The sequence below is a fragment of the Aotus nancymaae genome, unplaced genomic scaffold, assembly GCF_030222135.1.
Source record: "Aotus nancymaae isolate 86718 unplaced genomic scaffold, 86718_ANA_hifiasm-v0.15.2.pri h1tg000014l, whole genome shotgun sequence".
In the NCBI taxonomy this organism is placed as follows: Eukaryota; Metazoa; Chordata; class Mammalia; order Primates; family Aotidae; genus Aotus; species Aotus nancymaae.
In genome coordinates, this window is record NW_026988425.1 from 120,747,054 (window position 1) to 120,868,780 (window position 121,727).

General features: G+C 46.7%; 2 protein-coding genes and 1 non-coding gene across 9 annotated transcripts; all 3 read left to right on the plus strand.

Annotated features, from left to right (window-relative positions):
- The first annotated feature begins 309 nt into the window (after positions 1 to 309).
- ARPIN (actin related protein 2/3 complex inhibitor) lies at positions 310 to 26,950 on the plus strand. Of its 3 annotated transcripts, none has more exons than XM_012463853.2 (6): positions 310 to 328; positions 12,927 to 13,002; positions 15,642 to 15,774; positions 20,002 to 20,208; positions 20,613 to 20,776; positions 21,869 to 26,950. In XM_012463853.2, exons 2-6 carry the CDS (start codon positions 12,958 to 12,960, stop codon positions 21,875 to 21,877), a joined length of 558 nt encoding a protein of 185 aa, XP_012319276.2. In that variant the 5' UTR covers positions 310 to 328; positions 12,927 to 12,957; the 3' UTR covers positions 21,878 to 26,950. The 3 variants fall into 3 exon arrangements, with proteins under 3 accessions (XP_012319276.2, XP_012319274.2, XP_012319277.2); XM_012463851.2 differs by lacking the exon at positions 310 to 328 and adding an exon at positions 10,318 to 10,426; XM_012463854.2 differs by lacking the exon at positions 310 to 328 and adding an exon at positions 10,358 to 10,376.
- A 3,566-nt stretch (positions 26,951 to 30,516) lies between these two features.
- Positions 30,517 to 102,769, plus strand: AP3S2 (adaptor related protein complex 3 subunit sigma 2). Of its 5 annotated transcripts, none has more exons than XM_064376289.1 (7): positions 30,517 to 30,717; positions 35,283 to 35,374; positions 35,784 to 35,895; positions 51,923 to 51,994; positions 54,848 to 54,913; positions 60,346 to 60,443; positions 95,241 to 95,348. In XM_064376289.1, the coding sequence occupies exons 1-7, from the start codon at positions 30,649 to 30,651 to the stop codon at positions 95,266 to 95,268; spliced, it is 537 nt and encodes a 178-aa protein (XP_064232359.1). In that variant the 5' UTR covers positions 30,517 to 30,648; the 3' UTR covers positions 95,269 to 95,348. The 5 variants fall into 5 exon arrangements, with proteins under 5 accessions (XP_064232359.1, XP_064232360.1, XP_021530024.1 ...); XM_021674349.2 differs by lacking the exon at positions 60,346 to 60,443 and adding an exon at positions 96,990 to 102,769 and having other exon boundaries at positions 30,552 to 30,717; XM_064376290.1 differs by lacking the exon at positions 54,848 to 54,913 and having other exon boundaries at positions 30,524 to 30,717.
- Positions 36,759 to 36,865, plus strand: LOC135274990 (U6 spliceosomal RNA). The gene has a single exon (XR_010342720.1). It is a non-coding gene; the product is annotated as a U6 spliceosomal RNA (small nuclear RNA).
- Positions 102,770 to 121,727: the final 18,958 nt, after the last annotated feature.

Sequence of the window (121,727 nt, forward strand, 5' to 3'; positions counted from 1 at the left end):
GTTTTGTATTTTTAGTGGAGATGAGGTTTTGCCATGTTGGCCAGGCTAGTCTCGAACTCCTGACCTCAGGTGATCCACCCGCCTTGGCCTCCCAAAGTGTTGGGATTACAGGCCTGAGCCACCTCAACCAGCCAAGTGTCCTCTTTCAATGGATCTCTAGTGATGCTCCATTCAGTGCGGCTGATTTGACTGGAGCACCTGAAAAACTTTCCTGTTTCCAGGGACGAATTAAACCTTCTTTTCCCTTTGCCTAGATGCCTTCACACTGGGCGCAGATCTATTCATGGATAGTCGTGGTTTCAGAGGTGCCTGAGACTCCTGGATGCTGGTATTACATTTTGTTTTTCATTCCTGAAGCTATCTGCAAGACAGAGTTTTAGAAAATAATACTCTTCATAGTCAAAGTAGGATACGTCTTAAGGCTCACTGTAAGGGACAGAGCAGTGGGGCCTTTGAAAGAGCAGTGTGGCCAGTGTGATTTCTGTGTGCATTGATTTAGGGACCTTCTCCTGGCTCCTCTGCTCTAATTACTAGATATTGTTCTGTCTGATCAGACAGACAGGCTGTCTGCTTGGGCATCTGGTCACATTTTGATGGTATTTAAATCTTTATTTGTCTTATGTACCCCATGAAGAAGCAAATTATCTCTGAGAATTAGAATATCAGAATCAGGGGTTTCTCCTAGAGCTTCCAGTGCAAATATTGATCTGAATGGACAATTCCTCAATATTCATAAAGAAACAGGCATTGCTAAATGGGAGCAATCTTGGAGAAACTCTACCCTAATATTTCTGCTTTGAGGGCTAGCATTAGGGAGGTATCCTGTCAACATTACCTTGCAAACTGTCATACTTGCACCAAATATCAGGGACCAGGGAGAAGTAATCATTTCTCATATTCTGTCCCTCAGCCAAGTCATCCACATCCTATTGTAGTCAGGTTATGCTGATTTGGGAAGAGCAAGGACTTTCAGAAATCCATTTGTAACATTTGCTATATGAAATCATGTTGGTTGGGCGGAGTGGCTCACACCTGTAATCTCAGCACTTTGGGAGGCCAAGGCGGGCAGATCACCTGAGGTCAAGAGTTCGAGACCAGCCTGACCGACATGGTGAAACCCCTTCTCTACTAAAAATACAAAAATTAACCAGGGGTGGTGGTGGATGCCTGTAGTCCCAGCTACTTGGGAAGCTGAGGTGGGAGAATCTCTTGAACCCAGGAGGTAGAGGTTGCAGTGAGCTGAGATGGTGCCATTACACTCTAGCTAGGGGGCTAAGATGGAAGGATCACTTGAGCCCAGGGTTTGCAGACCAGCCTGGGCAACATAGTGAAGCCCCAACTTTACAAAAAGTAGAAAAAATTAGCTGGGTGTGGTGATGTGTGCCTGTAGTCCCAGCTACTCAGGAGGCTGAAGCAGGAGGATTGCTTGAGCCCAGGAAGTCGATGCTGCAGTGAGCCATGATCATGCCACTGCTCTCTAGTCTGGATGACAGAGCAAGACACTATCTCAAAAATTAATAATAATAAAAAAAATTGGCCTGGCTCAGTGGCTCATGCCTGTAATCCCAGTACATTGGGAAGCTGAGGCAGGTGGATAACCTGAGGTCAGGAGTTCGAGACCATCCTGGCCAACTTGGCAAAACCCCATCTCTACTACAAATACAAAAATTAGCCAGGCATGGTGGCAGGCACCTGTAATCCCAGCTACTCAGGAGACGGAGGCAGGAGAATCGCTTGAACCCAGGAGACAGAGGTTGCAGTGAGCCAGGATCATGCCACTGTCCTCCAGCCTGGGCATCAGAGCAAGACTCTGTCTAAAAAATAAATAATTAATTTAATTTAATAATTAAAAAATTATCTAGGAATGGTGGTGTGCACCTATCATGCTAGCTACTTGGGAGCCTGAGGCAGGTTGAGCCTGGGAGTATGGGATTATAGTGAGCTATGATCACATCACACTCCAACCTGAGTGACAGAATGAGACCCTGTGTCTAAAAAAATAAAAATAAAAATGTGAATGCATTCAATGCCACATAAATGTACACTTAAAGATAGTAAAGATGGTAAATTTTGTTATGTATCTTTTACCACAATTGAAAAAATAAAAAATTTTTAAAAAGCAGGGGACTGATAAACACAAAACTAGGATGGTGGTTACTTTTAGTTGAGGAAGGATGGGGATAGAGAGTTACTGGTTATGTTGTAGTTGGGTGGTGGAGTTATGAGAGTTTATTATAAAAATTTATTATCATTATTTATTACTGTTATAAAAATACTTGACCATACGTGGGGCAAATAACTATAGTGTGCTCTTTTTTAAATTTTATTTATTATTTATTATTTTTTAGACACGAGGTCTCGCTATATTGCCCAGGCTGGAGTGCAATGGCTACGCACAGATGCGATCCCACTACTGATAAGCATGGGAGTTTTGACCTGCTCTGTTTCCAACCTGGGCCGGTTCACCCCTCCTTAGGCAACCTGGTGGTCCCCTGCTCCCGGGAGGTCACCATATTGATGCTGAACTTAGTGCGGACTCCTGATTGGCATAGTGCACTACAGCCCAGAACTCCTGGGCTCAAGCGATTCTCCCACCTCAGCCTCCCGAGTAGCTGGGACTACAGGCACGTGCCAACATGCCCGGCATAGTGTGCTCTTTAAAAATTTGTTTTAATTTCATATTTAGTTTTTTAGGTAGGGTCTCACTGTATTGCCCTGGCTGGAGTGCAATGAATCAATCATATCTCACTGCAGCCTTGACCTCCTGGGCACCCCTCCCACCTCCGCTTCCCAGAGTGTTGGGGTTTCAGGCATTCACCACTGCCCCAGCCTATAATGTGTTCTTCATTCAGAATTACAATCTTTTTTTTTTTTTTTTTTTGAGATGGAGTCTTGCTCTGTCTCCCAGGCTGGAGTGCAGTGTCCTGGTCTCAGCTCACTGCAACGTCTGCCTCCTGGGTTCAAACGATTCTCCTGTTTCAGCCTTTCGAGTAGTTGGTAGCTGGGATTACAGGCTCCTGCCACCATGCCTGACCAATTTTTGTATTTTTAGTAGAGATAGGGTTTCATCATGTTGACCAGGCTAGTCTCGAATTTCTGACCTCAGGTGATCCGCTCACCTTAGCCTCCCAAAGTGCTGGGATTACAGGCGTAAATCACCACACTCAGCCTACAGTGCTGGGTTTACAGGTGTGAGCCACTGAACCCGGCCTATAGTGTGATTACAGGCATGAACCACTGTGCCCGGCCTACAGTCTGTTAATTACATGCACTTGAGATTCAAAAGTAAAAGTCATTTACAAAAAGTATGATAATAAAGAGACCAAAAATCACCTATGATTTATTAGCTTTTGCTAATATTTTTGCGGTCTTTTTTTTTAAGTAGAGATGGGATCTCACTGTTTCCCAGGCTGGTCTTGAACTCCTGGGCTTAAGCAATCCTCCTGCCTTGGCCTCCCAAAATATTGGGATTACAAATGCAAGCCACCATGTCCAGGCTTTTCGTAGTCTTCATATGTGTGTGTGCTAAAACTGGAATATGGAACATTCTCTTTTGTGACGGTGTTTTTCATCCAACAGAAAATTGGTGATATTTTTGCACACCATTAATATTCTTTAACAGCATTTAAAATATAGTCATGCAATTCTATTACATGGATATACCATAGTTTATTTAAATAAATGACTAGTATTAGAATTTAAATTGTTTCTGTAACTTTCCTATTATTAAGCTGCTGGAATGAATATCTTTGCACCTTAATCTTTGCATCTGTTCCTGATTCTTTGGGAAAATTAATAGACATGAAATTGTTGTGGCAAGAATGTACTAAAAAAATTAAGGCCTTTGATACCAACACAGTCAAGTGATCCTCAGGAAAGGTTTGCCAATGCTCATTCTGACAAATAAAACATACAAACAACAAATGAGTCCATTTTCTCATATCCTCATCTATGATGAGCTTTATGAGTTTTTAAATCCTTCCCGAAAAATCTTATTTCCCTGATGTTTTAATTTGCATTTATCTGATTACAACTAAGATTGAATGTTAAGATGTTTTCACAGTTTAAAACATTAACTAGTTTTTAATTGAAAAAGTAATTCATGTACATGGTAAAAATATCAAACAGCATAAAAAAGTACACAATGAAACATAAGTCTCCTTCCCACCCTGGAGCTTCGGTCCCTGGAGGCAGCCACATAATCAGTTTCTTATTTCTCCCTCCAGAAATATTATGTACGTAAAGAAACAAGCCAGGTGCAGTGGCCCACGTCTGTAATCCCAGCACTTTGGGAGTCTGAGGCAGATGGATCATGAGGTCAGGAGTTTGAGATCAGCCTGGCCAACATGGAGAAACCCCGTCTCTACTAAAAATACAAAAATTAGCTGGGTGTCTTGGCACAGGCCTGTAATCCCAACTACTCGGGAGGCTGAGGCAGGAGAATCGCTTGAACCTGGGAGGTGGAGGTTGCAGTGAGCCAAGATCACACCATTGTACTCCAGCCTGGGTGACAGAGCAAGACTCTATCTCAAAAAAAAAAAAAAAAAAAAAAAAAAAAGACGCATACATGCAAGAATAAATGCATTCATATATACATATATATATATATATCCCCAGTTTTTTATGCACTGAGAACGTGTTTTTAGAATAAAATACACATTCTGAGCCCTGGCTGCTGCTCAGACCTCATCTGTGCTGCACTCCCTGACAGTCACTGCACTCCATCAGTCTTATTTCATTGTACCCTCAACACTCTACGTTCTCTCTTGCCTCCTGGCCTTTGCTTGTGCAGGTCCCAGTACCTTACTCAAAAGGCGCCTTCTAGAGAAGTCTTCCTGGCTCCCTGGCTCCTGACCACCCATTCTCCCTCCGCCCCCTTCCTTTGTGGAGTTTCCTTCATAGCATCTACACTGCCTGAACCTCTCTCATTTCTGGGTTGCTTTATTTCTTCATTGTCCCTCTCCTCTACCAGGATGTCTGCCTCATGACAGCTGGAATCTCATCTGTTCGGTTCACCTGTATATGTCCAGCACCTAGGACAGTTCTCAGTAGAGAGGAAGTCTTCCGTTAATATAAAAAAAAATTTTTTTTTTTGAGAGGGAGTTTTGCTCTTGTTGCTCAGGTTGAAGTGCAGTGGCATGATCTTGGCTCACTGCAACCTCCACCTCCTAGGATCAAGCAATTCTCCTGCCTCAGCCTCCCGAGCAGCTGGGATTACAGGTACATGCCACCATGCCCAGCTAAATTTCGTAAATTTAGTAGAGACAGGGTTTCACCATGTTGGCCAGGCTGGTCTTGAACTCCTGACCTCAGATGATCCACCCACCTCAACCTCTTAAAGTGCTGGGATTACAGGCATGAGCCACTGGGCCTGGCCAATATCAGTTAAATGAGTAGCTGCTGAGTACACTGTACTGTACTTTGCTGCTTTCACTTACCCGTAAGTGAAATCAATTAATATTGTGTGTGCACATACATACATACATGTTTGCTGTGTATGCACATGCTTCATTCTTTTTTATGGTTGTATAGCATCTCTTTGAATTGATATTTTGTTATTTATTTAGCCATTCTCCCATTGATGGAAATTTAGGTTGTTTCTAGTATTTTGCTGTTTCAAACAATACTCACATACATGTCATTTCACATTCAAATATTTCTTTTTTAAACAATTAAATTAAATTAATTATTTTTATTTTATCTTTTTTTTTTTTTTGAGACACAGTCTCACTCTGTCGCCCAGGCTGGAGTTCAGTGTCACTATCTTGTCTCACTGCAACCACCTCCCGGGTTCAAGCGATTCTCCCACCTCAGCCTCCCAAGTAGCTGGGATTACAGGCATGCCCCACCATGCCCAGTTAATTTTTGTATTTTTAGTAGAGCCGGGGTTTCACCATGTTGGCCAGGATGATCTCCATCTCTTGACCTCGTGATTTGCCCTCCTTGGCCTCCCAAAGTGCTGGGATTACAGGTGTGAGCCACCACGCCTGGCCTCTATAAATTTGCTTGAATATATCTCTTTTTTTTGAGGTTGAGTCTCACTCTGTTGGCCCAGGCTGGAGTGTAGTGGCACGATCTTGGCTCACTGCAACCTCCACCTCCCAGGATCAAGCGATTCTCCTGCCTCAGCCTCTAGAGTAGCTGGGATTACAGGTGCGTGCCACCATGCCCCACTAATTTTTTATATTTTTGGTAGAGAGTTTCACCATGTTGGCCAGGACGATCTCGAACTCCTGACCTCACATGATCCACCTCCTTTTTTTTTGAAATTTGGTCTTGCTCTGTCACCCAGACTGGAGTGCAGTGGTGCAACTGTAGAGCTCACTGTAGCCCCTATTTCATGGGCTCAAGGGATCTTCCTGTCCCAGCCGCTTAACTAGCTGGGACTACAGCGGCAATCTACCAGGCTTAGCCAATTTCTTTTACTTTTAGTAAAGACTAGATTTCACTATGCTCCCCAGGCTGGTCTCAAACTTCTGAGCTCAAAGGATTCTCCCACCTCAGCCTCACAAAGTGTTGGGATTAAGGCATGAGCCACCAAGCCTGGCCTTGTCTATATCTTTTGGTGTACATATGTAAATTTTTCTATTGGTTGTGTACCTGGGAGTGGAATAGCCGGATCATAAGGTTTGCCTGTGTTCAGTTTTCATAGATACCAAAATAGTTTTCTAGAGACTGATTTGAGTAACAAATAATAAGGCTCTGGTCTCCCGCAACAACAACAACAAAAAATTTCTTTTTTTTTTCCCTTGAGACAGAGTTTCACTCTTGTTGCCCAGCCTGGAGTACAATGGTGCAATCTCGGCTAACTGCAACCTCTGCCTCCCAGGTTCAGGCAATTATCCTGCCTCAGCCTCCCGAGTAGCTGGGATTACAGGCATGTGCCACCAGGTCCGGCTAATTTTTGCATTTTTAGTAGAGACAGGGTTTCACCATGTCGGTCAGGCTGGTCTCGAACTCCCGACCTTAGGTGATCCGCCCACCTCAGCCTCCCAAAGTGCTGAGATTACAGGCGTGAGCCACCGCGCCTGGCCAGTAAATAATTTTTGTAGAAACAGGGTTTTACTATGTTGCCCGGGTTGATCTTGAATTCCTGGCCTCAAGTGATCTTACCTCCTCGGTCTCCCAAAGCACTGAGATTACAGGCATGAGCCACCACACCTGGCCCAATAAAAGCTCACCTACTCTACATGTCTCATAATGATCATTGCCCCAATACCAGTCGGATGCCACAGACACCCCGTTTACCTGCCCAATTTCAGTCTCCACCTACAGCTCACCCCTAAATAACTCCAGGTGAAAACCTTAATAATTTTGATGCCACTTCATGCCAAGGGTTATCATGAACCACTTACCACTAGTAACAGTGTCCCTATCATCATCATGAGGGATTGTTTCCACATGAAATCAGTGGGACCCTAGCCAGAGTTGGTCTCTACAGAGAAGTGAGGATAGGTCAAAAGCCCTGGAAGAATGTGAGGCCAAGAGGCTCTGATGTGTCGTTAAGAGATGTTTGTGACATTTTGGGCTGGATGTTTAAGAAAAAAAATAAATAAATAAAGAGAGAGATGTTTGATCTAGGCTGGGAGCAGTGGCTCATGCCTGTAATCCCAGCATTTTGGGAGGCCGAGGTGGGGGCGGATCACCTGACGTCAGGAGTTCGAGACCAGCCTGGCCAACATGGTGAAACCCTTTCTCTACTAAAAATACAAAAATTAGCTAGGTGTGGTGGTGCATGCCTGTAATCCCAGCTACTTGAGAGACTAAGGCAGGAGAATTGCTTGAACCCGGGAGGCAGAGGTTGCAGTGATCCGAGATCACACCACTGCACTCCAGCCTGGGTGACAGAGAAAGACTCTGTCTCAAAAAAATAAAATAAAATAAAATAAAATAAGAGAGGAAAGAGAGATGTCTGATCTAAAGGCATATTATAGATTTTCTTTCCAAACTGAGCTTACTCCATTTGCATTTATTGATGTGATGTGATGGATAGGTTTGGTCTTCATTCTGGCATCATGTTATGCTTTCTCTCTTGAGCGATTCCTTTGTTTTTCTTTCGCCCTGTGGTGTGTCTGTGATCTCTTCAGGCTCTTTCACTGGCTTGGTGGCAATTTGGCATGCTATTTCTTCTGGAACCACCAGACTTTGTCAGGACGAGAGTGTCAGATATGCTAAGATGCGATCTGATGCATAAAATCTAAGACTCCACACACAAATGCACTTTGTTTGTTTTACTGCTACACATTTGTGCCCTATACAGGAATTCTGACACATTCTATTTTGCCTGATGCCCATCAAAAGACAGGGAGAAAAATGGTTGGTTTGTTTATAATTACAAGCACAGCTTTAGGGAAGACACTCCTGAGAGAACTTTGATTTTGACTATAGTTAAGGAGACCCTTCTGCTTATCATTTCATCTGTCTGATAACTGGAAGGATTTTCTTTGGTTTGTTTGTTTATTTATTTTGAGATGGAGTCTCGCTCTGTCACCCAAACTGGAGTGTAGTGGCACAGTCTTGGCTCACTGCAACCTCTGTCTCCCAGGTTCTAGAGATTCTTCTGCTTTAGCCTCCTGAGTAGCTGGGATTACAGGTCCGTACCACCACACCTGGCTAATTTTTGTATTTTTGGTAGAGACAGGGTTTCACCATGCTGGCCAGGCTGGTCTTGAACTCCCAACCTCAAGTGATCTGCCCACCACGGCCTCTCAAAGTGTGGGATTACAGGCATGAGCCACCGCGCCCAGCCCAAAGAATTATCTCCACGCCAGCTCCTGGCACTTTGCTTCACATCTTGTTCCTCCTCCAGCACCACGAAGTCTCAGTGCCCGGCACTAGAGGGCACATTTCTACTGTGATGTGACCTCCGGCCCTGCTCCTTCCTGTCACCCACTTTGTGCTGTACACCAGATGTGTTAGCACAGAAGGAGGTAGGGTATCTCTACACCAGGATGGCCGGTATTACCTTAGTTATAGGTGGAGAAGCCGACAGACCTCATAAATGTATTCCACTAAACCCAAACTAAATGTATTCCATGTCAGTTTCCCCTCACTCATATCCACTCCACCATCACTTGACATGAGGCAGAGGAGAATTCTGGGCCAAAAAGTGGTCTCTGGTTGAAGCAAAATTGCCTTGCCTACAGAAAAAATATATATTTTTGAGACGGGGTCTTGCTCTGTTGCCCAGGCTGGAGTGCAGTGGCACAATCTCGGCTCACTGCAACCTCTGCCTCCCGGGTTCAAGCAATTTTCCTGCCTCAGTCTACCGAGTAGCTGGAACTACAGGTGTGTGCCACCACGCCCGGCTAATTTGTATTTTTAGTAGAGACAGGGTTTTACCGTGTTAGCCAGGATGGTCTCGATCTCCTGACCTCGTGATCCGCCCGCCAAGACCTTCCAAAGTGCTAGGATACAGGCGTGAGCCACCATGCCTGGCCACCTATGAAAATTTTACAGAAGCGGATGCCCGTGTGAACACGTGAGAGCCTTCCAACATCGGCCTCAATAAGGGCTCATGGAAGTGAGAGGCCCAAAACTTAGGCTTCTCTAGCTGTATAACAATTGAAAAATAAAATAAGAGGGCCGGGCGCCCTGGTTCGCCCCCAAAGGGTACACCTGGCCTCCCTGAATGGGCCCACCTGTCCCGGGCCTGGCACGAAGAAACCCAACAAAAGAACAAAGATTCCCCAACAATGAGCTCGTTAAACTTTACAACCCCTCTGATAGGGACCCATTTCACAGAGGAAGAAGCGTGGGCTCAGAGAGGGTGAGGGCCTTGCCCTAGCTCATACAGCTGGGACTCAAACTTAGGCGTCCTTGATCTGACACCCAGGCCCCAGCTCCCTCGTCGCGGATCCCTGGCATGCAGTAGAGCGCGGGCGGGCGGAACGGACGGCTTCTGAGCGGACCACCCAATCCTCCTAACGGCTGTTCTTCGTGGCTGCTTCCCGAAACCCATTCTTCCCGGGCGGATCCTACAGAGGAGCTTCTCTCCTAGGATCCCGGGGCCTCAGGTTCCCTTTCGTGCGTGTGCTGGGGCAGCGATCTTCCTCTAGGAATGAGGAAGAGAGAGAGACAGGAGAGATGCCTGGCCTTGCTGCCTTTTGGTGCTCAGCCCCCGCCAGGGTTCCCCCGCCAGGGTTCCCCCGGAAGCCCCACCCTCGCCGCGCGGCCTGGCGGCCAGGAATGGGGCTCGGCCCCTTTAAATCCCGCCCAGGAACGCCCGGGCCCCGGCCGCGTCCTTCCCGGATCCGCTGGCTGGAAATTGCGTTCCCGCGCGGCGTCCCCTGTCCCGCGCAGGCAGTGTGGCGGGTGCCCAGGCGGTCGCGAGAATGAGCCGCATCTACCAGGACGGAGTGCTCCGGAACAAGGCGGTACAGAGCGCGCGGCTGCCGGGGGCCTGGGACCCCGCCGCCCACCAGGGGTAGGCCTGGGCGCGCGGCTCGGGTCGGCCTCCCCTGCCCGGGCTCGAACCCGCGCTAGGATCGGGGGGCGGGACGCAGGTGGAGGAAAACGGGGTCCCCGGGGCTGCCTCTCCGCCTCCAGCTCGCCTCTCCGCCTCCAGCTCGCCTCTCCTGCGCCCCTCCCAGCGCCCGCCCTGCGACCCCAGGACACAGATCGGCTTAAAGCTTCCCGCCTGTCGCCTGCCCTCAGGAGAGGGTCCCGACCCCCACAGGCGACTCCCGAGGCTGTGCGTCGCTTCACGCCGACCTCCGGCCCCACCCACCCCATAACTAGAAACTTTAGCTGCCTCTGCACAGGCTCATGCCTTCCCCAGAAGGGCAGTTGGCGGGGACAGCGGGCGGGCTGGTGGAGAGCAGGGCCTGCCTGGGTGAGGAAGATTTGGAGGGCCAGGCCCTGTCGTCACAGGGTTAAGAGGTGGAACGGACCATTCCATTTACACTTGCACTAAATAATTATGCTAAGTGAAATAAGCCAGACAAATGCTGTGTGATCTCCTATTTGGAATCTGAAAGGGTTGAACCATAGAAACAGCAGAACGGGCCAGGCGGTGGCTCGCCGCCTCGCTTGGCTCCTCTGATGAGGACATAAGGTCATGTATGTGAAGGTGTTTTGGAAGCTATTAAGTGCTTACTAAATATCAAAACTTTTACTTATTTTTTTGTTTGTTTGTTTTTTGAGACAGGGTTTCACTATGGCTGGTCTGGAATTCTTGACCTCTGGATCTGCCTGCCTCAGCCTCCCAAAGTGCTGAGATTACAGGCGTGAGCCACCACACCCAGCTGATTTTACTTTTTTATTAGGCCACATTTGCGGGGAGGTATCTAAGCTGCAATACATTATTTGCCACTTGTTTTTAAACATTCTCATATTCCTGTTCTCATTCATAGCCTTGTGATCATTAACGCGAGGAAATGGTTAATGGTGAAATGGTTATTGGTGAAACCTCGTCTCGACTAAAAATACAAAAATTAGCAGGGGGTGGTGGCGGGCACCTGTAATCCCAGCTATTTGGGAGGCTGAAGCACAAGAATTGCATGAACCCAGGAGGTGGAGGTTGCAGTGAACCGAGATCATGCCATTGCACTCCAGCCTGGGCGACAGAGTGAGATTCTGTCAAAAGAACAGTGAACAGTGATTGCCAGGGAATAGTGGACGGGGTTGTGGGTGGGGAAATGATCAAAGGCACAAACTTTCAGTTATAGAATAAACAATTTCTGGAGATCTAATGTACAGCATGGGGTCTGGCAGGTGTGTTCATTAATTTGTGGTAACCATTACATAGTATGTACTTAAATCATCACTTTGTGCACCCTGAATACATACAGCCTTGATTTGTCAGTTAAATATCTAGAAAAATAATTGCCGGTGGTGGGGATGGGTTGGATAGAGACAGGTTCGGTGGAGTTTTCCCTTCCCCTCCCATCCCTCTTTCACTGTCATCTCCAGCTGTCCCCACCCATCTCCCATTTCTGTCGATGCGAAAGAGGAAGGCTTCAGGTTCTGCCTTTATGAAAGCCAGCGTCAGGAAGCCAGGGGTCCGCCTTACCTCGGTGAGGACCGTGTGATCTTGAGCTAGTCCCACGCTTCTGAGTTTTGGTTTCTTCACCTCTCAGCAATAACCATTTCCTCAGGTTAATGACCACATGGATATTTAATATGAGAATGTTTAAAAACAGGTGGAAAGGGGCCGGGCGCAGTGGCTTACGCCTGTAATCCCAGCACTTTGGGAGGCCGAGGCGGGTGGATCACGAGGTCAAGAGATCGAGACCATCCTGGTCAACATGGTGAAACCCCGTCTCTACTAAAAATACAAAAAATTAGCTGGGCATGGTGGCGCGTGCCTGTAATCCCAGCTACTCAGGAGGCTGAGGCAGGAGAATTGCCTGAACCCAGGAGGCGGAGGTTGTGGTGAGCCGAGATCGCGCCATTGCACTCCAGCCTGGGTAACAAGAGCGAAACTCCATCTCAAAATAAATAAATAAATAAATAAAAAATAAAAATAAAAATAAAAACAGGTGGAAAGGGAAAATAATATATTGCAGCTTAGATACGTCCCCCGGCGTTTGGCCTAATAAAAAAGTAAAATCTTTGATATTAGTAAGCACTTAATAGCTTCCAAAACACCTTCACATACATGATCTTATGTCCTCATCAGAGGAGCCAAGCCAGACGGCTCTTTGTCTCCCCGTTTTGTAGATGAGACAGGCTCTGGTTCCAGTAACTCCCAGTGGCCCTGTAGGAGGGACCATAGCTTGATCGTAGGGCAGCCCGACAAGGTTCCTCCTGGTGTCTGGGCAGTACCCCAGCCTTTGGGACCCTTGCAGGGTTGGAGGCCCCTACATAGGAAGCAGAGGGACAGGAGGCTCAGTACCCAGTCTGCTTGGGGCTAGGTGAATAGCACACTGGTGAGACTTGCTGAGAACTGTCAGAACCAGCTCTCCCTTCCTTTCCATCCCCAGGGGAAACGGTGTGCTGCTGGAGGGAGAGCTGATGGATGTGTCTCGGCATAGCATCTTGGATGCCCATGGCAGGAAGGTGAGGATGCCTCTTTGGTGCTAGCTGGGGGGCTCTGACTTCACCGTTGTCACCCACTGTGGCCTCTCCTTGTGCCCAACTCCTCCAGTGCCATGACTTGGGATCTAGCTCCTTTCTTGATGGGCTTAGAAAGCAAGTAGGAAGTAGGTCAGGAGATTGACAGCCACATGGGACCACCAGCTGGAAGGAGAATGGTTTAAGGCTGCGTTGGGCAGCAGACAGGTGGGAGGGTCTATGTTCTTGCCAGGAGAGCCTGGCTTATGACTGAGAAGGCAGACCAGGCCCTCAACCCCGATCTCACCTGATTGTAACCTCTGGCACTGTCTGGGCTTCCATTCCCATGTTGATGTCCTGGCTGCCTTTGCCCTCTTGGCCTCCTGGATCCTGCCCTGTATTGCCACCCCATCTCAGGTGTCTTTGGGTACATCTGTCATTCACCATCCGGTACTAGCCTGTGTCTTTTTTCTGAGCATTAGTTCTGACTTTCCACTCCTCTTTCAAAAAGCCCCACCTAGATGTGCTGACCACCTTATCTCCTTGGTCTCTATAATTGAGCTTGGTCTCTAAAAATGCCCTCTCCAGTAGACCAGGTGCTGGTGCTACATGGACCCTGCATGTCCCTCCTGTACCCTACAGGAACAGCCTCAGCCCCCAGCTCAGCACTGTTTTGATGTCAGGAGGTATTTTGCTGCACCTCCCCTCCTTAGCACACAGTCAGCAGGTGGGAACACCCATCAGAGCCCCGAGCCAGCCTGCCCGGGAGAGCCCAGCAGTGTCCCCATGCTGATGTGGGGCTCGCTTGCCTCCGCTGCCCTCAGGCAGGCCCTTCTCCCAGCCCCTCTTCAAACTTGCCTCCCTGAGCTCCATTCCTGGTGATGGTGCACTTGCCCTCCCAGCCACCAGGCTGCAAACCCTCACTGTCCCCTACCTAGGTAAGCAGTGCCAGGTCCTGCCGGGCTCCTCCCCTTCCTTTCTTCCCCTCCCCGCCTTCCCTTCCTCTGTCCATGGCGGCTCACCTTAGAGGAGCCCTCAGCCTGTCCTGATGACACCTTGCTCCTGTCCCCCTGCCTTCTGACTGTCCCCAGAGCTCATCCCTGCCCTGTTGCTAACAGGACAAATGTCTTTCCAGAAAGACATCTCTGAGGGTCTCGCCGCTGCTCAGAAACCTTTCAGGATTCCTTGTCCACTAGATAAAATCCAAACTCCGAATGCCAACTCAAGGCCCGTCCCGAACCGAGCCCACTTGCTTTCCCAGCCTGGGTTCTCAGAAGGCCTCTGGATGCCCTGCATAGCTCAAACATGCACAGGGAACTCTTGACTTTTATTTTCTATACTGTCCCAGGCTTTTAATATTCTTCTGCAGCTTCTTCTTCCACGGTTGCTGATTTCCCCACCCTCCCAGACTTCACCTTTCTTGATTCTACCAGGAAGTGGCCTCCTGTTCTGCAGGCCGTGGGAGCGTTTCACCCACCTGCCTTGAACAGATGGCAAACAGCATTTACAGCACACTCATGTTTGGCACTGTGCTTGCCCCTCTTTAACTCCTTGAACCCTCATAATATCTTTTTGTTTTTTTGAGATGGAGTCTCACTCTGTCACCCAGGCTGGAGAGCAGTGGCACGATCTTGGCTCACTGCAACCTCCGCCTCCCGGGTTCAAGTGATTCTCCTGCGTCAGCCAACCAAGTAGCTGGGTTTACAGGCACGTGCTGCCACACCCAGCTAATTTATTGTATTTTTAGTAGAGACCAGGCTTCACCATGTTGGCCAGGGTGGTCTCAATCTCCTGATATGATCTGCACGCCTTGGCCTCCCAAAGTGCTGGGATTGCAGGTGTGAGCCTCCGGTGTCGCGCCTGGCCAAACCCTCATAATATTCTTAACCACAGATATCATGTTATCTCCATGTGGTGGTGAAACTGAGTGGTTTGTCCCAGGCACTGCATCTGTTGGAAGGCACAGAGTGGCTACCCTCACCCAGGGCTCCTTCTCAGTGCCCACCTCAGCAGTGCCCATTCCTGCTTCATGGTATTTGGGGTCCTCTGACTTGGGTTATGGTTTTTGTTTTGTTTTGTTTGAGATACAGTCTGGCTCTGTCACCCAGGCTGGAGTGCAGTGGTGTGATCTCGGCTTATTACAATCTCCACCTCCCGGGTTCAAGCGATTCTCCTGCCTCAACCTCCCAAGTAGCTGGGATTACAGGCGTACACCACCATGCCCAGCTCATTTTTTATATTTTTGATAGAGTCAGGGTTTCACCATGTTGGCCAGGTTGTTCTCGAACTCCTTACCTCAAGCGACCCACCCACCTTGGTCCTCCAGAGTGCTGGGATTACACGCATGAGCCACCGTGCCCGGCTGAGTTACGGTTTTCCGTATATAGTTTTTGTCTTTGGCTGTGTGGAAGCCCTGGCTTGCCCTGTTAGGAACTTCCAGCACGGCTCATTCTGTGTGGCAGGTGCTCCTGTGAACGCATGAATGAATAAATATTTGGGTGGGGGCATCTGCCCAGCTTGAATATCTTTTGGAACTGAGGACAGCATCCAGGGTAGATGTGAGGTCAGCGGGGTTGCAGCCAGAGCCCAGAGCATGTGTGTTGTGGAATGAGGCCGCGTCCCACTCTCTGTCTGCCTGGCCCCAGGAGCGCTACTACGTACTGTACATCCGGCCCAGTCACATCCATCGCCGTCAATTCGACACCAAGGGAAATGAAATCGAGCCCAACTTCGGCGCCACCAGGAAAGTGAACAGGGGCTTCCTTATGTCTTCCTACAGTAGGTATCCTCCGCCCTCCCTCCCTCCCTCAGGGCCATCCCAAAACGTGGCAGTCTCCTGAGCCTCCCGGTCCCTGGAAAGTGTCTTCGCAGTGTGCTTGGCCTTGAAGCCCAAGTGTCTGGCCTGAGGCTTCCCCACCCACCCCTGGGGCTGCACCTCTTCCAGCCTCCCATTCACTCTGAGGATCCCTGTTCCCTCCCCTCAGTCCCAGGGCCCAGGCTGGCCTTCCCACCCCATGGCATTTCCTGTGTCTGACAGAATCCCCCATGAACCTGGCTTTGGGCTCCACCTGCCTTTGTGCAGAGCCCAGGCCGGGCCTCAGCGGTCTCCATTTTCCTGCCTGAATCCTCATTTGGTTCTGGGGTTCTATCTTAGGCCATGCGTGCTGTACAACAAAATGCCTTAGGCCAGGTGATGTATAAACGACAGAAATGTGTTTTATTTTAACTTTTAAAATTATGATTTATCTGTGCATTTTTAGTGGCTAGGTTTTGCTGTGTAGCCCAGGCTGGAGCGTCATGGCTATTCTCAGGTTCAATCATAGGACACTACAGTCTTCAAGTGATCCCCCCGCCCCAGCCTCCAGAATAGCTGGGACTGTAGGTGTGTGCCACCATGCCTGCTTGACAACCAAAATGTCTTGCTTACAGTTCTGGAGGTAGAGAAATCCAGGGTCAAGGTCCAGCAGATTGGGTGTCTGGTGAGGGCTGGCTTCGTGCTTCGAAGACAGTGCCTTTATGCTGAGTCCTCAGATGGCAAAAGGTGAGGCAGCGCTCTCTTCAGCCTCTTCTGCAAAGGCACTCATCTCACTCAATGCCATGACTTATCACCTCCTGAAGGTCTACCTTCACATTAGTGATGACGTTTCAACATATGATGTTTTTTCTTTTTCTTTTTTTTTTGAGACAGAGTCGTGTTCTGTCGCCCAGGCTGGAGTGCAGTGGTACAATCTCAGCTCACTGCAATCTTCACCTCATGGGTTCAAGCTATTCTCGTGCCTCACCCTTCTGAGCAGCTGGGATTACAGGCATCTGCCACCACGCCTGGCTAATTTTTGTAGTTTTAGTAGAGAAAGGGTTTCACCATGTTGGCCAGGCTGGTCTCAAACTCCTGACCTCAAGTGATCCACCCGCCTTGGCCTCCCAAAGTGCTGGGATTAAAGACATGAGCCACCGCACCCGGCCATGAATTGTTTTCTTTTTTTTAAATTTTAGGTGTGTGTGTTGTGGGATGAGGCATCTGTATCATGTGCCAGCCCTTGTGCCACATGCGGAGGGGTCCAGGGATGACCAAGACCCAGTTGTATACCTGAGATGTTCTTAGTCTGGTAGAGGAGAAGGACAGGCCTGGGGCTGGGTTCCGGGAAGGGTGCTGAGCCCAGGAAGGCAGGGCTGGGAATGCCTTGGAGTGGGGAATGCCAGTACTGAGTCCTAAAAGATAAGCAGAGGCCAGCCCGGTGCCAGGCATTTGCAGAGCATTTCAGAGGCAGCGGGTGCCCAAGGTCTGGAAGTTTCAGGATTCCTGACCCAGGTATGAGAAGCCATGCAGGGCGGGCAGCAGGAGGGGCAGCTCTGAGGAGCGCAGCTCTCACCAAGGGTGCAGGGGCAGGCCTGAGGAGCGCAGCCCTCACCAAGGGTGCAGCGGAACCCTGTAGTGTGCAGTTTCAAGTAGGCAGGTGATGTGATCAGGTCTGTGTTTGAAAATCCCCAGGGAGGTAAATAGCCCGGAGCCCAGCAGGGCCTGTGGAGAAGCTGTGATGGTCACCTAGGACGGAGATAAGAAGGCTGGGATTGGCCGGGCGCCCTGGCTCACACTTGTAATCCTAACACTTTGGGAGGCCAAGGTGGGTGGATCACGAGGTCAGGAGTTCAAGACCAGCCTGGCCAACATGGTGAAACCCCATCTCTACTAAAAATACAAAAAATTAGCCAGGCATGCTGGCGCATGCCTGTAGTCCCAGGTATTCAGGAGACTGAGGCAGAAGAATCACTTGAATTCGAGAGGTGGAGGTTGCAGTGAGCCAAGATCGTGCCACTGCACTCCAGTCTAGGTGACAGAGAGAGACTCTGTCTCAGAAAAAAAAACAAGAAGTCTGGGATTAAGGACCCGTCCATGGGGGTGCAGAGCCTGGAGCAGCTCAAGCTAGAGGAGGCTCAGTGGCCTCCGTGTTGGCCTAACTATTGAGGGAGGGATAGGAGAAAGGAGTCGTGATGACGCCAGGGCTTGGGCATGGGTGCCAGGCTCAGGGGAATGGAGGAGCGAGAAGTGTGCCGGGAGGAGGTCTGTCTGGAACACACTGAGTTTGAGTTGCTGGAGCACTGCTGGGTAGAGGTCCTCTGAGGACTCAGAGGACAATTCTAGAACTTGGGGAGAGAAGTGGGCTGCAGCACTTTGGGAGTGTTGAAGCTACGGACGTGGACTGGGTGACCCAGGAGGAGAAAAGCAGTGGGCCCAGGAGGCTGTCGTGGGAAACTGCAACCATAGGAGGTGAATGGAGAAGGAAGAGCAGGAGATGGAGCCACTGAAAGATCCGAGGGATGGGGAAGGTGTCTTGTCTCTGGCAAAGCCAAGGGGAACAGGTGTGCGGAGCTAGCATGGGGTCAGGCACTGCCCAAGAGTTAGTCAGGTCTGAGATACGGAGCATCTAAGAGGTTTGCAGGGAAAGAGCTCACCAGTGACTCTGGTGGGGTAGACAGGGTCTGGAGCAGCAGGTGTCAAAGCCAGAATGCAGGAAGGCCTTGAGGAAGGGTCAAGGAATGGGGAGGGAGAGACAGGTCCTCAGGAGGAGAGGGGGTCTGCAGCCCAGGCAGGGGAGCTGGCTTGAGACAGGAGGAGAGGCCTCCTATTCTTTGAGACAGAAAGAGGAGATGTTTTGTGTGGTCAGAAGTAAGTTGATGGCTGGGCGTGGTGACTCACGCCTGTAACCCCAGCACTTTGGGAGGCAGAGGCGGGTGGATCACTTGAGGTCATGAGTTCGAGACCAGCCTGGCCAACATGGTGAAACCCCGTCTCTACTAAAAATACAAAAATTAGCTGGGCATGGTGGTGTGCACCTGTAATCCTAGCTACTTGGGAGGCTGAGACAGGAGTATCGCTCAAACCCAGGAGGGGGAGGTTGCAATGAGCCAAGATCGCACCACTGCACTCCAGCCTGGCAACAGAGCAAGACTGTCTCAAAAAAAAAAAAAAGAAAAAAAATGAGTTGACAGGTAGGTGGTGTCAGGGAAGTGAGGGCCCCACTTGATGGCTTCTGTTATCTTGCAAAGAAGGTGAGATGCTTTGTCTAGGGGTGTCTGGGCGGAGGACTGAGGAGAATGGAGCGGAGCTGGCGGGGCAGCCATCTGTGCAGTCCCAGAAGGCATCCTGGCGGAGGTGGGCTGAGGTTGTACACCATGAATGGAATGTGCTCCATGAAATGTGTTCTTGGGTTGGCTGGGATGTTTTCCAGCGAGGTGTGGCCAGATGGGCTTGGCGTGGTGCGGGCAGCCTGTGGGATGAGCCCCGGGTTGCTGTGCTGGGGTGTGGCCTTGTGAACACCCAGCCCTGTGAGGCTGGGCCCACTTCACAGTCCAGGGGTGTGCCTCCCCTAATCCAGCACCTGGATTTAGGACTCCTTCCTCAGCCCATGAACTCTGCCAGAGCCAGCAGAGAGGAGGGGGACTACCAGAGTTTACTCCTGCTTCCAGCAGACCCCACCCCAGCCAGGGAGACCCCGAGCGCCTAGAGAGAATCCTGCCTGGTCACCGGGGTCTCAGTGAGAAGGTGGAATTTTGTTCACCTGCTTTGAATCTTGCCTCCTGTACTACCGTGTGACCTTGAGCTAGTGACTGAACCTCTCTAAGCCCTGGTCTTCTCATCTGTAAGATGGGAATAGTGAAAACACGTGACTGCCCACTGAGGGTTCCACGTGCCGGTGCTGTGCCGTGTGCTTTATCTCCTCTATACGTCATGTCGGTCCTGTCAGGTAGGGACCGATTTTATCCTATTTTCGGGTACAGAGAGGTGATGTAACTTGCCCGAGTTATTGGCCAGGCTACCTGGCCCAGCCCACGCCTGTCCACGTCTGCTGTGGAGTTCCTGGATGAGGACTCGCAGAACGGGCACCGAGTCCCAGCCTCCGGGTGACTGATCCTGGAAACACTCAGCTCTCACCTGGCTCCTGAGGGGCCCTGCAGAAGTGCTTCCTGCCACGGTGATAATGACCCTCCCACACTCTGTCCCTGCAGAGGTAGAAGCCAAGGGGGACACCGACAGGCTCACGCCCGAGGCGCTGAAGCGGCTGGTCAACAAGCCAGAGCTGCTGGCACTGACAGAACGCCTCACCCCCGACCACACAGTGGCGTTCTGGATGCCCGAGTCGGAGATGGAGGCAATTGAGCTCGAGCTGGGGACCGGGGTTCGGCTGAAGACGCGGGGTGACGGTCCCTTCCTGGGTGAGCAGCGCAACTCTCACTCTGGCCTGCCGTTCCTGAGTGGCTCATGAGGGCTCTCGGTCTCCTCCTGCCTAGAGCTCATGGGACAGGCAAGGGCTGGCCTCCATGGGAACATGACCAAGCCCTTGAAATTGACTCCTAAATCCCTGCACAAGTGCCCTGGAGCCATTAGGCCTGACAGCCTGGGTCCTGAGGTGCCACCCAATCCCACGGTTCCTGTGAGTGACCTCTCCCCACCATACCTTGGGGGTCCCACTGGGTCCCCTAGGGCCTCACTGGCCACACCTAGGCCTGGAGGAAACAGTGGCTTAACCCAGGCCTAGGGGACCCACCAGAATGGGCCCAGCCCTCACTACGTTTCCCCCACAGGGACAGAGAACATTCAACTTCATCTCTTCTTTCAGAGTCTTTGGCCAAACTTGAGGCTGGGACAGTGACCAAGTGTAATTTCGCTGGCGATAGAAAGACAGGGGCGTCCTGGACAGATAACATCATGGCCAAAAAGTGTTCGGAGAGGGCTGCGGCGGAGACCCGAGAGCAGGGGGACGGGGCAGAGGACGAGGAGTGGGTGAGTCAGCATGGAGGTGCTCCTGGAGTGGGGGCGGTTGAGTCTCCTGGCAGGAGGGTGGCACATACTGGCTGAGTTTGTGGGGAGGATGAAGAGGCCACAGGGTGAATCTTAGCCCCCAGCTTCTGCGAAACTCCCGGGAGTATGTTAGCACCAGGAAAATTCCTTTAAGGTGTGAAGAATGACGTCCTGGGGCCTTTCTTGAAGTTGGCTCTGAACTAACTGTGTGAAGCCCCAGAGATTCCCGAGTGGTAGGAAGGAGGGGTGCAGAGGGGTGTTAATGATGGTCACTGAGTCTCGAAACATTTCCACTTCAGGTGAATGCACTGGCCACGCTGAGGCAGTTGAGCAGCTGAATGTGTAGCTTTCCTCCTTTGATTTGGGCTTCCGACCTGAAGTGTCTGGAGAATGGCTGACCTGGTCCTTACTGGATGTTCTTTTGCTGAGAGTCAGTCCCCTTGTTGATCCTCAGCCTATTCACAATTGCTTTTCTTTTCTTTTCATTTCTTTTTTTTTTTGGAGATGGAGTCTTATTTTGTCATCCAGGCTGGAGCACAGTGGCACGATCATGGCTCACTGTAGCCTCGAACTCTGGGCTCAAGTGATCCTCCCACCTCAGCCTCCCAAGTAGCTGGGACTGTAGGCATGCGCCATTGCACCCGGCTAATTTTTTTATTTTTTGTAGAGACGAGGTCTTGCCATGTTGCCCAGGTTCACAGTTGTTTTTCTGAAGTATATTTTACCCAAAGATTTGAATTGATGTCAAAAGGCCCCAAAATGAACATTTAAAGCAAAGAAGTCACAGAAAAATGGGCTATTTAGCTAGGTGATGGAGAAGATATCTTTTGCCAGAGAAAGCAGGGGCAGGCAGATGTGAGTGTCTGGATTCCTTTTTGTCTTCATAAAGTGAGTTTTGGACAGAAAAACAGTTGCAGCTGCAGGACCAGCTGTACTGAGGTGAGGCCCAGGCAGGCACTCCTGGGCCCCAAAGGCACCATGCAATTGAACCGTTGTTTGTCTGATAACTTGCAGCGACACTTACGACATGTGCTCTCTCCACATCTCTTTACTTTTCCCTTTGGATTTCTCTAGGATGACTGAGGTGAGTGGGACGTAAATGCCTCCGGGGCCACCAGCACCTTTGGTAGCATTGTTGAGAATCTCTGCCACGAACTTCTACGCTGGAGCTGGAGAGGACAGTCTGCCAAGTCTTACCTGGTTCTGCCGCACAGCCGCCTTGGAATACTCTTTGAACAAGCTCTGCTAGAACCAAACCCATGACCACTGTGTTGGTGATGGGGCCCCATGCTGTGGCTCACGGAGGGCCCCTCCCTGCATGTGAGTCTAGCCTTCCTAGACATTATATGATGACCCTTTAAAAAAAAGTTAGACTTTGGGAGGCCAAGGCGGGCGGATCACTAGGTCAAGAGATCGAGACCATCCTGGCCAACATGGTGAAACCCCGTCTCTATTAAAAAATACAAAAATTAGCTAGGCGTGGTGGTGTGCACCTTTAGTCCCAGCTACTCTGGAGGCTGAGGCAGGAGAATCTCCTGAACCTGGGAGGCGGAGGCTGCAGTGAGCCGAGATTGTGCCACTGCACTCCAGTGCTCCAGTCTGGCAACAGAGTGAGACTCTGTCTCAAAAAAAAATAGAAATTAGAAATGGAGATCTCCCTATGTTGCCCAGGTTCTCCTCAAACTCCTGGACTCAAGCAATCCACCCACCTCGGCCTCCCGAGGTGTTGGGATTACAGGCGTGAGCTACTGCCCCTGGCCTCATGAGCACCCTGGCCCTGATGGCAGCCTTATTTTTGAAGGCAGGTGGTGGGAGAGAGCCCAGGGCAGCGTGAGAGGAACTGGACCTGGTCTCCGTGAAGCATGGGGAATACCCCTTGTATAAATGCAGAGCGGCTGAGAGAAGTTAGCGGGGCTCGTCCTCTTTTCTCATTGGTTCCTGCTTTCCTTCCCCACCGCCCCATCCTCAGCACTCCGTGTTGGAGCCTCTGCTATCCTGCCTCAAGCCTTCAGGTCCCCGGTACCCTTCCCCCGTGAGTTGCCATTTCTTATTCCCCCACTGATCCCATGCACCTTGGGGGTTCCTGTCATCTGATACCCCTGGCTGCCTTCCTGGTAGATGCCATTCCAGAGAGGCCAACAGCGTTCCCAGGTGTGGCTGGCTGGTCCGCATCTCTCAGACTCACTCTGCCAGGCTGCAGTTACCACAATACCTTTGTTGTCGTTTTTTGCATCTGGAGAACTTTTTATGAATAAGTAAATCTTCAGAAAGGAATTCCTCCACCCTGACTGGGTTATTGCCAGGTGTAAACGGCCTTTCAGTTGAGCCGTGTTCCTGCGAGAAGGAAGCCATTTCTCTTGGGTCATAAGCATTGCCCGTGTGGGTAGTATACCCACACCCAGGGGTCTGTGATGCCTGGAGCTGAAGGAAGGAAGCCATTTTTCTTGGGTCATGAGCACTGCCTGTGTGGTGGTACACCCACACCCAGGTCTGTGAGAGGCCTGGAGCTGAAGTCTCCGTATCATCAGGACTTGGTGGATCCTGCTTGACTTGGGAAAAGAGAGGGTGGTAGTGAACTCATAATTATGGAGTCCCTTGAATGTGTCAAAACACAATGCCAGATGATTTCCATGATAATAATGACTCATACTTGTGCTAAGCACTTGGGAGATCTTACTTGTCACAACAGTCCATGAGATACTGATTATTATCCCCATTTTTTCATGAGACTAAAGCTCAGAGCTCTAGGACAGTATACAGTGGCAAGAGGAATTGACACCCAAGCACCCAGATTTCAAAGCCCACATTCTCAACTACTGAACTATTTATATTACAGAGCAGGAAAAGGGTCTCAGAGAGGTTACGCAACCTGCCCGGAGTCACACAGCTAATGAGTAGCAGAATCAAGATTCAAACCCACAGCTGTCAAAAGCAAACCCTATGTTCCTTCCGCTGTCCCTTGCTTCCTTGCCCTTCAGAAAGGTCTTGGATACAGGGGCCTGAGGATGTGGTAGCCACTTCACTGGTGTTCTGTGTCTGAATGGGACTTTCTCTCAGGCAGGCCATGCTGGAGCCTCATCCATGGGTGTGGCCAGGGAGGTGGCTGAGCAGAAGGATTGCTGGGGACACTGAGCAGGGGCTGAGTCACCCAATGGGGATATCCTGCTGTCTAAAGCACTGTGGCCAAAAAATGGCCAGGGCACCATTCCAAACAAGGAGGCCCAATGTGTCAATAGCAGAGGTCCTAAAGGGACAGAAAGGGTGGGCATCCTGCAGGGGCTTCAGGAAGGAAAAGTCACTCGTGACTGGAGCTCAGTGAATGGAGGCTGGTGTGTAAGATGAGGCTGGAGAGTGAGCATAGTCTCCTTAGGCGTGGTAAGGAACTAAGGACTATCCTGGAAGCCAGGGATCCCATGGAGAGTGATAAGATCTGATCTGTGTTTCAAAGATCATTTGGCCGCAGTGACTGGAGGAGAGTAGCTGCTTTAGGAAGCGGCTGCCGTTGCCTGGGTGAGAGGCTAGAGGGGTTTGCTTTACAGCAGTGGCAGGGGAGATGGACAGAAGTTAATGGTTTGAGGGGCATTCGGGGGCAAAACCAACAGGACTGAGGGGAGACAAGGGGGTCAAGCATGATGCCCAGATTCTGGGTGAGAGGCGGTGCTGCGGTGCACAAGCAGTGCTGTTATGGTTCTGGGGGAATTGCTGTTTAGCAGGAGCCCAGCCTGTGGCTAGGAGGTATAGAGAACTGAACCCAGCTCCCTTGGGATGGGAAAACCAAGTGGGCTGAGGGTAAGAATAGGGCCCCAGAGCGGGGTGCAGTGGCTCATGCCTGTAATCCCACTTCGGGAGGCCGAGGTGGGTGGATCACTTGAGGTCAGGAGTTCAAAACCAGCTTGGTCAACACAGTGAAACCCCATCTCTACCAAAAAAATACCAAAATTAGCTGGGCATGGTAGCATGTGCCTGTAGTTCCAGCGACTTGGGAGGCTGAGGCACGAGAATTTCTTGAACCTGGGAGGTGGAAGTTGCAGTGAGCTGAGACTGCCATTGCACTCCAGTCTGGGCGACAGAGTGAGACCCTGTCTCAAAAAGAAAAAAAAGAATAGGATCCTAGGCTCAGCAGGTAGGGAAACTGAGGCAAAACCCGATTCCCTAGGACTAGGGACTAGGAGGGAGAAGATGGAATGCTGCTGTGTCTCAGAGGGTCCCTGGGCACCCAGGGCTCATCCTAGCATCCTGATGGAAGACAGCGAACAGCCACACTGTCTCCAGCTCCCCAGCAGATGGTGGGGCTGAAGCCCCTGATTTTCCGCACCTCCTGCCCAGTCAGGACTGACTTAGGCCTGAGGGCAGGCCCAGCCAGGGCAACCTTCCCAGATACACCTGTGGGGAGCTAAGGAAATAAGGCAGGGCTGATACCCAGCTTCCAGGGGCCCCCGTGTGGCTGCCAGGGGCAGCTTTCCAGAGCTAGACTGGATCCTATTACTCCCCAGATGAAAAGTTCAAATTCCTTAACACAACTCAGGGCCGCCCTCCTTTTTCTGCTCACTTCCTCCTTATGAGCTCTGGGACAATCCCTCCAGACCAGCCCGAGGGATCTTCCACAGGTTGTTAATAGGGCTAGAAACAAAGGGTGGTGGTGTTCCTATGATCTGATTTGTTGGGACAAACGTAATGTGCCAAACATTTCTGTAGGATTTCTCAGAGCTTTTAATATACTAACGTTTACTGTGACTCTTCAAGGCAGGGTGTGATTACGTATTGCCCACATTTCTTTGGTCATAGAACCCATTTTTGTGAGGAGCATTTCATGGGACAGCTGTCCCAAGAAACAGTTTGGGAAGGGCTGTGTGGGTCCCATGGAGGGCTGGCTGCTCCCGGAGCAGGCCACTCCCCCACTTCCACTGCCTGGCCTGGGCTCTTCTTGTTGGGAAGTCCCTTTCCTCTATCCATCTGAATTTCTTTTCTTCCACCAATGTCCAGCTTGCCTTTCACCGTGTGCCTAATGATGGAAATTGACAGTTATTTTATTTATTCAAACAGAAACAAGAAAATCCTCTGAGCTTCCATTCATATGGAGAAAAAAATTTTTTTTTTTTTTTTGAGATGGAGTTTCACTCTTGTTGCCCAGGCTGGAGTGCAATGGCTCAATCTCAGCTCACTGCAACCTCCACTTCCCCGGTTCAAGAGATTCTCCTGCCTCGGCCTCCCAAGTAGCTGGGATTACAGGCATGTGCCACCACGCCCAGCTAATTTTGTATTTTTAGTAGAGATGGGGTTTTGCCATGTTGCCTAGGTTGGTCTCGAACTCCTGACCTCAGGTGATCTGCTCCCCCATTGGCCTCCCAAAGTGCTGAGATTATAGGCGTGAGCCACCGCGCCCAGCCGATATGGGAAAATTTTTGAGGGACTTAACTAATCTCCATAAATAGCAATGCACTTAGGAAATATATTTAAAAGGGGAAAAAAGACTCACAATTTCACTCAGTCATGATTGTAATTTTTAGTGTTTGGGTTTTTTAACATGTAATTTCTGTATATAGTTTCGGTTTTTGTAAACCTGCATGGGAGGTTTCTGGTACAAATGGGAAAACCTGCTAGACAAATTCTAAAAAACCTGTCGTGCTTGTATGTAGTTGTTGTAACACTATACCCACACATAACATTAGATATGACTTTTTCGATTGTTACATAATGACTTTCCATATTGCTGCAGAGGCTTTGTAACAATTATTTCCAACATTGCTGCCATGGGGTAGTCCGTCATGGTCCAACTTTCAGATATTTAAATTGATCCCTGTGTGGCCAACAGAATTCATGTTTCAAACAATGTTGAAAATTATATAGTTCCCTGAATTCCCCACCTCCAGCTATATTTGGGGGTTATTTCTTTAGGAACAGATTCCCAGGAGTCATTCTACTAAGAATCAAGAAATCTTTTGTAAAGTTGTTATATTGCCAAATTGCTTCCCAAAAGGGTTGTTCTAAACCATAATTTCACCAGCAATGTAGGAGAGAGCCATTTCCATGCTGCCCTTGCCAGAACTGGGTATGAAAACATTTTTAAAATGGTATCTGGTAAGGTGAAAATATTTTAATATATTTTAATTTGCCTTTCCCCCAACTTATAGTGAGCATTAAACATTTTTTCCTTTTTCTACTGGGTTTCTCCTTTTGTTACTCAGTTCTTTCATCCATTTATCTACTTGGGAGATGGGGGGGTGATATCTTTTTAGTTTATCAGAGTTATTTATATTTTAAACATAACCATTTGCCAAATTTTAGCAATTTTGTGGTTCTTTTTTTTTTTAAAAGAATTATTATATTTGCTGGGCGCGGTGGCTCACGCCTGTAGTCCCAGCACTTTGGGAGGCCAAGGCGGGTGGATCACGAGGTCAAGAGATAGAGACCATCCTGGTCAACATGGTGAAACCCCGTCTCTACTAAAAATACAAAAAATTAGCTGGGCATGGTGGTACGTGCCTGTAATCCCAGCTACTCAGGAGGCTGAGGCAGGAGAATTATCTGAACCTAGGAAGCGGAGGTTGCGGTGAACCGAGATCGCGCCATTGCACTACAGCCTGGGTAACAAGAGCGAAACTCCGTCTCAAAAAAAAAAAAAAAAAAAGAATTATTATATTTTTCTTTCTTTTTTTTTTTTTTTTAATAGAGACAGGGTTTCACCATGTTGGCCAGGATGGTCTCAATCTCTTGACCTCATGATCCACTTGTCTCGGCCTCCTAAAGTGCTGGGATTACCTGCGCCCAGCCTAGTTAATTCTTTTTCTAAAAATATAAAATCTTTACTTATCTGTTGATGTTTTGTGATTTTTGTTGCTTCTAAGCTAATACATATTTTTAGATATTATTCAATTTCGTTTTCTATTTAGGTTATTATCTGGTTTTATATTTAACTACTTATTTTCAAATTGCTAACCAGTTATCCTAATAGTATTTACTGAATTCCTTCTCGTTCCTACATCACATTTTAAAATTATTTTAAGCCTAAATTATCTATTTCAGTCTTCCTATAATTATGTTTTATAGTACCATTTTAATAGTTGACAGAGCTAGTTCTTCTTCATAATTCTGTTTCAGAATTTTCTTTGATATTCTTCCTCAACATTTTAAACATTTTGTCAAGTTTCAGTGCAATTGACTTTGGGTTTTTATTTATTAAAAAAACTGGGCCATGCCAACCATACAGGCTTACGGCCTGTAATCCCAGCACTTTGGGAGGCTGAGACAGGTGCATCATTTGAGGTCAGGAGTTCAACGGCACGCTGGCCAATGTGGTGAAACCCATCTCTACTAAAAATACAAAAATTGTCCAAGCATGGTGGCATGCCCCTGTAATCCCAGCTACTGGGGAGGCTGAAGCAGGAGAATCGTTTGAACCTGGGAGATGGAGGTTGCAGTGAGCCAAGATCGTGCCACTGCACTCCAGCCTGGGTGACAGAGCGAGATTCCATCTCGAAAAAAAAAAAAGAAAAGAAAAAAGAAAAAAAACTGGGCCAGGCATGGTGGTGGTTTGGGAAGCTGAGGCTGGAGGAGTGCCTGAGGCCAGCAGTTTAAGGTAACAGTGAGGTGTGATTGTGCCACTGCGCTTCAACCTGGATAAAACACTATCTCTGAAAAACAAGCAAACCCCAAAACTCTGGCTGCAAAAGTAGTACATATTTATTTGAAGGAAAAAAAGGAGAACTTGATCATCCTGCCACCTAAAGATGCTTTTAAATCACTTACGTGGAACTCAACGGTGCCATGCACCGTTCCAAGTGCTCACAAACGTTACAGTAACTCCTTTTGTGCGCATAACAACTGTCTGCAGTTGGTAGGTTCATTTTCCAGTCTTACGGTTTAGGAAACTGATATGACACCTTTTCTACAGATGAGAACCTTGCACAGAGTGCCGAGGCAGTCCACCTTGCCCAGGGAGCCCACGGAGTCCACAGAACCAGGCTTTGAATCAGGGCAGGTGGTTCCAGGGGCTTGTATGGATCAAATACCCTGACTCTGCCAGCCCATCAGATACATTATTCCTGTGTTGGTGTATTTACCTCCAAACTTGTGCAAAGTCGGTTGTCCATGTACATAGTTTGTGTAATCTTTTTGCTTAACAGATGTCATGAACACTTCTGTATCATAAATCTATCCCAGCATTTTTATTAGTTAATATTTCTCATATTCATGTAGAACAATGCACTTAACCAATTTCTCATTTTGTAATAATTTTCTTCCTATTTCCCCTGTAATAATACTGCTGAGATATATATTCTATTTTTTCTTTTTCTTTCTTTTTCAAGTGTTCTGAAGATACTCTAGCAGAACTGTGTTTCTGAGGCTAAATCTTTTCACACATCCACAATTATTTGATCATAAATTCTAAAGCTGGAAACGTTGAGCCTAATATATATTATTTTATATAAATATATAATAATATATATAATATATTAATATATATAATTATATATTATAATATATGATATATATAATATAATATATATCATATATTATTACAGAAATATATATAATATAGATCATATATTATTACATAAATATATATAATATATATCATTATATATTATTACATAAATATATATAATATATATTATTATATATATAAATATATATAATATATATTATATATATTATATATAAATATATATTATATTATATATATTATATATAAATATATATAATATATATTATTATATATTATATATAAATATATATAATATATATTATTATATATTATATATATGAATATATACATAATATATATTATTATATATTATATATAATACGTATTAGAGAGAGAGAGAGAGAGAGACGGAGTCTCGCTCTGTTGCCAGGCTGGAGTGCAGTGGCGTGATCTCAGCTCATTGCAACCTATGCCTCCCAGGTACAAGCGATTCTCCTGCCTCGGCCTCCGAGTATCTGGGATTATAGGCGCCCGCCACCACGCCCGGCTAATTTTTGTATTTTTAGTAGAGACGGGGTTTCACCATGTTGGCCAGGCGGGTCTCGAACTCCTGACTTTAAGTGATTCGCCCGCCTCCGCCTCCCAAAGTGCTGGGATTACAGGCGTGAGCCACCGCGCCCGGCCCGTTAGGTATTTTAAAGGCTCCTTTCTGATTCATATTGCCAAACAGTCCTCTGGATCGATGTACAGCTCTATCCGGTGCTCCATCTGCAGTATTCGCACGCGCTCCTCTTCACCCACACTAGGTCATTAAAATAACAAACAAAAATAAGACCTTGATCGATTAGGGATCGCCGAGACTTTTTAAATGAAAATGCACTAAAAATCCTTAATTCCACAATTCACCATCTACCACGGAGAAACAGCCCATCTGCACGGGGAGACAGCCACATGATTCACTGAGCATTGAATACTGAAACATAAAAAAGGAAGGAAATGGTCCTCAACCGCTGAACGGCCGAAAGCCTGGCGTCTGCACACCGCGGAACGTTCTGCAAGCGCTAAGGGAAGGAGAGGGTGCACGTTTAGGGGCGGACGGTGAGAAAGGAAGCTCCCGCGGTCTCTCCGTTTTGGCAACCAGGCCGTGGGTCAAGTTTCGGCTTCTGGGGCCAGCGGTGGGTCTGGGCCAACCGACGTTGGCCGAAGTGACGACGCTCCTCGGCACCCTCACCTGCCCTCCGCAGGATACCCCGCCGCCCGCTCCGGAGCGTCTGTGAGGCCGGACTGTTGGGTGCCAGGGCTCCTGGACGCCGGGGCCATGTTTCCCAGGGCCGCTCTCAGTGACGCACCAACCGGAAGTGACCGTGTTGTGGCGGAAGGAGGCGCTTTCTGGGAGTAGCCGGTGCTGAGTGAACCGTGGCCGGCAAAGATGATTCAGGCGATTCTGGTTTTCAACAACCATGGGAAGCCGCGGCTAGTCCGCTTCTACCAGCGTTTCGTGAGTGCGGCTCGGCTTCACCACGCCCCTTCAGGGCTCCCACTACCTCGTCCCTCCTCTCTGGCCGCTCGGCACCCGGGGGCCCCGCTCTTTGGTCACCTGGGGCCCCTGCCTGGTGCATGGCCCCCGCCTTATTTAAACACAGCCTTGGCGCGGGCCGGTGCGGGGCCTCTGTCTCCCGCCCTGCTGCCCCCGCTCTGACCCCTTTCTAGATCTCGGCATTTCTGTGCCATTTTGTGACATTTTCTCTTGGGTCTCTGGGAACGAGAAGAGACAGTGGGGAGTGTGCCTCGTTGAGCACTTGAATGATTGAAGTCACGTGCTGTCATCTTTTTGGTTGTTGACCAGAGTTTCGCGATGAAGTATTCAGTTTCTCAAAGTTTCTGTTATAGCTAGAGGGTCTGGAAAAGTTCTTTTTATGGGATTATTTTGCTTCGGTGTTGGCTGGAACTTTCCAGAGACTAGATACCCTTCACTCTGTAGGATTGAAGAAAATCCGTTTAAAAGTAGAAAAAGGAGAAATTATAAATGCTGCTGCGTAAGGGCTCAATAAGTGATTATGTAAATTTGACTTTTCCAGACATGTTCCTTTGCAAACACATAAGCATCAGTATTTGCCTACTGTCTTTGGAGATTTTATTTCTTCATGGCGGGGTTTCAACATGTTACATAATTGGGGGACGGGTGAAACTCTAAAGGGGAAAGAGAAAACATGTTCAGGCTTCAGCGCCACCTTTTGTACTCCAGCATCTATTGACAAATTAATAAACCCTTTTCGGAATTTTATTCTGTCTTTTGTCAGTTAGGAATGAAAAAATAATTTTACTCCTTCATAGGATTTTTCATTTCTTGAGACATAGTCTCGCTCCGTCGCCCAGGCTGGAGTGCAGTGGTGCGGTCTTGTCTCTGCGCCCTGGGTTCAAGCGATTCTCCACTTCAGCCTCCCAAGTAGCTGGGGGGGACTACCTGCCACCATGCCCGGTTTATTTTTGTATTTTAGTAGAGACCGGGTTTCACCATGTTGGCCAGAATGGTATCGATCTCTTGACCTCGTTATCCTCCTGCCTCGGCCTCCCAAAGTGCTGGGATTACAAGCGTGAACCACCGCGCTCCAGCCCAGTTTACTTATTTAAAGGGGACAATTCAATGTTGAGTGTTCACAGAGCCGCACAACCATCACCACAAGCAATTTTATTATTATTTTTTTTTTTGAGACGGAGTTTCGCTCTTGTTACCCAGGCTGGAGTGCAATGGCGTGATCTCGGCTCACCGCAACCTCCGCCTCCTGGGTTCAGGCAATTCTCCTGCCTCAGCCTCCAGAGTAGCTGGGATTACAGGCACGCGCCACCGTGCCCAGCTAATTTTTTGTATTTTTAGTAGAGACGGGGTTTCACCATGTTGACCAGGATGGTCTCGATCTCTAGACCTCGTGATCCACCCGCCTCGGCCTCCCAAAGTGCTGGGATTACAGGCATGAGCCACTGCACCTGGCCCATCCACAAGCAATTTTAGGTCATTTTCATCACCCCAAAAATAAATCTCTTAGCAGTCACTCCGTATTTCTCTACTGATGCTCTCCGCTCTAGAGAGCCTGTCTTTCCCTCTAAATTTGCCTATTCCAGGCATTGCATATAAATGGAATCATAAAATAGGTGTTTTTTTCTGTCTGCCATCTTTCATGAAGTATAATGTTTTCAAGATTCATCCATGTTGTAGCATGTATCTGATGTTCTTTTATTGCTGAATAATATTCCATTATATGGATATGCCATATTTTGATTGTCTATAAGTTGATGTTTCTACTTTTTGGCTCTTATAACTAATGCTGCTATGAACATTCTTGTGCAAGTTTTTGTGTGGACCTGTGTCTTCGTTTCTTTTGGTTATATAACCAGGAGTAGAATTACTGGGTCATGTGATAACTATAGTGAACATTTTGAGAAACTGCAAACTATTTTCCAGGTGGCTCCACCATTTTATGTTTTCGTCAGCAGTGTATAAGGATTTCGGTTTCTTCACATCTCTGCCATTAACTAATCTGTTTTTTTGATTAAAGACATTTTAGTGGGTATAAAGTGGTATCTCATTGTGGGGTCCCCCCCCATCGCCCGAGACTGAGTCTCACTCTGTTGCCCAGGCTGGAGTGCAGTGGTGTGATCTTGGCTCACTGCAATCTCTGCCTCCCAGATTCAAGCCATTCTCCTGCCTCAGCCTCCTGAGGATTACAGGTGTCGGTCGCCATGCCCGGCTAAATTTTGCTTTTTTTAGTAGAGATGGGGTTTCGCTCTGTTGGCCAGACTGGTCTCAAACTCCTGACCTCAAGTAAGCTACCCACCTCGGTCTCCCAAAGTGCTGGGGTTACAGGTGTGAGCTACCTTGCCTGGCTTATTGTGGTTTTGATTTCAATTTCCATAATGACTAATGATGTTGAGCATCTTTTCATATGCTTATTGACCATTTGTGTATCTTTGAAGATCATAGGATTTTATAAGACCTCATGAGCACATAAATGAAAGTATGTTGAAAACTACAGAGTACTAAAAAGATATGAAGGGTTATTAAAATCACTGAGGCATGTAAGCAATTGGTAGTTTACCTTTTTATTGAACTAGAAATTAGGTGGCCTCTTCATTTCATACCACTTGCCCACTGCTGCCTCTTGCCCCAGAATCAGATAAAAGGCTTTAGTTCAAAAGATTTGTCAGTTTAAAAAGTGCTGATGCTTAGCATGTTTTGTATGTCACATAGTTAATCCCTTACAGCATCCTGTCATCTGTGAACTTAGTGTGTTCTTTAAATGGAAATGAGGAAAATAGTGATTTACTCAAATTTATAGTGACCAGTGATTAGCAAGTTTTCATTCATTCAGTAAATACTGTGAGCCATTCCATATCCATGTGAGTCAAAGTAATTTCCCCACCATGACGTTTTGTCTGGTTTTTTTCCCTTCTCTCTTTCTTTTAAATAAATAACCATTTCAAAGCTAAATTCTGTGCTGTAGAAAGAAAGGGATTACAATTACTTGAACCTGTTTTCTGACTCCTGGGGCGAGTGCAATTTGAAGGTTTTCTAATGCTTTGCTACTCAAAGTGTGGTCCCCAGACCAGCAGAAATGGTATTGCCTGGGTGCTTACTAGGCTTGCATCTCAGGACTTAACCTATACCTACTAAATCTCAATCTGTATTTTAACAACACAGCTGATTCATTGCAAATTAAGATTTGAGAAGCAATGGTTTAGAGCTTTTAATTATTTTCTGTCTTAATTGCTGGTTTCTCCCTCTCATTATCCTTTTTTACCATACCTCTTCTGAAACTCATATGTATAATTAGAAATCAGAGGTGAGTTATCAAAGTGATTTCATCAGAGTTGAGCTTTCATATGCAGGTAGTAAGTGAAAAAATAAGGCAAGGCACGGTGGCTCACGCCTGTAATTGTAGCACTTTGGAAGGCCAAGGCAGGTGGATCACTTGAAGTCAGGAGTTCAAGACCAGCCTGACCAATATAGTGAAACCCCATTTATACTATAAATACAAAAATTAGCCTGGCATGGTGGCACATGCCTGTAATCCCAGCTACTGGGGAGGCTGAGGCAGGAGGTGGAGGTTGCAGTGAACTGTGATCACACCACTGCCTGAGCAACAGAACAAGACTCTGTCTAAAAAAAATAATAATAATACCTTTTATTTGTAGCTCTGTGACTGTTCAGAATTTTTAATCTGTAATCTGTTTTTCTCAATAATAGTTGGTTGGTGAGTAACACAGCATCTTATATGTAGTATCTATATTACCAGTACAAAAAATGGCAGCTGTTTATGCCAATACAGCTTTTTAAAACATTTACATGATTACATCTTGACCTTCTTTAAGTGGTAGACCCGTTGAAATTTATTATATACCTGTCATAGATGTTTTCCAGGGAAAAACAAAATATTTCAGGATCAGACCTTCTAGTTATTCTTTGACTTTTTTTTTGAGACAGGGTCTTGCTCTGTTGCCCAGGCTAGAGTACAGTGGCATGATCTTGGCTCATTGCAACGTCCGCCTCCTGGGTTCAAGCAGTTCTCCTGCCTTAGCTTCCCGAGTAGCTGGGATTACAGGTGTGTGCTATCACACCTGGCTATTTTTTGTATTTTCAGTAAAGACGGGGTTTCACCGTGTTGGCCAGGATGATCTTGAACTCCTGACCTTATGATCTGCCCGCCTCGGCCCCCCAAAGTGCTGGGATTACAGGCGTGAACCAACATGCCCAACCTATTCTTTGACTTTGTATGAGAGTTTATCAATTTTCTTTCCTTGTTTAAATGTCAGCTTACCTATGGGACAGTAACAGTTAGTGACTTAGATATCTAGGTAAATATACCCTATTTAATTTCTATATCAGAGCCTTGTCATCCATTTTTCATAGCTTCACTCTTATTTTTTCTCTACTCATCATTTTTTCATTTCTGGAAACTACTACTAAATGTTTAGATGCTCCCAGCTTACAAACACTTCTTCCCTTCCATGGATGGGATGTAGTTTTTCAGGCATGCCCACTGATTCACTTATCTTTTTATTCCATAGCCAGAGGAAATTCAACAGCAGATTGTTCGAGAAACTTTCCATCTAGTCCTCAAGCGAGATGACAACATTTGTAACTTCTTGGAGGGTGGAAGGTAAACTGTCAGCTTCATTTTTCTCCCCATGTATCCACTCTTGTGACTGACCTTCATTGTTGCGTCTTCTGGCAGCACTCGAGTGTCAGGAGGTACTTGATGCAGCTTTGACTGGTCTCAGCATGATCCGCTCAGAGAGAGACACAATTCTCTTTGGGACACAGTTTAGTTATCGTGCTTCTGATATTGCTCATTTAGATGTTTGGGCCCTGGAAGGATAGGCAGGAGAAAAGGTGAGGGAAGGTGGCTTTAGGTACCTCTGTCAAACTTGGTTGCCATTCACCTGAGAAGAATGGCGTGCTTCTATCATTTGGCCTTCTTTCCAGTGGGCCCTTTCTTATTCTTTGACACAAGGTTTCTTTTTGATGTGTTTAAGCTATAGGTATTAAATGTTTCCTATCTTCTGCAGTTTGATTGGTGGCTCTGACTACAAACTGATCTACCGGCACTATGCTACCCTCTACTTTGTATTTTGTGTGGATTCGTCAGAGAGTGAACTTGGAATCTTGGACCTCATCCAGGTATGTGTAGTCAGCTAATGATGGCAGCAGCTTTAGAGAGTTTGCATGGAATTTTTCAGTAACCAGCCCGTAGAACCTTGTGTCCATCTCCTTATTGATATTGGTAAAAGTTGCCAGATGTCCACCAGATGGTGCTCTGGGAAGCTCCTGAGAAACGCTCAGCACTTTTAGATTTATTGGTTTCTACCTAGCCCTTGCACTGCCCTTAGTTTTCATGATTGATTTTTTTTTTTCAGCTATCAAACCAAATGACGTTTACAAATTTACACTTTTAGCTGGGTGTGGTGGCCCACAATCTGCCACTGCACTCTAGCCTGAGTGACAGAGTGAGACCCTGTCTGAAAAAAAAAAAAACAAACTCAAGATGTAGTATCACAAAATCTGGGTTTGACTTGTGAATCTGTCATCTGAAAATCTATCATTTTTTTTTTTTTTTGAGATGGAGTCTCGCTCTTGTTACCCAGGCTGGAGTGCAATGGCGCGATCTCGGCTCACCGCAACCTCCACCTCCTGGGTCAGGCAATTCTCCTGCCTCAGCCTCCTGAGTAGCTGGGATTACAGGCATGCGCCACCATGCCCAGCTAATTTTTTTTTGTATTTTTAGTAGAGACGGGGTTTCACCATGTTGACCAGGATGGTCTCGATCTCTTGACCTTGTGATCCACCCGCCTCGGCCTCCCAAAGTGCTGGGATTACAGGCGTGAGTCACCGCGCCCAGCATTCAAATAATATCAGTCTCACATTCAAATGTGAGACTGTGCTTTATAGTACTGTATGTAGCAGGCTATAGAAATGTGCACATAATACGAGTTTATGTGAAAATGAAGGAAATATAGATAATGTATTTTTAAAATTGGGATGGAGTGCTTGCTTCAGCAGCATATATACTAAAAGTAGACCAATGAAGAAAAGATTAGCATTGCCACTATGCAAGGATGACATGCAAATTGGTAAAGCATTCCATATTATAAACAATAAAGAAAATTTTTTAAAAGAGAAAATTTGGCACACAGTTATTAGAGAAAATGGGCTGTAGAGATTTATATTAACACAAAAAAATTGAATTTTATAGTTTAATGGACATTTATTAAATATTTAGTGTACATTGAATTTGGGAAGATCAGATAAGTAAAATGTAAAAATAATAGGAACTAAAAGCTTTGATCTTTGTTTTTGTTTTTTAAGACAAAGTCTTGCTCTCAAACCAGAGTGTAGTGGTGCGATCATAGCTGACTGCCGCCTCCATCTCCCCGGCTCAACCCATCCTTCTGCCTCAGCCTCCTGAGTAGCAGGGCATACAGGTGTGCATCACCACACCTGGCTAATTTTTTGAATTTTTTAGAGATGAGGTCTCACCATGTTGTCCAGGCTGGTCTCGAACATCTGAGCTCATGCAGTCTTCCCACTTTGGCCTCCCAAAGTGCTGGGATTACAGCGATGAACCGGTGCACCCAGCTGATCTTTGAAAAGACATTAAAAATAAATAGTTGGCCTAATTGACATAAAGAAGTTAGAAGTCAGAAATAGAAAACATTGTTTTAAAGGGATGATATATATGTGGTAATATTACCAACATATTTGAAATAGCTGACTATAAAAAATAACTACCCTGGCCTGGTGCCGTGGCACATGCCTGTAATCCCAGCACTTTGGGAAACCGAGGAGGGTGGATCACTTGAGACCAGGAGTTGGAGACCAGCTTGATCAACATGGTAAAACCTCATCTCTACTAAAAATAGAAAAATTAGCTGGGCATGGTGGCATATGCCTATAATCCCAGCTGCTTGGCTACTTGGGTAGCTGAGGCACGAGAATCATTTGAACCTGGGAAGCAGAGGTTGCAGTGAGCTGAGATCACACCATTGCACTCCAGCCTGGGCAATGGAGGAAACTCTGTCTCAAAAATACAAAAACAAAAAACTGCCCATATGAAATTAATATAAAGGTACTGAAATAATTGGATAAAATAAGTTGTTGGTTTTTTTTAAAAAAAAAAAAAAAGAAAAAGAAAAGAACTGACTCCCTAATGGGCTCACAGTAAAATTTTTAAAAGTTGAAGTACATTAAAACCTGTATATTACATTAAGTTATTTTTTAAACCTAGAACAAGGAATCCTACTACTTAAGCATACTTTATGGAGTAAATCGGTTATCATCCAAAAACCTAACTCTAAAAGGGAAGATGTTCGTCAAATATTGTATATTAGTATTGGTACAAAATTACAACAGAAATCTTAGCCAACAATCTATTGAACCAAGGAATTGTGAGTCCTGGCTTTTTTTTCTTTTTGACTCTCCCATTAACAAGCACTGTGCCCTTAGGTAAGTCACCTAGGCTTTATTGGCCTTAAGGGTTTTTGTTCGTTTTGTCTCTTGTGTATGTTGGGTTTTGTTTTAATCTACAATTATACTAGATACTCTTTTCTAGCCCAAAAATTATTTCGTTAGCAGGAAAACTGCATACTATTAAATAGAGTTATACATTGTGTCCAAATAGTATTTATCCCAGGATGCAAGTCAATGTAACAGAGAAAAATTCATAAGCAGTAAGAAAAACTAATATAATTGAATTAGTAGTTGCTGAGAGGAGTGATTATCTAAATTACATTAAATACACTGTTAAACTGAAATAAGAAGCATTTTTTATTAAAAGTACACATTTATTAATATAACTGTTTACTTTTTGAAGAAATAAATATATTTATGTGGTTCAGAATTCAGAGGCATACTATGATTATACAGGTTGAATATCCCTTTGAAATTCTTGGGACCAGAAGTGTTTTGGATTTTGGATTTTTTCAGAGTTGAGGATGTTTGCATTATCCTTATTCTAAATCTGAAAGTCCAAAATCCAAAATGGCCAATGAGCATTTCATTGCCTTTGAGCATTGTGTCGGCACTCAAAAATGTTGGATTTTGTAGTGTTTTGGATTTCAAATGTTCAACCTATATAGTGAAAAATATCCTCCTTCGCCTTTCTCCCAGTCACCTAGTTTACTTTCCCTGAAGCAACCAATTTTAGTTTCAAAACCAAGAGCCAAGAACCAGAGCCAATGTTATCTCAAGAGTGAAATCTCTAGGCATTTATGAATATTCTTGTTGAGGATTTCATCCAGGTGTATTGGCTCATAGCTATAATCCTAACCCTTTGGGAGCCCAAGGCAGGGGGATCACTTGAGCTCAGGAGTTCAAGACCAGCCTGGGAAACATAGTGAGACCTAATCTCTATAAAAAAATCAAGTGGTGTGCCTCTGTGGTTCCAGCTTCTTAGGTGGCTAAAGCCTGGGCAACATAGTGAGACCTAGTCTCTATAAAAAATCAGATGGTGTGCCTTGTGGTCCCAGCTTCTCAGGTGGCTAAAGCAGGAGGACTGCTTGAGCCCGAGAGGTTGAGGTTTCAATGAGCCACTTCACTCTAGCTTGAGTGACAGAGCGAGACTTTATCTCACACACACAAAAACGGAGTATCTTTTATTGCTTACTCTAATTTTGACAAACGTGTAGTGAGTGATATAAAAAGAAATGAAGAAGTGACATAGTAAAGAAAGAGAGAGGTAAGTTATCACTGTAAAATAGCCAGATTATGGACATAGAAAATCTTTTTAAGAAAATTATAAGTAAGAAATGATATGAGCAAAATGACAGAATATGAGATAAATCCAACAAAATTTTCTATTTCTGAGAAAACAGAAAATTCATAATTAAAGAAGTCTCATTTACAGTTGTGATAAAGGATAGTTAGTGCTTGGAAATTAACTTGGTATGGAACACTTGACATTGATTCCAATAAAATTATAAAATCTTAAAGGAAAAACAAAGGAATACTTGGAACAAATGGAGCTACAAACTCTCCCCTGTTGGGAAGAGTCAAGCAAAGATGACAGTAGTCTCAAAGATAGTGAGCAATACATCAAATGGAAAACCTAGTATAATTCCATCAGGAGATCTTATAGAACTTGGTAAAGGCAAAATTTATCGGGAAAATGAGTGTCCAAGAAATGCAGAAGTAGATTTCTAGGGAAAAAGGACAGTGATGGGAGATTTGCTTTACTAGGTTTCAGAATATATCATAGTTAGAAGCTGGGTGCAGTGGTTCACGCCTGTAATCCCAGCACTTTGGGAGGCTGAGGTAGGTGGATCATGAGGTTAGAAGTTCGACCAGCCTGGCCAACATAGTGAAACCCTGTCTCTACTAAAAATACAAAAATTAGCCGGGCGTGGTGGCACACACCTATAGTCCCAGCTACTTGGGAGGCTGAGACAGGAGAATCGCTTGAACCTGGGAGGTGGAGGTTGTGGTGAGCCAAGATCACACCACTGCACTCCAGCCTGGGCAACAGAGTGAGACTTCACCTCAAAAATAATAATAGTAATAGTTACAGATGAATTGATTATCTAGAAAATCCAAATCGGTTGGAAACAATTGGAACTAACAGAGTTCAGTAAGGTGGCTGGATGCAAGTTTAACATACAGAAATTAGTAGTTTTCGGCCAAGCGCAGTGGCCCACGCCTGTAATCCCAGCTCTCTGGGAGACCGAGGCTGAGGTCGGTGGATCACATGAGGTCAGGACTTTGAAACCAGCCTGGCCAACGTGTCTCTACTAAACCCTGTCTCTACTAAAAAGAAACCTGGTGAAACCCTGTCTCTACTAAAAATACAAAAATTAGCCGGGCATGGTGGCGCAGGCCTGTGGTCCCAGCCACTTGGGAGGCTGAGGCAGGAGAATCACTTGAACCTGGGAGGTGGAGCTGAGATTGCACCACTGCACTCCAGCCTGGGTGACAGAGTAAGACTGTCTCCAAAAAAAAGAGTAGCTTTTGATCTGTGCCTCAATATCTTGGTTTAAAAAAAAAGATATTAGTAACTTTCACTTAGCAATAATAAACTAAGGAATGTAATATTAAAAGCAGCCCATTCACAATAGCAAAAAGTTTCATAAGATACCCACAAATGTAAAATATGTGTAAGATCTATATGAAGAAGACTTAAAATTCTGCTAAAAATATGAAAAAAAGAGCTATGTAAGTAAATATAACATACTCTTCCTGTTGAGAAAACATTAAAAAGTATCAGTACTTCCAGATTATAATTTAGTGAAAACCCAATCAGAATCCTAGTAAGATTTTTTTTTTAATTGTTTTTTGTGTGTGAAATGTACATATAGAAAAATATACAAACATGCCTATAGAGGATAAAGATGCCAATAGAATGAACCCCCATGTACCCGTCACCCAGAACATTACAAGAACCTTAGAAACTCCTCAGTGCCCCTCCTCAATTCTGTCCCTCTCCCTCATTGCATTTCTCAGACTTTTAGGTTGACCATTCCTGTGCTTCTCTTTATAGTTCTACCATGTGATATATATCCCTAGAGTATATTTTGCTTGGTTCAGAAAAGCTAAGTGACAAGCACAAACTTAGCTGTACAAGGAAAGGCTAATTTGCCACTTTTAGATGAAGTCTCCCAAGAGAAGATTAGCCGAACAGAGTCTCTCGGTCATTTTGTGGCTTCCATGAACCCAAGAGTTTATAAGAGCCCCTTCTGGGAAGTCAGAGGTCAAAGTCATGTGACTGAGTTCTGGAAAACTCAACTGCTTACCACAGTCAGAGCATCAGGCTCTGGCTGTCTAGCTGGAACTTGGACTCCACATTTTCTAATTCTGAGTTTTCCATGACTTATCTCTGTATGTCAAGAGTAGGTCAAAGCAGAACATTTCACGGGGGTAAAATGAATGTTCTCAGTGGATTCAGGCAGCAGAATACCTAGGATATCAGACACTGGATACTTTGTTTCCTGTTTTTAAATTAATATGAATAAAACTGTAAGTTTATGTGAACAGTTGTGCCTGCGAAAAACAGAAAGCCTGGGTCAAAGGGAATTAATATTTCTAATCATAATGCATGTTGCTAGATAGATATTTAGAAACAGTGTGTTGGCTGGGTGCAGTGGCTCACACCTGTAATCCCAGGACTTTGGGAGGCCGAGGTGATCAGATCACCTGAGGTCAGGAGTTCAAGACCAGCCTGACCAACATGCTGAAACCCAGTCTCTATTGAAAATACAAAAAATTGACCAGGTGTGGTGACACGTGCCTGTAATCTCAGCTATTCTGGGGGCTGAGGCAGAATTGCTTGAACCCAGGAGGTAGAGGCTGTGGTGAGCTGAGATTGCACCATTGCACTCCAGCCTGGGCAGCAAGAGTGAAACTCTGTCTCAAAAAAAAAAAGAAAGCAAACGTATGTTAATTTATAAAGCCTCCAGTAGTATATAAGTTTGTTTCCTCCCAACTCCAATACTGAAGTGTGTCATTTTAAATTTCTACTCAGATAGAGGTACCTCACACGTTTGAATTTTTATTAATCATGATTCCATTTTCCATGTGTGGGTTTACAATTTTATTTTCTATGTCAACTTTCTATATAATTGAACCACTTGTCCAGTGAAGTCTAGATCCTGGCTTATAATATCATATTTCATATATTCTAACGTGCACATTTTATCACACTTTAATAACTCTAAAATCAGGATGTGTATTATACTGCATGACATCTTATAATTGACAGCATTGTTTTCTTTGTTAGTAGATAAAATAATGGTTTGCCTTATAATCAACAAATAAGTAAATCTCTGTGTATTTTGAATTTATTTTAAAACTCACTTATTTTTTCCAAACTATTATATTAAACGTAAATAATCCATTTTTACCTCCCCTTGTTGAAGAAACTGTAATGTACACTGTATTAAGTTTAGAGTAAAACCCAAGCTCCCTATTACAGCCTGTAAGGCCCAACATGGCCTGGCTCCTTTGCCTCACCCTCCCCTCACCGTATACACTCTCATCCTCACCACACTCTAGCCTTCTTGCTGTTCTTCAAACACTAGGATGTTTTTGCCTCCGGTCCTTTGTACTCGTTCCTCATTCTATCCCCTGGAATGCTCTCATCTAGGTTCTTCCACTTCAGCTCTTTGAATGACTGACTTTTTTTATCATTTATGTCTCAGCTCAAGTTTTAATCGTTGGAGAGACTTTCTTGGCACTCTGTCTGAAGTAACCCCATCACATCCTCCTGTTTACTTCCTTCAGGACATGTAGGACAATAGAAAATTTCTTGCTGCTTTTGCCTCTTTGTTCTTCCCACACCCAGAATATAAACTGGGTAAGAACATGACTTGTTGACTGTGGCATCAACAACAGCATGTACCTAGCATGTAGTCACCACACCTTTAACATTGGTTGAAAAAAATATATATATATATATATATATATATTTTTTTTTTTATATACAGATTTTCGCTCTTGTTGCCCAGGCTGGAGAGCAGCAGTGGTGCAATCTCGGCTCACTGCAACCTCTACCTCCCTGATTCAAGCGATTCTCCTGCCTCAGCCTCCTGAGTAGGTGGGACTATAGGCTCCCATCACTGCACTCAGCTAATTTATATATATATATTTTTTTCTTTTCTTTTTTTTTTTTTAAGACGGTGTTTCACCATGTTGGTCAGGCTGGTCTTGAACTCCCGACCTCAGGTGATCCACCCACCTCGGCCTCCAAAGTGCATGGATTACAGGTGTGAGCCACTACACCTGGCCAATTTTTATATTTTTAGTTGAAATGGGGTTTTACCATATTGACCAGACTGGTCTTAAACTTCTGGCCTCAAGTGAGCCACCACCTCAGCCTCCCAAAGTGCTGGGATTACAGGTGTTAGCCACCATGCCTGGCTATTTATTGTTTCAGTATAGTTTCACATACCTAGTAAGACTAGTTATTTCCCTTGGTGGCAGTTGTTTTTCAATACATTCTCTGATATTTATACCTATTCGTTCATCCATATATATTCTCAAATAATTTATAAATGTCCTAAAAAGTCTGTGTTGGATTGTAATTATAAATAGAAGTGAATTACCCTCTTGTTTATTCACTTCCCTCTCGTTTATTCATTTCTTCTTTCAAACCTTGCGTTAAAGTTTCTTTTATTTTTTTTTTATTTTTTGGAGGCAGTCTCACTTTGCCAGCCAGGCTGGAGTGCAGTGGTGTGATCTCAGCTCACTGCAACCTTTGCTTCCCAGCTTCAAGCAATTCTCATGCCTCAGCCACCCTAGTAGCTGGGATTACAGGGGTGTGCCACCACACCTGGCTAACTTTTGTATTTTTAGTAGAGAAGGGGTTTCCCCATGTTGGCCAGGCTAGTCTCAAACTCCTGACCTTAAGTGATCCACTCATCTCAGCCTCGAGCCCTGCCCAAATCTTAAAGTTTTATTGTTTTTATTCAAAAAAGGTTCTGGTGCAATGGCTTGCGCCTGTAATCCCAGCACTTTGGGAGGGTGAGGCTAGTGGATCAGCTGAGATCAGAAATTCAAGACCAGCCTGGCCAACATGGTAAAACCCCATCTCTACTAATAATACAAAAAAAAAAAATTAACTGGGCGTGGTGGCGCGCATCTGAAATCCCAGCTACTCCAGAGGCTGAGGCAGGAGAATCACTTGAACGTGGGAGGCAGAAGTTGCAGTGAGCTGAGATCACACCACTGCACTGCAGCCCAGGTGACAGAGTAAGACCCTGTCTCAACACAAACAAACAAACAAATTAGCCTGGGGTGATGGCATGCATCTGTGATTCCCAGCTACTTGCCAGTCTGAGGTTGAAGGATTGCTTGAGCCCAAGAGATCAAGGCTGCAGTGAGCTATGATTATTCCACTGTACTCCAGCCTGCACGACAGAAAAAGGTCCTGGTGCTGTGAGACCTTGTCTCAAAAATAAGATAAAAGTAAGAATATTTGCCAGTTGGATGGGTGAAAAAAAATGCAAATTCATTGTTTTCACTAGTTTCCCTGAATAGTAGTGAGGCTGTGTATCTTTAGTATTTGGAAACGTCTGTGACATCTGTCTACTTTTCCAGTGGCTCATGTGTTTATTTAAGTTGGATTTTTTCCTAATTTTATGGATTTTTTTTGTTATATTTGTTGCATATATTTTCTCCCAGTCCACTGGTCTTTTTTCTTTATGTAGGTACATCTGCCAGTTGTTTTCTTCATAGCTCCTAAGATACGAAAATATTCTCCAATAGTTTTGCCATTGTTGTTTCTTTTGGAGAAAATCATTTTTGTTATAATCACCACCCAGCTTACTTGTGCTGGATTATGTACCAATGGCAAGATCTTCTAACGATCATCTGCATAACATTTATTTTATATTTTATAAGATGAGAATAACTATACAAGGTTAAGACAAAAGTACACAAGATAACAGACACCATAAAATACATGTATGAAATTTTGTTCTACCTATTTTATATTTGAAAAGTAAAATTCATGAACTGAAAATTACTATCCTTCTATAGTCCTTTCAGGTTTAATGGAAGTGAGTATAAACGTGATTACAGTACCTATATCACTGATCTGATATTTATGAAGAAAATCTTATTTTTCAGTAAATTAAAGCCAATGCAGATAGAAACAGCATTTCAGTTTTTTGGTGGTTTTTTTTTTTTTTTTTTTTTTTTTTTTGAGACAGAGGTTCACTCTGTTGCCCAGGCTGGAGTACAGTGGCACGATCTTGGCTCACTGCAACCTCCGCCTCCCGGGTTCAAGTGATTCTTGTGCATCAGCCACCTGAGTAGCTGGGGGTTTCACTGTGTTGGCCAGGCTGGTCTCAAACTCCAAGCCTCAAGTGATCCACCTGCCTCGGCCTCCCAGAGTACTGGGATTACAGGTGTGAGCCACCATGCCCGGCCATGTTTCAGTTTTATAAGATAGAATTATGAACATGGATGGTGGTGATGGTTACGTGTCAAATGCTGCTGAATTGTTCACCTAAAAAATCACTATGATGGTAAAATGTTATGTTATGTGTATTTTACCACAGCTTACAAAAAGAGAGGAAAAAAATTCAGTGCGACACTCATACAAACTGGAACGTTTGCTCTTGGGAACGAGGACTTAACATCGGAACAAGAAGGCTCTAAGTTCGCAAACCTTCAAAGTGTGATCTGTTTCAAACTGCATCCATTTCTCACATTGAAGATGTGAAACCCAACCCCATTCCTCTTTTTGTGTGGATCTGTGATCTTGCCTTTTCATACCGAGCATCTATATTTTTAAATACAGTACTTCCTATTGCTTCAAAGTCTTGTACCTTTCTTCATCAACTAAGCTACATGTAGCTTCATCTTCACTCTTCATATCCACTCATTTTCTATATATGACATTTTGGTCCTTGTTTCCCAAAGTCATATTTCAGCAGTCAGGGAGTTTGCCCTGTTTTTCTTGCCTTGACTTTTTTTTCACCAAATGTCACTGGATTTCCAGCTGCTGTGTCACAATCCCTATTTATAGCTGTTCTGTGTCTGTTGAAGCTGTTGCTTGCAGGGCTTCCATTTGAGCTGCCATAGCTATCTGAGTTACTGGCATTCCTGATGCCAACAGGGCAGCAACACTGAGAACACGATCTCCAGTAACTGCAGCTATTTCTTGTTTTTGTTTTTCAACTATTTAGTTAAAAAAAATTTTCCCCAACACCTACCCCAACGATTTCTATTTCTTCCTGTTCTTGTAATTTTGTTGCCTTTTCCAACCTCCCAGCTAAAGCTTCTTAGGCATCCATTGCTATGCCTCTGCCTCTGAAAAGAGATGCACTAGAAATCTGGCTTAAACTTCTGGATCTTCTTAGTTTCTCAACGCTCTTCTTTTTCTCTTGACTTCTGCTTCTTGTACTATTTCTGCTTCTTTCCTATGCGTGTCATATTTATTTATTTGTTTACTTATTTTTCATACACAACACAGATGTAGTTTTTATCTGGAGCAGGAGCAAGATCTGATCCATGGTTTTCATTTTTTTTTTTTTTTCTTTTTGGAGACAGAGTCTCGCTCTGTTTCCTAGGCTGGAGTGCTGTGGTGTAACCTTGGCTCACTGCAGCCTCCACCTCCTGGGTTCAAGCAATTCTCCTGCCTCAGCCTCCCGAGTAGCTGGGACCAGACATGCACCACCATGCCTGGCTAATTTTTGTATTTTTAGTAGAGACAGCGTTTTGCCATGTTGGCCAGGCTGGTCTCAAACTCCTGAACCTTAGGTGATTCGCCTGACTTGGCCTCCCAAAGTGCTGGGATTACAGGTATAAGCCACCGTGTCCATCCCATGGTTTTCTTTTCCTGCTTTTAGTTCATGATTGTTCTCTCTGCTTCTGGACTGAGACTTCTTTTCCCTCTTTTTACTACGATGATGCCTTTCACAAGACCTCTATCTTGAGTAACTTCTGCTTCTTGATGGTTTTCTTTGTGTTTGTGTCTGTCCTCATCATTTTCAGATGAATTTATTTATTTATCGAGACAGGATCTCACTCTGTTGCACAGGCTGAAGTGCAGTGGCATGATCGCAGCTCACTGTAACCTCTGTCTCCCGGACGCAAGCCTCCTACCACAGCCTCCCGAGTAGCTGGGACCACAGGCACACACCACCACGCCTGGCTAGTTTTTGTGTTTTTTGTAGAGACAGGGTTTTGCCATATTGCCCAAGCTGGTCTCAAACTTGTGAGCCCAAACAATTTGCCCACCTTGGCCTCCCAGAGTACTGGGATTACAGACGTGAGCCACCATGCCCAGCTCATTTTCAGATGAATTTAGCCTTTCTCTTCCTTTATCAGAAGAATGTTCTTTGTCATTATGCTCCTCAGAAGTATATTTCTTAAAGGATTTGTTGTAGGATTCCTGACTTCTTGCCTCATTATGAAATAGGCTTATTATTTTCCTGCCTGAGTCCGCAATGTCTTCAATTCAGCCTCTTTGCCCATCAGCATGCTCTTTGTATTTTAGTCCTTCATTTTCTTTCTCTTGACCTTGATTGTGATCTTGAATAATAATATTTTGAGTCTCTAAGAAAAACAGATCCATCTGACAGCTCTTCCCCTCCCCCACCCACCCCAAGCCACCACTATCTGGGGATGTCTTTTTCTGGTGCTAGTCCATCTTGTCCTGGATAACTAGCCTGTCTTGAGAACCCAGTCTTCATTTCATTAAACATCTTGAATGAAAACAGCCTTTTGGCACAGTGCTGCTGCCAAATACGGTCTGGCTCTACTCACATGTCCTCTGGCTGCCACAGTTCAGAGCTCAGGCAACTAGGGTGGCACCTCCATTTCCTGCTTTTAACAGTACCAGCCACCTCAGAGCTTCGCCACACACTGACTAGCTCCTTCCAGGGTCCTGGATGGCACCCAGGGGATCTGCCATTGCTTTTTAAATTTATTTTTTACATTTAGCTCATTAATATCTATTAGGTGTTTTTATGTCTACATTGAAATAGGTAACTTTATTTTTCTCCCAAAGGATAACTGTTCCAGTGTTATCAGTTAGCTTGTCTTTTCCCAACTTAAAATATGACCTTTATTTTAAAAATTGCATTTTATAAACCTGTATGTTTCAGTAATTTATATTCTGTTCCACTGATCTATATTCCCATTTTAGAATTTTATTTTATTTTTAAAATTTATTTGGAGACAGGGTCTTGCTCTGTCACTCAGGCTGGAATGCAGTGATGCAATGATAATTCACTCCAGCCTTGAATTCCTGGGCTCAAGCAATCCTCCCACCTCAGCCTTCCAAGTAGCTGGGACTACGGATGTGTGCCACTGTGCCTGGCTAATTTTTTTATTTTTATTTTTTTGTAGAGATGATGTTTTGCTCTGTTGCCTAGGCTGGTCTCAGACTCCTGGGTTCAAGGGATCCTCCTGTCTCAGTCTCCCAAAGTGTTAGGATTATAGGCATGAGCCACTGTGCCCAGCCTTAATATTATACTATTTTAGTTAACAAAGCTTTACAATGAATTCTGATATCTAGAAAAACAAGTCATTCCTTATTATCACTGTTTTTCCAAATTTTCTTAGCAGAGTAGTCTTTCACATTTAATTTTCTGTAAGAACTTTAGATTTTGTCAAGTTTCATTTTCTAAAATCCTTTTAGGGACTTCTAAATTCATTTTCTTCCTTTAAAACTATAGAAAGTGAATTTTTAAAACACGTACACATACAAGGATAGAGAGTACAGGAAAGGAGACAATAGCAATGAAACTTTTGAAAGCAGACAAGAATCTGAATGCCTGATAATTGATTTGGCAAGCCACATCCCAGCCAACAGTAGGGAAAGCTGGCAGCATACAGTCTCACTGGGGTGTGGTTCTGGAGCAGACAGGGAAAGCTGTTCCCTAAGTCCTTTTCCCAATTCCAGGTCTCTGGTCAATTGCCCTTACCCCAGCACAAGACTACAGGTTTATTCCCTGCAGAGGATGAAAGAAAATGTCTCTGCTTAGGGGACACAAGGTGTACTTGATGGAACAAGTTGGGATTAAATGGTCATGTGTTTTCTGATTGTTGAACACTAACTTGACAGCCCAGTCAGCAACAACGTTTCTGGCAACCAGTATTTTATTCTCCATGCAGGAGATTATAAGATTTCACTGGGAAAGCAAACAGCCATGGGGGTGGGCAACAAATATCCATGATTGTAGAGCTTCCAGTCAGCCTTTTATTCTTGTGAATGAAAAACCAAATTTATCAGACATCTAAGGAAAACCTCTAACATAGGAGACAAAATGAACAAACAATAAAAAGCAACTTAGAAATGGATACCATATAAAGAAAAGGAAAAAGTTAAAAAAAAAAACCAGACAAACCCAAAACCCTATTCTTAAGCTACAGAGAAAGTCTGGCTAACATGATGAAACCCCATCTCTACTAAAAATGCAAAAATTAGCCAGGCATGGTCCCAGCTACTTGGGAGGCTGAGGCAGGAGAATCGCCTGAACCTGGGAGGCGGAGACTACAGTGAGCTGAGATCACACCACTGTACCCCAGCCCGGGTGACAGAGTGAGACCCTGTCTCAAAAAAATGCCACAGAGAAATAAAAGAAGACAAACATAAATGGGTGCTAAACAAACAAAAACACTCACAGAACAAAATGGTCTCTTAGAAATAAAAAACCTGAGAGGAAATGGAAAAACAAAAAACCCACTTTAATTGAAGTATTAGAAAATTAAGTTTAGCAACTGTCTTAGAATGGGCAGAGATGGAAAATGGGAGAGAAAATATAAGAAAATAAGACAGAGGCTGGGTGCAGTGGCTCACATCTGTAATCCCAGCACTTTGGGAGGCCAAGGCAGGGGGATCATTTGAGGTCAGAAGTTCAAGACCAGCCTGGATTCGAACATGGTGAAACCCTGTCTCTACTAAAAACACAAAAATTAGCCAGGCGTGGTGGCGCACACCTATAATCCCAGCTACTTGGGAGGCTGAGGCAGGAGAATTGCTCGAACCCAGGAGACAGAGGCTGCAGTGAGCTGAGATTGCACCACTGCATTCCAGCCTGGGCTACGGAGTGAGACTGCATCTCAAAAAAGACAGAGGTCCAGTACTTGAATATAAGCAGCTCCAGAAAAATTGATTAGGAATGTGGAAAGGACGGAATTCTCAACAAAATAATTTGACAGAATTTCCCAGAACTGAAGGACTTGAACTGCAGGGTTATAAGGGCTTACCAAGTACCCAGCACAGTGATTGAGAAATAGATCCATTTAGCTACATTGTCCTTATAGTGAAATATTCTGGCACTGTTAAAAATGTAAAGATTTACGAATAGCACTGATATGAAATGATTGTATGTGGTTTTTGGCATACGTGTATCTATCTGCCAGATATGTTATCTGAGAGCAGAATTGCTAGGTCATAGCTCATTAATGCATAATGTCTAATAGTTTTCCACAGTGGTTGGTATCTGGCACAACACAGTGCACTGGTTACCAGCTGCAGGGAAGGAATCTAAATGCTTTTGCCCATTGCATCTTGGTATCAGAGTCACCAAGGGAAACAGTGCAAGCACTGGATAAAGCTTTACTTTCATAGAGGAGACAGAGCAGGACCAGCTCCAATAGTGTGCGTTGGTTCCTCATGGCATGTGGGTCTATCTCCCCAGCAGCTGGCTACTACAGGGTGGTTTGCCTCTGAGCACCCACCTTGTGCTACAGTGGAATGAGGTGGTTTGCCTCTGAGCACCCACCTTGTGCTACAATGGAATGGGGTGGTTTGCCTCTGAGCACCCACCTTGTGCTACAGTGGAATGGGGTGGTTTGCCTCTGAGCACCCATCTTGTGCTACATTGGAACGGGGTGCTTTGCCTCTGAGCACCCATCTTGTGCTACATTGGAATGGGGTGCTTTACCTACAAGCACCCACTTGCGCTACATTGGAACTGGTGGTTTGCCTCTGAGCACCCATCTTGTGCTCATAGGAAGCTATTTTGTAGGTTAAATAACTGACCAAAAAAAATTAAAAAGGAAGGTGTTTTGAAGTTAATGTTAAATGAAATTGAAACACTATGTTAATCCTATAATAATGAAAACATTTTTGTACATGTATTGAGGACATAGAATTGTACGTAGTTGGTATTTTAATTTCTTTTATGTAGGTTTTTTTTTTTTTTTTGGAGAGACTCTCACTCTGTCACCCAGGCTGGAGTGCAGTGGTGTGATCTCAGCTTACTGCAGCCTCCACCTCAGGCAATTCTCATTCAAGCTATTCTCATGCCTCAGTCTCCCAAGTAGCTGGGACTACAGGCTCATGTCACCACACCCAGCTAATTTTTGTGTTTTTAGTAGAGATGGGGTTTCACCTTGTTAGCAAGGCTGGTCTCAAACTCTTGGCCTCAAGTGATCTGCCTGCCCTGGCTTCCCAAAGTACTGAGATTGTAAGCATGAGCCATTATGCCTCACCATAAATTAGCATCTTGTAAAGGGGTAGAGAGCCCCAGGTATCTGCTGGTTGTGTTGTTGAAAACAAGGTTTTTCTATCCCAGATGATTCCCTCTCAATTGGGAGAAGTAGGGTGATCAGCTAATGCTAGAGACAAAAGGTAGGCTTTTTTTTTTTTTTTAATCATCATAAATAGTATTGTGACTGCCCCTTTTACTTTCAGATGTGACATTGATAAAGCTATGAATATATTCCTATTTCTCTTCTTTATCTATTTCTTCTTGTTTCCTAGGTTTTTGTGGAGACTCTGGATAAGTGTTTTGAAAATGTGTGTGAATTGGATTTGATCTTCCATATGGATAAGGTACATTCTCTTGCAATTCTCTTCCAAACTAGGGTTACTAGAAAACCAAGAGCCTTGGGCATCTCTAGCCACCTCTACACCTTCATATTCTTTCTTGTTTTTTTGTTTGTTTGTTTGTTTGTTTTTTTACCTTAGATAGTCCTAAATCCTGTTTTATTTAATAGGTTTAATAGTTTGTTTTTTATTATTGCTAAGATCTGTTAACAGTTTTAACATGCATAAGATTATTACTAGGCCTATATCATGGTTCATCTGTTTACAGACAGACTTCTTGATATAGGAGAACGGTGTCACTGGCTACCTGGCCAAAGGTGAGATGAATAGTTTTATGTTGATTCTAAAATTAGTTTCCTTGTCATAGGCCAGTGACCATGAAACTTTGGAATTATCATGACACAGGGGCTTTGAATTAGATAGTAAAATTTATATCGTTCCTAAAGAGTAATATAGTGACTAAGAGATCTGTAATATAATTCAAGGTCAGGTGATATTCTATAGGAAAGCAGACTATCAGAGGCAGAATCAAAATGGCCCCAAGTACCTGTTCTCAGATTTGTTTTGCCAGTATAGCCGTGACATGGCCTGTGTCCTCATGTGCCACATTAAACTTGGGAGGTAGCCAGCAAGGGGATAAGAACTGCCATGTTAGTTTTATTCAGCTTCTCACAGGCTGTCCCCTCTGCAGTTTACTGGTGCGTCTTTCGTGTGCTTGGTCCTGGTTTTTCTTCAACTGATGGTTGTCATTATGATCCCTGGCCCTTGGAGAGTGATGATTTTTAGGAGACTGCTACTCATTGCTAAGCCATGATCCTTTATTAGCCATTTCATCATGATGAAGTAGGAGCTTTTAGATCCCTCATCACTAGCATTGCTGTCTAAAGGACTTGCTTGTTGTTCTTCAGTAGGGTCTTCAGTCTTAGTTGACTCTGAGGTTGGCAGATCCCCACTTTCCAGGCTAATGTAGTGAATGCGTTCTTGAGTTTGGATGACATTTCAGTGGAGTCAAGTTTTGTCTCTCAAAATACCGGGGGAATGGAGGGGTGTCTTCTGTAGGCTTTATTATTATTTTAAAATAATATTGTTAAATACAGGCTGGATGTGGTGGCTCATGCCTGTAATCCCAGCACTTTGGGAGGCCGAGGCAGGCGGATCACTTGAGATCAGGAGTTTAAGACCAGCCTGGCCAACATGGTGAAATCCTGTCTCTACTAAAAGTACAAAAATTAGCTGGGTGTGGTAGTGGGTGCCTGTAATCCCAGCTACTTGGGAGGCTGAGGCAGGAGAATTGCTTGAACCCGGGAGACAGAGGTTGCAGTGAGCTGAGATTGCGCCACTGCACTCCATTTTGGGCGACAGAGTGAGACTCCACCTCAAAAAAAAAAAAAAAAAGGAACGAAAATATTGTTAAGTACAAGGTGTTACTTTGGAGGATACCACTTGGTATGCAAAGTGGATTCTTTGAAGATGCCACCTGTTGCTCACCAGACAGCAGATAAATTTCTTAACATCTCAGGTGTACGTTCAGGGATAGATTTTACTAGGAAAGGGGGAATTTTCAAATCAAAAGAGAAGGCACAGATCCTACACCCCCACATTGTCCCTATGGAGAGGTGTATTGAGGCATCTCTGCTGGAATGACTCCCCATCACCCTGCTCCCCCAGTGCTCTCTTTTTTTATCAGACATCTGTGAGAGTAGCCTTACTAGTGGAAAGAGATGCAAAATGCTTAGACACCAGGAAATCTGTATTTGTGTGCCAGCTGCTTATAGAAGTTGTCTGGGGACCTGGTGCAGTGGCTTACACCTGTAATCATAGCACTTTGGGAAGCTGAGGGGGATGGATCACAAAGTCAGGAGTTCAAGACCAGCCTGATTAACATAGTGAAACCCCTTCTCTATTAAAAATACAAAATTAGCTGGGTGTGGTGGTGCCTTCCTGTAATCCCAACTACTTGGGAGGCTAAGGCAGGAGAATAGCTTAAACTTGGGAAGCAGAGGTTGTGGTAAGCCGAGATCACGCCACTGCCTGGGCAACAAGAGCGAAACTTTGTCTCAAAAAAAAAAAAAAAAAAAAGAAGAAGAAAAGAAAAGAAGTTGTCTGGGAATGCCAGCTGCCCAACACCTGCAAACTTGGGGACCTGTGGAATAATACACACCTGGAAAAGACAGCTACGGGTCCTGTGGGAAGTTGTGCTTGGGTGCAGCCTGTCTTACTGGGAAAAGGGGTAGCCTCCCAACCCCCTAGTCTAAGCTAGTTCATTGTGTAGGTAACCCAGAGAATGCCTCCACAGCGACTTTTTTTTTTAATGGACTTTTGCTCTTGTCACCCTGGCTGGAGTGCAGTGGCGTGATCTCAGTTCTCTGCAACTTCTGCCTCCCGGGTTCAGGTGATCCTCCTGTCTCAGCTTCCCGAGTAGCCGGGACTGTAGGCACCTGCCACCGCACCTGACTGATTTTTGTATTTTTAATAGAGATGGGGTTTCACCATGCTGGCCAGGCTGGTCTCAAACTCCTGACCTCAGGTGATTCACTCACCTGGGTCTCCCAAAGTGCTGGGATTACAGGCGTGAGCCACCGCACTCAGCCTCCAAGGAAAATAAACATTTTGTGTGTGTGTGTTTTATCTTCTTTACTCCGTTATTTGTAAGAATCACCCATTTTGTTACATGTATCCTTAGGTAGTTTCATTGCTGCATAGGATTTTATTGTATGAATTTATCCATTCTGTGACTGATGGAACTAGATTGTTTTGAGTTTGGAGCTTTTATGAAATATGTCATCATGAATATTCTTGAAAATGGATGCTATTGTACATTTTTGTACATTTTCTTGAAACATCTGTTTCTTTTAACAGTGCAATTGCTGGGTCATAGATGAGGCTTCTAGAAGGAAGAAACGGGAAGCACAAAGGCACCAGCAGGTCTGCAGCACTGGCAAAAGAAGTCTGAGGTTCAAGGCCTCGGGCTGTAGGCCATTGTATCTGCCACTTTATTAGATAATGCCAGACTTTCCAGAGTGATTGTATCAATTTATACCTCCACCAACCGGGGGGGGGTGAGTGTTCCCATTGCTCCATATGCTCACCACAAGTTTATATTCTCTTTTTTTTTTTTTTTTTTTTTAAAGATGGGGTTTCATCATGATGGCCAGGCTGAACTTGAACTCCTGACCTCAGGTGATCCACCCACCTCGGCCTCCCAAAGTGCTAGGATTACAGGCGTGAGCCGCCTGGCAAAAGTTTATATTCTCAGTGTGGCAGTCATTAGAACTGTTAACTGAATATTTACAGTTCTTTCCCCTTCAGGACACGTGGTAAAATTATACTTCTATGCCTTCTTCAAGTTAGGTGTAGCCATGTGACTTGCTTTAGCCAATGAAATGTGAGTGGAAGTGCCGTGTGTCACTTCTAGTCAAAACTTAGGTGCCAGTGCACAAATATATACATTTTTTTCTCCCTTGGCATTTGTGGAAGCACAGACACACAGCCTGCCGGGGCCTGGGTCCCAAACTGAGGATGAGGTAGAACAGTGCCCCCAAGTGGACCCACAGTGTGTGTGTGTATAGTTTGAGAGAAATAAACTCAGTAATTTAAGCCAGGAAATGTTAAAATTGTTACTGTGGCTTAACCAAGCCTATCCTGACTGATGGATATAGAACTTAATTTTGATGGAACTACTGGGTATGTACTGGTATTTCATTGTCATTCTAATTGCATTTCTCATGAAGATGAGCATCTTTTATTCTCTGTTGGCTATTAGGAGGTCCTCTCTAGTGAAGCATTTATTCAAGGCCTTTTTTCTTTCTTCTGTGAGGTTGTCTGCCTGTGTTTTAAAAATGTATTTGTAAGGGCCAGGCATGGTAGTTCATACCTATAATCCCAGCACTTTGGGAGGCTGAAGCGAGCAGATCACCTGAGATCAGGAGTTCAAGACCAGCCGGGACAATATGGTGAATCCCATCTCTACTAAAAATACAAAAATTAGCTGGGTGTGGTAGTGTGCCTGTAGTCCCAGCTACTCGAGAGGCTGAGGCAGGAGAATTGCTTGAACCCAACAGCCGAGATCACACCACTGCACTACAATTTGGGTGACAGAGCAGGACTCTGTCTCAAAAAAAAAAAAAGTGTTTTTAGAAGTGGTATTGAATAGAAGTAGTGACAGTGGGCAACTGCTCTGATTCATGGTTTGAAAGGGAAGCTTTCATCCTGTCACCATGAAGTACAGTATTTGCTTTCGGGTTTTTTGTAAAGATGATCAGGTTAAAGATGTTTCTTCCTCTCTCTTCCTACTAAGGATTTTTAATCATAGAAGGATTTTACAATTTATCAAAAGCTTTTTTTCCATCTCCTGAGGTAATCATGATTTTTTTGCATCATCATTCTAATACTGCTTTGTAAACATCTGTGAGGATACCTGCTAGAGCAATAAAGTAATTCCAGTTCCAGCCATTTTATTTGACGTGGCTTTTAAAAGGAAATCAAAGGCCATAAGAATGTTGCTCCTCCTCATATGTCTTATCTTCAGATAAGTTCCATAAAGTATTTTGCTGCCCCTGCAAATTTCTTTTACAGCTTATGAAACTGTTTATTTTTGTTGTTCATGTGGTATTAGGAAATAACTGTTGAGATCTCCTGAGATTTTTGAAAACGGGTGATGCAAGGAATCAGAGGCCTCCCCTACTCAGCTTTAGAATGTCTAGTGGTGGCTTCCAATAGGTGGCTTCCTTTTCATAGGATTCCAAGCTTATCTGTGCCCTCATAGAGAGCAGTTGCTAATTCAGGTAGATCTTCCATTGATAATTAAAAAATGACCTTTTTACTAAGATTAGCAAAAGCCTTATCCTACGACAATAGGAGTATCACCTTGAACTCTGTTGTTTTTAACTAAAGAATCTCTTCACCTCAGGGTTAGAAACTCTCATCAGTTCCTAGGCCTTTGAGATCTGCATTAGATAGTCATGGATAGATGCCCCATCACTTTCAGCAGATGTGGCCGGAGCCTGTGTAAAGACCAGATATGACCGAATTCCCCCATCACCTTCAGCAGATGTAGCCGGAGTGGTAGGCCTGTGTAAAGACCAGATGTGACCGAATTCCTCCTGCCCTACCAAGTTGTTTACTCCTCATCTTGTGATTTCTTGTTTACCCTCCTAAGTTGTTTTGTTATCACTGCTTCTTTCCACCTCATCTCTCTCCTTTTCTTCCTATGTTAAAAGAGGGTTTATTTATTTCATTTCTAGAGCCAAGTCCTCTGTCTCTCCCTGACACACACCGTAATCCCACTTCTTGCCCTGGTCTCTAAGGTGTCCCTAGTGTTTGTTCTGTATCTACAAATCCCCAGGATACCCCATCCTGGAGAGAATAGAGCTCTCCCCATGGCTCTCCTGCCTCTAACTGTAGTTCTGCTTCCATTGTTTTCATTCAAGGTGAACTTGAACAAGTGGGTGATTTACACCCAGTCTTTAATTCTACTTCCTCTGTTCTCTTTCTAAAGTCAGAATCCAAAATTCACTGATGATTTCGGCCATTTCCCAGTCATCACATTCTTTAATGGAGCACTCTTAACCTTTTTCCACCTTTGTTTCTATCATATAGAACTCTCCTGATTTTTCTCCTGTTCTCTTTTCACTCTATCAGGAAGTTACGTTGTCAGTCATCTCTCACCTCTCTCTTCTCCCTCTCATTTCTAGCATAAATCTCATCCATTTTTCATGTTCTAGATCTTGAAGCAAAACTTGAGTATTAAAAAAAAATTCCAAAAAAAAAAAAATTCCAAAATTGGTAATTCTAGTCTTGATATATGGCCTGAGTCCTGTTCCTGTATTTCCAGCTGCCTGAAAGCATTTCTCCCTGATGTCATTCTAACATCTAGGTATCTTCTCGCCACTTATCCAGAGCCAGCTTCAGCATATGTCTTCTGAAAACCATTTCTCCCTACAGCTTCTCTTTTCCAGGAGTGTTACTACCGTTCTTTGTCATGTACATTCAAAGCCTTTTATACCTCTTCCTCGTTCCCAAGATCCAGAGTCAATCACTAAACCTGTTGCTTCTTTCTCTAAAGTCCTTCTTTGTATCTTGTTCTTGGATTCACCAACTATTAACATTTGGCATACTTGCTTTTATCTCTACGTACATACATATACATTTATCCTGAATCATTTTGAGAGTTAAATGCAGACATCATTACATTTCATCCTTAAATATGTCAATAGACGTCTTCTAAGAACGAGGATATTATATAATATGTTGTATATAATTCTCTGATGATGCATAGCACAATGAACATAGTTGGGAAATTTAACATTAACAAATATTGTTTTCCAATATACAGCTCATATTTAAGTTTCCCCAATTGTCCCAGAAATGTCCTAAAGATCTTTTTTTTAAATCTCAGTTTCAATTATGAGTCAAACATTGTCTTTAGTTATCACGTCTCTTGATTTGAAATCACTTGTTTCTGGCAGGGGTTTTTTGTTTGTTTGTTTGTTTTGAGATAGAGTCTTACTCTGTTGCCCAAGATAGAGTGCAGTGGCACGATCTTGGCTTACTGCAACCTCCACCACCCAGATTCAAGCAGTCCTCCTGCCTCAGTTCCACTAGTAGCTGAAATTAAAGGCATGCACCACCATGCCCGTCTAATTTTTGTATTTTAATAGAGATGGGGTTTCGCCATATTGACCAGGCTGGTCTTGAACTTCTTAACTCAGGTGATCCACCTGCCTCGGCCTCCCAAAGTTCTGGGATTACAGGCCTGAGCCACCATGCCTGGCCTTCTGGCAGGTTTTCTAACCTTATTCTCTCTTCCTTCTTATTGATCCCACATACTGGAATTCGTTTTTCTAATGTACCTCTTAGACTGGCTTTGACCCCTTGTCCAGACATTCCAAGCTCTCCACAATTTTTCCTCATCCTGTCTTGGCCTTGCTTCCATAACTATTTGCCAGACACCTGCTGCTGCAGCCAAAGTAGACCACTCTTATTTATTTTGTAATTTCTGCCTGAACTTTCTGCCTGTCGTTTAAGTGTAGCTCAAATCCTTCTACTCTAAAGCTTATCCTCATGGTCTAGCCTGTTGTGATCTCTTTGAACCATGTAGAGTATTATTTTTCTCCTCTGTGACCTTAATTTACATAACTTTGCGTGTTTTCCCTGATTGATTAGACTGCCTTCTCTTTGTATTCCTCACTGAATCTAGTGTGGTACCTTTTACTGACTGGGGTATCTTCAGGTGATTGTCACTAAAGACTTCCCAGGACTCTACTCACATAAAGTTGTTCATGATTTAAACTGTTGGAGGCTGGAGTGAGGTCTAATTTCATAGTCCCTGGGGTAACCATCAGCTCTCCAGGCTGTGGCATTTGGAACCTAGGACACTTGGTTCCCTTTTGCTTTCAGAAATCCCTAAACACAGCTCAACATCATGACCGAGTTGGGTGTTGGTGTTAATTATGGTGAATTGAATTTTGTTCCAAGAAAACTGTGTGAGTGATCCAACGTTCTGACCTACCAGGATCTAATGGCAAAGCTGGATTTAGAATTCAACTGGGCTTTCAAGATTTGGTCATTAGAGTCACAATTCAATGGCTATGTCAAGGGTATTTATCCAGCTTTTTTTTTATTTTTAAGATTCTAATTTGCATTGGGCCCTCTCAAGAAAATTGAAACATATGCTTCTGAATGGGGCTGAGCCCAAAAAAAACCTCATAGTATAGAATTTTACATCTCTGCTAAGTATAGGCTGCTAAAATGGAAAAATGCTGAGGGTTCAAAATGGAACCGGTAAGCACTAAGATGAAAGGATCATAAACAGTAATATTGGGTTATGTTTGCCCCATGTCCCTTCTGTGAACAGAGCTTGTGATAACGAAGCTCATTAACACCCGCCACACCCTGTGACATTGAAGCAGGTGGCCTGACTGCAGGTCTCCAGGAATGGAGGGACAAGTGAGGGACACACACTTTGTGTTTTTGATTATGAAGGAGGAACTATTTTGTTCTAAAAGAATAAGATTCTGTTTGAGTTATAGTTTTTGTAAAAGGTGCTAGTTGACATATCTGACTATCCCTGGCTACCTCATTATCTACCTGGATGTGCCTAAGAGAGAAGAAGGCAGCTGAGGCCAGCCTTGTATTCCATAGCATCTATAAGCCCTTCTCTCGTAATGCTTGATAGATCAGAATTTTGTTGCAGATTTTTTTTTTGGCTTAAGTAATAAGGAAATTTTTTATCTTACATACAGAAAGGCCAGTTGTAGGGCAGAGTTAAAGGGTGATTAAGACAGACAGTTTGTGGGGTTTTTTTGTTTGTTTGTTTGTTTGTTTGTTTTGAGATGAGGTCTCTTCTTGTCCCCCAGGCTGGAGTGCAATGGTGCAATCTCAGCTCACTGCAACCTCCGCCTCCCGGATTCAAGCCATTCTCCTGCCTCAGCCTCCCGAGGAGCTGGGATTACAGGTGCCTGCCATCATACCTGGTTAATTTTTGCATTTTTAGTAGAGATGGGGTTTCACCATGTTGACCAAGATGATCTCGAACTCCTGACCTCGGGTGATCCTCCTGCCTTGGCCTCCCAAAGTGCTGGGATGACAGATGTGAGTCACCGCGCTCTGCCAAGACAGAAGGTTTTATCTGCGGTTTCACTTTGTGTAGTTTCAGTTTTGCACAGTCAGCCATGGTCCAAGGATATTAAATGGAAAATTCTAGAAATAAACAATTCATATGTTGTACATTGCATGCCGTTTTGAGCAGCGTGATGAGATGTTGGAACTATCCCTCATCCAGCATATACTTACCATGTACACTAGCTGCCCAGTGCTCATCCGGTGTATTTATGCCTTATACGCTAGCTGCCCATTGCTCATCCAGCGTATCCATGCCGTGTACACTAGCTGCCCAGTGCTCATCCAGAGTATCCATGCCGTGTACACTAGCCGCCCAGTGCTCATCCAGCGTATCCATGCCGTGTACACTAGCCGCCCAGTGCTCATCCAGCGTATCCATGCCGTGTACACTAGCCGCCCAGTGCTCATCCAGCGTATCCATGCCGTGTACACTAGCCGCCCAGTGCTCATCCAGCGTATCCATGCCGTGTACACTAGCCGCCCAGTGCTCATCCAGCGTATCCATGCCGTGTACACTAGCCGCCCAGTGCTCATCCAGCGTATCCATGCCGTGTACACTAGCCGCCCAGTGCTCATCCAGCGTATCCATGCCGTGTACACTAGCCGCCCAGTGCTCATCCAGCGTATCCATGCCGTGTACACTAGCCGCCCAGTGCTCATCCAGCGTATCCATGCCGTGTACACTAGCTGTCCAGTGCTCATCCAGCGTATCCATGCCGTGTACACTAGCTGCCCAGTGTTCATCCAGCGTATCTGTTAAAACTCAAGCTCTGAAGTTTATTCACCTGGGTGCAGGCGAGCTGAGGCCAAAAAGAGTGTCAGCAAAGGGCGATGGGATAGGAATTGGTTTTATAGGTTTGGAGTGGGCAGTGTAAAGTTACAGTTTAGGGTGGTTTTTTTGCAAGCTAGAAGAGGGTCGTAGGGTGTGGAGTTGGTTACAAAGTCCAATGACCTTATCAATTAGGGCAGAAATAAGGAACAATAGAGAACGTCTCAGAGTTAAGTAGGTGCCTCAGGGGTTGATCGTTTCTTCAGTCTTCCAGGAATTCATCTGGAGTGTCCGCGCAGGTCACAGAGGTTAACATGGCATCCATGGCACCGTGGGTCAGCCTAAAAGACCTTACATTCCTTCTTTTTATATTAGTAATATAAAGGAAAAAGAAATGAAGAGAGTGGAGGGCAGTGGAATATCAGGAAGTGTGGCAAAGAGGGGTGATGGGGCGATGTTTTTCAGGGCTTCTTCGAGCAGGATTGGGGGCAGCGCAGAAACCTAAAAATGGGAAAGAATTTAGACTGCTGGGAGATTTCAGGGCAAGGGGTGATATTGTAGGGTTGTTAGAAGGTGCATTTGTCATATTGACTGGTTATTGCTGTAAGGTTTGAATGAAGCAACCAAGGTTTGAATGAGGCAACTGAGACCAGTTATTGAAATAAAGAAATTTAATCGGCTCCTGGGCGAGGTTCTGCGGTCTGACACAAGGGGCCAGAGAAGTCGCGCTGACTTTCTGGGGCGTGGGTTTTGTTTTTTTGTGTTTTTTTTTGAGACGGAGTTTCGCTCTTGTTACCCAGGCTGGAGTGCAATGGCGCGATCTCGGCTCACCACAACCTCCGTCTCCTGGGTTCAGGCAATTCTCCTGCCTCAGCCTCCTGAGTAGCTGGGATTACAGGCATGCGCCACCATGCCCAGCTAATTTTTTTGTATTTTTAGTAGAGACGGGGTTTCACCATGTTGACCAGGATGGTCTCAATTTCTTGACCTCGTGATCTACCCGCCCCGGCCTCCCAAAGTGCTGGGATTACAGGCGTGAGCCACCGTGCCCGGCCCCGGCGTGGGGTTTTTATAGCATGGGGAACGAGCAACAGCAAGGCCCTCTGATTGACCCTGAGGGAACCGGATCTGAACTGCCGGGCTGTTGTTGGGTAACGGGTGGCTGGGCGGGCTTTCTGGTGCAAGAGCTGGCTAGGATTGCATCAGCCGGGACGTGGTTGGCTTGGAGAGTTCCTGGGCGGAGCACACAGCAGCGGGAAAGCGGGGAAAAGGAAGTGGGGGGCATCAGGGAACCTTTTGGGTGAGGCTACCAGCCTGAGAATCGCTTGTATGTGATTTTGTAGAAATTAAGAGATTAATCGGAAAACACAGGGTCCAAGTAAGAGGAGGAAGATAGTATCAGAGGACTAGAGATTGGAAGAAGCCATGACTTCCAGTTAGAGTGTCCAGCCGGGTTTAATTTATTGATGGCATCGCATACAAGGCTGGACTGGTTTACATAAGAAAAATTCAAAGTGCCTTTTTCCAGCCATTTGGATTGAGGCCAGGGTGTGTTACAGAGACGTTTAGGTTTCAGATCTGGCGACAGTGAAAGAGGTTTTAGGTTTTTTAGGATTCAGGCTACAGGTGAAGACGTAAAATAGATTAGAGGGCGGAATATTGCCCATAGTGAAGGAGGTAAGTTTTAAGGAAAGGAGCAGAGTAGAGACTAGGAGAAGGAGCTCTTCTTCTCTAGTAGCAGGAGAAAGATTTGAAGGAAAAGAGAAAGAGGGAGAGACTTGTCTCCTTTGGATTTGAAGGAAAAGTAGAGGGGAGAAACTTGTCGCCTGTTCTTTAAAGTAGAAGAGAAGGGGAGAGACTTGTCTCCTGTTCTCTAAAGGAAAAGAGAGAGGTGGGGAGAGACTTGTCTCCTGTTCTCTAAAGGAAAAGGCTAGGAGACTTGTCTCCTGTTCTCTAAAAGAAAAAGGTGGGGGAGAGTCTTGTCTCCCATTCTCTAAAGGAAAAGAGAGAGAAGGGGAGAGACTTGTCTCCCATTCTCTAAAGGAAAAGAGAGAGTTGGAGGAGAGACTTGTCTTCCTTTCTCTAAAGGAAAAGAGAGACAAAGAGGGAGAGACTGCCAACCCGATCTGAAGGTGGCAGAACTGTTCGCCACTCTGTAGAATTTGGTTTTTCTTGACAGCTAGGATAGGGGAAGAAATTTGGGCTTTGGAAGGGGATAAACGATACCCTTTGAGTATAGATGCTGAAGAAGCAGGAGGGTGAATTAAAAGGCCATGTTGCAATAGATGGGTGATAACAGGTTTTAGGCCTTTTAAAGCCTGTTGTGGGATGGGGTACTGGTGCTGGGCAGGGTAATGGTGGTTAGGTTTTAAGGGGATGATGAAGGGTGAGTGACTAGTAGCAACGGACGGGAAGGTGGTGTCCCGCACCCTAGGGTTAAGGTAGGGAACGTAAGGGGAGCCACCGAAGGAGGTATGGGTCCGGGGAGGAGGGCGGCAATGAGGTGTGGCTATAGCCCAGGAGTAATTAAGGAGGCAGACAATTTTGCTAGGATATCTCGGCCTAACAGGGGAACTGGACAAGTGGGGATGATTAGGATAGAATGTGGAAAGCAGTGCTGGCCTAATTGACACCAGACTTGGGGAGTTGTGAGAGACCTGGAAGCCTTGCCATCAATTCCCACAAAAGTTATGGAGGCCAAGGAGACACGTTGCTGAAAAGAAGGCAGTATGGAGTGGGTGGCCCCCATGTTGATTAAGAAGGGATGGACTTACCTCTACCGTAAGAGTTACCCGAAGCTCAGCATTCATGATGGTCCAGGGGGCTTCCGAGATGTTCGGACAGCATCAGTTTTCAGCCACCGTGGCTGAGGAGATCTGGGAAGGATTTGGTCTGAGAACTTTGGATTGGAGTTCCAGGAGCTCTGGGACCAGCGACATGAGTCAGGCAGTTTGACTTTTCATGGTTGCCCAGCACAGACAGGACAGGCTTAAGAGGTATCCAGGGCTGTGGGCATTCCTTGGCCCAGTGGCCAGGTTTCTGACACTTGAAGCAAGGTTTGGGATGCTGGACGATGCAGTCTGGGCACTTTGAAGTCTTTGTGAGACGGTGGTGTGGCTGGGGTTTGTCTTAACGGCAGAGGCAAGCATCTGTAGTTATGAAATATGCAGCCACTTGGCAGCTTCTTCCTGGTTATTAAACACCTTAAAGGTGAGGTTAATTCACTCCTGTTGTGGGGTTTGAGGGCCAGATTTTAATTTCTGTAACTTTTTCAATGTTAGGGGCTGATTGGGTGATAAAATACCTATCAAGCATTCTTCAGGGGTGAGAGTAGAAGTAAGGATGATATGTAAGTCGCTCAAGATAAGATTATAGGACTGGGTTAAGTATTGAAACTCTTGTATATATTTAGTGGAATCTGATGAAAAGGAGCCTAATTGTTGGCCGATTTGGGAAAGGTTGGATAAAGAGAAAGGAATGTTCACCCTAACTATGTCTTTAGCTCCAGCCACCTCTCGAAGGGGTAATTGTTGGGCAGGGGTGGAGAGGGTAACTGCGGGACTAAACTGTAAGCTAGACCACGTATGAGGTGGGGAGGTGACAGGAGGGGCATAAGGAGGTGGGTTGTGGGCAGAGGAGGAAGGCTTGGGGGCAGGGGGTGGTTAGGTCTTAGATTAGGGCCTGGTTTGGACAGATGAGGAGGAAAAAGGTCAGAAGGATCGATGGACAAGGAGGTTTCTGGGTTGCTGGCAGAGGCAGGAGGGGCAGATGGAAGGGAGAGAAGGAAAATTTGGAATGGGTTGCATTGTGAGCAGAGATTAGGGAGGGATTGGAGATAAAAAAACAATGCCTAGATGTAGGGAATTTCAGACCATTTGCCCATTTTATCACAAAAGTTGTCTAGATCCTGTGTGATAGAAAAATAAAAGGTACTGTTTTCTGGCCATTTAGAGATGTTGTCTGATGTATATTTTGGTTAAGCAGTATTGCAGAAGAAAATAAGATGCTTAGGTTTTAGGTCAGTTGATAGCTGGACAGGTTTGAGGTTTTTCAGAATGCAGGCTAAGAGAGAGGAGGGAGCAATGGAGGGTGAGAGGTTGCCCATAGTTTAAGACGAACGGCAGAGACAAAGAAAGTGAATGTGCGACCAAGCAGCTTAGCAGCTGTCCCACACCAAACCTTGATCTGAACCTGGGGTGAATCGGTCAAAGAGGGAGTCCCCCGAGTTGATCTGTCACCTTATGAGTGTGAGTGAGTGAACAGAGCAGACGCCTCTGCAATGATCAGTTACCGAGGGAAGGCTGTCTTCCCAGTTCTGTGACCTACGTAGGATTTTTTCCGGTCATGAACCTTATGGAAAGCCCTGTCTTTCTTGTCTCTGTTGAAAGGGAGAGGAAAATGAAACTGATAGGAGAAGGAGGTTGATAGCCAGAAGGGCTAAAGAAGAGAGTTGAAGCAAACCACTTTACCTGATCTGAGGATGGTGAGTGGATACTTGGGCTGGTCTGATGAGCCTAGGTCATAGGTAGGGGGCACAAGGAGAACAGGGTCAGGGGGTTTGGTCTCCCATAGGAATTTCCCCATCCTGGGTTTTGATACCAAATATTAAAATGCATGCTCTGCATGAAGACACCCCCAAACAGGCTTTGTGTGAGCAACATGGCTGTTTATTCACCTGGGTGCAGGTAGGCTGAGGCCATAAAGGACATCTGTGAAGGGCGGTGGGATAGGAGTTGGTTTTATAGATTTGGGGTAGGCAGTGGAAAATTATAGTTCAGGGCATTTTTTTTGCAAGCTGGGAGGGGGTCATAGGGTGTGGAGTTCAATAACCTTATCAATTAGGGCAGGAATAAGGAGTTAAGTAGGTGCCACAGAGGTTGATCATTTCTTTGGTCTTCCAGAAACTCTTCTGGAGTGTCCCTGCAGGTCACAGAGGTTAACATGGCGTTCATGGCACTGTCAGTGAGCCTAAAAGACCTTACAGAATCCATACTGGTACAGTAGCTGCCCAGTGCTCATCCAGCACATCCATGCCATGTACACTAGCTGTCCAGTGCTCATCCAGCGTATCCATGCCATGTACACTAGCTGCCCAGTGTTCATCCAGTGTATCCATGTCGTGTACACTAGCTGTCCAGTGCTCATCCAGCGTATCCATGCCGTGTACACTAGCTGCCCAGTGTTCATCCAGTGTATCCATGTCGTGTACACTAGCTGTCCAGTGCTCATCCAGCGTATCCATGCCGTGTGCACTAGCTGCCCAGTGCTCATCCAGCACATCCATGCCATGTACACTAACTGCCCATTGCTCATCCAGCGTATCCATGCCGTGTGCACTAGCTATCCAGTGCTCATCCAGCACATCCATGCCGTGTGCACTAGCTGCCCAGTGCTCATTCAGTGTATCCATGCCGTGTACACTAGCTGCCCAGTGCTCATCCAGCACATCCATGCCGTGTACACTAGCTGCCCAGTGCTCATCCAGCACATCCATGCCGTGTACACTAGCTGCCCAGTGCTCACTTAGTTGCCAGCTTGACTGTCACAGTGTCTTGGTGCTTGTGTTCAGGTAACCCTTTTTTTACTTAATAATAGCTCCAAAGTGCAAGTGTAGTGATGCTGGCATATTGTCATAATTGTTTTTATTATTAGTTATCATTGTTAGTCTCTTACCGTGCCTAAGTTAGAAATTAGACTTTATCTTAGGTATGTGTGTATAGGAAAAAACACCGCATCCACTGGGGTCTTAGGACATATCCTATGTGGCTAAGAGGGGACTACTGTACTTTCCATGTTACCTTCCATTCTTAGTGTTGGCTATAAAATATCTTCTTCAGAGGCCAAAATCTTATTCCTTCAGGGTAACAGTCTCATTAATTACCTGCTGCCTGGAGTTTGGTGTGTTAGTCATTCCTTATCTCTGTCATAAAGACAAAGATCAGCATAATGATTTCTTAAATTTCCAAATCCCTATAATTTGTTTAGAAAAAAGAAAGAAGGACTGGGCACACACATGAGCCTGTAATCTCAGCACTTTGGGAGGCAGAGGCAGACAGATCATCTGAGATTGGGAGTTCGAGACCAACCTGGCCAACATGGTAAAACCCCGTCTCTACTAAAAATACAAAAATTACCCTGGCGTGGTGGCGCAGGCATGTAATCCCAGCTACTCAGGAAGCGTGAGGCAGGAGAATTGCTTGAACCTGGAAAGCAGAGGTTGCAGTGAGTCAGTATTGCGCCATTACACTCCAGCCTGGGTGACAGAGTAAGACTCCGTTGCAAAAAAAAAAAAAAAGAAAGAACACTTGGGCTGGGTGTGGAGGCTGACGATTGTAATCCCCAGCACTTTGGGAGGCTGAGGCAACTGGATCACTTGAGCCTAGGAGTTCGAGACCACCCTGAGCCTTAAGTGAGACCCCCATCTCTTTAATTAAAAAAGAAAAAAAGAAAACAAAAGCAAAGATTGTTCCAGACTATACTTAATATCTGCTGCCATATATACTCTCACTTCGCTTACTTGAACTTTGCACTGCCTCAGTGCACGATCTCATTGATTACCTGCTGCCTTGAGTTTGGTGTGTTAGTCATTCCTTATTACTGGTTAGGGACAGTAGAATAGCAGTGTACACAAAACAGCAATATTTGACTTTTAGAGATACCCATTTGATATTCAGCCTTTTTCAATAAAACCTAATGTTTGTCAAGGTTGTAGTCAGTAAGCAAAGCTTATTACCCATGATATTACTTGGATATGTTGCAGATAAAACAAATTGTATATTGCTTTGGTTGCTGATTTATAGGTATCCTGAAAGGCTGGAATTGAGATTCAATTCTACTGTTGTTGCTATTATTCCTTATATTGCAGAAGAGGATTGGCCTACTCTAAGATAAGAAGCAGAATTTCTTGATTCGTAGCTAAGAACCCTTTTCCAGGCTTGATTTTTATATCAGTCAAGGTAGGCTAGGTAATGCATTCCTCCAAAATCCCAATGGCTTATGACAACAAGGTTTATTTTTCACTTGTGCTTTGTGGCCATTGCGGTGTCTCTGCTGACTGAAGTTCCTCAGAGGTCCCTGCTGATGGAAATCTTCTCAAAATATGCTTCTACCTGGACATGTGTGTGCTGGCTCTTGAATTGACACATCCCCGTACACTCACATTTCATGCTCCTACTCAAGGGACTGGGAAATGGAATCCTATTATGTTCCCAAGAGGGAGGAGAACCTGAACTAGTTAAATATCACCAATGATGACCATGGTTTTTTTCATGTATTTTCTTAGAGGAAAAGCTGACATTTGATTTATAATCATTTTATAGAAGGGAAGCCAGAAATTTTAGTAACAGAAAAATAGAGAAATGCTCTAATAAGAAGGAAACATGGTTGAATCTTAGGAAAGGTATCCCACATAGCAGGTTTTCAGTTTCTCTAACTGAATATTTGGTATTTATATCTCCTATACTTCCCAAATGAATTTAAGATGACTTAAAATTCCATAGCAGAATAAATGGCTTTTATATCTGGGAGGCAAGTGCCTCCCTCCTTAGAGACTTTCTGCAGATCATTTGTCTTTACCTTGGCTCTCTGACCTTGATGAAGGACTGATGTCTGTTGAAAGTGTTTTTGTCTTCTTTTCTCTGATTACCAGACAAACAACAACCATTTGAAGCATTCACTAGGAAAAAGACACTGTGCTAAATATAGAGATACAAAGATATAAAAGTCAAATTTTCTACCTTTAAGATGCTTATAAGCGGCCGGGCGCGGTGGCTCACGCCTATAATCCCAGCACTTTGGGATACCGAGGCGGGTGGATCACGAGGTCAAGAGATCGAGGCCATCCTGGTTAACAAGGTGAAACCCCGTCTCTACTAAAAAATACAAAAATTAGCTGGGCATGGTGGTGGGACCTGTAGTCCCAGCTACTCGGGAGGCTGAGGCAGGAGAATTGCTTGAACCCAGGAGACGGAGGTTGCAGTGAGCCAAGATCACGCCATTTCACTCCAGCCTGGGTAACAAGAGCGAAACTCCTCAAAAAAAAAAAAAAAAAAAAAAGATGCTTATAAACTAGGCAGGGTGGCTCACACCTATAATTCCAGCACTTGGGGAGGCTGAGGTGGATGGATCACTTGAGGTCAGGAGTTCAAGACCAGCCTGACCAACATGGTAAAACTCCATCTCTAATAAAAATACAAAAATTAGCCAAGAATGATGGCCCATGCCTGTAATCCCAGCTGTTTAGGAGGCTGAGGCATGATAATTGGTTGAACCCAGGGGGCGGAGGTTGCAGTGAGCCAAGAGATCATACCACTGCACTCCAGCCTGGGCAACAGAGTAAGACTATCTAAAAAAAAAAAAAAAAAAAGGAGCTTATAGTCCAACTAGATAGATGGATCATACAGAGACATCCCTTGGTCTTGGAGTAAACAACACATTTGGAGATGGTGCTATAAGTTGAATGTAATTTTTCAGTAGGCATGATGTTCATATTAGGGAGCTCTCATTTTGTACTACTTTTCATAGAAGTGAAACTGTCTTAGTCAAATATATGTATCTGCATATTGCATTTCATAACACTAAACTTCATATAAAGTATACAGAATAACAGTACTTAATCATAAACTCTTTCATTTAATGACATTTGATCAAAAGTAGAGAACAAAGAATGGGACTTTGAAGAAACAGCTGCCTCTGACGCTGGGCTCTGAAACAGAGGGGCAGGGTAGATGGTATCTCATCTTCGGCCTTTGAGTGTCTGTGGCCCTGGATACAGGTTTTTTAGTAGAGATGAGGAGCATGGCAGGCAGCCTCCTGACTGAGTGCAGTGTGCAGCTCTTGAGCTGTACTGACTGTGTGCAACAAAGGCAAGGCTGGCCTGGCACCACCAGTGTGACTTGCCTGAAGCTGGGGGGAAAAACACTGGCAATTTGGGGTTAGAAGATCAATGCCAAGTGAAAAGAGCAATGAAGGCTGTATAAATTCCCAGCACTTTGGGAGGCTGAGACAGGTGGATCACCTGAGGTCAGGAGTTTGAGAGCACCCTGGATAACATGGTGAAACCTCATCTCTACTAAAAATTAGCTGGGTGTGGTGTGGATGCCTATAATCCCAGCTACTCAGGAGGCTGAGGCAGGAGAATCACTTCAACCCGGGGGCAGAGGTTGTAGTGAGCCGAGATCTCACCATTGCACTCCAGCGTGAGCAACAAGAGTGAAACTCTGTTTCAAAGAAAGAAAGAAATTATCAAGGGCAGAGTAGTCATAGGAAGGGAAATTAATGTGAATTGGACAGCTGCCAAGTACCAGGCATTGTGCTAGGTACTTTATTTTCAGTAATCTTCTGTAAGGTAGATGGTAGTATTCCTGTGTGACAGATGAGGAAACTGAAACTCAGGCTAAAGTGCCTGAACTCTAAAACCCATGTTCTTTCCACTAAACCACAGAATTTGAGAATTTTAAAGCATAAATAATGTGATAGATATAGATGTAAAGACTTATAGAATATATTGATTTCTGTTTTCAAAACCAGAATTGTAAGAGACAAGATAATAGGAACAAAGGCTTTGGTGGCAGGTAGGAGGAATATGGGGGTGAATGTTAGGGCTGGGGCCACGGGAGATTTGCAACTATGCATTGGCACATGGGAAGAATATGGGGGTGAATGTTAGGTATGGGGGCCACGGGAGATTTGGAACTATGCATAAGCTCCATCCAGACCAAAGGTCTGCTAGTGGAGGCACTATTTACATTTTGGGCAGTGTTATTTTTCATTGAATTGCTGGTATTTAGTGTCCCTGGCCCCTTCTACTAAAGGCTGATAGGGTACCTGCCTGGTACGTTTCCAAATGCACCCTGAGTGGGAGCAGTACTGTCCTAGATCAAGAGCATGGATGGGGTTGGAATACGGACTATGTATACGGGATCAGTAGTAAAGAAGTTTGAAGTAGACAGCGATCCAGTTGAAAACCTTGTCTTCTGTATTGCTAAATCTGTTGGATGGTTTCCAGTGCCCTTTCACCAGGCGATTTTGACACTTCCTTATCTTTAAAATAGTCTTTCTTCTTAGTTTCCATGATAGACCTTTACCTGGTATTTTTTTCTACCTTTCTGGCCACTCTCTCTGGCCCACTGGGCTTCTTCTCTCTTAAATGGCCATTCTTCTCTTTTTCTTTTAGACATTCTCTTAGGAAATCTCTCACAATCCCACAACTTCATTTATCTCTCTGTTGGTGACTCCTCAGTTGCTGTCTGAACTCACTCTACTTCAAACTCAGTAGAGTAAGTTTTGGGCTCATGCCCAAAACAGAGCCTCCAGCTCCTGCAGCTTCACACTGACAATTCTTTTATTTTTTATTTTTTTAATTTTTTTGAGATGGAGTCTCGCTCTGTCGCCAGGCTGGAGTGCAGTAGCGCGATCTTGGCTCACTGTAACCTCTGTCTCCCAGGCTCAATGGATTCTCCTGCCTCAGCCTCCTGAGTAGCTGGGACTACAGGTGCATGCCACCACGCGTGGCTAATTTTTTGTATTTTTAGTAGAGATGAGGTTTCACTGTGTTAGCCAGTATGGTCTCTATCTCCTGACCTTATGATCTGCCCACCTCAGCTTCCCAGAGTGCTGGGATTACAGGGTGTGAGCCACCACGCCTAACCCTTTTTTTTTTTTTTTTTTTAAACAGTCTTGCTCTGTCACTCAGGCTGGAGTGCAGTAGTGTGATCTCAGCTCACTGCAACCTCTAACCTCTACCTCCCAGTTTCAAGTGATTCTCCTGCCTCAGCCTCCCAAGTAGTTGGGACCACAGGCACATGTCACTACACCTGGCACAGAGTTTCGCTTTGTCACCCAGGCTGGAGTGCAGTAGCGTGATCTTGGCTCACTGCAACCTCCACCTCCCAGCTTCAAGTGATTCTCCTGCCTCAGCCTCCCAAGCAGCTGGGACCACAGACACGTGCCACCACACTTGGCTAATTTTTGTATTTTTAGTAGAGATGGGATTTCACCATGTTGGCCAGGCTGGTCTTCAACTCCTGACCTCAGGTGATCCACCTGCCTCAGCCTCCCAAAGTGCTGGGATTACAAGTGTGAGCCACTGTGCCTGGCCCATTTTTTATTTTTTCTTTTTGAGGCAGTTTCACTCTGTTGCCCAGGCTGGTGTGCAATGGCACATTCTCGGCTCACTGCAGCCTTCACCTCCCAGGTTCAAGTGATTCTCCTGCCTCAGCCTCCTGAGTACCTGGGACTCCAGGTGCACACCATCATGCCCAGCTAATTTTTGTATTTTTAGTAAAGACAGGGTTTCACCATGTTGGCCAAGCTAGTCTGAAACTCCTGACCTCAAGTGATTTGCCCACCTCGGACTCCCGAAGTGCTGGGATTATGGGCCTGAGCGACCATGCCGGGCCCACACTGACAATTCTGTCACCCTTTGAAAAAGCCAGCCCTCAAAATGCCTTTCCTGGCACTCCCCTCCTGCCCGTAGACTAAAGCTGATACACTTGTCTTGTTTGCCCAGCACCTTTGACTACTTTTGCCACTGCATCTGACACAGGGTGGTGTTTTCACCTATTTGCATGGGTAAGAGCACAAATTCCAGGACCCGTGTGTCTGAGCTTAAATCTTGGCTTTGCCACAATGAACTGAATGACTTGTGCCTTAGGAACTTTTGTGTGAGGCTGGGCTTACTTAGTGCCTCACGTCTGTAATCCAAACACTTTGGGAGGCCAGGGCAGGCGAATCACTTGAGCTCAAGAGTTAGAGACCAACCTGAGCAACATAACAAAACTCCATCTCTACAAAAAAAAAAACGCCAAAATTAGCTGGGAATGATGGCACATGCCTCTAGTCCCAACTATTCAGAAGGCTGAGATGTGAGGATGGCTTAAACCTGGAAGGTCAAGGCTGCAGTGAGCCAAGATTGTGCCACTGCATTCCAACCTGGGTGACCAAGCCAGACTCTGTATCAAAAAAAGAAAAGAAAAGAAAAGAAACTTACGTGTGACAGCACCTTGCTTATATATGTAAAGTGTTTAGAAGTATGCCTATACAAAGTATTTCATTATTTTGTTTGTTTCCCCCACCAGATAGTATTAAGGTAGGAATTGGACTGTCTTGTTCACCACTGTATTTTCCATTTTTAGCACAGTAGTTGGCACATACTGGTTACTTAATTACTGTAGAAGTCATATATTCACCCACTGTTCTAGGTGGAAATTCATATATCCACCCACATTCTGGGGAAACAGTTAATAAAACATTCCTGTCTTTGTGAATCTTACGTCTAACAGGGGAGACAAAATAAAATAGATGTTAGATGGTGATAAGTGCAGGGGAGAAGATACAGCAGGATAGGGGCTGGGTAGATATGGCTTGATAGTTTATATAGTGTAGTCAGAGAAGATGTTTGATAAGATAGCATTTGAATAGAAACCTCAAGAAAGTAAGAGGGAAGCTGATCATCACAATCCCAAATGCTGAAATCTGGAAAGATCAAAATTCCTAAAGTCTAAAATCCTGAAAATCACAATCCAGAAAGATCAAAATCCTGAATTACAATTCTGGGAAAAATAAAGAGTTCTTTAAGCCAGGTACAGTGGTTCATGCCTGTAATCCCAGCACTTCGAAAGGCTGACGTGGGATGATCACTTGAGCCCTGGAGTTGGAGACCAGCCTGGGCAACATAGTGAGACCCCATGTCTACAAAAAAAAAAATAATAATACCTGGGCATGATGGTGCATGCCTGTAGTCCCAGTTACTCAGGAGGCTGAGGTAGGGGGATCATTTGAGCCTGGGAGGTTGAGGCTGCATTGAGCCATGATTGTGTCACTGCACTCCAGTGTGGGTGACAAAGCAAGACCCTGTCTCAAAAAAAAAAAAGTCTTAAAAGATATTTATTTACTTAAAAATATATGTTTTAATTAATTAAATTAATTTTTTTTTTTTTTTTTTTTTGAGACGGAGTTTGGCTCTTGTTACCCAGGCTGGAGTGCAATGGCGTGATCTCGGCTCACCGCAACCTCCGCCTCCTGGGTTCAGGCAATTCTCCTGCCTCAGCCTCCTGAGTAGCTGGGATTACAGGCATGCGCCACCATGCCCAGCTAATTTTTTGTATTTTTAGTAGAGACGGGGTTTCACCATGTTGACCAAGATGGTCTCGATCTCTTGACCTCGTGATCCACCCGCCTCGGCCTCCCAAAGTGCTGGGATTACAGGCGTGAGCCACTGTGCCCGGCCTAATTAAATTAATTTTTAAGTTTTAGTCTTGTTCTGTCGCCCAGGCTGTAGTGCAATGGCACAATCTCAGCTCACTGTAACCTCCATCTCCCAGGTTCAAGCGATTTTCCTGCCTCAGCCTCCTGAGTAGCTGGGACTACAGCTGCCTACCACCACACCCTACTAATTTTTGTATTTTTAGTAGAGACAGAGTTTCACCATGTTAGCCAGTCTAGTCTCAAACTCCTGACCTCAAGTGATCAACCCACCTCAGCATCCCAAAGTGTTGGGATTATAGGCATGAGCCACCATGCCCAGCCTGTTTATTTACATTTTTAAAAGAGGCTTTATTTGCCGTTGTGGTGGCTCACGCCTGTAATCCCAGCACTTTGGGAGGCCAAGACGAGGTCAGGAGATAGAGACCATCTTGGCCGTGGTGAAACTCCGTCTCTACTAAAATGCAACAAATTAGCCGGGGGTGGTGGAGTATGCCTGTGGTCCCAGTCAGGAGGCTGAAGCAGGGGAATCACTTGAACCTGGGAGATGGAGGTTATAGTGAGCCGAGATTGTGCCACTGCACTCCAGCCTGACAACAGAGTAAGACTCCGTCTCAAAAAAAAACCAAGAGGCTTTATTTGAGAAACATAAAAACACGACAGAACACTGCATAGGCTACTTTACATAACAGGCAGTAATAACATACATAAACACTCAGGTATACTAATGACAGTCACATCACAGTTCTGAGCAGACAAACTATATTTATCAAGAAATGGGTGAAAAGGGAAATGTATAAATACCTATCACTGTGGTTGGCAATTGTGTGCACCCAACTTTATGGCTATAGTCATCTGAAATACCACGGCACATGACCAGAGTCTTTTGATGAGATCAATCAAAAACCTGATGGGTCACCACGACAAATGCAGTTAGTTGCCCAAAGAGCTGAAATCTCAAGAAATTTTATCTTTTACAAATGCAGATGTCCAAAAAGGACATTTCTTTCTTTATTGAGGAAGTTTCAGCATTTTTACATGCACGCACAATGCTTATACACAAAGTCAACATTGCAATTATGCAGGGTTTTGGTTTTCTTTTTCTTTCTTTTTTTTTTTTTTTTTTGAGATGTAGTTTCACTCTTGTTGCTGAGGCTGGAGTGCAGTGGTGCGATATAGGCTCACTGAAACCTCTGCCTCCCAACCTCAGGTGATCCACCCGCCTCAGCCTCCCAAAGTACTGGGATTACAGGCGTGAGCCACCACACCCAGCTGTGCAGTTTTGTGATGTTAAATTTCTGATGTCCAAAGCAGCAGAAAAAGTCTGCTGCAGCTCTGAGAGAGAGTACAGTTCACCTTCTGTACTTGTTCTCTCCTGGCCCTGAGCTGATAGATGGTGCTGCTGACATTGAGGGCTGATGTTCCCCAACTAGTCTGCTCAGACTCACGCATTAGTCTCTGAAAACACCCTCTCAGACACACCCAGAGGAATTCTTTACCAGGTTTCTAGGTATTCCTTAATCCAGTCAAGTTGACACCTAAAGTTAAGTTCACAAATCCACCCCTGTCAACTTGATACTGATGTGCAGCTCCTTAAACCATATTTAATTTCCAAATAAAGACAATAGCAATGAGTAGTTCTGCCTAATATGATACAACTATCCTGCACACAAACAAAAATACAGTAATCCCTTCTCCAGAATTCAGCTTTCAGGATTTCAGCATTCAGTATGTTAATCTCTCAGGACTGTGATTTTTGGAATTTTAGACTTTAGGGATTTCGGTCTTTTAGGATTTCAACGTTTAGGATTATGGCATTCAGGGTTGTGTCTTTTAGGATTATGATCCAGACCCAAGTAAGAGATATGTGGCTCTCTGGAGAACATTCCAGGCAGCTGGCACAGGAATTACAAAGACTGAGGCGAGAGAATAATGTTTGAAGGACAACAGGCAAGTCACTGTGACAAATGCATTGAGCAAGGAGGAAGGAACAGATGTGGTCGGGGTGAGGAAGAGGATCGAAGAGGTCACTGTAGGTCACTGTTACAGAAGAAACTGCCTCTAGGGAGGGGAATGAGGCAAGCATGGGGGCCTCAGTTTGCAAAAATGTACTGTGTGCACATATTGCTTGTATATTACTTTAGTTTTTTTTTTTTTGATGTTGTACTGTGTGCACACATTTTTTATATATTACCTTAGTTTTCTTAGGCCCAGTATACTGAACAGTACGGGCAGTCCTCTCTCTACGTACATTTTATTCCCTAGCATGGTAAACAGTCAAATTGCTTTCTGCTCCTCTACAGCAAAGTCTGAGCTTGAGGCCAGATAAATTGTCTGCAGACTGTCTTAGGCTAGGAACTGTGATGAACTCCCAGAGCACAAGTGGGGAGGGCCAAAGGAGTCTGTGTACAGCAAGGGTAAGGGCCCAGAGTGTGGCTGTAGGACCCATTTTACAGTCTCAAAGTAGATGGATTTACATCTTGGTCACTGTTGATTCTTTGTGGCCTTATCTGCTTATGACTTCAAGAATTAAGGTTCACATTCTATAGAAAACAATTTGTAGAACCTGTTTCTGAAGCTAACAAGGTCTATACCAGCAACTCATGGCACAATGATGCCCAGGTCTGTCTTCCCTGGTCTAACTACTGATAACATGGAAAGGATGGCTTCCATCCTTTGGCTCCTGCATATTTTCTGTCTTTTGCTGAGTCACTACCTAAATGCATCCTTTTGGATTGCTCTGTCAGCATCACATTTAATGTTACAGAAGTCTCAGGGAATGAGTGGAAGATTTACCTGCCGACTAGCTGTGGCCCCTTAGGCATTGAGCCTCTGCAGAGTGAGTGGGGAAATGGGCACCTTCCCCACAGTCTGTCCCTGGCATCTTGCTAGCTCTTCCCTTTATGCAGTCACCCTTGAGTGTTCATCCACTCTGTTACAGATGTGTCACAAATAGACACCTCATTCTGATGCACGCTAAAGGCTTGTGTTTCCAGGAGGGTGCAGCCCCTCTCCATCTTGCTGACCTGCCACCATTTCAAACATGGTATACACCAGGGGTGTCCCGTCTTTGGCTCCTCTGGGCCACATTGGAAGAAGAACAATTTTCTTGGGCCACACATAAAATACACTAACACAGCCAGGTGCGGTGGCTCACACCTGTAATCCCAGCACTTTGGGAGGCCAAGGCAAGTGGATCACCTGAGGTCAGGAGTTTTCGAAACCAGCCTGGCCAACATGGCGAAACCCCATCTCTACTAAAAATACAAAAATTTAGCCAGGCATGATGGTGGGCACCCATCATGTAATCCCAGCTACTCGGGAGACTGCGGCAAGAGAAGTGCTTGAAGCTGGGAGGCAAAGGTTACAGTGAGCCGAAATCACCCCATTGCACTCCAGCCTGGGCCACAGTGAGACTCGGAAAAAAAGAAAAATACACTAACACTAATGATAGCTATGAGCTAAAAAAAAAAAAAAAAAAATCGCAAAAAAAAATCTCATAATGTTTTAAGAAAGTTTACAAATTTGTGTTGGGCCGAATTCAAAGCCGCCCTGGGCCTCAGGTTGGACGAACTTGGTGTACACAAAACCACTCATCATCTCCTCCCCACTCCACCTCCTTCCTCCCGACCTCTCCACTCACCCCTCACCCATCCTCTCTGCTTAACTTTCCTAGTTCTCAGCAATACCAGCTTTCTTCAAGGTATGAAATTGCAGGGATGCCCATGTCGCCTTCTTCCATTCAGCCACCAGGTGACATCCCTTCTTTCAGTATTTTCTTCAGCTCCGCCTTTCCCTTTGCTTTTCTTTTTTTCTTTTCTTGCCATTTCCCGAATCCAGTCTCTCCCCCAACCTCCTTCACCCACTCTCATCTTCTGTAGGAAACATTTCTTTCATCTTCCCTCAATCTACATTCTTCCCTTTGGCCTTCGGGAATCTCTGGACTCTGAACCCTCTCATCCCTCAGGCTGTCTCTTCCCTGGGACATAGACCCCTTGGCTCGTGAGACTTGTCTTCCTCTGTTTTCCACACACACCACACCAAGTTCCACCTCTCTGCCTTTGCCCAAGTTTTCTAAACGTCAAGACCTAGCTCAACATTTTTTTTTTTTCTTTTAAGGGACAGGTCTGGCTTTGTTGGCCAGGCTGGTCTCAAACCCCTGAACTCAAACAATCCTCCCACCTTGGCCTCCCAAAGTGCTGGGATTACAGGCCTGAGCCACCGTGCCCAGCCGCAACCCAACTTTTACCTTTGATGAAGCTTTCTCTGAATTTCAGTATCATAGTTCTTCGAACTATTTGTCTTCTTGCTCATATTCTCATGTTTCTAATCTTGTTTCTAGTAGACTAAACTCCTTTGGTATAGTGTCAGTATGTAATACTTTGTTGCTTATCCAAACAGTACAGGACACTATTAGTTGTTGTGAAATAGATATTTGTCCCAATTTTGTGGGTTTCTTTTCTCTCTCTCTCTTTTTTTTTTTTTTTTTTTTAGACAAGAGTCTTGCTCTGTTGCCCAGGCTGGAGTGCAGTGGCACAATCTTGGCTCACTGCAGCCTCTGACTCCCAGGTTCAAGTGATTACCAGCTAATTTTTGTATTTTTAGTCAAGACAGGCTTCCATCATGTTGTCCAGGCTGGTCTCGAACTCCTAACCTCAAGTGATCCACCTGCCTTGGCCTCCCAAAGTGCTAGGATTGGAGGTGTTAGCCACTATGCCCAACCTTCTTTTCTTTCTCTTTTTTTTTTTTTTTTTTGAGCCCCGGCTGGAGTGCAATGGCAAGATCTCGGCTCAATGCAACCTCCACTTCCCGGGCTCAAGCAATCCTTCCACTTTAGCCTTCCAGATAGCTGGGACTACAGGCATGCACCACCATGCCCAGCTAATTTTTTTATTTTCTGTAGAAGTGAGGTTTCTCCATGTTGCCTAGGCTGGTCTTGGACTCCTGGGCTCAAGTGATCCACCCATCTTGGCTTCCCAAAGTATTGGGATTCTAGGTGTGAGCCATCTTACCCAGCCTGTTTTTTTATTTTGCAGGTATATTATTTGATTAGCACAGGTAGAGGCCCATTTTTTATTTATTTTTAATTTAATTTATTTATTTTGAGACAGAGTCTTGCTCTGTCGCCCAGGTTGGAGTGCAGTGGCTCAATCTTGGCTCACTGTAACCTCTTTCTCCTGGTTCAAGCAATTTCATGCCTCAGCCTCCTGAGTAGCTGGGACAACAGGTGCGTGCCAACACATCCAACTCATTTGTTTTATTTTGTTTTATTTTTTTGAGATGGAGTCTCGCTCTGTCGCCCAGGCTGGAGTGCAGTGGTGCGATCTAGGCTCATTGCAACCTCTGCCTCTCGGGTTCAAGCAATTATCCTGCCTCAGCCTCCCAAGTAGCTGGGATTACAGGTGCGTGCCACCATGTCCTGCTAATTTTTTGTGTTTTTTTAGTAGAAATAGGGTTTTATCATGCTGGCCAGGCTGGTCTCAAACACCTGACCTCGTGATCCACCCACCTTGGCCTCCCGAAGTGGTGGGATTACAGGCATGTGCCACCATGCCTGGCCCTAATGTTTGTATTTTTAGTAGAGGCAGGGTTTCGCCAGGTTGGCCAGTCTGGTCCCAAACTCCTGACCTTGAGTGATCCAGTTGCCTTGGCCTCCCAAAGTGCTAGAATTATGGGCGTGAGCCACCATACCCAGCCAAGGCTCATTTTTAAAAACCAGATTCTATTAGACCTTGCCTTTGAAGGTTATGACTTGTGCATACTTGCTAGTTTCAGAGTGGGCTCACTTTTCACTTTGCCTTTGCTTCCTTAGGATAGCCTCTGGGGACACTCAGAAGGAACTAGGAACCCTGTGTTCCTCGAGTGGGATTCTGCATGAAGTGGCTTTGTGGGCTCCTGACTCTACCAGATTCTAACTGTGTGATTTATGCAGCCCTCTTGAAAACCCCTTTGTGCCTCGATTTTCTTCTGTTGTAAAACAGGGATGATACCACATTTCAATGATTCTTAGACTCACTTTTCGGGTACCATTTATAATTTTAACATCTCAAATCAAGATTTTTCTTATAATCAATGGTATGCCATTTTTCTTTTTTAGTAGCACATAAAATAATGGTATGTTTTACAATCAGTGAAGTCTTATAGATTTGATAAAATACAGTTATATCCACCATTCAATTCTTTGAGGATTGGAGTTAGTGAGTAATTGCTTAGTTCAATAAATGGTGAATTTGTCTTTATTTGTACTTTTTTCCTACTAGTCTCTTTGCCTCCTATATTGTATCCTAAAACTATCCTTTACACACCTGCCTAATGATGTATTTAAAAATTTATTTGTGACTAATTCCCTTGCTTAAGTGATGGATACCCCCACCTGCAGTGATTCTTGAGGAGAAGGACATGCTTCACTCCCCTCCACCACCTTCCTCAAAATCCTGTGATAGTTCAGTGACACTTAGTGATTGAGGGAAGGGTATCATTCAAGTGAATTTTCATGAATTTTTTTTTAAAAAGTTAGGGACCACGGCCAATAGTGTGAAGCTACAGCCCCTTCTCATGTACAGAGACCTCCATGAACATGCCAGCCTGCCTCTGGGCATGCTGTCTCAGGCTGGGCATGCTCATGGAGGTCTTTGTACTTTACGCTCCAATGATACTGAACTATTTATGTGACTTGTCTTTAGCGATGTTACAGTTTCGTAAGTCTTTGATCCAATATGTGAAGGGCAAGCGGATGGAATGAGGCCCAGGTCTGTTCCATGGGCAGCAATTTAGAGGGAGCAGGAACTGTGGGGATGGAGACCGTCTCCTTAGAAACAGGTTTGTGAGGTCTAGGTATGGCATTTGGATTTTTTTTTTTTTTTTTTTTTGGTAGCCTAATTGTGCTTCACTTATCTGCCTGCCTATGTGGTCAGCTTAGGTGGAGTGATAGAATCCCAGGGTAGAGGGCAGGGACTTATTCGCTGTTGCTCCAGAGGGCACAGGTAGGATCAGGGTGGAAATTATTTGATGCTTATAGTACCTCAGTGCAGTTAAAAACTCTCTGACAGTTGTTGCTGCTCAACAGCTGACTGAGCAGCTTGCAGACAGTAGTGTACTCTCTTAATAGAGGCAAAGGATCTGTCACCAGAGTGCAGGATCTGTACTATTGCAGGAGCCAAAGAACAGAGTCCTGCACTGAGAAGGAGATTGGTCAAGATGACTTTTATTAATGACTACCAGGCTCACCAGCATCCATCACATTACTAAGAACCAAGAATCTTAGATACCTAAGTGTCTCATTTATTTCCTACATCATCCTTTTTCATCTTTAGAATAAGCCTGGCAGCTAAGAACTCTGGTTCTCCCTATTTTACAGATGAAGAAACTGAGGTTTATTGGTAGGAAGCCTCATTTCTTCTAAGGTCATACAGCTGGTAAGTGATAGAACCAGATTTAGATCCTGGACTCTGATTCTGGACCCGCTCCCTCTACACTCTGCAATGCTGCCTGTAGTGTTTCTGCCTGCTTTGGCATCTTAAATGTGGGGAAAATGTGTTTGTGTCATGTTTTGTTGGCAGATAAGCAACCTAGGAAGGATAAAATTCAAGAGGACAAGGTCTGGATCGTTTTTATACTTAGCCCTGTGCTTGGTATTTGGGACCAGCAGTGCAAACAGGTAGGAGCCAAAGGAGGATGAAACACTGGGCTAGAAAGAAAAAGTCCTGCTAGAACATTAAAAAAAAAAAAAAAGTGATTTCACAGAGAACCCTGACTCATAATAGGAACTGATTGTTTTAAGGAAGTAATAATAGGTAGTAAGTATACTTTGCTGCGGTCAACTATATATACTCAAAGAGCATAAAACATGAAGCCAGTGAGTGAGTGATTCTTGTATTAATTAAAAAAGAAGATGAACCAGGCTCAGTGGCTCATGCCTGTAATCCCAGCACTTTAGGAGGCCAAGGCATGCAGATCACGAGGCAAGGAGTTCAAGACCAGCCTGGCCAACATGGTGAAACCCTGTCTCCACTAAAAATACAAAAATTAGTCAGCGTGGTGGCACATACCTGTCATCCTAGCTACTCAGGAAGCTGAGGCAGGAGAATTGCTTGAACCCGGGAGGTGGAGGTTGCAGTGAGCCAAAATCATGCCACTACACTCCAGCCTGGGCAACAGAGTGAGACTCTGTCTCAGAAAGAAAAAAAAGCTGAATTAGTCAAGCATGGAGAATAATAAATGAGTTGCTAGGTAATTTGCCATTCCCTCTGCCTGGATGCCTTCTCCTTCATTTGCCAGTTAGTTTTAAGGCCACCCTTCTCTGAACTGACATAGCACTTTGTACTTGGATCATAGTATTTATCACACACTTCCTTTTATTATAGTTAATTCTGTACAGGTTTAATCTTGCTTGCTTGATTCTAAACCCTTTAAGAACAGGGTCCACATCTTATCTTCATTTCCTTCTTCCAGCTCCTATCATTCTGTGATGTTAAGCATTTTCGAAAATAGACATTGTTAGAGATTATGTTCTTTTAGTGAAAAATTGGCCAAGTGCTGTAATCCCAGCACTCTGGGAGGTTGAAGCAGGAGGCTTGCTTGATCCCAGGAGTTTAAGAGCAGCCTGGACAACATGGTGAAACCCTGTCTCTACAAAAAATGCAAACGTTAGCTGGGCATGGTGATGCACTCCTGTGGTCCTAGCTACTCAGGAGGCTGAGGTGGGATCACTTGAGCCTGGGAGGTCAAGGCTGCAGTGACCCATGATCACACCACTGCTCTCCAGCTTAAGTGATCATGACAGAGCAAGACCCTGTCTCAAAAAAAAAAAAGAAAAGAAAAAGAAAAATCAGTGAATGCCTTGAACCTAACACACCACCTTTTTTGTGGTAGGTACAGTGGGCTCGCTGAAACAAATCAGGGCTACGGATTGAATGTCTTGTGGGATTTTATGACAAGACGACATCTAGAGAAAACCATGGAAATGTCCAGTCTGAAGATCCAAAAGTTTATAAAAGTGATTCAGAAGACACTAGAGCAGGTGAAAGGGAAAACAGAACTTTACAAAGCAAGTTGCTTTCTTGGGTTTCTTCAGATCTGCTTAGGACCAGACAGCTCTGTGTGCCTGAGAGTTCCTGAAGGAATCGCAGCATTAAAATACAGTTTATTAGTAGATACTAACAGTGAGGTGCAAAAAAGCACTTCCCCTCCCAAAAAAAGCTCAGTTAGTTCAGAATATCCTTTTTTAGAAATCATGGGAGTGTGTAATACACTTTTGAAGGTTTCTATTAAAATGATTTAATGGTGATTTTATGTCAACTCTTTCGTGCATAGTTTTGTCTCCTTAACTAGAAGTCAGCTTTTCAGTGCGTGAAATATGCCTGCTACTTGTTCTTGTGCTCCATACAGTTCACTGCAGTTATACCTACAGAGACATCCAGCCAACAGTCACTGAATCTAGCTACATATGTTCATTTTTAGGCAAAAGAGATGCAAGGGAATGAGGCTAGGCAGTCCTTGGCAGGTTTTAAAACACCGATGAAACATTGGACTTTGTAATGAAAATGTGAGTAAGAGAGAAAAAGGCATATGTACCAGGTCCTCAATTCTACTCATAAAGATATCTCCTTCCCCTTTTCATTTCTTTCTAAAATGAATGATATGGGAACTAGAGTCTGACTCCGGGCCAAGCTGACTCTCAGATGATTTTCTCTTCCCCTGTCAGTGCTGAGTCCACTCAGAGCATCTTGTTACCCTTTGGCTCATTAATAGCCACCATGCCTTCCAAGTATAGACAAGAAAATGATGCATTTTCTGCCTCTCAGCAGTCTCTTCCCTACTTATTCTCTGAAGACCTTTCCTAGGAATTAATGAAACCAGCTATGCCATGAAGGAGTAGAAAAAGCTACCAGCGCTCAGCTTTTTATATGGTAGACTAGATGTCTTGTCAGTGATGAATAATTCTTTTTTAAAGCTTGACTCTTGCAGAATTGGCATCCTCATGTTTTCATACAAGCACTGTGACCATGCTCTTTTATATTTTATTGGTATTTTGCATATAACACATTTATTTTGAGAAAGACTCCACAGTGGGAGCGTGAACCCCTGTCTTTTGTAGCACAACAGGCATTTGCCCTCCAATGCAAGTCACCTGGAGAGGGATTGATGTAGATTAGAGGTTTCTATGAATGCGATTAAGCTTGGGATATAGTGTGCATTAACGTGTTGCTAGTGTCTCAAAAGATTTTACTTGCCTTCTCTGCCTGTTAGATGGGATCCTGCCATCCCAATCCAGAACTACATTTTATTATAGAAACAGTATTGTTCATATTAGGTGTAGTGACAAGGGCGCTCTCTGGTACCACATTTTGGGTAGCTTTATGAATTTAAGTCTGCTTTCATGAGCTGCTAGCCTGAGAACGTTACTTACTACATTTATAGAAAAATGCATTGTAAATTTAAATACTTAAACTTTTGGAACATGACCCATTTAAGGTTTGGAGACTATGTGGTTTTGTTTTTTTGTTTGTTTTTGAGACAAAGTCTCACACAGTTGCCTGGGATGGAGTGCAATGGCGCAATCTTGGCTCACTACAACCTCCACCTCCTGGGTTCAAGCGATTCTCCTGCCTCAGCCTCCCAAGAAGTTGAGATTACAGGCGCCTGCCACCACACCCGGCTAGACTATGTGTTTTCACTAGAGTAAAAAGTAATTGCTTATGCCTTCTTTATTATCTTCAGGTTTCAGATCAGTCTGTTTTTTTTTTGTTTTTTTTGAGACGGAGTTTCGCTCTTGTTACCCAGGCTGGAGTGCAATGGCACGATCTCGGCTCAACACAACCTCCGCCTCCTGGGTTCAGGCAATTCTCCTGCCTCAGCCTCCTGAGTAGCTGGGATTACAGGCACGTGCCACCATGCTCAGCTAATTTTTTGTATTTTTAGTAGAGACGGGGTTTCACCATGTTGACCAGGATGGTCTTGATCTCTTGACCTCGTGATCCACCCGCCTCGGCCTCCCAAAGTGCTGGGATTACAGATCAGTCTATTTTTAAGTGATGATGTCTGTTGACATGGGATTCGATTCAGAACTTTCTTTGATTTTAGTGAGAAACAACCAGGGATGGAACCCTTGAAGATCATGGAATCCTCTGACCTTCCGGAGGGCTGTTGCAACCGACTGGTCTCCACCTCTGGTAGTTCCAGAGCTAGGTTCCTGAGGCACATCTTAAAGTGACACTTTTATCTTTCCTCTTAGACTCATATTTTCCTCTTAGAGTCAATTCTGATATGAAACTAGCAGGCTCATTTTACATTTTAATCTTTTTTTTTTTTGAAACAGGATCTCACGCCGGGCGCGGTGGCTCACGCCTGTAATCCCAACACTTTGGGAGGCTGAGGCGGATGGATCACGAGGTCAAGAGATTGAGACCATCCTTGTCAACATGGTGAAACCCCGTCTCTACTAAAAATACAAAAAAGTAGCTGGGCATGGTGGCGCGTGCCTGTAACCCCAGCTACTCAGGAGGCTGAGGCAGGAGAATTGCCTGAACCCAGGAGGCGGAGGTTGCAGTGAGCCGAGATCACGCCATTGCACTCCAGCCTGGGTAACAAGAGCGAAACTCCGTCTCAAAAAAAAAAAAAAGAAACAGGATCTCACCGTCTCCCAGGCTGGAGTACAGTGATGCAATCACAGTTCACTGCAGCCTTGACTGCCAGGCTCAAGTGATCCTCTTACCTCAGCCTACCAAGTAGCTGGGACTACAGGCTTGTGCCACCATGCCCAGCTAGTTTTGTTTTGTTTTGTTTTGAGATGAAGTTTCGCTCTTGTTGCCCAGGCTGGAGTACAATGGTATGATAATCAGCTTACTGCAACCTCTGCCTCCTGGGTTCAAGCAATTCTCCTGCCTCAGCCTCGAGAGTAGCTGGGATTACAGGTATGTGCCACACCACGCCCAGCTAATTTTGTATTTTTAGTAGAGACGGGGTTTCTCCATGTTGGTTAGACTGGTCTCGAACTCCCAACCTCAGGTGATCCACCTGTCTGGCCTCCCAAAGTGCTGGGATCACAGGCATGATCCACCGCACCTGGCAGCCTAGCTAGTTTTTAAACTTTTTTTTAAATAGCGACACAGTTCTCACTATGTTGGTCAGTCTGATCTTGAACTCCTGGGCTCAAGCAGTCCTCCGTCCTAGGCCTCCCAAAACGCTGGGATTACAGGCATGAGCCATTATGCCTGGTCTTAATCTACTTTTGTCTGTAGAGGTTAACTTTGTGTTGCAGACAGTAAGTGGGTCCAGTTACAGAAGCAAGTACCTTAAGGGATGGAGGATGAGGTGACAGCATCCTAGACAAGAAAAAATGAGACCAAGTGTGGTGGCTAACACCTGTAATCCCAGCACTTTGGGAGGCTGAGGTCGACAGATCACCTGAGGTCAGAAGTTTGAGACCAGCCTGGCCAACATGGTAAAACCCCATCTCTACCAAAAAAATAGAAAAATTAGGCGTGGTGTTGTGCGACTGTAGTCCCAGCTACTAAGGAGGCTGAGGCAGTAGGATCACTTGAATCCGGGAGGTAGAGGTTGCAGTGAGCCAAGATCATGCCACTACACTCCAGCCTGGGTGACAGAATAAGACCCTGTCTCAAGAAAAAAAAAAATGAGGAGACACAGATGTCCAGAGGTGTTGGGGGAGTGGAGAGACTCAACAGCAGGTTAAATTGTCTTTAGAGGAACTGACATTTTGACTACAATACTCATTCCTACTGTTGACTGTTTTGAGGGGTTCCGAGAGGAAACTTTAAATGGAACAGAGCTAAAAACACCAACTTTCACTCACTAAAATGTGGCCATAAACTTATGTATCTTGATCTTGGAAAACATCAGTATCTGTGCCTCATTTTACCTTTTTAGATTTCAGATTTATCAACCAAAGTATTTTCTCTATTGCCTTCCCCTTATATCAAGATATCCTGTTGGTTTATTGGGGTTATTCTAATCTTTATGTCAGATGAAACTCATCCTGGTTGTAATTATTTTTAGGTTAAATTACCATTGGATTTGGCAAGAACTAAAATATCAGTAGCACTTTTTGTTTTTTTTTTAAATAGAGATGGGGTTTCTCCATGTTAGTCAGGCTGATCTCAAACTCCCGACCTCAGGTGATCCGCCTGCCTTGGCCTCCCAAAGTGCTGGGATTTCAGGCGTGAGCCACCGTGTCCAGCCGCAGTTTTGTTTAAACTCTGTTAACAAACACTTCTGAATGAATTTTGCTAGTGTCATTATATCCCATGCTTGCTGAGTAGAAAGGAATTATTATTATTTGATAATTCATATTTGTTCAGTGCACACTGTCTGAGGCTGGGTTTAGGCCTCTCGAAGACATAGCCTCTTGCCACATCTCAGATTTGCCTTCCCTGCTAGCCTCCCTGTGTTGGTTTGTGACTTTATCTCAGCGTTCTCAGGTATTTACCTAGATTTCTGCGGGCATCCTCAAGGTCAGCCCATCAGCCAACTTCTGTTGTTTAACAGAACCCTTCTTTGTGCCCTAACTGTACCTCTAGTTCTTTAGGTACATGAGTTCAGTATTGGTTCCTGACTGCTTGCTCCCCACACCCATGCTTGGCAGCCTCCAACTTTCTCACATCCCCTCTATCTCCACTCAGAGAAATGTTAGCCGTCTTTCATGGTCAGCTTCATATTCAGTGGACAAGTCTGAACTGACCAGCAGGATTAATACGGGCAGCTGTTTGTTCATCCGTTGCTCACTTACACCACTTGAGTCATTTTGCTTACCAAAGGTCAGTTGTGATGTTTCCAGATCTGTTTATGCCAGTAAACTGACTGTAATTATGTAATTGATTAAATAATACACAGATTAAACTATGAGGTAGAAAAGAAAATTATTCTGGCTGTGCATGGTGGCTCATGCCTGTAATCCTAACACTTTGGGAGGCCAAGGTGGGAGGATTTCCTGAGCTCAGGAGTTCAAGACCAGTCTGGGCAACGTGGTGAAACGCCGTCTCTACTAAAAATAAGCTGGGTGTGGTGGCGGGCACCTGTAGTCTCAGCTATTTGGGAGGCTAAGGCAAGAGAATCATTTGAACCTGGGAGGCAGAGGCTGTAGTGAACCGAGATTGCGCTACTGCACTCCAGCTGGGCAACAGAGTAAGACTCTGTTTCCAACAACAACAACAAAAAAGTAAAATAAAATTATTCTATGAAAACTAAGAAGAATGCTTTGGAAGGACAAATTACTTTAAAAAGGCAATGAAGTTGAATTAGGTTTGGGCAAGATAACTATGGAAGAGTGCAGGTAGAGGGATCCTGAAAATCTAGGGTCTCTGTACTTACTGTTTCATCACAGTCTGACATCTAACTTCAGAGAAACTGGAAATTGTAGATGATGCCTTCCAGGTGAGTTTTTTGCAACATTTTAATGGCATAGAACTCTACTCAGCAGAAGAGATCCTTTTGGGCTGGGCACCTGTAATCCCAATACTTTGAGAAGCTGCAGTGGGAGGATCCCTTGAGCTTAGCACTCAAGACCAGCCTGAGCAACATAGCAAGACCTCATCTCCACTTAAAAATTAAAAAAAAAAAAAAAAGAAGAAGAAGCTGGGCATGTTAGCACATGCCTGTAGGCCCAGTTACTCAGGAGGCTGAGGCAGGAGGATTGCTGGAGCCCAGGAGTTCAAGGCTGTAGGCTGCAGTGAGCTATAATCATGCCCCTGCACTCCAGCCTGTGTGACAGAACAAAACCCTGTCCCAAAAAAAGAAAAGAAAAAGAAAGAAGAGTTTTTTTTGGCCCTAGTGAAAAGTTTACTGGCTCTCAAAATTTTGTTTATAGCAAATGATGATAGGTTTGGACCTTTACGGGAAAAGTCACAGTAAAAGTCAGATTAACTATATCTTCATAATTTAGTTAGCAGTTTTAAATGCTGTCCATGGACTCTCCGTTGCTGAGGGTGAGGTAATCAGTGTTTGTATTCTGCTTCCCTCCTTTTTTCCCCTCATCTCTTCCTAGTTTTTGCTAGCTGAAATTTTCTACATTGTCAAAGCATGTAGTATTTATGCTCTGTTGTTACCCTAATCCTATTTTAGTCTTAGACCTACAGTTAAGTAGTTTCATTGCTCACCATAAGACTTTCTGCCATAGTTTTTTTTTTTGAGACGGAATTTCATTCTTGTTGCCCAGGCTAGAGTGCAGTGGCGTGATCTTGGCTCACTGCAACCTGCTCCTGGGTTCAGGCAATTCTCCTGCCTCAGCCTCCCAAGTAGCTGGTATTATAGGCACACGCCACTACTATCCAGTTAATTTTTGTATTTTTAGTAGAGACAAGGTGTCACCCTGTTGGCCAGGCTGGTCTTGAACTCCTGACCGCAAGTGATCCACCCACCTTGGTCTCCCAAAGTTGTGGGATTACAGGCATGAGCCACCATGCCTGGCCCTGCCAAAGGTTTTCCAGTCACCTCTTGGTTGGCACAAGTGCTTCCTTTTGTAGATTCCTTAAGAAATACTTGGCCAGGTGTGGTCAAGTATTTTTGTGACAGAAACCCTGTCTCTACTAAAAGTACAAAATTAGCCGGTCATGGTGGTGCATGTCTGTAATCCTGACTGCCCTGGAGGCTGAGGCAAAAGAATCACTTGAACTCAGGAGGCAGAGGTTGTGGTGAGCTGAGATGCGCCATTGCACTCCAGCCTGGAAGAAAGAGCAAAGCTCCCGTCTCAAAAAAAAAAAAAAAGAAAAATAAATACTTGGGAACAATGGTCCCCATTCTGTTACCCTTGCTGGACAGTTGACTGTGGGTAAAGTCCTTGAGTCACACTTCTGTCCTTGAGAATTTTGTCAATATTGTTCCTTTTTTCCGTTAGCATGAAATATTAATGTGAACATTTTCATGATTTTGCCCCTCTTTTAAGTGATTTTATCTTTTTGCCTGGTTGCAGAAACCCAGAAATCTTACCTAAAGGTGTCTCTTGGCACTGCCTGTTCTGAATTTGTTTTCCTTGGGATACCGTGTGACCTTTCAATATGTAGACCCCAGTCCTTTTATAGTTCAGAAACATCTTAGATTCTATCTTTATGAACATATCTTTACATATTTTTCTCATTCATGTTAAAGTTTTCTTTTATGCAAATATCGCATCTCCTTTCCTGTCTTCTGTAACTGTTTCCTCTTTATTCCTTTTAGCTCTTTTTGGTTTCATTTATTTTTTTCCATTATCTCCCGTTTCTTCCTGGTGTGTTTTTAGCACACTACTGTCTCTTCTCCCTTCGCTTCTTCCAGTTTCACCTTCATTTCTGTAACAGTATTTTTCCTTTCACTTCTTTCCTCAGTTCTGCTCATATACAGCTTGTCTTCTCTTCTTGTCTCCCTGAGTCTGCCAAAGCTCTTGCATTTTGGCTTTGAGCTCTCGTTTCATGAGGCAGCTATTTTATCAAGTTTTGTTTTTTTGTTGTTGTGTAAAATATTGTATTACCACTTTATCTAGTCTATGGTCTTTTTCCAGTCTATGGTCTTAGTCTGCCGTTTGGTTTTCCTGTTTCTTTCCTAATTTTTTCTCGTATATTTATATAGATCCTGTTGAGGTTTTTTGTATATGCATCTTTAAATAGGTTTTTCAGGGACCAGCTGTTTACAGGATGCTTGTTGGGGGAGCTACCAAGACTGTGTTCTGGGCTGGCTGCCGTTGTTCCCTTGACTTAGGGTTCTGGGTGAGCCAGCCAATAGAAATAGGCAAGGTGTCTCTTAGCATCTCCACCTGCAAAGGATGTCTTCTCCACTGCCACAGAGTGTGAGGCAAATGTAGCTGGTGTGATTTCTCATTTAGCCTCTACTTGAGGTCCAAGGACGTTCCTGCCTTCTTAAAACAAGGAATTAATTTGGTACCAGAGTGTGTCCTTCACCCACAGGAAGTACATATTTTTGCAGATGTTTCTGATATCTCCAGCTCCTGTGTCCTCTCCCTGTAGCATTCTTTCTTCTTTTCCTTCTGTGAAGCGAAGGAGTCCCTGCCTGAGCTCCCTGCTTTTGACAGCTTTTCTACCTCTTTGAGGGTTTGGAATTTTGGATATCCTCTAGTTATAACAAAAATGGAGTTTGCATTTTTATTTCTTCCTTTTGCATTTGGAACACATTTTGAACAGCATTTGAAAACGCTGACTTTATGGTGCAGTGTTAAACAGAAGTTTTAACTGACTTTTTCTGTTAACCAGACTCTAGTCTCCACGACATCATATATTAGACCTTTTACTACACCTTCTCCATAAAGCCCCCACCATCACAGTGTTGTCCATCTTCCAAGTCCCTTTTTTTATTTGAGACGGAGTTTCACTGTTGTTACCCAGGCTGGAGTGCAACGGTGCAATCTCAGCTCACCGCAACCTCTGCCTCCTGAGTTCAAGCAATTCTCCTGCCTCAGCCACCTGAGTAGCTGGGACTATAGGCACGCACCACCACGCCCGGCTATTTTTTTGTACTTTTAGTAGAGACGGGGTTTCACCATGTTGACCAGGATGGTCTCAATCTCTTGACCTCGTGATCCACCTGCCTCGGCCTCCCAAAGTGCTGGAATTATAGGCGTGAGCCACTGCGCCCGGCCTCATCTTCCAAGTCCCTAAAGCCCAAGGAATATGTTACTCAGATCTGTGAAAAGCCTTTCATTCATTCAGCATGCCTACTCTGGGCATTGTTCTAGGCCTTGGACATAAAGCATGAAAGAATTAATACAAGATCTTGACACACCAAAGGCAAGTCTTACGATTTCATATGGACTAGGGGTCAGGGATGAATAGAATGGAAGACATAGTTTGGGATTCTGAGGAAGTATGATGTAAAGGGTAGAACATGAGCTCTGGAATCAACAGCATTCTACTACTAATATACATGACATTGGGATCATTTTATTTCCTTTTCCTCATATATAAAATGTATCAGTTTCTTCATACATAAAGTGAAGGCAGGCCGGGCACAGTGGCTCACTCCTGTAATCCCAGCACTTTGGGAGGCCAAGGTGGGCCGATCCTCATTAGGTCAGGGATCAGGACCATCTGGCTAACATGGTGAAACCCTGTCTCTACTAAAAATAAAAAAAATTAGCCAAGCATGGTGGTGGTGGACGCCTGTAATCCCAGCTACTTGGGAAGCTGAGGCAGGAAAATCACTTGAACCCAAGAGGCGGAGGTTGCAGTGAGCCGAGATTGTGCCATCGCACTCCAGCCTGGCGACAGAGAGACTCTGTCTCAAAAAAAAAAAAAAATGCAGGTATAGAGGACTATTTCTCTCCTTTTTTATTAAATTATGGTAAAATATGTAACATACAGTTTACTGTCTTCCCCATTTTTAAGCTGACAGTTCTGTGTCCACACTGTTGTGCAGTGGTCACCACCATCCGTCTCCAGAGCTCTTCATCTTGCAAAACAGCACCTCCGTACTGGAGCAGCATCTTCCTCTGCCCATGGCAGCCCCAGTCCAGTTTCTCTCTGAATTTGACTACTCTGGGTACCTCCCAGGAGTGAAATCACACAGTCTTCATCCTTTTGTGTGTGGGTCGTTTCACTTATCGTAGTATCTTCAAGGTTCATTTGTGTTGCAGCATGTGTCAGAATTCCCTTCCCTTTTACAGCGTCTTAATTCAGATGAAAAAAAAAAAAATTCCTTTCCTTTTGAAGGCTGCATAATATTCCGTTGCATTTATGTGGCACATTTTGTTGATGCATTCATTTGTTCATGGACAGTGGGGCTGCTTCCACCTTTTGGCTGCTGTGAATAATTCTGCTATGAACATGGGCGTGCACATTCTCTTCAAGTCCTTACTTTCAGTTCTTTTGAGTGTATACCAAAAGTGGAATTGCTGGACCATATGGTAATTCTGTTTTTAATTTTTTGAGGAACCACCATACTGTTTTCAGAGTCCTATTTCTTGATGGGGAAATATAAACAGTGGAATTTCCCCAGGGAATAATTTTAAAACTAGTCTTGTTTAACATTTTGTAAATTATCTAAATATGAGACTTTTACCATTAAATCTTCATTTGGATATAGCTAATGAATAATTCATATTATATAAAATGTGGAAACGTCTCATGAGAGTGTGTGTGTGTATGTAGACAGAACAGTGGTTGATAAGGCTGTGTGGGCACACATACAAGGAATACATTTGATTTATTTCACTGTGTCCTCAAGATCAGAAGTCCCTGCACTTACTGAGGGTAAAATACAGGGAGCCAAGCCGATGCCAGAGGATTTCAGATGCCAAAAGTGCACAAGTCCCAGACACGCAGACGTATCTTTCTTCTTCACTCTCCATTGCTTACAGAGTCAACTGCTGGTTGCCTCTAGACCCTAGACCAGTGGTTCTCAGCTGGGGTGAGTCTGCCTGTGAAACACATATGACACTTCTGGAGACATTTTTGATGGCCAAGCTGGAGGAGTGCCACTAGCACCTAATGAGTAGAGACCAGGGATGCTAGTGAACAGGCCACAGTGACAGCACAGCCCCACAGCAGAGGATTATCCGGCCCCAAATGTCACTAGCACCCGGGCTGAGAAGCCCTATTCCAGACCCAGACTACGTTCTCAGCCTTGTCTTAGCCTCTCTCTTGCATAAATAAAGTTGCCATCCCAGCCAGATCCAGGAGCTCCGCATACCTGCCCATACACCAGCTGAACTGCTCCTTCCAATGTCTTCTACCTGAATTTTTTTCCCCTGCTTCTCTGAGGTCAGAGCCTAGCTTCAGCCCTCCCACTGTCTCTGTGAAGCTCTCTCATCTCTCTAGCCACTGTTCCCTTTCTTCTCTGACCTCCCCTAGGACTATCCCAATCATTTGGCAATTAGTTAATAATAGAAGGTTGTACTTGCTATCTTACCAACTTGACCGAACACACTGGTACAGAGATTTGGCATTGTTTGACTACTAGCTGGATGGAACCTGAGCCCAAATGTGAGCCTCATGCTTAGAAAGGTGTTTATGCTGAATTTGCTTTCTAATCTAAGTGGTAAGAAATGAGGTGAGGATGGGTGCAAAGGAATTGGGCTCTGTCTTGCTCTGATCACATCCCTCCAATGGAGCACAGGCTGGAGGATCTGCCTTACGGAAGGTGGGAGACGTTCATTTCAGCTGCTTGGATAGGGATTATTCTGTCATAGTTGGACCTACTACTTAATGACAGTCAGTGTAGATGGTGATAATATTAATAGTGAAAGCCGTCATTTCTTACTTAGAACACAGTGTGTCCTGGGTACCAGGCTAGGCGCTGTACACACATTTATCTCATCCAGCCCTCACTGCAATCCTGGAAGGAAGCTGAAGCACTTTAAAGATAATTTGCCCAGGGCCACCCAGCTAGCAAGTAGCAGAGCCAGAATTTAAACAAGAGCTGTGTGACTTTGAAGCCTATGCTCGTGCTACCACTTCACTGCCTTGAGTGTAGCCAGGCATTTACTTCTATCCCTGCTGAGGGTAGAGATTCATATTGTGATGTGCCAAGACCTGGGAGGGACCCCTCATGGTATCCCAGGAGAGGTGGATGAGCAGGAGGGCGTGAGTGTCTGAGTTGTGAATCTGGCCCTGGTGTCATATCTGATCACTCTGCTGCTGCAGGACAAGGAAACCTTGTGGGTTACACCCTGAGCACCACAGACTTTCCTGACTCTTCTGGTTTCTGCTTCCCCTTTAGGTACACTACATCCTCCAGGAGGTGGTGATGGGTGGGATGGTGTTGGAAACAAACATGAATGAAATCGTGGCTCAGATTGAAGCTCAAAACAGGCTGGAGAAATCTGAGGTGAGCAAGCAGCTGTGCTCTAGCCCTGGCTGGTTAGAGAAAACCTGGGCAGAAGCAGGAGTGTGTATATGTGTTGGTTTGTGTTGCTGTGAAACCTCAGGAAATGTTTTATACTCATTTTCTTTCTTCGAGTCCATTGAAACTGATGGATTTAAAGATCAACCAGCCTTGAAAATTGAACAGGTAACAAGGTTTGAAACCTCAGACTTCAAGGGTAGAAGAGTGAATGGAAAAGCCAGATGGCAGAGGAAGGCACACAGCTTCTAGCCTGGGGGCTATGGACCATGTTTGTGGTTTGTAATTCCTTCTTTCAAAGCCGCTGGCTCCCTGGAGGGACCCAGAGCCCTCTCCTTCTATTGCAGTGCGGTTTCCCAGTTTCTGTGCTCTGTGAGTTTGATCTCCCAGCAGCCATTTCTCGTGGTGTCTTGCAGACCTCAGAGTTGCCAGTTTCCTTATTTCCAGTTAGCCTTATAAAAAACAACAGTAGAGTCTGGGCTAGGTTTGGAAATAACATACCCCAGTCCACCCCCACATGGTGCTGGTTTTGGTACAGATATTCACGTGAATTCTGTCCCTTCCCTCTGAGGTCTCTCCATCCCCTTCCTTAGCCTTACCAGGGTGCAGAGGTTACACATGTATACTTTCACATGCAGAAATAGCTACCAAATTACCTCTTTAATTATCTGAGTGTCTTAAAGAGCTTCTTTGCCTTGTATAATGGAACTTGATCTTGCGAAACCAGGAATTCTTCTTTCTGTGAGGACTGGCAGTCCTGCTGAAGAAGCTTTTCCAGACCACAGCTATTGTGGCAGCTATAGTTCTTTCAGAAATGTAGGCTGGGAAGACTCCAGGAATAGTAAGTGAGTCAGAGGCAAGGGGGTTAGAAATGAGAAGGAATGGAGACTTGCTGGGTGAGGGCGGAATCAGGTTGGTATCCAGAAAGAAAGCAATAGGGGAAGAAGGATTGTGAGACAGTCTTCATCCACCTTTCCCCTTCTCCCCACATGGGAGTGAGCCTGGCAGGTGGGGTTGGCTGTAGATGTCCGTACTCTTTGCACTGTGTCACCAGCCCTTCTGTATCTGTGACCCCCATCTTCTGCATGTTACTGACTCCCAGCTTGTTGCCACATGACACATGCAAAGCCAGCTCTCTTCATCTCACATTAGTTGGCAAGCAGTTGCCCTAGAGCTGTGACTTTCCTTTTCCTTTTAAGAATTTCCCTGTAACTTTGCACTTTTCAATAAGAGTCTTCAGTCTCTTGCAAAAAGTGCCCCTGACAAACCACCTGAGATTATTTCAGCATTTATTGAGTACCCACCATGCACCAGGCACTGTGAGATGCTGGTGCTGTGAAACTGCATGGGCCACACCCACCTCTGAGGAGCGGGTGTCTGGTGGGACTGCAGGCCTTGCATCCCTGCGCCAAACCCCATCTAACCTCAAGACTGTTTTGTTGGCTACTTTTGAGGAATAAGGGGGGAAATTAAAACTTCTGTTGTATGTGCTCAGTTTGGAATTTTTCTAGGGATCCCTCACCACCTGTTATTTTGTTTGCTTGTTTTGGTTTTTGCATTTTTTTTTTAGCATGAAGCAGATAACACTGAGAATTTGTCTGATACTCACCTCTCATTTCTTCTCAGGGTGGCCTTTCAGCAGCCCCTGCACGGGCCGTGTCTGCCGTGAAAAACATCAACCTGCCTGAGATTCCTCGGAACATCAACATTGGCGATCTCAACATTAAAGTTCCCAACCTGTCCCAGTTTGTCTGAGGGTCAAGGATTGGGCTGAAATTGAGTCCTTAAGGCAAGCAAAGATGAGCACATCTGGAAACAGAACCCATTTTGAGCCTTAGAAGAGGGAAGCCTCAGATCCCAGAACCTTTGTGTCTGGGGAAGACTGTTTGACATGGAATGGGGACGGGATTCCTGTTGGCCCAGTTCTCACATGTGCAGCCATGCCGCTCTCTGATGCACACGGCCACTGCAGATGTGAGAGGCCCTGCCTTCTTCAGCAGGAAGTCAGTGTGCCCAAGCCACTTGGACCTTTACCTCTCACACGGACTCTCCCAAGGGAGTGTCTTGCTTCCCAGAACCTTCTCAGTAGGGCTGAGCCCCTTCTCTCACTAGAGTCTTCGTCTCCTTAGCACCACAGGCTTCTGAGGTCTTCCCTTGCTGGTGAGGGGTCATAGGTAGGTAGAAAAGGGCTGGCCCTACAGATCTGGGGATGTGGTGAGTGGCAAGTAAGGACAGGATTTTAGGAGAACCAGAGTCACCCCCTGGCTATACTGAGATTGTTATACTCAGAATCCTTTTGTGTTTCTTTGAGATAGAGTCTTGCTGTGTTGTCCAGTCTGGAGTGGCAGTGGCAGGATCTCAGCTCACTGGAACCTCCACCTCCCGGGTTCAAGCAGTTCTCCTGCCTCAGCCTTCTCAGTAGCTGGGATTACAGGAACCCACCACCATACTTGGCTAATTTTTGTATTTTTAGTAGATACAGGGTTTCACCGTGTTAGCCAGGCTGGTCTCGAACTCCTGACCTCAAGCGATCCAGCCGCCTCGGCCTGCCAAAGTGCTGGCGTTACAAGCATGAGCTTCCGTGCCCGGTCTCCAGAATCCTCTTGTATCGCCATACCTTTTGATTACCACCTCTTGAAGAAGACGCTTCCTGCCCTGTCCCAGTCCCACTTCTGTTCTCACAGGTGTTATGTGCAGGACACAATCCAAATCATAAAGCTACCACAGGCCCACCACATTCCTGCTAATAGGGAGAGGGACCCTCCTCACTCACACATGCCACACAGAGGAGAGGTCCTGTGACTGTAGAAGGTTAAAGCTGACAACATGTGGAACATCCCAGAATTATGACTCTTCCCAAGTTTAAAATACATTCTCTTCACGGGAACAGAAGATTCGTTCTGTGTTATGAATGAGCTGCCTCCAAAGGAAACCCACTGCCACCTGTGCCAGCTTCTGGAGGGTGGGAACCTGAGCTGGTGTCACCCTTTTGGGGCCTGGACACGACACGCACTGGCTGGAAACTAGGAACAGGGCTGCCTCATTCTTTGAGTCTCATCGGACTGGCAGCCCGCATCTGTGGAGAGTGCAGTCAGTGGCTTTGTGATCTATGGAATAGTTAGAGGACAGTAACCCATTTCCTGCTTCTACCTGATCGCATCACGCCCTGCTGGGCCGTACCCCAAACAGCCCCCTTTCTGCTAGGCCTGGCCATGGCCCCGTACTTGCCACATCGAGGATTAAGTCGGGGTATCTTGAGCCCTCTCAGATCCTTGTTTATTCAGGCCTCTGCCACATACAGAGCCAGCCGTCTCTCCCCACCACCTCCACCACCATGGAGCCCACTTGGTAAAACCCTCTTGGCCCAGCTTCACCAGAAAAGACAGCAAGGGAGCCAGGCTTGAACCAGCGCAGCTAAATCTCATCTTGTGGACCAGTCTTTAGTAAGGGTTTTCCAAATAGGATGCAGCAATGATGGACATGAATATTCAGATCAGTGGTGGGGCTAGTCCAAGTTTAGCAATAGCCAAACTGGAGAGTCTCTGAGGTATGAGAGTCCCAGAGGGATTTGTTGGCTCCTAGCAGATGTCCTGATTTTCACCTTCCTGAGTCTCCCCTCCCGCAAGAGGGGGCCAGTCTCACTGTGGTGATTGTTAGCCCAGGGTGCACCGTACTCACATGCCAGCATGGTGGCGTTGGCGCTGGCAGGCTGGTGAATGCCATCTTCAGGGTTACGACTCTCCCTTCTCTCCATCTGCAGTCTTTCAGCAGAAGTTGGCAGATGTGAAAACAGGCCCCCTGTAGGGAAGTAGTTCCATGAAAATGATTGATTCTTTCCAAAAGACTTAAAATTCTTTCCTATTTCAATTTTTCCTTTCAAAAAATGAAATACATTCATGTAGTTCAAAACTTAAGAAAACAAAAGTCTGTTCAGCAAAAGACACCCACTCTGTTTCCCCAAACACCGAGCCCCATGCCCCATGCCCCATCCTGATAGCAAGAAGTGTTTCCAGTTTAAAGGTTAAGAAACAAAGTCCCGGCTGGGTGTGGTGGTTCACGCTTGTAATCCCAGCACTTTGGAAGGCCAAGGCAGATGGATCACCTGAGGTCAGGAGTTCAAGACCAGCCTGACCAATATGGTGAAACCCCATCTCTAATTTAAAAAAAAAAAAAGAAAGTCCTTGGATTTTGATTTGGGATGTCTTCCTGAGAAGGTGTGAGCTGTGTTCCATTTGGCCATGGTGGTTGACCTCGGCCCACTAGGATCATGCCACCCTCTCCAGGGAGGAGGGCCTCCCCCTCACCCCGTGCAGTGGCACCCCTGCCTGGCACTGCCTGCCCTTGCTCAGCGTAACTTTCCTGTGGCACTCTGACAGACCAGAGATTTGGTTTCTGAAGTGACTGGCTGTTTACCCCTGCTGGGATATGAGTCCATTCAGGGCGCGGGGCTCATCTCTTGTTCAGCGCTGCATCCCAGCCGCTGTGCACCATGCCTGGTCCATGGTGTTCAATAAATCTCTGCTGGATGAGTGAATGGCTGAGGCAAACGGTGGCTCATTCTCACAGTCTCAGCATGCACTCTCCAGGGCCCTGTGCTCAGCTCTTGGGAAGGAGAACCAGGATGGTGGTGTTGGGAGCAGGAGATAGGGAGGACCCGATGATGGCCTGTGGAGCTGAGGGAGAGGAGGATGGCAGAGCTGGTGTTGGCAGGTGGAGACCATGTAACGAGGAGGCCCAAGGATGGGGCTCTTGAGAGGGAGGGAAGGGTTTGGGAGGGCAGCAGTCAGGAGTGGAGAGAGGGAGGGGCTGGGAGGGCAGCAGTCAGGAGTGGAGAGAGAGGAGGGGCCGGGAGGGCAGCAGTCAGGAGTGGAGAGAGAGGAGGGGCCGGGAGGGCAGTAGTTGGGAGTTTGGATGTGTATGTGGAACGCGTTAGGTTGGGGTTGCCCAGGCATCTCTGCAGGCAGATGTCCACCAGCCAGCTGGGAAACTGAGTGGGCAGGAGAGGAAGTGAGTGTCCACCCAGAGATGTTGATTGGAGCTGTGGCCGAGTGACAAGAGGGTTGAGGACTGAGCCATGGGCAGGGGAGAGGGGAGCATCTGGATAGTGGGGTGACTTCACATCAAGAGGGCACTTTCAACGGGGAGGGAGACCAGGAAGAGATGGCCTCTCTCAGGCCATCTGGCTTCAGTGCAAAGAATGAATGAAAAGGGAGAAAAGAAAAATTCTCAGGTGCAGTTAGGAGACTTTTGGTGGTGGCCCAGGCCAGACCAGGGCAGGACAATGGGATGGAGAGGAGTGGAGGATTTGCAGGACATTCTGGGGTTAGAATTGACAAGACTTGGGGATTGTCACTGGGCAGGGAGGGAGGCTTGAAGAAGGGAGGGACAGGGGATGACCAGGGCCTTGGTGGATCCGAGGGCCCTGCTGTGGGTGGGGCATTGTGGGAGGAGCAGGATGGAGGTGAATAACTTGAGTCTACGGAGAACACCCAGCACAGGAGGAGGCAACCATTCAGAGAGGAGGCTGGGATTAGGAGAGTGTGGAGGCCAGGGGAGGAGGAGGAGGCTGGGATTAGGAGAGTGTGGAGGCGGGAGGAGGAGGCTGGGATTAGGAGAGTGTGGAGGCCAGGGGAGGAGGAGGAGGCTGGGATTAGAGTGTGGAGGCCAGGGGAGGAGGAGGAGGCTGGGATTAGAGTGTGGAGGCCAGGGGAGGAGGAGGCTGGGATTAGGAGAGTGTGGAGGCCAGGTGAGGAGGAGGAGGCTGGGATTAGGAGAGTGTGGAGGCCAGGGGAGGAGGAGGAGGCTGGGATTAGGAGAGTGTGGAGACAGGGGAGGAGGAGGAGGCTGGGATTAGGAGAGTGTGGAGGCCAGGGGAGGAGGAGGCTGGGATTAGGAGAGTGTGGAGACAGGGGAGGAGGAGGAGGCTGGGATTAGGAGAGTGTGGAGGCCAGGGGAGGAGGAGGCTGGGATTAGGAGAGTGTGGAGGCCAGGGGAGGAGGAGGCTGGGATTAGGAGAGTGTGGAGACAGGGGAGGAGGAGGAGGCTGGGATTAGGAGAGTGTGGAGGCCAGGGGAGGAGGAGGCTGGGATTAGGAGAGTGTGGAGGCCAGGGGAGGAGGAGGCTGGGATTAGGAGAGTGTGGAGGCGGGAGGAGGAGAAGGCTGGGATTAGGAGAGTGTGGAGACAGAGGAGGAGGAGGCTGGGATTAGGAGAGACTGGAGGCCATGGGAGGAGGCTGGGATTAGGAGAGTGTGGAGGCCGTGGGCGGCGGGTTTCTGGGGCTCATGGGGATGGGGTTGTCAGTGGGTGGATGCACAGAGTGGGCTGTGGCCAAGAATGATTGAGATTTGGGGCCTGGTGGGTTTAGCTAGTCTCTTAAGTTTCCAAAATGGCCCCCACTCACCAGGCTCTGAATGGAGGACTCTGGCCCAGTTGGGGGTGACGACACCTGGGACAGCAGGCCAGGGTCGTGTGTGAAGCCCCTGCATGACCTCCAGTTTGTAGAAGGGGCTGAGTAATAATAGAGCAGCCAAAGTAGACATTCCTCCTGCCTGAAATATGTACTGCCCCTCCCCAGAGAGCACGGCACTCCACACACCTTTGCACCACGCTCGGCCATGTGATTTGCTTTGGTCAATGATGGGAGCATGAATGAGGGTGCCACCTCTAAGGAGAAAGCTGCAGAGTCAGCATGATGTTCCAGGGTTCACTTTTTATCTCTGCCAGGAGACAGGAAGTGTCCCAAATAAGGGCTGGACCTTCAACTTGGATCTCAGAGTGGAGATGACTTGCCCAGAGCTGCCATCAGTCAACCCATGACAGACATGCAGCATGAGCAAGACCTAAACCTGGTTGTAAGCCACTGATACCTTGGGGTTTGTGTTTTTTTGTTTTATTTTGTTTTGTTTTTGAAACAGAGTCCCACTGTGTCTCCCAGGCTGGAATGCAGTGGTCCAATTTCTGCTCACTGCAACCTCCAACTCCCAGGTTCAAGGAGTTCTCCTGCCTCAGCCTCCTGAGTAGCTGAGAGTACAGGTGCATGCCACCACACCTGGCTAGAAACCCTGTGCTTTTTAACCTTGGTTGGGAGGTGACTAGCAGACCAAGGGGCCAGGAGTGAGGGTCCCTAGGATTGAACATGGGCTACACAGAGAAACCCAGAGGCAGCCCCTGCTTAAACATGATGTTCCAAAGAGTGACACCTGGGACGAGGAGAAGGCGGACCGATGCCAGCCCCACAGAGTTCTCAGCAGCTCCTGGTGCCCTGGACGAGAGGGTACAGCATGGCATTGTGGAAGTCTGGGGCCAATTTGGACCTGCTTGAGAGCCAGCTGTCCACATTTCAGTCATGTCATGGGGCAGTCAAACATAGCTATCATTAAAAATTAAATTACATATGCTCACAAAGTATGTCAAAAGAGCAAAGGTAATATGCAACACAGCCACTTCCTGATGATGTGTTCACGCTTGACTATCATTTCTGCTTTTGAGACCGTCCACACCTCTTGTATCTGTGTGGTGGAGACGTCATACCGTGGTGTGCCATCCAGCACCTCTTCCCAACACCACATCCACAGCAGCTGGAAACTGGACAGGGCAGGGTTATTTATTTACACCATGGAAACTGGCAAATGCTAAGGTCAGGGCCAGCCCCCTGCACTGCACGCCCACTCTCTGCCCGTTGCTAAACACTGTTGTCATCACATCATTGAGCCCTAGGGTCTTGGGCCACCCCCATGGGAAGCAGCTGAAGGAGGGCCATGGAGCCAGAGGCTGTGAGGCCCAGGGCTGCTGGGAATGATGGTTATAAGATGGCCAGAGTGCACAGAGCCCTGCTGCCCCGCACGTTTCTCATGCATGCGCGCTCTCCACCACCACCCTGCAAAGCAAAGCACCACTACCACCTGCTGATGGGGAAACTGAGGCACAGAGAAGTGACTTACCCAAGGTCACCCAGCTAATAAGTGTCAGCCAGGATATGAAGCCTGATCCTAACGGCCACGCTGTGCCCCCTTCAAAGGTGCCAGTATTGGGCTTGGGGTCTAGCCTAACCCTTCCCTGAAACCTCCAGCCAGGCACAGCCCCCAGCCCCCAGAAGTGAGCTTCAGTAACCACCCACCTGTAGGCAGCCAGGCCTGGGAGCCATGTTTCATGCAGATCTGAGGGCTGGGGAGGCCAAGAGCAGGTGAGCCTCTTCCCAAGACAGGTGGGGCCTTTCTCCAGGAACCCTGAGGGCTGGAAGAAGAGGAATTCCAGGAACGCAGCCACCTGAGGGACTGCTCCGGTGACAGAACCTCTGAGCCCCGCTGGCCCATCCTCAGCCCTCTTCCTGGCAGCCTGCCATATGCCAGTGCCGGGGACCCTCGGGAGAGAGCAGACTCCAGGTGGGGGAGCCTGTTGCCAGTCCCCTCCCAGGGCAGAGAGGCAAGGGGGCCACTCACTGCAGGGCAGGGGAAAGGCTGAGGCGATGATGGTGGCTGAGGAGCAGCGGGCCGCTTTGCGTGGTGGAGTCCTGAAGGATTTTCCACGGTTTAGGGGAGGGAGAGGGAGACAGTGACATCTCCAGAAGGCCAGTCCAGCTCAGTGGGGCTGAGGCTATGGTGAGGGCAAGGGGACCCAGGAGGCTGGAGTGGCCAGTGAGGGGCTGCCAAGCCCTCCCTAAGGGAGGGCACCCACAGGGCAGTAGGTGCAGAATTGAGCAGAATTGGGATCGATTGGATGGGGGACAGGGAGGCAAAGAGCCTGGCTGGGGTGTCACCCTTGACCAAGGTGTAGGGGCAGGGTGACAGGGTTGGGGTTGGAGGTATATTTGAGAGCCCCCAGGATGCACGGTTCAGATGGCTACAAGGCGCTGGTTCTGTGGAGGGGGCTGGGCAGGGTGTCTTAGGCCATGGATGACAATGGGAGATGGTGTCCAAGGAGGTGGTGAACCCATGGGAGTGGGTGGGACGCCTGTGATGGAGAAGAGGATCATAAGGGGTGCTCCAAGGCTCATGGCAGAATTATGGGGGTGTGTGGAGAGGATGGGCTCCAAGAGCTGGTGCAGGAGCGAACTGGAGGAGTAAGCGGTCAGAAGGACAGATGCCCCGGAGGAGGCCAGCAGATGAGGCACCAGGGTGGTGCAGGCCAGGGCAGGTGGGAGTGGAGAGGCCTGGTGGGCTGAGGAGGCAGCTGCAGGAGGAGGAGGAGGTGCCAGGAGCGGAGTCAGGTTGGAGTCCTGGTGTCAGGAGGGTAGGGCCCAAGGGCAGTTGGAAAGGACGTCCTGTGGTGTGTCTGATGTTGGAGGCTGTGGCGGTGGCGTGAGGGGGTGGGGAGTGTGTGAAGGCTTCCCCCCTCCCGCCCAACCCCCTCCGTAGAAGGGACAGTTTGGAGGGGTAAGCCAGTTTGGAGGGGTAAGCCACAACCACCTGGTCAGAGACTTCGCTGAGACATCCATGGGGGGTTCCTCTCCAAGGCCTTCTGAAGGGCGGGGCGTTGCTAAATGCTGTACAGGATTTTTCTCATTTCGTTCTTACAACAGCTCCAGGGATTGTCCCCATTTTAAAAAGGAGGAAGCTAAAGGCTCAGGCATGAGGAACAACCCCAGGCAAGTGCCCTGCTTGTGTCAGACCTTCTGAGGAAGCCACGTCTTTCAGACAGCAAAGCCGCCTCCTACCCAGCACTTCTCTTCAGGATCCTTGCCCTGCCCTGGGGGCTTCCTGGGGGAGCCACACACACCGGAGCGTGTGATCAGTGCGAGGGTGTGGCACCCAGGGGGCGCTGGAGGGGTGCGGGGTTTAGCGTCGCTGCCGGCCTGGCCGTTCCTCCCCCGCCCCGCGGCCCCGCCCTGCTGCCGCCTCGGGGACCTCTGTCCTTCCCATCCCTTCCACAGCCAGGACAACAGGCCCTTTCCCACTTCCTGAGAACGTTTCCAAGAAAGTTCGCTCCAAAAGCTGCTTTTTTTTTTTTTTTTTCCAAAAAATGTGTTTCTAATCAATTTTATAATAAAATCCAAACAGTTTTTGAAAACAACAGCAATAAGAAATTGGAAAAAAAAAAAAAAAAAAAGAAAAGAAAGAAAGAAAATCTCAGCGCCAGGAAGTACTGACTCTCGCCCCGCCCTTCCCAGCCCCAGCAGCGGCCCCGGTGCCCCCTCCCCTGCCTCCCTTCCCCGAGCTGGTCGCCAGGCTCCTGAAGATGCCTCCAGAAAATCCCCGAACTGCGCTGCGCGCCTGCCGTCTCTGGAGAGCACCCCCGACCCGCCCTCCACCAACTGCTCTTCCTGCCGTCTACTTGGCGCCCTTCCAATCTGGTCCCCAAACTGTCCCCTGGGGCTCTCTCTAAAACGCAAATCTAATTCCATCAATCTCCTTTTCCCCAGCTTCATCAAGGATTCCGAATCCCCTGGGAGTAGAGCTCAGCTCCCTAGCTAGGCATTCAGGGCTCCACTGTCCCTGAGCCCTGCAGCCTCCCCCGCGCCACGCACTACCCCGCTGCTCTTGCAGATGTTTGTCCCTCTGCTAGGGACGCCTTCCCTCCACCAGTCCGTCTGGCAATGCACCTCATTTCTCAACATTGCCCCTGGACCCTCGGCTTCCCCTGCCCTCCCTCGTCACAGTGTGAGGGGCTTCTGCTATCTCACCGATCTATCCAGGCTGGCCTCGAAGGCCTGGGCCCCAGTGATCCTCCTACCTCAGCCTCCTGAGAAGCTGGCGTGACAGGGGCAGACCACCATGCCCTGCTTTGGTTCTTTAGTTCACCCTAGATATGCCAAGTCCTGTGCTAAGTGCCGGTGTACAGTGGAAAACAGCGCAGGCAGGAGCCGCGCGCCCACGGAGCTTATTATCCCTGCCGCGGTTGCCCAGGGAAACCCGGAATCCCCGGTGCACAGGAGCCACGTTCACACAGCTGACCAAGGGGCCTGCAGGCAGCCCGTGCTGCTTCAACTCGTGGGGAGACGGAGGTTTAGGAACGGCTGCTCCTGTCACCAACAAGGGACTCCAGCCTAGAGAGGGGTCTTTAGGGAAAGTCCCCCACTAAGCTGCCACACCCTGACCTCAGGCACACCTCCCCAGGGCTCTTCCAAGCGCCACGTGGGGCTGAGGCCCTGGGATGGAGGTGGCAGCAAGGGGCCCACACAGGATGAGCAGGGAGGCCTCATTCCCAGTCCTGCCTGCCCCTCCCACTCCCGCCTTTTTTTTTTTTTTTTAGACAGAATCTTGCTGGGCTGGAGTGCAGTGGCGCGATCTCACTACAACTTCTGCCTCTTGCATTCAGGCAATTCTTGTGCCTCAGCCTCTCAACAAGCTGGAATTACAGGTGCACGCCACCACGCCCAGCTAATTTTTGTATTTTTAGTGGAGATAGGGTTTTGCCATGTTGGCCAGGCTGGTCTTGAATTCCTGGCCTCAAGCAATCCACCCTCCTTTGCCCCCTAAAGTTCTGGAATTACAGATGTGAGCCACCACACCTGGCCCTTTAACAGTATTTTAATAGTTTTGTGGTGGTGGGTGGAAACTACCATGTTTGGCTGGGTGCAGTGGCTCACGCCTGTAATCCTAGCACTTTGGGAGGCCGAGGCAGGCAGATCATCTGAGATTGGGAGTTCGAGACCAGCCTAACCGACATGGAGAAACCCAGTCTCTACTAAAAATACAAAATTATCTGGGCATGGTGATACATGCCTGTAATTCCAGCTACTCAGGAGGCTGAGGCAGGAGAATCACTTGAACCCAGGAGGCGGAGGTTGTGGTGAGCTGAGATCACACCATTGCACTCCAGCCTGGGCAACAAGAGCGAAACTCGGTCTCAAAAAATAAACAAATAAATAAATAAAACAGCACATTTGTTCAAGCAATTCAAAGAATAAACAAGCATATAAGGAAAAAAATGTTAGCTGGGCATGGTGGTGAGCGCCTGTAATCCCAGCTACTCGGGAGGCTGAGGCAGAGCATTGCTTGAACCTGGGAGGCTGTAGTTGCAGTGAGCCAAGATAGTAGCCTGGGCAACAGAGCGAGACTCCATCTCAAAAAAAAAAAAAGAAAGAAAGCAAAAGAAAAAATGGATAGTTTCTCCCCTGTCTCCCTCCCTCAACCCACCCCTGGCATCAAGTCATCCTCACTGAGGCAGAGTTGGTTAATAATCTGGCAAATTCATTTCCGTTCCATTCCAGCACTCATGACAATACACCTGCATGACGCACCCACAGAGAATTCTTTCTTATGAATACAGGGTGAGATGAAATGTATTACCTTGGAACTTGCTTTTGAACTTAGAAATGTACTAATGGACATTATTCCAAGTTGATACACACAGAATTAGCGCACATGCTCTGTGACTATGTACAATGTTATCACTTGTTTGAAGAGTGCTCTATGGACGCTTTGGCTTATTTTTTTCTTCTAGAACAAGGAATGCTCTAATAAGCCTTCTGCATGAAGAGTTTTAGCACTAGTTTCATTACTCCCTGGGTTTAGGATAAATTCCCCCAAAACAGGATCACTCGGGGAAAGGGTAGCTGTGGTTAAATTGTGAACAGGGCTCGCTGTTTTACTCATAGCGATTCCCAAGTGCTCTGGGACTGTGTCGCCTGGGCTGGAGTGCAGTGGCGTGATCTCAGCTCACTACGAAAGGCCAGTTCCCCACACCCTGGCCAACTCTAGTTGTTAATCGATTGGTCTAAGCCTTTGCCAATATCATGAGTGAAAACTGACATCTCATTGTTTCGAAATTGTGTTTCCTGAGTATGACTAAGGTTAAGCATCTTTTCATGTGTTAGTTGGCTTTTAAAATTTCCTCTTCTGTGAAGTTTAGATTCTAATCATTTGCCCAGTTTTCTGTTGTTATTTTATTTTCGCAAGTCCTATTCTGTTCTAATGTTTTTATTATTCTTTTTTAGAAACAACTTGTAGGACCTTTTTAGGACATTATTGGTATTAATCTGTTGTTGTTTATATGTGTTGCAAATATACTCCAGGCTGGAGTACAAGGGTGCGATCTCAGCTCACTGCAACCTCTGCCTCCCAAGTTCAAGCGATTCTCCTGCCTTGGCCTCCCGAGTAGCTGGGATTGCAGGCATGAGCCACCAAGCCTGGCTAATTTTTGTATTTTTAGAAGAGAGGGGATTTCTCCATGTTGGTCAGACTGGTCTGGAACTCCAGACGTCAGGTGATCCACCCACCTTGGCCTCCCAAAATGCTGAGATTATAGGCGTGAGCCACTGCGCCCGGCCAATGTTATTTATATTTTGAATAGATAGGGTATTCACACGGTTCAACACTCAAGAGAACAAAAGGATATGCTGAAAAATGTGTTTCCCATCCTGTCCTCCTGCTCCCCAGTTTCCTTCCTGGGAAACAACTCATGTTATCAGTGCGTGCATATAAAAGCAAATGGTGAGCCTCTGTGCTTTGTCCATTTAAGTACAATTGACAAAGGACTTGAACACTGCTCTGCATCCAGCTTTTATTACTTAACAACTTGTCTTGGGGAGCTTTCCGTAAGGAGAATCCTAGTTATTTCTGATAACCATATGCATTCAGGGCAGATAATAATCATTCATTTGTTCCATCTCTACTGGTGGACATTTAGGCTGTTTCCAGGTATTAGGTTGGTGCAAAAGTCATTGCGATTTTGGTACACTGTTGCAGTGAGAAGACTTGTGTATTCCTTTCACTTACGTGTCAGCATATCTGTAGGATAAATTTCTAGAAGTGCTGAGTCAAAGGGGACCTGTGTTTATATGTTTGATAAATACTGCCCGAATATTCTCTGTTGAGGTTGATTCAGTCTACACACCAAGCAGCAAAGCAGGAAGGTGGCTGTTTTCCTCCCACCCTTGCGAATACTGTGTTACCAAACTTTTTTTTTTTTTTTTGGACAGGGACTCACTCCCTTGCTCCGGTTGGAGTGCAGTGGCACGATCATGGCTCACTGCAGCCTGGACCTCCAAGGCTTAAGCAATCCTCCCACCTCAGCCTTCCAGGGAGCTGGGACTACAGGCACGTGCCACCACACCCAGCTCTTTTTTTTTTTTTTTGGTAGAGATGGGTTTTGCCATGTTGCCCTAGCTGGTCTCAAACTCGTGGCTTTAAGTGATTCTCCTGCCTCGGCCTACCAAAGTGCTGGAATTACAGTCGTGAGCCACTGTACGTGACCTACCAAACTTTTTTTTTTTTTTTTTTTTGCAGACGGAGTTTCGCTCTTGTTACCCAGGCTGGAGTGCAATGGCACGATCTCGGCTCACCGCAACCTCCGCCTCCTGGGTTCAGGCAATTCTCCTGCCTCAGCCTCCTGAGTAGCTGGGATTACAGGCACGTGCCACCATGCCCAGCTAATTTTTGGTATTTTTAGTAGAGACGGGGTTTCACCATGTTGACCAGGATGGTCTCGATCTCTTGACCTCGTGATCCACCCGCGTCGGCCTCCCAAAGTGCTGGGATTACAGGCGTGAGCCACCGTGCCCGGCCAAACTTTTTTTTTTTTTTAAGTCTTTGCTGATGTGGTAAGTGAAGAATAGTATCTTGTAGTTTATCTTAATAAGTGAGTTATGGAGCATCTTTTTACATGTTTATGAGTCCATTTGCATTTTCTTTTTGCAAGAGCAAGAACTGTCTCTTCATACTCTTTTTATTTTTTATTTAGGGGGTTGGGGGACAGAGTCTCTGTTACCCAGGCTGGAGTACAGTGGCACAATCTCAGCTCACTGAAACCTCCGCCTCCCAGGTTCAAGTGATTCTCCCACCTCAGCTTCCCAAGTAGCTGGAATTAAAGGTGTATGCCACCACGTCCAGGTAATTTTTGTATTTTTAGTATAGATGGGGTTTCACCATGTTGGCCAGGCTGGTCTTGAACTCCGGACCTCAGGTGATCCACCCGCCTTAGCCTCCCAAAGTGCTAGGATTACAGGCATAAGCCACCACGCCCGGTGATTTTTTTTAAAAGTATATATCCTTTGTTCATTTTTCCTCCAATTTGAGTCATTGTTCATTCATTTTAAATACTTTGTGGAAGCTCATTGTGTATTAGAGAAATCAGCCTTTGCCTATGTTATGAGTTGTAGTTTTTCCTCAGTCTAGAGTTTTTCCTTTCAACTTTGCTTGTGGTGGTTTCTGCAATGCAAAAATTTTAATTTTTTATGTAGTCACATTCATTTATTTATTTATTTTGAGACAGAGTTTCCCTCTTGTTACCCAGGCTGGAGTGCAATGGCGCAATCTCGGCTCACCACAACCTCCGCCTCCTGGGTTCAAGCAGTTCTCCTGCCTCAGCCTCCCGAGTAACTGGGACTACACACATGCCCCACCATGCCCAGCTAAGTTTTGTAATTTTAGTAGAGACGGGGGTTTCACCATGTTGACCAGGATGGTCTTGATCTCTTGACCTCGTGATCCACTTGCCTCGGCCTCCCAGAGTGCTGGGATTATAGGTGTGAGCCTCCGTGCCCAGCCTGTAGTCACATTTATTAATCTTTTTTTTTTTTTTTAAGACGGGGTTTCACCATGTTGGTCAGGCTGGTCTTGAACTCCCGACCTCAGGTGATCTGCCCGCCTTGGCCTCCAAAGTGCTTGGATTACAGGCGTGAGCCACCACGCCCGGCCTTACTAATCTTTTCTTTTGAAGCTTTAGGTTTTTTATACTTAGAAAGGCCTGCCCCACTCTGAGTTGTTTGTTTTTTTGTTTTGTTTTGTTTTTTTTTTTTTGAGACGGATTTCGCTCTTGTTACCCAGGCTGGAGTGCAATGGCGCGATCTCGGCTCACCACAACCTCCGCCTCCTGAGTTCAGGCAATTCTCCTGCCTCAGCCTCCTGAGTAGCTGGGATTACAGGCACGTGCCACCATGCCCAGCTACTTTTTTGTATTTTTAGTAGAGACGGGGTTTCACCGTGTTGACCAGGATGGTCTCGATCTCTTGACCTCGTGATCCACCCACCTCGGCCTCCCAAAGTGCTGGGATTACAGGCGTGAGCCACCGCGCCCGGCCGAGTTGTTTTTTTAATTCTCCCATCGTTTAACTGAGTAGTTATAAAACATGATTTTTTTAAATGGTGGTATAGGATTTCATCATATGGGAGGACTATAATTTTTTTAAACCAATCTCTGTTGCTGAGCATTTAGGCTATTTCTGATTTTCCAGTATAAGTAATACTGCAGTGAAAAGCCTTGTACATGAATATTCTATTTCCTTAGGCTAAATTTATTTATTTTTTTGAGACAGAGTCTTGCTAGGTCGTCCAGGCTGGAGTGCAGTGATGTGATCTCAGCTTACTGCAACCTCTGCCTCCCGAATTCATGCGATTCTCATGCCTCAGCCTCCCAAGTAGCTTGGACCACAGGCACATGCCACCACGCCCGGCTAATTTTTGTGTTTTAGTACAGACTGGGTTTCACCAGGTTGCCCAGGCTGGTCTTGAATTTCTGACCTCAAGTGATCCACCTGCCTTGGCCTCCCAAAGTGCTGGGATTACAGGAGTGAGCCACTGCGCCCAGGCTCCTCAGGCTAAATTTCTGAAAATGACCTTCATTCCCATCCCCAAATTGCCCTCGGGAGAGCTGGGTTGCATTTCTGTCACAGCAAGACCTTTACTCCTCTTGAAACCTCCACGGAACCTGGGTGGACGAGGCAGAACCCCCAGGGAAAAATTCTCTCCTGGCCTGATGTAGTGTTTCCTTGGCTTGTCAGACATGGAGGAGATGATGGCGGACAGGGTCAGATGTGCATAAGACTGGAGACAGAAAACACCAAAATATGCTCTTGGGTCTCACTCAGTCACTCAGAGCCTACTTACTCCTACTTCACACACCGCTCTATATTCCAATACATTTGTGAGCTGGGTTTTTTTTTTTTTTTTTTTTTTTTATTTAGACAGAGTCTTGCTCTGTTGCCAGGTGCCAGGCTGGAGGGCAGTGACGCGATCTCGGCTCACTGCAACCTCCTTCTCCCGGGTTCAAGCAATTCTCCTGCCTCAGCCTCCCGAGTAGCTGGGACTACAGGTGCGCGCCACCACGCCCAGCTAATTTTTGTATTTTTTTTTTTTTAGCAGAGACGGGGTTTCACCATGTTGGCCAGGTTGTTCTCAATTTCTTGACCTCGTGATCCGCCCACCTCGGCCTCCCAAAGTGCTGGGATTACAGGCGTGAGCCACCGTGCCCAGCCTGTGAGCTGGTTTTTAAGATCACAGCAGCAAATTAGGAAGGAGAAGCAAGGCTGCTGCCTAGAGGCGCCTGGTCCTCCATGAAGTTTCCAAAGGAAGAGCAAGTGCGGCCAGGTGTGGTGGCTCACGCCTGTAATCCAAGCACTTTGGAGGCCAAGGCGGGCGGATCACCTGAGTTCAGGAGTTCAAGACCACCCTGACCAACATGGTGAAAACTTGTCTTAAAAAAAAAAAAAGAAGAAGAAGAAGAGCAAGTGCAAGTAAAACAATAAAACACTGGCCGGGCACGGCAGCTCACGCCTGTAATCCCAGCACTTTGGGAGGCCGAGGTGGGCGGATCACCTGAGGTTGGGAGATGGAGACCATCCTGGCTACAGGATGAAACCCTGTCTCTACTAAAAATACAAAAAATTAGCCAGGCGTGGTGGTACATGCCTGTAATCTGAGCTACTCAGCAGGCTGAGGCAGGAGAATGGCTTGAGCCTCGGAGGCGGAGGTTTCGATGAGCCAAGATCATGCCATTGCACTTCAGCCTGGACAACAAGAGCAAAACTCCATCTCAAAAAACAAAATTGAACAAAACAAAACAAACAAACAAAAACCCACAGCCAGTCACAAAGCAATCTATTCAGACCATGTAGTGTAAGGCTTTAACTGTCCCAAGAACTCCAATACTGGATGAGGAAGAGCTTAAATTTGCTTCTAAATCTGAAATTCTGGAAGTCAGCTTGAATATTGTGGTAGGCATAATAATATCCCCTCCTCAAAGATGCCCTGGTTCGAATGCCCAGGATCTGTGAATATGTTCTGCTGTCCCAGGAAGGGGAAATTAGAGTTGCAGATGGAATTAAAGTGGCCACTCCATTGATTTAAAATAGAAAGATTACCGTGGATTATCTGAGTAGACCCGGTGTAATCACAAAGGTGCTTACCAGTGGAAGCAAGAGGTAGAGCAGTCGATGTCGGAGTGTCAGGTTGTGAGAGACTGGCAGGCCTCTGCTGGCTTTGAAGATGGATGGGGCAACCAGCCAAGGAATGGTGGGCAGCTTCTGGAAGCCAGAAAAGCCAAAGAAACAGGCTCCCTTCGACCCTTGAGCCTCGGAGAAGCCTGTATCCCTCAACCTGCTTGCTTTTAGTCCAGCGATACCCATTTTGGACTTCTGATTTTACGAAACGGTAAGATAGTAAATATGTGTTGTTTACGTTTGTGTTACAGCAGCCACAGGGAATGAATACAAATATTGTCTGGTACCGCCCAGTAAAGCTGCCCAGAGACAGGGAGCCGCGCCGGTCATGGCTTCACACCCGGGCAAGGCTCCCGCGGCCGCACAACCTCTGCAAGCAGGATCAAGATGAGGTGCGCAGGCCAGGTGCAGTGGCTCACGCCTGTAATCCCAGCACTTTGGGAAGCCTAGGAGGGCCGATCACCTGAGGTCAGGGGTTTGAGACCAGCCTGGCCAACATGGTGAAAACCCGTCTCTACTAAAAATACAAAAATTAGCCGGGCGCCGTGGCGCGCACCTGTAATCCCAGCTACTGGGGAGGTTGAGGCAGGAGAATCTCTTGAACCTGGGAGGCGAGGTTGCAGTAAGCCGAGATCGCACCACTGCACTGCAGCCTGGGCGACAGAGCGAGACTCCGTCTCAAAAAAACGAAAACAAAAACATAAAAAAACAAAGAAAGAAAAATGAGAAGCGCGTGCTCCCGCCTGCGATAGTTTTTTGTAAGGTTCCCTGAGCCTTCTGAACAACAAGCTCGGGCACCAAGAAAGTTGAGCTGCGCCGTGGCGGGTCCGTTATCTGCACGGGATGCGCGGGCTTCCTCCCGGGACACCCAGGGCGCGGCTCCGAGTCCCCCGCACGGCAGATGCGGCCCAGATGTGGCCGGCGGAACCCGGGGGCTGTGGAGCCCGGGAGCCTGGCGGGGGCGGCAGGAGCCCTTGCGCATTCAGGACCGGGGGGAAGGTCCGGCCGTCGGAGCAGCCGCCTCCCCACCCCGGCCCGGGGGGCGCCCGGGAAGCCGCGGGAGGGGAGGAGCCAGGCGGAACTGCGGGCTGGCGGCCCTCGGGGGTGAGTCGGGGGGAGCAGTGGTCGGGTCAGGTTACTTCCCTTTAAAAGGACGTGAGAGGAGGAGTCCGGTGCCGGCGGGGCAGGGACGGCGGAAGCTCGGAGCCCGCGAGGGTCCAGCACCAGGCAAGTGGGGCGGGAGGGACGGGCCACGGGCGGGTTGGGCGCGGGGCCGGTGGGGGCGCGGGAGCCGCTGGGGGCTGCGGGACCGGTGGGGACGCGAGGGCCGGTGAGGGCGCTGGAGATTTTGGGGACTGCAGAGCCGGTGGGGGCCGCGGGGCGGGTGGGGGCCCGGGAGCAGGTGGGGGCGCGGGGGCCGTTGGGGGCCGCAGGGTGGGTGAGAGCGCGGGAGCCGGTGGGGGCTGCGGGGCTGGTGGGGGCACGGGCACAGAGGGAGCTGCGAATCCGACGAGCCGCGCGCGCGGAGCTGCAAGTCTGCGGCCGCGACGCCCCTCTTCCTGGATGGGTAAACTGAGGGCCGGGGAAAGCAAATAATTCTTTTGGCCGAGCTCCCGCTACGATCTCGCGGCCACGTGGGTCCCCAGCGAGCCTCGCGGGGGTCGGGGGGGACCCAACTAGGGAGGAGCCCCCAGCTGGGGAGGGGCCCAGGGTGGGTCGGGGCGCCGGGAGCCTGGGGAGGGCGGACGGGGAGGGCAGTGGGTGGGCGAGGCGGAGGCGAAGGCGAAGGCGAAGGCGAAGGGTGAGCCGGGCCAGCCTCGGGGGTCGCTGCGGTTCCGGAGGAGGCGGCGGCCGCGTGACCAAGGCTGGGCTCAGAGGCCCCTTCTTACCCTTCGACTCCCTGCTTCGGTCTAAAGCCTCCGCCGCAGCCCTCCGTGAAGAGGAAGGGGAACCCCCAGGTGCTCCAGGCCACGTCCACGCTCTCCCTCCTACAACCCACCAGGGTGCGGGGGCCGGTGAGGCCTGGGGGTTGTGGCGCTGACTCCATGCCCTCCCTGGGGAACCACTGACACAGACCGAGGCCCCGCTGCAATCCACTCTTGTTCTGGGAAGGGGTCCCCCAAACGGGGCCAGTGGGGTCCTTTCCCCAAATGTCCCTGGAACTCCCAGCAGTGCGGTGGGCAGGCGCGGCCCTGCGTCCTGGGGTTTTGTGACCCAAGTCCCACTCCTCCCCACCTCAGCCCTGGATTGCCCCGGCCAGGCGGTGCGTGGGGGTGGTCAGAGCCCTGGTCTCAGGCAGCCCTGAGGTCTGATGTGGCTTCCTCCCTGAGTCTCTAAACGCATAGGCCTTCCTGGCCTTAGTTAATCCACCTGTGAAGGGGAGGCTTGGACCACAGGGCCCCTCAACCCAGGTGTTCTGTGGTGGAAAGGTGGACGTGTGGGGTAGGGGTGGCCAGGAGGAAGTGGGGCAGCCTGTGTCCCACAGGACGGCTGGCTGGCCCCACTGGGTGCGGGGGAGCTGGGGAGGGGCGAAGGTGGATTCCCCTCTCCCTGTGGGAGGGCGAGCTGGGCCCATGCTGGCCCTCATCCACTCTCGGCCACCTTCCTGTGGAGCCCTAGAGTCCCAGGTCACACTGTGAGTGTAGGGAGGCCACCCAGAGCGCTGGGGCGCGTCACACATGGGAAAACCGGCTCAGTGGCTCCTGGCTGCCCAGCCCCTGCCCTGCACTTCCTCCAGAGCCTTCTGGGGAGTGGGGCGCCAGCTCCTTAACCCTCCACAGCCTTTAAGCTAAGGCCTCCAGCCCCATCCCTGTAAGAATTGTACGCTAGGCATTCTGAGGACACAGTTGGGGTCCCCATGTCAGATGGGGCCAAGGCATTGGAACTGAGTCCAGTTCCTGCGCTGTGGCTCTGCTGGGAGATCTGGGACTCTACGCTGGGACTCCTGGACAGTCCTGGAGCAGTGGCATGGACGGTGTGTCCGTGCACACTAAGGCCCTGGGGTGCCCTCGTCCACCCCTAGCCTGGGCGCCACTCTGGGTGCCTGTCACTCCTGGCCCTACAGTGGTCCCAGTCATACCTCGGAGGAGGCAAGATGCAGGTCCTCCACGAGCCTGTGTCTGGAAGCAGCCCCCAGCACTTCCTGGCTGACAAGAAGTCCTACTTCTGAGAACTACTGCCAGCCCCCAGCCCTGGTCTGGCCAACTGGGTGCGCGTCTCCTCCTGTGGTCTTCAACTCCCCTGGGCACTGCCACAGTAGATGTCAGGGCAGTTTGGGAGGACATTTTTAGGAGGCATATGAAGTCAAGCTGTTGAACTTGCTTCGAACTAGCTTGTGACCTTGGGCAAATCACTTAGACTTTCTATGCCTCAGTGTCCTCATCTGCCTGGTGGAGAACACAGTAGGTAAAACTGAGCACCCATTATGTGAAACTGACCACCCATTATGTGAAGCTGACCACCCACTATGTGAAACTGAGCACCCACTATGTGCCCCACCAGGATAATCCCTCCATTTGGCAGATAGGAGTTGCCAGCCAAGGTGTGTGGCCCCACCGGCCCGTCTGTACTTCCCCTACCTTCAAGGGCCTCTGCTCCTTTCCCCCGTATGCCCTGCATTGGGTTGAAGAGGCTGATGGGAGGCAACTTCCTACTGGGGCCTTCTGAGGTTCTTGCAGGAGGGGCAATGTCCAAGGCTCCCAGAGGAAGCACCCTGGGGTGATGCAGCTGTGGGTGGAGGCCTCAGAAGCCTGGGAGAAAGCCAGGGGCCTGCAGGGACAGTGTGTGCCCTGGCCCAGCCCCAGCCTTGTCCCTGCCCTTCTCACTCACTGCTCCTTCAGAGCAGACGTATGAGCCCCAGGTTGTCCCTGAGCTCCCAGCCTGCCCAGCCTCACTGCATGGGATTGGGGGGACCTACCCAAGGATCCCGTGGTCGGGGATGGAGCCTGGATCACACAGCAGCTTACCTGGCCCTAGGTGCTCAGCTCTCCTGGCCGCTGCCCCTCCCCAGCTCCTGGAGTCTTCCTATTGGAGTAGAAAGCATCTTGCACCCCACATCTGAGACCAAGCAGCCTTTTCTCACCCACAAGTGTGGGTATCTTCCACACTTGCAACTGTGCCTGAGATACGTTCTGGCATGAACATTGTCAACATTCGTGTTTTTTGGTTTTGGTTTTGGTTTTAGTTTAGAAGAACTTAGGTTTTCTGGACTAAAACATTAGGCAGGGAAGAAATACATGAACCCATAGAAAGGCTACTTTAGTTGAGGTGGGTTGAGGGCTCAGCTTCTACCCCATCAAGAAATTCACAGTGAAAGGAATGTGTGCAGGCCGGGCACAGTGGCTCACGCCTATAATCCCAGCACTTTGGGAAGCTGAGGCGGGCGGATCACCTGAGGTCAGGAGTTCAAGATCAGTCTGGCCAACTTGGCGGAACCCCGTCTCTACTAAAAGTACAAAAATTAGCTGGGCGTGATGGCAGGCACCTGTAATCCCAGCTGCTTCAGAGGCTGAAGCAGGAGAATCACTTGAACCCGGGAGGTGGAGGTTACAGTGAGCCGAGGTTGCACCACTGCACTCCAGCCTGGGTGACAAGAGCGAGACTCCATCTCAAAAAAAAGAAAGGAACGTGTGCATTTTGCTCACCTGCAGAAAGAGCCCTCACCAGAGACAACACGCAGTGCTGCCACCCCCAAAATCATACAGGATGGAGCAGCAGTTCCCAAAGTGGGTGCAGCTGGACAGGAGGCTTTTAGGGGCTACCTAGATGAACAATTTTTAAACCAATAGTCATGAATTGTTAATATAAATTAACACATCCAACCATGATTTTATTGCTCAGAAGGAGGCTAAGTAAAAAAGTGAATTGATTAAGAGAAAAACACGAAGTAAATAATCACAAAGGTGGATCCAGAGGTGGTTTGTGCACAGCCTGGAAGCCCAGGAATCCTGGAGCATGGGGTGTGGGAGGGGGGAACCGGTCCCGAGGATCAAGGCTCTGACATCCCATCCTTCACTGCTGTTTCACATTCTGGCATCGATGCCCCATTCCACAGGCACATGTTGCCCGCCCGCTGTGTGCTAGGTGTGGATATGGCGCACCTGGTGCTACCCCCATGGAAGCACGTGGAGGGCTGCTTGGGGTCAGCACCACTGCCATGAGCCTCCAGGGCAGGTGGGCAGTGGGTGAGGCAAAGGCAGGAAGCTTTCCAGGCCCAGTGTGTGTGCAGGGAGGAAGGGAGAATGAGGGAGGGAAGAACGGGTTGGACTTGAACTCAGGGCACAGAGGTGACCGGGGAGAGGCTGGCGATGAGGCCAGAGAATCACTGGGGCTGCGTCACACGGTGCCTGTAGGTCATGGCAAGGACTGTGGGTGTCATCATTCATTTAGCCAACACATACTGGGCTCCACCTTGTGCTAGGCATGAAGGGGCATACGAAGCCACCAAGCCTTCCTTTGAGGTGCTCAGGTATAGTGGCAGGCTTTTGAACACATCAGTAGCATTTTTCTTTTTTCTTTCTTGAAACAGTAGCTCTGTTGTCCAGGCTAGAGTGCAATGGCGCAATCTCTGCTCACTGCAACCTCCACCTCCTGGGTTTGAGTGATTCTCTTGCCTCAGCCTCCTGAGTAGCTGGGACTACAGGCATGCACCACCATGCCTGGCTAATTTTGTATTTTTATTAGAGACGGGGTCTCGCCATGTTGGTCAGGCTGGTCTTGAACTCCTAACCCCAAATGATCCACTTGCCTCGGCCTCCCAAAGTTCTGGGATTATAGGCATGAGCCACTGCACTCAGCCTCAGTGGTGTTTTCCTGAGTGCTGTGACAGAGGTGGGAACTGGAGACTAGGGAAGCACAGAGGGGAGGCAGGCTGCTGTGCATGACAAGGCAGTGACATTGAGCTGGGTTTTGAAGGATGAGTAGGAGTTTGACAAGAGAGAGGAAAGACATTCCTGGCAATGGGAAGAGGATGAGCAAAGTCACAGAGGTCTGAAAAAGCCCAGATGATTTAGGGAGATGCTAGTAGCTGGGCAGCTGGAGCCTCAGTGGAAAAGAGGACAGGTCAGAGGGTCAGGTTCACAGAAGGTACTAAGGCCTAGACCAGAGTCCAGGTTTCATTCTGCAGGCAGTGAGGGGCTGGGCACCAGGGTTTGTTTGTTTGTTTGTTTCTGAGATGGAGTCTTGCTCTTGTTGCCCAGGCTGGCGTGCAATGGTGTGATCTTGGCTCACTGCAACCTCCACTTCCCAGGTTCAAGCAATTCTGCCTCAGCCTCCTGAGTAGCTGGGATTACAGGCATGGGATACAGGGATTACCACCACATCTGGGTAATTTTTTTTTTTTTTTTTTTGTATTTTTAGTAGAGATGGGGTTTCACCATGTTGGCCAGGCTGGTCTTGAACTCCTGACGTCAAGTGATCCACCCACCTCAGCCTCCCAAAGTGCTGGGATTTACAGGCGTGAGCCATCACACCCGACTCAGGTTTGAATGGGAGAATCACATCCACACTCTTAGGAAGAGCCCTCTGCTGATGTGCTGGGTGGGACTGTCTGATGGGGTGTGGAGGTGGCCAGGCCTGGGCCGAGACGGGGGGCTGGAGAAGGGAAGCCCTTTTGTGTGTTCCTGAAGGTGGGGGCTGCAGAGCATGACTGTCTGTGCCCCGAGTCTGGGCTGGCCTGGTGCCTAGAGCAGGGACCTCTCATAGGGCCAACTTTGGGTTGCCTGCTGCACCAACTTGGAAGACCAGCGGCTTTGTCCAGAAGAGTAAAGATTCCAGCCAGCTGGGCCTATGGTCTGGATCCAAAGCAAACAGGAAGAGACCACGGTGGGCCAAGCAGGGCCTCTTTCTTTCTTTAGAAAAGGGATTAGGCCAGGCCAACTCGTGGGTCTTTCTGCCGCAAAGGTAGGAGGGGGCCACAGGCTCAATCAGGGACATATCGAAAGACCGCTCAGGGCAGGCATGGTGTTCCAGTGCCAGTCTAGGGGGTGCTATAAAGATGGCCTCCCTTGGTAAATTCCACCGTGATGGGAAGAGACTGGCAGTGTGTGCTGGGAGCCGCTACTCCCTCCTGCCACGCCCAAGTTGGAGCCCTCAAGACTTGATTTCTCATGAGCGCCCCTTGGGGCCATCACTCAAGCCTAATGCGGTGACTGCTGGGCCCAGACCAAGGCCCCGTGGGGAAATGCCAAAGGCTCGGGGCACCCTCAGTCTCAAAGGTGGGCACCCAGGACCCCCCACAAAGACCCTGTGCTCAGACTCTGGCCTCCACACCCCAGATGAGAGGTGGCAGTCATTCGTCTTTTGCTTATGCCTGATCGAATTAATCCACGTGTCCCTTCAATTCTCATGTGCGTTTATTTCACAAGCCTTCCTGCAAGCTCAGGGTGACAGGTGAGGCCCTCAGGGAGCAGAGCTGAGGGAGCAGGAAGGCATGCGGACCCTGGCATGCTTAGGCCTGACATGAGTCCTGCCTGCCTGCCGTGCTTGGAGAAGGCTCAGAAGAGGCAAAAGCACTTCTCCTGGGGCAGGTGTAGGGCAGGGACAAGCCAGGAGACAGAGGCCAGAAGGGCTTTGGTAAGGAGTTTCTCCTGGGCTGACTCGTTTGTTCACTCACTCAGTCCTTCATGCAGATGTGCGTTCACTCAACATCTCTTGTATTGAGCACCTACTGTGTGCCAAGCCCCGTGTTAAGTGCTGGTGAGCCAAGTCAACCAAGGCCCTGCTGTCACAGGGCCTGCAGTCGAGGACCCGAGTGATCACCACATAAATGAAAGGGAAAGCTGAGCTGGGTTCTGGGACTTTGCAGAACAGGTTTTGTAGAGCTGCTGGAGCTCACAGGAGCTTGACTCTGTCAGGAAGGTCAGGGCGGCTGCAGAAGACTTGTAGGATGGAGAGGAATTAGCCAGGGCAATAGGGAAGAGAAGAACCAGGCAAAGGGAGCAGCATGTGCAAAGGCCCTGGGGCTTGATGAAGGCCAGAGTGGCTGGAGCACTGTGAGAGGGGAAGAGGCCAGGAAATGGGCAGGCCAACTGCACCTGGGCTTGTGGGTCCCTTTAGGTCTGGGCTGGGCTGGGTACGGTGGCTCACACCTGTAATCCCAGCAGTTTGGGAGACCGAGGCGAGTGGTCAGGAGTTCAAGACCAGCCTGGCCAATGTAGTGAAACCCTGTCTCTACTAAAAATGCAAACCTGTTAGTCGAGTGTGGTGGCAGGTGCCTGTAATCCCAGCTTCTCAGGAGGCTGAGGCAGGAGAATCATTTGAACCTGGGAG

Bases quoted from the DNA above. Each gene is read 5' to 3' on its own strand.
- ARPIN (XM_012463851.2), top strand. From the start codon at position 10,335: ATGAGCCGCATCTACCAGGACGGAGTGCTCCGGAACAAGGCGGTACAG. The intron at 10,427-12,926 runs GTAGGCCTGGGC...TTCCATCCCCAG, and splicing joins GACCCCGCCGCCCACCAGGG to GGGAAACGGTGTGCTGCTGG. The intron at 13,003-15,641 runs GTGAGGATGCCT...GCCTGGCCCCAG, and splicing joins TGGATGCCCATGGCAGGAAG to GAGCGCTACTACGTACTGTA.
- AP3S2 (XM_021674349.2), top strand. From the start codon at position 30,649: ATGATTCAGGCGATTCTGGTTTTCAACAACCATGGGAAGCCGCGGCTA. The intron at 35,375-35,783 runs GTAAACTGTCAG...TATCTTCTGCAG, and splicing joins AACTTCTTGGAGGGTGGAAG to TTTGATTGGTGGCTCTGACT. The intron at 54,914-95,240 runs GTCTGCAGCACT...CTTCCCCTTTAG, and splicing joins AAGCACAAAGGCACCAGCAG to GTACACTACATCCTCCAGGA.